At 40.8% G+C, this 144,179-nt stretch overlaps 5 protein-coding genes, 1 long non-coding RNA gene, 1 other non-coding gene and 1 pseudogene across 7 annotated transcripts in view; all 8 read left to right on the forward strand.

Annotated features, from left to right (window-relative positions):
- LOC125292265 (zinc-binding protein A33-like) overlaps positions 1–2,039 on the forward strand; it is a 4,944-nt gene extending 2,905 nt beyond the window's left edge. Inside the window, exon 5 of the mRNA XM_048239478.1 lies at positions 1,156–2,039. Within this exon, the coding sequence (XP_048095435.1) occupies positions 1,156–1,688 (533 nt within the window). The 3' untranslated portion in view covers positions 1,689–2,039. The remainder of the gene's footprint in view (positions 1–1,155) is intronic.
- Positions 2,040–3,138: 1,099 nt separating this feature from the next.
- On the forward strand, positions 3,139–14,279 carry LOC125291707 (annotated as a pseudogene).
- Positions 14,280–30,059: 15,780 nt separating this feature from the next.
- On the forward strand, positions 30,060–34,583 carry LOC125291705 (zinc-binding protein A33-like). Its single transcript, XM_048238543.1, has 6 exons — positions 30,060–30,615; positions 31,154–31,249; positions 31,337–31,567; positions 32,014–32,036; positions 32,339–32,457; positions 33,921–34,583. Exons 1-6 carry the CDS (start codon positions 30,220–30,222, stop codon positions 34,457–34,459), a joined length of 1,404 nt encoding a protein of 467 aa, XP_048094500.1. The 5' UTR covers positions 30,060–30,219; the 3' UTR covers positions 34,460–34,583.
- Positions 34,584–42,931: 8,348 nt separating this feature from the next.
- On the forward strand, positions 42,932–44,336 carry LOC125291739 (zinc-binding protein A33-like). Its single transcript, XM_048238595.1, has 3 exons — positions 42,932–42,993; positions 43,106–43,128; positions 43,530–44,336. The coding sequence occupies exons 1-3, from the start codon at positions 42,974–42,976 to the stop codon at positions 43,766–43,768; spliced, it is 282 nt and encodes a 93-aa protein (XP_048094552.1). The 5' UTR covers positions 42,932–42,973; the 3' UTR covers positions 43,769–44,336.
- Positions 44,337–51,090: 6,754 nt separating this feature from the next.
- Positions 51,091–96,514, forward strand: LOC125291755. Its single transcript, XR_007193059.1, has 3 exons — positions 51,091–51,181; positions 93,866–93,950; positions 94,328–96,514. It is a non-coding gene; the product is annotated as an uncharacterized LOC125291755 (long non-coding RNA).
- A 7,399-nt stretch (positions 96,515–103,913) lies between these two features.
- Positions 103,914–105,799, forward strand: LOC125292267. Its single transcript, XM_048239484.1, has 5 exons — positions 103,914–104,363; positions 104,445–105,116; positions 105,155–105,231; positions 105,321–105,530; positions 105,610–105,799. Exons 1-5 carry the CDS (start codon positions 103,929–103,931, stop codon positions 105,626–105,628), a joined length of 1,413 nt encoding a protein of 470 aa, XP_048095441.1. The 5' UTR covers positions 103,914–103,928; the 3' UTR covers positions 105,629–105,799.
- On the forward strand, positions 105,791–107,838 carry LOC125292268 (putative uncharacterized protein DDB_G0268364). Its single transcript, XM_048239485.1, has 5 exons — positions 105,791–105,926; positions 106,041–106,297; positions 106,405–106,650; positions 106,737–107,127; positions 107,209–107,838. Exons 3-5 carry the CDS (start codon positions 106,595–106,597, stop codon positions 107,836–107,838), a joined length of 1,077 nt encoding a protein of 358 aa, XP_048095442.1. The 5' UTR covers positions 105,791–105,926; positions 106,041–106,297; positions 106,405–106,594.
- A 34,025-nt stretch (positions 107,839–141,863) lies between these two features.
- On the forward strand, positions 141,864–141,970 carry LOC125292746. The gene has a single exon (XR_007193272.1). It is a non-coding gene; the product is annotated as a U6 spliceosomal RNA (small nuclear RNA).
- The last annotated feature ends 2,209 nt before the right edge of the window (positions 141,971–144,179 follow it).

Here is a 144,179-nt window from a genome sequence, read left to right on the forward strand (position 1 = left end):
ACATACACGCACACACACACACACACACTAGGGATGCAACGGTATATTATCTAACCAAACAATATTCCCCCCACGGTTCGATGGCAGACAAGGAAACTGTTCAGTAACGTCAGTATATACATACACACACACACACACACATGAAGAGAAGATGCTCTCTCTTTCTCTCTCAAACACACACACACACACACAGACGCAGACACACACACACACACAGTATCAGTTTTTAACAGAGTGGCATGAAAATAGATGCTACCTGAAACCTAAACACTGCATCCAATCTCCAAGGAAAAGGACGGGTTGTAGACAGTGTGATGAAATGATGGACACAGTGATAAAGACAGATATGAGGAATGAGTGTGCATACACTGCAAGAAATTAAATCTCACCAATTAATCTGATATTAAGATCAAAAAATCTATCTGGTGTTGTTTTTAGTATGAAGAGACTTACCTAGTGCTCAGTCGAAAGATCTTTTTGACTAAATTCAAGAAGTTTGACTTATCAAGACAAATTTGCTCAACGCACTGGCAGCCAAATTTGCTTATTTTTAGGACAAATTTGCTTGTTTTCAGCAGACATCTTAAAATAAGTCAAACTTTTCTTAAATTAAGTCAAATGATGTTACGAGAAAGCGCTATGTAAGTCTCTTTATACTGAAATCAATACCATAACAGTGCTAGATATGATATGAGTAATAACACTTCGTTAGATTTGAAGCAGTTAACACACACACACACACACACACACACACACACACACACAACACACACACACACACACAGAGAGAGAGACACACAGAGAGAGAGACACACACACACACACACACACACACACACACACACACACACACACACACACACACACACACACACACACACACACACACACACAGAGAGACACACACACACACACAGAGAGAGAGAGAGAGAGAGACACACACACACACACACACACACATTACACTTGGTAACACCACTATTAATAACGAACATCATTCACATCCTCATCACACATCACTCAGCCCTATTGATAATGACCATCATTCACATCCTCATCACACATCACTCAGCCCTATTGATAATGACCATCATTCACATCCTCATCACACATCACTCAGTGTTCAGCTCATGTGTGTGTTCTTTCTCTCTGCAGCTCCTGTGACTCTGGATCCCAACACTGCAGCTGACTCTCTCATCCTGTCTGATGATCTGACCAGTGTGAGACATGGTGGTGAGAGACAACAGCTTCCTGATAACCCAGAGAGATTTGATAAGTATGCCAGTGTCCTGGGCTCTGAGGGCTTTAACTCAGGGACTCACTGCTGGGATGTGGAGGTTGGAGAGAACACAGCGTGGAGTGTGGGTGTGATGGCAGAGTCTCTCCAGAGGAAGGGAAGCTACAGCTCCATGGGTGGACAGTGGTATGTGGGGTATACTGGTGCTGGATATGCAGCATGTGCTTCTCCTCATGCCCCCACTATTCTCACAGTGCAGCAGAAACTCCAGAGGATCAGAATGCAGCTGGACTGGGACAGAGGAGAGCTGTCATTCTCTGACCCTGATAATAACACACACCTGCACACTTTCACACACACTTTCACTGAGAGAGTGTTTCCGTACTTCAGTATGAATTCTACTGTACGGGTCTTAAGAGTGACAATTACAGTGACAACAAGTCAAAAATGACTTGTTCATGCTGTCACAAAGGTCAGAGATTATCATTGCTGAATGTTTCATAACGTTGAATAATTTACATGGGATCTGAAGATGACATGACCTGCATACTCCCAATATTGCAAATCATTAACAGGCTGTTTTCTAAAATTATAATTAATTAGCTTTAATTTTTCAATCATTGTCTGAAGCTGGATTAATGTGGGCATCCTTCTGTTTACTTAATCTGTTAAATAACTGACATCCCTAAAACCGTCAAGCCGCCCGGTACGCGTTTTAGCTGAGAAGAATTAATTAAAAGCTGTTTAAATAGGCTTAAATATTAAGACAATAAATTGTTTCATGATAGAAAATATCATCTCACACTGGTCTGATGTCATGAATGGTTTTATTGGGAGTGAATGGGGCGTTTGGCCTCCTCAGGTTCGCTCTCTGATTTTGGATGACACCCAAATATACAGGTGTGGCGTCACATGAACCCTGCATTCAATTTTGTACATCAAAGTTTTGCACCAAAAATACAATCTATGAAAAACTACCAACAGTAAAAAGTCCTACGTAGCATCATGGCTTACATGGGCATCACTTCAACATCCACCATTCACAACACATACCATTTGATATCACAAGTTAACATTTAAGTACTTATACTCCACTGCTGTTATTTATATCACCTGAAATACATAATAAATGACTTTTTAATTAATGCGTTTTTTAAAATGGAGATGTAGCGTTTGGAACCAAACATATAGGATTATGGTAAATGGAGGTCTGTCAATGAATGTCCTTGAGTGTCTGTACATCATTTTAAGACTAACTGGCATTGCACACACAAAGCCTACAACTTGGTCAGGTTGGTGCACAGTACAGTTCATCAAGATGTGTGGACCTCAGGGCTGCCAACTTGGCCAGGCTGACCTGCACTGCTTTTAGGGCGTACTGTACATCACACCAAATCGATGTGCCAACTAGCGATGGGAGAGCTCAAGTGGTTAAAACTCAGAGGTACAGGAGCAGAGCTCCCTCTAGGTCCTCACATATGAATGTTGAGTCATGTCTTATGAAACAGTCATAAATGTTTTATGTGCAGTTTATGACAGCTGCTATGAATGTGTTATGAACTCACCCGTCAAGTAAAGTGTTACCGTGTGTGTGCTTCACCTCACTGTGTGTTCACTGTGTGCTGAGTGTGTTTCACTAATTCACGGATTGGGATAAATGCAGAGACCAAATTTCCCTCATGGGATCAAAAGAGTATATATACTTATACTTATACTGAACAACTGGTTCTTGTGAAGGAATGTGACATTGACCAATCAGCTTGCAGCTCCTCCAGACCCCTCCATCTGACTCAGGAAGTGAAGCTCGGTGACAGACGGCTGCTCTGCTCTCTGCTACACCTCTACTGAACAACACCAGCAGGTGGGAATTAAATTAGATAAACAATCAAACTAGACATGGTTGTTTTTGGGAAGAGGTTGACATGTTAGTAACATTAAGTTAAAAGACAGAATTGAGAAACTGCCTTTTTTTAATCTTGTGAAAGTGAAAGTAAAGTTGCTGTATAGAAAATGGCTTCAAGGCTGGAGGAGGATCTATCTTGTCCTGTGTGCACTGAGATCTACAAGGACCCTGTGCTCCTGACCTGCTCTCACAGCTTCTGTAAGGCCTGCCTGCAGCGGTTCTGGAACACAAAACCATCCAGAGAATGTCCAGTCTGCAGGAAGTCATCAAAGGAGGAACCTCCACTCAACCTGGCATTAAGAAACTTGTGTGAGAGGTATTTACAGGAGAGAGAGTCACTTACAAGTCAGAGAGGAGCACTCTGTAGTCTCCATGGCGACCCACTCAGGCTGTTCTGTCATAATGATCAGCAGCTTGTGTGTTACTCGTGTCGAGACTCAAAACTCTACAGGAGTCACTGGTGCAGTCCTGTTGATGAAGCAGCAGCTGACCGAAAGGTAAGTCTGAGTATAACAACTGAAATATATTTTGATTTGGATGATGAACAATATCAATTTTTTTCCACAAAAAAGTCACGCTGAAAGGCATATGATTAACTCTATAAGAGGAACCCTCATATATGATTAACCCTATAAGAGGAACCCTCAGCAGCTGACGTAATCTTGAAGAACTGAGCACTAACTGTCTTACTGAATTGCATTATGCACACTCAATTCTCACTGGTATCTGCTAGACAACAAGTACCAAAACATGATTAGTTCATAGATTTCACATGTAAAATACATTTTATACAACCCCACCCCCATCTTGCCTGTTCATAATTCTGAGAAATTCTTGAATTGTGTGCATGTACATGTTTATATTTATGTGTGTGTGGGTGGGTGGGTGTGTGTGTGTGTTTTTTTTTGTGTGCGTGCATGTGCTTGTGCCTGTGTATGTGCCTGTGTGTGTGCATGTGCATGCATGCGTACATATGTCTACTGTGTGAGTATGTGTCATACGTATAATTACTGTGAATGTATGTGTGTGCGTGTGTACCTGTTTATGCACATGTGTGCATATGGAATGGGTTAACATGACCCCTGGAGGTAAACATACGCAAAAAATTGGTCATCCTCAAGTCAGCCAGAGATATTGTGATTAAAACACCTAATTTTTTGCCTTTTAATTTTTAACTAGGTTGCGCTATTCATGAAATAAGTGGTTATGGAATGGGTTGACATGACCCCTTAAGATCAACATACGAATAAGGTGGTCCTCCTAAACCCTATGGTTCTCAAGATATTCACAGAAAACTATGTCTGCCCAACTCTCCTTTCCGGGGGTCCAGTCCAGCGGGAGGGCTACAGATCAAAATGAAAAACGATGGTCCCATGGTATCCATGTGGGGCTACATGCCCACCAAGTTTCGTGTACCCTGGTCTTTCAGTGTCCCGGGAATCTTTGACAGAAAATTGGCCATGCTAAAAAGAAATAAAAAAAAAATCTGACTAAACCGCTTCGCTGCGCGGCGGATATAATTATTTACTAATCACAGAATTCAAAATGCCAGTGGTTGCTGCGGTTACTGTAATTCATCACTAGGTGGCAGCACTTTCCTTTAAAGGTGTAAGAATTGAGGTATTAGCATGCTAAATTACTAGCCACAGCCCGACAGATGTCATAATACCAGTTTCTGCCATGGGAGGCGGTATGCAGGCAACATAACCGCCAGCCAAACTGCAATACACGAATAACTCGCACGGCTTGTGGGCCTACTTGAACCAAGAGTATACACCTGTCGGGCTGTGGCTAGTAATTTAGCATGCTAATTCAGGTTGATATCTCTGCAGCACTATACCTTGTCATTTTTTTAATTACATCATCACCCTTATTTCTTCTCATTCTTTTGATGCGTGTAGCTCATTTTTTTGGGATATTTTTACCTCAATTCTTACACATGACACCTTTAAACCCTTTTCTGCCTCATGAAGATCTTCCAAATGTATTGAGAAACATCCTGAGCTGAATTTGTTTGTTGTTTTAGTGGTGGTTATCCATGTTATTTTACTCACCTGCTCATTGAAATGTTACATTTGAGAAACATGCCAGTAAAAGCCTGTTGTCATAGCGATACTGAAGAAAATACAGCCTGATTGTGGTGATTGTTGGTAAAGACCTTTCCACCCCCTTCCTTCTGTGTTCCAGATGAAGCTCAAAATCAAACTAGATCCCTTAAACGAGAAGCTGAAGGCTTTTGCAAATGCAAAAGTCACCTGCGATAAAACAGCTGAACACATTAAGGTGAAAGTAATGCTTTATTTGAAACACTCATAACAGCAACACCTAATCCACAGCATATTCTAGGGGGACAAGAAGACCTTGACCTTCTTGATGATCTTATTCCAGACTCAGACCCAGCACACAGAGAAGCAGATCAAGGAGGAGTTTGAGAAGCTTCACCAGTTTCTACGAGATGAAGAGGCAGCCAGGATAGCTGCACTGAGGGAGGAAGAGGAGCAGAAGAGCCAGATGATGAAGGAGAAGATTGAGAAGATGAGCAGAGAGATCTCATCTCTTTCAGACACAATCAAGGGCCATAGAAGAGCAGATGGGAGCTGATGACGTCACATTCCTGCAGGTCAGAGCCATCCGGTCTTTGTGTCTTGAGGGTCCTTTGATATTAAGTTTTGATTACTGGTTTTAATGGTCAAACCTCTGGGTATATTCTGTTCATTTGACCAGCTGAGACCACCAAGTGGAACCAGACTGTGTGTGTGTGTGTGTGTGTGTGTGTGTGTGTGTGTGTGTGTGTGTGTGAATGCTTCTGTGCATGTTTTTGTGTGCATATATTGGTGTATGCATGCATGCATATGTATGTGTATGTGTGCGCATGTCCGCTCTCTCTCTCTCTCTCTCTCTCTCTCTTCTATCTCTCTCTCTCACTCACTCTGTGTGTGTGTGTGTGTGTGTGTGTGTGTGTGTGTGTGTGTATGTGTGTGGGTGTGTGGGTGGGAGTCCACTACTAATTAAGGGCTTATGAAGATGAAAATAATTAATCAAAACATTTTAAACACACATTTTCTCCTTTGTTATTTCACAGAGCTACAAGAGCACAGTGGAAAGGTGAGTGATCTGCCTCCTGTCTCTCTCTCTTCTCTGTGGTTCTGAACCCAAACCCACAGCAGCACTGACTCCTGAATGTTATTCCAGAGCCCAGTGCACACTGCAGGATCCAGAGAGGGTTTCAGGAGCTCTGATCAATGTGGCAAAGCACCTGGGCAACCTGAAGTTCAGAGTCTGGGAGAAGATGCAGGAGATTGTTCAATACAGTGAGTAAAAGTGGACACATACCCAGACATACACACACTGTCAAACACACACACACACACACACACACACACACACACACAAACACTAGGGATGCTACGGTATACGGTATATTATCTAACCGAACAATATTACCCCCACGGTTCGATGGCAGACGAGGAAACTGTTCAGTAACGTCTCACACACACACACACACACACACACACACGCACACACACACACACACACAAACACTAGGGATGCAACGGTATACGGTATATTATCTAACCGAACAATATTACCCCCACAGTTCGATGGCAGACGAGGAAACTGTTCAGTAACATTCAGTAACAGTAACACACACACACACACACACACACACACACACACACACACAGAGTATCAGTTTTTAACAGAGTGGCATTAAAATAGATGCTAGCTGAAACCTAAACACTGCATCCAATCTCCAAGGAAAAGGACGGGTTGTAGACAGTGTGATGAAATGATGGACACAGTGATAAAGACAGATATGAGGAATGAGTGTTCATATACTGCAAGAAAAATTAAATCTGACCAATTAATCTGATATTAAGATCAAAAAATCTATCTGCTATTGTTTTAATTATGAAGAGACTTAACTAGTGCTCAGTCGAAAGATCTTTTTGGCTAAATTCAAGAAGTTTGACTTATCAAGACAAATTTTTCAATGCACTGGCAGCCAAATTTGCTTATTTTTAGGACATCTTAATATTAGTCAAACTCTTCTTAAATGAAGTCAAATTGTAATGTAAGCTGTGTAAGTCTCTTTATACGGAACTCAATACCATAACAATGCTAGATATGATATGATTAACTAGATGTACCGCAGAGCGGTACAAAATATGACCACCGTCCAGTCCAGCACATTTTTTTCCAGAAAATAAGTCACGCTTGTCAAATTGTGTTAATTTCCTACTTTGTTGCTTTTTTGTGTGTTTGCACTGCAAAAAATGAATTCTAACCAAGTGTTATTGATCTTATATTAAGATTAGAAAATCTATTTGGTATTGTTTTTAGTATGGAAAGACTTACCTAGCGCCCTCATTTGGACTTAATTTAAGAAGACTTTCACTTATTTTAAGGAGTCTTATCAAGACAAATTTGCTCAACACACTGGCAGACAAATTTGCTTGTTTTTAGGACAAATTTGCTTAACACACTGGCAGACAAATTTGCTTGTTTTCAAGATGAGATGTCTTAAAATAAGTCATTTTTCTTTTTTTAATTAAGTCAAATGATTTCACAAGAAAGCGCTAGGTAAGTCTCTTTATACTGAAAACAACACCAACTAGTTTTTTTTATCTTGATATAAGATTAATAACACTTGGTTAGATTTTGTTAGATAAGCAGTTTTTGCAGTGTGTAATTGAGTGTGTGCAGAGTGTGTGGTTGTTTTTGTGTATAATGTGTTTTGTGTGTGTTTTTTTGTGTGTGAGTGTGTGTGTGTGTGTCCGTGTGTTAGTGTATGTAGGTGTGTTTGTATGTGTGGGTGCATGTGTGTGTGTGTGTGTGTGTGTGTTCATGTGTTTGTGTGCGTGTCGTGTGTGTGTGCATGCATGTGTGTGTGCATGTGTAGTGTGCTACGAAATCAAAACCGGCCGCCACACATTAATATTCTATGTTTAATTTAATTTTAATTAAATTAAATATAAGATCAAATCTTTGCATTGCGCTTTTTACGCACGCAGCCTTTCCTTGCCCCACACCGCTCTCTCTCGTAGCCCGCTGCGCCTCCTCTGCATGTGCATTTCACTAAATATTCACAATTGTTGAAGGATTGTTGTTGCCACATAGAAGCATTGCATAGAAGACGTCTGGCTAAATTTTTATTAAATCCGCTTAGCATCGTGCCCATGCTGCGCAAATTTGTTCAAAACTGCTCCATTGAAGTTAACTCTGCTAAGATCTTATCACAACATAGTATATAAACTACATTTAGGAGACTAAACTAAGTTAAGTTAGGGACTGTTTGTTATTTATTGAAGGGGCCACCGGAGGAAAATAGGGGAGGGTCATGTCTTTTTATTCTTTGTTTATTTCTGTTTATTTCTGTCGCCATATAACGTTCTCTTTCGTTCCATAGCTGTCAACATTGAACAATGAAAATAAGGGAGATTTCCCGGGTTTCTCACGCAAAATATGGAAAATGTCAACATTCATCCCCATTAACGTTGGAAGGGTTGGAGCAACAAAGTAGCTTACTTTATTCACGCCTAACAGCCTATATCCATTTGGTCAACTTTATCCAGCCCTAAAAAAGCTAAATTTAACTTTGGTTTACTTGTAGTTTACCGTGTAGCCTAAACAGTGTGCATGCTTAACATAAAGCATACTTGTGCTTCATTCATCCATACATCCAACTTTTTGACAAGCATTTCTACCAATTGTTCCTGCCCATTCTCTAGCTTTGCTGTCTCCATCCTTTCTGTTTTTGTTGTTTGCAAAAAAATATATAGTATTGGTAACAAGCAACAAGTGCAATTTGTTAATCGCTGTCATTCTCTCTTCTGCGCAAACAAAAATGTGTTATATTCCAAGTAGCAGTGCGTAATTCTGCTTCATAAAGTTGAACAAATACATTTGGTTATTTCATATAAATAGCCAGTTTATAGTCTACAGTGTATAGTTGGTAAGTTATGGTAGGCCAACTTAGAGTGAATATACAAACAGGGGAAATTCTTTGTCTACTCGTAGCTGATTATAGCCTGATAGGCAGGTGCGCACGTAGACATACGGCCGAACACTGCAAGCGCCAATGAATCGTGCTCTCAGCACAACCACGTCGTTAACTTAAATAGGTTACATCACTCTAAGTTCGCATTCAAACAAGCAAAATGATGATTTGAATACATCTGTTTCACTGGAAGGGCAAGGGGGTAACAACAGGACAACACAGAGACAGGCCAGATGGCAGGACTAATGTTATGAGAGTATTAGACTACAGTACTATGGGATATTCTACGGAAAAATATTATAACGGCAAGACAGTGGGATAAACCCGGAAAAGTTGGCACGTTAGGTATTTTTTGGTCCCTGTGATTATTTGTGAAATTGTGCAAACACCCTTTTCAAGTCATTTGAGAAGGAAGGAGTGGTAGCATGCAAGCTCCCAAATTGACGCTTGTCTGAGAAATGGAGTTTTGGATAATGTTCAGCTTCGGCAGCTTTACAATGACTGAGAAAGCCTAGAGACGAGTCCATAGCAACCAGTTCATGTGTTGAATTTGTTATTACCCATGTGAATACTAGAGGAGTTACTTATTTCAAGTATGCAGTTGCAGGAAGTGTGTATTTAGTTTCCATGCTTATTGTGTTTCCACAACAATGTTAGTGAGTAAATCTAGTGAAATGGCCACCATCTTGGTGAAGTGTGATGTGTAAGATCAGAAAGCAGAGGTTGATTTTATAACGGTAGCCTAAGTCAATGTGTTTTTATAGCGCTTAAGAGCGTGGGCGAAAGACATCGACAGTTGGCCGGGAGGGTCATGTCTTTTTTGAAAGTTCTGCTGGAGGGTCGTTGAATATTTTCTTGCAAGCAGGGGAGGGTCATATAACTTTTGATTGAAGCGCTCAAAATCCCTCCGGTGGCCCCTTTTATAAATAACGAACAGTCCCTTATGCAATCAAGCAGTATCTCAAAGCTAACGTCAGAATACTGTTTGGATGTCGAATTTAGCATGCTTAGCCTACTTACAGCTGCTTGTCAATTTCGTTGAAGGGCTCATTTTATTGACTCTGACACTGAGGGCCAGATGTACGTACACTTGTGAACGTAGTGTTATCAGCGTCATGGACACACCGCAGATTGCGAACGCTGTCAGACCCATGTTTCCGTCGTATTTATCAATCGTTCAATCCTTAGTGTAAACTGCGCCTTTCTCTGCCTTTCTCCGCCCATAAACGCAATTTTACTTAACGTCCACAACTGAATGGTAAGCCTACATACAAAGCGCCCAGTTGAATGAAGTTAACTGATGACAGCATTAAAAAGAATCAAACGTTTAGCGATCATGAAATAATACCATACATGATAAGATGTAAACAAGCAGGGAGATAATGAAGATCAGTAGTTCTACTCAAACTACTTGTGCACGTAGGCTATGGAAGATTGGTCAAATCTAGCAAGTAGAAAAGTTTAAGTGAATGACGTGAAAGTGAAAGTAAGACATTCGAAAAGCCAACAAAAGTTGAGGTTGCTTTTGGTAGTGCAAATACTTTCACCACAAAAACTGGTAAATTGCTTCGTAAATTGCGTTTATGGGCAGAGAAAGGAGCAGTTTACACTAGTTTGATAAATACGACGGAAACTTGGGTCTGACAGCGTTCGCAATCTGCGGTTTGTGTGCATTGGCACTGCCCTCACAATTCGATTCGATTACGATTCACCAGGTAACGATTCGATTCAATTCGATTCTACGATGCATTGCGATGCATCAAAATTCTACTGCACACAACAAGGCAAATTTTGAGGTCATGAGGCAATACAAGCAGTCAGATATTGAACAACAGATTTTATTGGCTGCTATGTGTGTATTATCACTCTCCTGTATCTTTGACATAAATATCAATAAATAAAATAAAATTGAATGGTACAGGGTATTGGATATGGCATTTTAATAAGTGTAATAATTTAAACACATTGTAAAACTTAAAGCCCAAATTTGGAGACATCCATGCATGTTGAAATTTGCTGAAAATTCAAAACTGGATTACTCTGGAACGGCTAACTGTACAGGGGACTGCTTTACACCTTTCTGTTCGGTAAGGTCAGCTGTTTATTCTGATATAAGTATAAGTATAAGTATATATACTCTTTTGATCCCATGAGGGAAATTTGGTCTCTGCATTTATCCCAATCCGTGAATTAGTGAAGGGACTGAAGCGCTAACCAGTAGGCCACGGCTGCCCCCAATAATATATGGTTTGTTATGTGTTGAAGGAATGGTTTGTGAAGTATTCCACCGAGATGAATGGGTAGGGAGATGGGTGTAGAACCTTCAATAGAATTTACGATAAAATTTAATTATATTATTTACTTTTCTCGCGAACCGTTCACCTCAGCAATTCTCGCGAACCGTTCACCTCAGCAATTAACGGCTAATATTGTTTAAAAGCTGAGAAAAAGCTCTTTTGTGTGATGTTATAGGCTACTTGTGATGTCTGTGTGATGAGTAGGCTCGTTCACGAGTAGTTCAACTGAGAAGAATGGGTGAATTTGGATGCACTTTCTTTCTTGCCGTGCGCTGTCACTTTCTCCACTGCGTAAAAGACTAAATTAATTTGCGCTTTAAATGCTAAGATTATTTTGACAGGCCATTGGCTAAATAAAAATCATTATTAGTCGACGCAAAACAGAATATTGAAAGAAGGGGGCACCAAGGCCACAGTGGCCTGTAAACCTGATTTTCAAAGGGGCATCACGGCCAACTCAGGCAGGCAACTGTGGCAGGTTTTACACACCGCGTAGCCTACGTCTTGTCTAGTTTCCCATTACAGTTTTTTTCAATCGCTAACAAGCGCTTACCCATACTTCAGATACTTTTTCTAAACTCTTAACACAGACTCACACCTACAAAACACAATTGGCCAAATGGATCATTTTCTTCTCAAAAACACATTTTGTTAAATATATACTAACTCTTCATTTCAAAACAGAAAACATATTTCTCTGCACACACTCCCTTTACCAAAACACTGGAAATCTGACTCAAAATGAAATTATTCTGTCAAAGAATAACACTTGTTTTCTCTTCACAAGGTACATGCAGTCAATCAAAGTACACCAGGTTTCAAAATACTGACTATTGTTGACATTACAAAAACTGCATAGACTTTAATGTTTTAGAGGTATTTGCATGCAAAACATGTTCTATCCACAGTTTTTAACCTAAATTTCTTGGTTGGGAACTGTATGTCCACATAATGTTCACATTCAAAAGCATTCCAGTAAAAAGCAAATCAGTTTTTTTCCTTTACTGTTTACTACAGGAGGTACAGTAGAAATACTGTTTACAGTATGATAGAACAGAACAATTTTTACAGTATTGCTTACAGTGAACAAAATATCCATGAAACACACAAGAGCATTCTGAACAAAAAACAACAGCAAAAAGCCCAGATAAAAGCACAAAATTACTGTATCTAATCTCTGCGATCTTCAAAGTTAGGCCACATGTTTTCATCAACATTGCATCTGATATTATCCAAGGCGATGCACCTGAGATAAAACCATTTGGTAGCAGAAGCAGAGCAGAAGCAGAGGTTTTGATAGTGTATCTAAGGTTTGGAATATTGTGTTTGCTATTGTGGGATGTTGTGTGTTAACATTCGTAAATACTACAAAAACAATCTATAGTTTTGTTGGGAGGTATAGCTTGTCTGTTAAGAAAATGTAAGCATTGCTGAAATGTGTTCACTGACTGCATATTGTGTGAAAACGACATGAAATGTGTGAATGGTATGGCCACAAAAGACCGATGCTGTTCTAATTGTGTTTAGAGTTATGAAAATGTGACAACTGATTAGACAAACGCTTGTTAGCGGCTGAAAAAAACTGTAACTTCGTAGAATCCGAGATGCCCAGATGTTCGCTTTCCAAGCTTTGGGTACGTTTTTAATTACCCGTCTATCGCGGTCATCTCCCTCCGTCATCTTGATTCTTTAGTGTTGTTGTTATGCTAGCTAGTGCTGCCGTTTAGCATGTAGCTACAGGCTGCGCATGTCATTACAACGTTGCTCCGGAAATGCCCCCAGAAGTAATTGAAACTTCACAACTTTATTGTCCACTCAAGCCAGAAAATAAACAGTGACATAATCGATTATGGCACGTTGCCGCATCAATGCTGAATCGTGCATGTCCCGCATTGCAATGCATCGCCGAATCGATTATTGTTGACACCACTACTGATAACGCTACGTTCGCAAATGTACGTACATCTGGCCCTCAGTGTTCAGCTCATGTGTGTGTTCTTCCTCTCTCCAGCTCCTGTCACTCTGGATCCCAACACTGCACACCCACGACTCATCCTGTCTGATGATCTGACCAGTGTGAGATTGGGTGATGAGGACCAGCAACTTCCTGATAACCCAGAGAGATTTGATATGTATGCCAGTGTCTTGGGCTCTGAGGGCTTTAACTCAGGGACTCACTGCTGGGATGTGGAGTTTGGGGAGAACACAGTGTGGCATGTGGGTGTGATTACAGAGTCGGCCCAGAGGAAGGGAGACTACACCTCCAGGAGTGGACACTGGTGTGTGGGGTATAAGAGGGGTGCATATGCAGCACGTGCTCCACCACAGCGCTCCACTCCCTTCACAGTACAGCAGAAACTCCAGAGGATCAGAGTGCAGCTGGACTGGGACAGAGGAGAGCTGTCATTCTCTAACCCTGATAATAACAGACACCTGCACACTCTCACACACACTTTCACTGAGAGAGTGTTTCCGTACTTCAGTATGAATTCTACTGTACGGGTCTTAGCAGTGACAATTACAGTGACAGCAGGTCAAAAATGACTTGTTCATGCTGTCACAAAGGTCAGAGATTATGATTGCTGAAGGTTTCATAACGTTGAATAATTTAAATGGGATCTGAAGATGACATGACCTGCATACTCCCAATATTGCAAATCATTAACATGCTGTTTTCTAAAATTATAATGAATTAGCTTTAATATTCCAAACATTGTCTGAAGCTGGATTAATGTGGGCATCCTTCTGTTTACTTAATCTGTTAAATAACTGACATCCCTAAAACCGTCAAGCCGCATGGTACACGTTTTAGCTGAGTAGAACAAATGAAAAGCTGTTTAAATGGGCTTAAATATTATGTATGAATCAATGACAATAAATTGTTTCATGAGAGATTCTCATCTCACACTGGTCTGATGTCATGAATTGTTTTATTGGGAGTGAATGGTGCATTTGGCCTCCTCAGGTTTGCTCTCTGATTTTGGATGACACCCAAATAGACAATTGTGGTGTCACATGAACTCCATTCAATTTTGTACCAAAAATATAATCTATGAAAATCTACAACAGTAAAAAGTCCATATAGTCATATGTAGTCATACTAAATTCTAGTCAGAATATGAGTCTGATACTGCTCCATTGGGGCGTAATTATGGGGCGTGTTTCAACCGATCACGGGGGAATGCATCTGTGCAACGAAATAGCTTACCGTGAGGTGTAGGAAGAAAACACACGAACCATCCCAGTGTTTCCCATACATTGACTTATTTGTGGCAGCCCACCACAATATCAACATTGACCACCAAACAATGATTTTCCAGGTTGTACTAAATTGTGCTTAAATCTGGTTAGCATCATAACCATGATGTGCTAATTTGCGAAAAACTGTTACATTCAAGTTAATTCTGCAAACCTACCACCACAAATAGAATTAAATTCTGTGGGAAACACTGCATCCTTCTTCTCCACAAATGCCTTAACATTGTTTTCTGGTCTTTTGTAAAGGTTAGTGCCGTCAATAACTCCTGGGAAAGGCTGTCGCAAATCCCTCGAACAGGTGGTCATTCAGAGCTTTCAAATGAATGAGGGAACATATCACAATGCAACAGCAATGTTTTCCCTTGATGAAAGTGAAAGCACGAGTTTTCCCACATCTCAACTTTGGCCAAAGTTTTCAGAAATAATCTATTTCAGTGATAAAACCTCATTATATAATATGCATTTTCCATATGGGGTCTTAAAAGCCATGTCTCCTTCTAGCCACAGCGTTTTTGTTTCAAACATAAGCCTAATCTAAGCGTGCTCAGATGACGTGATAGACCAGACGCTGTTGCTCACCTGTTGTGGTAATTATATATAATGATTGTCAAAGTTTTTTTTTTTTTTTTTTTCCCCATCATCTACTTCCTGAATTTTTTGTCAACAATACCCGGGACACCGAAACACAGGTGCACATGAAATTTGGTGGGTATGTAGCCCCACTAGACTTTTACGGAAAAAATTTGTTTTGATCCCGGGCCCCTCCCCCCGTGCTGGGCCCCCCGAACCGCAAAAAAAGCAGTTTTTCCTAAATTACTACCTGAACCGTGGCACTGAGGATGAAGAATGTTTTATGGTATGTTGGTCTCAAGGGCCCACATCAACCTGGCCCATAATCACTCATTTGTGATTTGCACCCCCCCGGTAAAAAATGAAAATGCAATATCATTCTGCTTTAATCGCCCCTATCTTCAAATTGTATGTGTATGATTGACCTGGCATTCTCTGGGGGTATGCCAAGTTTCGTAGAATTTCATCCATGGGGGGTCTAAAAAAATGTGTGTACATTTAGTGACTCTACACTCATTGGCCTGTAGATGGCGGTGCACACATATACACATGCACACACACACAGGCACGCACATACTATCGGTATTAGAACGGCCGATACATAATTACAAATTCAGTAGGATTAAAAGAAAGCCAAATATTCAATGTAATTCCCATTTCTTCTTGAAGCCGAAATAAATCTGAGAATGTTTATCGGACATGCTTGGTTTTTACTGCAGGTACGTTAATCTTATAATATCAATAAGGACCTAGGTACAATAATGTTACCGTTAGCATTGGTTGAGTGATGGAGGCCAATTTGATTGCATTTGTAGAAAACTATAAATGCGGTTATACCAAGCAAATTGATAGCAGTACTGTAATTGTATCTTTCGACTGTCATTTGTTGCACGTGCTACAAAAAATCATTCTGTGCAATGGAAGATTTTACCAACGTTAACCGGGTCTGATACAGTTTTGCCTATACATGCGTGAGACTGAGACGCCTGTTTATTTGTTTTAAGTGCGTGCAGGGTGTGAGAGGGGAATCGATGTGCTTTGATTCCAGCTTGGTAGTTGTAGTCTGTGAGATTAAAAAGGACGTGTGTGTGAAGTATCCAAACAATGACAACTTCATTTCATTATGGCTGCTTTAGCAACACACCTTAAGCTACTGTGTAGTGGGTCCCATTTAGAAGTGGCTACTTCATTCGCGCTTTCCTTGACTCATGGAGCTGCGTGAATTTTATTACAACTTTTCACCACGATATGGCAGTTTAAGTCCGCTTGATACTGTAAGGCGTAAGCCATTGGTTTCCCAAGGAGATTTTATTTGTGTCGCCAGCATAGCCTATTGACAATTTATGTTGTAAATAGGCCTACCTGTAGCTTAGGGAAGCTAACAGCTTTCTATTAGGATCTAGTTTGTTAGTTAAAATTTTGTTATAACTCCCTGATGCATTTTTGCATTTAGAATAGCCAGAGCGTGGATATCTCAATCGGAAAATTAAACAATATCGGGCGCCTATGGACTAGGCTGGGTGAATCTGCCCGCTATTTATTTTTTGATTTCTTAAAAGATTGAGCTTGGTCTGGTGAAAGCCAGACAAGCCATGGACCTCAGTTACACAATGCAAGGGAACATGAATCAGCCTATATTTGCACGAACAATAACGGACAACAGCTCTTCAACTTTGGCCCGTTAAAATGTGTATGAATAGTCTAGCGACGCATTTCAACAAGGCCCATTTGGACATGTCAGTTATTTGCACCACTGGTTAGATGTAAAACAGCATTTCGTTTCAGACTACTGTTACTTAATTTGTGCATTAACAATAACGTTTCAGACTACTGTTACTTAATTTGTGCATTGACAATAAAGTATCACATGAACATTCACAAAAAATCCATCCATCTAAAAATGACCTTTGTTTTTGATAGCTGTTGAAAACGCCATGGAACTGACAGAGATGTTTTTTTTTTTTATTAATAAATAAATAAATAAAAAACATTATGCTGATACCTTTTGCTTTTCCCAAATACAATGTAGCCTACAGGTGTAAGTGACCTTTCATCAATCCAGTTGCAATGGATGAACTGTGATGAACTGCCCTACTTGTGATTGTTTAGAGATTTTAAAGGTTTTATAACAATGCTACAATTTCTTTGGCTATTCTACAATCTATTCACCTTTTCAGCGCCAGTAGGCTACTTTCTGTGCAGCCGCACACACACACACACAGGCATGCCAAACAAGCATACACAAACGTTTCAAGAGTGGGGGATGGAGTAAAAGAGTAAAAAAAAATTCCACATCACTGTCCATCATCGTAAAGCCAGATTTGATTGGTCGGCCCGATCTATGGCGAGCATACTTGCTCTACAATGGAGCAATGCCAGACCGAACTTCCCGACCTCAAATGTTGTGGGCGGGACTAAGTTCGGACTGGCACCCAGGCTAAAATAGATAGATAGATAGATAGATACTTTATTGATCCCCAGGGGAAATTCAAGGCCTCAGCAGCAGCATACATACAACATAAACACATTCTTTAACAGCAGAAAGAGTAATTAAAGTATATAATATAAAAACCCAACTAAGCAGTAAGGACAGTAGAAGATAAAGAATATGCTAAATATACTAAAATACAAATTATACTAACACTTAATACAATATATAAAAATATACTAAAATACAAATTACAAAATACAAATTATACTAACACTTAATCTAAATCAATTCTAAAAACAGTATCCACATAGTGGTGATTAATAAATCAGAGGTGCTTGCAATGACTGAGGCAGGGACTGAGCCTGTGATTCTCTGTGCATAGTAAGGTATGGTAAGGTGCTCTAAGGTGCTCTGTGTGAATGAGTGTCATGGTGGTAGTGCAATGGTGATAGTGGTCATGGTGATAGTGCAAATGAGTAAGTCAACAGTGCAACAATGCAGTAATAAAGTAAAGTAAAGTCTATATATCTATATATTTAACTATTTAAGAAAATGTATAAGTGTGGCCACAGTTCGGCTGTGGCATGGAGGGGGCGGGGTTATGCATATGTGCTGATGTGCTAATATAGCACGCAAACAGTGAGGCATAAAGACAGTGGTACAAGTGGCTAGTGGACAGACAGTACCAAACATGGAGGGGGTGAAGAGGCAGACAGACTATGCAGAGAAGTCTATCTCTCCTCTTCCCTTAAGTGAGGCATTGAACAGTTCAATGGCCCTGGGGACAAATGACTTTCTCAGTCTGTCAGTTGTGCAAGGCAGTGGCTTAAGTCTTCAGCTGATCAGGCTCTTCTGCTTAACAATAGTGCTGTGGAGTGGGTGACACTCATTGTCCAAGATGTTGATCAGTTTGTTCAGGGTCCTTTTGTCAGATAGTGAAGTGATGCACTCCAGTTCAGCTCCAACTACAGAGCCAGCTTTCCTTACCAGCCTGTCAATTCGCCCCACATCCTTCTTCCTTGTGCTTCCTCCCCAGCATACTACTGCATAGAAGAGGACGCTGGCAACAACAGACTGGTAGAACATCCTGAGCAGCTTACTGCACACATTGAAGGACCGCAGCCTCCTCAAGAAGTACAGCCTGCTCTGCCCTTTCTTGTAGAGTGCGTCAGTGTTGGCTGACCAGTCCAGTTTATTGTCCAGGTGGAGACCCAGATACTTGTAGGTGCTAACCACCTCCACATTGACCCCATCAATGTGGACTGGTAGCAGAGTGGGCTTAGACCTGCGGAAATCCACCACCATCTCCTTGGTCTTTGAAGTGTTAAGTTGAAGATGATTGAGTTTGCACCATTGCACAAAGTCCTCCACCAGGCTCCTGTACTCCTCCTCCTGCCCGTTCCTGATACACCCCACAATTGCAGTATCATCAGAAAACTTCTGCATGTGGCATGACTGAGGTGTTGTAGCAGAAGTCAGATGTGTACAGGGTGAACAGGACTGGAGAGTGCACAGTTCCCTGTGGCGCCTCGGTGCTGCAGATCACAGTGTCAGAGAGACAGTTCTTCAGTCTGACGAACTGTGGTCGCCTCGTCAGGTAATCTGTAATCCAGGTTACCAGGTGAGCGCCCACACCCATCTGCAAGAGCTTGTCTCCCAATCTGAGGGGCTGGATGGTGTTAAAAGCACTTGAGAAATCAAAGAACATGATTCTCACCGCACTTTTCCCCTTGTCCAGGTGGGAATGTGTCCTGTGTAGAAGATAAGTGATGGCATCATCCACGCCCACTTTCTCCTGGTAAGCAAACTGTAACGGGTCTAGTGCATGGCGTACCTGGGGTCTGAGCATGCCTAAGACCAATCGCTCCATTGTCTTCATCACATGTGATGTAAGAGCGACAGGTCTGTAGTCATTAAGCTCACTAGGGTGTGGCTTCTTAGGGACAGGAGGGGTGAGACATGATGTCTTCCACAGTGTTGGAACTTGTCCAAGGCGTAGGCTCAAATTGAAGATGTGCTTCAGTGGCTCCCCCAGTTCAGCAGCACAGGCCTTGAGTAGCCTTGGGCACAGTCTGTCAGGCCCATCTGCTTTATTGCTGCGCAGTTTCTTAAGTTGGACTGTCACTTGATCTTTTGTAATGGTGAGGGGTGTAGGGGGAGGTGAGGGGGAGGGGTGCATCTGGGATCTGTGTGTCTGATGGCTGTTGACTGAGGTCGTTGTCACCTCATTGTTCATGATCGCCATGTGGGGGAGGGGTGCAAAATCCAGTGATGGTGGGGGTACGATAGCCTGTGATGATGGAGGTGAGTGTTGCGCTGGTATTGAGGGGGTGTGAGGGTGGGGGCTGGGGGATGGTGGACAGACCGCCATTGGAGCTGGAGCAGGGCAGTCAAACCTGTTGTAGAAGTGGTTCAACTGGTTCGCCCTGTCCAGGTCCCCCTTCACAGAGCTGCTGTTCTTCTTCAGGCCAGTGATAACCTTCATGCAGTCCCATGTCTCCTTCAAGTTGTTTTCCTGCAGCTTCTGTTCCACCTTCTTTCTGTAATCCTCCTTAGCTTCCTTCAGCTTGAATTTGAGTTCCCCTAGCCTCTGCACTTTGGGCTTGTACATTGGCTGGAGATGAATGAGGTTGTGGTCTGACTTTCCCAGTGGGGGGAGGGGGTTTGCACTGTATGCATCCCTCACGTTTGCATACATGAGGTCTATTGTCCTGTTTTTCCTTGTAGGGCAGTCAACATACTGGTAAAAATTTGTGAGTGTGGAATCCAGTGTTATGTGATTGAAGTCGCCAGAGATCACAAAAAAGACAGCAATTGCGTGCGAGAACTCCCTCGGCATGTAGTACGGACGGAGACTAACCGCTAATAACTCCACATCCTTACAGCATACAGTCTCCTTTACTGTTACATGTCCGGGATTGCACCATCTATTGTTAATGTACAGCACCAGTCTGCCTCCCTTCTTTTAACATTGCATCATGGCTTACATGGGTATCACTTCAACATCCACCATTCACAACACATACGATTTGATATCAGTTAACATTTAAGTACTTATACTCCACTGATGTTATTTATATCACCTGAAATACATTTTTATACATTTTTAATAAATGAGTTTTTAAAATGGAGATATAGCATTTTGGAACTAAACATACAGGAATAAGGTAAATGGAGGTCTGTCAATGAATGTCCTTGAGTGTCTGTTCATCGTTTTAAGACTAGCAGGCATTGCACATACAAAGCCTACAACTTGGTCAGGTTGGTGCACAGAACAGTTCACCAAGATGTGCGGACCTCAGGGCTGCCAACTTGGCCAGGCTGACCTGCACTGCTTTTAGGGCGACATTACACCAAATCGATGTGCCAACTAGAGATGGGAGAGCTCAAGTGGTTAAAACTCAGAGGTGCAGGAGCAGAGCTCCCTCTAGGTCCCCCACTAATTAAGCATCGATAGAGCATTTATCAGCTCCTGCTATCTGACTCACTCTTTCACCAAGGGACGTGCACATGGGGGTTGCTCAGGTTGCCCGGGCTGCCCATATGCCCTTCTCGACTCACGTTGCCCTTCCGATGGGGAAAATAAATAAATAAATTGTACAATTGATGCAGAATTTCAAAAATCGCAAGCGTCATTCACTTCCATTCCGGCACCGAAAGTAAAAGTCAGTAGGGGAAGGGCAAACTCGGTTTACTGTAGGCTACGTGGCTGCAGCGCTGAGCCTGCATAAGTGGTTTACTGTAGGCTACGTGGCTGCAGCGCTGAGCCTGCATAAGCGGTTTACTGTAGGCTACGTGGCTGCAGCACTGCACGCGACCAGCACCTGAGCTGAGCCTGCATGAGCGGCCCTAGAAGGAGATTGTCGCGGTTGTCGCGTGAGAGTGAGATGACTCAACGTTGTCGGAAAAGGTGAGTTTGTGATGTATAACAAATGAACGATCATCATCATCATCATCATCATCAAATGGCTGAGTTTGCCACGTTTAGCATAAATAATCGGACAAGCAGCCCGTTATCACATAGCCGAGGCCACTAATTTTTGGCAAACTAAGCTACATGCCTGCTGATAGTTAGTTTCTCATATTTCGTTTTAGCAAGAAGAATGAATGATGGAAGTAATGCATCATATTAATTATTTTATTCAAAATGTTTAAATGCCTAAATCCTATCACTGTTTTGGGTATTGTTTGAAGCCAAGATGCCCACTGAAAAGAGGCGGATTCAGGAGAGGGAGAAACAATTCAGGGAGGCAGGAATCACTGCAGTTGGCTGTGAAAAAGCCAACCAGCAGGTGAGACAGACTTTGCACTGTGATAAAGATGACATGCCACTGTGTAGACAAATTGATTGATTAATCAGACTCATATTTTAGCCTAATAATGGCAATGTTTCATAATTACATTACATTTAAGATGAGGAGCAGTCACAAGCCTCCAGACTATGTGAGGAAAATGTGGACCAGGAGGAGGCACAGAGGGCAGGTAGGCCTACAGTAAGTGATGATGTCACCAAGTATGAGATGAAAGAACCATGCTAGAAAGTACAGGGTTAAAGGAACCGTATGTAAGATTGTGGCCAAAACTGGTACTACAATCACTTTCAAACTACTGTAGAGCGGTGTATCCCCTCCCCCTCCCCTCTGACTGGCAGAGCTGGCAACCCGGATGCCGAAACACTACTTTGTGATTAGTAGATAGGTGGAGGGTGGCACATCAGGCCAAAACACAACATGACAACATCAACATTAGTTGAGGGCTGCAACTTCACTTTTTAAATGACAATATCCTGTCCGGACTACTGTTGTCATAGATATAAGTATTTGAAATGAATATGATTTCTTAATGTATAGTGACATATCAGGGCCATTTTATGATTGATTGAAATACATTTCTTACATATGGTTCCTTTAAAGAGCTGCATGCTAAATCATTTTAATCTAAAAAAAAAACATAGGCTATTTTAGAGGTCATTTCAAAGATCTTGCCTGAGCAGAACTTAAATGCCACTAGTGGACATTAAAATAATAATGATAAGTTAAGGTGATTGAGTGCTGTACAGTACTTCAGTGTTTTACTTCTTTATATATATTTTAACTAGATGTACCGCATAGCGGTACAAAATATGACTGCCGCTCAGTCCTGTACATCCGCTAAGTCCTATACATCCGTTCCGCGAACATATATCACACTAATCAATTTGTATCCAGCTTCTACTTCACCCCTACTCTTGAAAGTGGTGAATAGATTTGTAGCACTAGCCAAAAAAATGTGTAGCATTGTTATAAAACCTTTACAATCTCTTAACAATCACAAGTAGGGCAGTTCATCACAGTTCATCCTTTGCAACTGGACTGATGAAAGGTCATGTACACCTGTAGGCTACATTGTATTTGGGGAAAGCAGAAGGTATCAGTTTTACATTTATTGTTATTTATTTATTCACAAACAAAACAATCCCTATCATGTCCATGCAGTTTTCAACAGCTATCAAGAAGAGAGGTCATGCCATGTATTTTTGTGAATGTTTCTTCTTCTACATATGCACGATTTTAGTCATCTTTAGTTCATATGATATCAAGGCCGTGGGAAGTGAGTTTTGGTTGGGGGTGCTGTAGTCGGAGGGGGGGTTAGTTTGCCAGGAAAAATAGGCTTTATTGAAATGGTATTATTGTATTTTATTTAAACGCCTTTCTCTGTTAATGGACAGCACATTGCATGACACATAGCACAGGCATACATCACTGTCAAGACCATTATGGCTACAGTACAGAAAAAATGCGACAAAATGTCGCAAAGCACAGATTGATACTAACGAGTGCTATCTGACGCTACACTAGTACGGTCACAAAAGTTGCTGTAGCCTTGCACCGAAATCGACGGTGAACACGTGAAATATAAAACTGTTTAACACCAACATTAATAAAACATAATAATTATTGACGCTTCTGACATGGGTGTCTAAACAGTCTAAAGACCATATCGCACAGCATATTAGACTATTAGACTCAAAACATATGCATAACATAGGCCTACTACACAACGCAATATTCATAGGCTAGCCTACATTAAATTGATCTACATATCACAAATATAGCCTACAACAAATGCTAACATCATAAACGCACAGTGTAGCTTTTAACCTACACTTTCAAAAAGAAGAGAAAAACGCTCTGAGGAGGCCATTGAAACAGGCATGCAGTGACACAGCTGAATAATTTCATCTACCTCGCTGAAGAGAGCTCTCATTTGTGGATGGAGCTTACTCAATATCCATGCCACCTTTCACCGTGGTGCGCCGAGACTCCCCGATAACACTATGCATCATTTTAGGCTGAAGATCGAGGCGACCCGTGTTCAGCTCCTTGGGAAACTCACGGTAATATTCAGCTACTTAATACGACATATTGTCATACCATAAAGCTAGCGTCATAGGATATCTCCCTCAGGTTTGTTTTGTTAATTTGTTTAGTTTTTGTTTAGATCTCCCAGGTCTAATGTAACATTTTTTAGTGCATAATAGAATAATAGACAGGTGGACGGAGAGCTTCTTTTTTTTTGATCACGAGTGGTATGACACATAAATACGCACCCCCACTTCCCACGGCTATGTATGATATTCAACTTTATTGTCAATGCACAAATTAAATACCAATAGTCTAAATCGAAATGCAGTTTTACATCTAACCAGTGGTACAAATAACTGACATGTCCAAAAGGGCCTTCATGAAATGCGTCGCTAGACTGTTCACATTTTAACGGGCCAAGTTGAGAGCTGCATCCGTTATTGTTTGTGGGAAAAATACTGATTTCCACATTGCAACTACTGAACCCATGGTCAGGGACCACCAGCAATGTCCTCACGGACTACGAGTGCGCCGCGGACCACTGGTTGAAAACACCTGGCTTACAGTATCAAGCGGACTTAAAGGAATTGTCCGGAGTAAAATGCACTTTAGATCAATTTACGGATGATTGGGAGTACATACGTTGAGTTGACATCCAAATCAGTATCAATTTACAGATGATTGAGTTGACATCAAATCATGTCATTCGGATGTGTTTTGAGAAAGTTCGATTTTACCGTTTTTAGTCAAAACTCGTTAGCCTGGAAGTGACCGAGGCATGTCATTTCACTGCTACAAAACGCTATTTTTATACCTCTTCTACTGTTCCAAACAACATCTTCAGGGGAAAGTCTGTAGGAGTCGATTGCTGAGTGTGGAGTAACACGCTCTGGAAATTCACAATTTCGTCGCCATTTTTTTTTTATTTTTTTAAACATAGTCCAGTATTTCTTTCGAAATTGAAATGAAGTTGTATGGACTGGACCATGTTTACGGAAATGTAGGTTAGGTTCTTTCTTTGCATGTGCCACCTTGCCTCTCAAAAGCTTGTTTCAGTCTGTCACTGATATTAATCTAAATGAAGACACCTTCAGATAACATAAGGTGGAGGAACTTGTGTGAGACTTTCTTACAGGAAAGAAGTTGGGGCTTCAGCAGAGTCTGAGGTGCTCTGCAGTCTGCACAGTAAGAAATTCAAGCTCCTCTGTCTGAATGATAAACATCCTGTGTGTGTGGTGTGGAGGAGAAAGAGCCTGTGTGTGTTTGGTGTGTCGAGACTCAAAGAAACACAGGAGACACACTCTCAGTCTCATAGACGAAGCAGCATCAAAGTACAGGGTAAGAAAATAATCGACTGATTCTGAACATGAGCGCAGTGCAGACACACTCTCAGCCCTGTAGGTGAAGCACCACAGGACTATAAATGGTCATGGTAACAGATTATTTTGCAGTTGTAGCTAAATATTTGTGATATATTGGATGAATGTGCGTTGTAAACTAATATGACCAGAGGGGGCGCTGTGGTGCAGGTGGCTGCAGCATCACATTCAGGTCCAAGTGCCCAGGTGAGTGTACAGGCCGTCCCTTCTGCTTCCCTCGGTCCCTTCTGTAGAGTCCAGGGCGCTCTGTTGGAATAAAAGCAGAAATTCACATTTTATATTACGAAAATATGAATACACTTAAAGGTCAACTTAGATCTTGTCAAAGTTGTGTTTAGGTAACTTGAAATGAATGCTCCATCACAAGAAGTCAAAGTCTAGATCAACAAGATATCATAACTAGATGTACCGCATAGCGGTACAAAATATGACCGCCGCTCAGTCCTGTACATCCGTTCCGCGAAAATAAATCACACTTCAATTTGTCTCCATATTTTACTCCATCCCCCACTCTTGAAACTTTTGTATGCTTGTTTGGCATGCCTGAGTGTGTGTGCGGCTGCACAGAAAGTACCTACTGGTGCTGAAAAGGTGAATAGATTGTAGAATAGCCAAAGAAGATGTAGAATTGTTATAAACCTTTAAAATCTCTAAACAATCACAAGTAGGGCAGTTCATCACAGTTCATCCATTGCAACTGGATTGATGAAAGGTCACTTACACCTGTAGGCTACATTGTATTTGGGAAAAGCAAAAGGTATCAGCATAATGTTATTTATTTATTTATTTTTATGTATTTTTTAAACAAAACATCTCTGTCAGTTCCATGCGCTTTTCAACAGCTATCAAAAACAAAGGTCATTTTGGATGGATGGATTTTTGTGAATGTTTCTTCTTCTACATAAGATTTTAGTCATCTTTAGTTCATGTAATACTTTATTGTCAATGCAACAAATTAAGTAACAGTAGTCTGAAACGTTATTGTTAATGCACAAATTAAGTAACAGTAGCCTAGTCTGAAACGAAGTGCTTTTTTACATCTAACCAGTGGTGCAAATAACTGACATGTCCAAATGGGCCTTTGATGAAATGCGTCGCTAGACTGTTCATATTATTATTTTAACGGCCAAAGTTGAAGAGCTTTGTCCGTTATTGTTAGTGCAAATATAGGCTGATTCATGTTCCCTTGCATTGTTTAACTGAGGTCCATGGCTAGTCTGGCTTTCATCAGACCAAGCTCAATCTTTTAAGAAATCAAAAATAAATGTTGGGGCAGATCAGGTTGGGTTCACCCAGCCTAGTCCATAGGCACCGATATTGTTTAATGTTCGATTGAGATATACACGCTCTGGCTATTCTAAATGCAAAATGCATCAGGGAGTTATGACAAAACGGTAACTAACAAACTAGGATCCTAATAGAAAGTTGTTAGCTTCCCTAAGCTACAGGTAGGATTATAAGGTAGGCCTATTGGACAACATAAATTGTCAATAGGCTATCCTGGCGACACAAATAAAATCTCCTTTTGAAACCAATGGCTTACGCTTTACAGTATCAAAAGCGGACTTAAACTGTCATATCGCGTGGCGAAAGTTGTAATAACATTCACGCAGCTCCATGAGTCAAGGAAAGCAAATGAAGTAGCCACTTCTAAATGGGACCCACTACACAGTAGCTTAAGGTGTTTTGCTAAAGCAGCCATAATGAAATGAAGGTGTCATTGTTTGGATACTTCACACACACGTGCTTTTTAATTTCACAGACTACAACTACCAAGCTGTAATCAAAGCACATCGATTCCCTCACACCCTGCACGCACTTAAAACAAAATAAACAGGCGTCTCAGTCTCACGCATGTATAGGCAAAACTGCATCAGACCGGTGTAACGTTGGTAAATCTTCCATTGCACAGAATGATTTTGTAGCACGGCAATAAATGACAGTCGAAAGATACAAACAGTGCTGCTATACATTTGCTTGGTATAACCGCATTTATAGTTTTCTACAAATGCAATAAATCAAATGCCTCCATCACTCAACCAACGCTAACGGTAACATTACCTAGGTCCTTATTGATATTACAAGATTAACGCATGCCTGCAGTAAAACCAAGCATGTCCGATAAACATCCTCAGATTTATTTGGCTTCAAGAAGAAATGGGAATTACACTTCATGTGAACATCGTCCTATCCTTATTAGATGTTCGGGCAAGGTAAATTACAGTCCTTGTATGAAGCGTCCATTGTTTTTCCAACCCCTTTTAACTTCCAACAAAATTACGTCTCACTGCAGCGATGCGCCATCTAGTGGACAAACGACTACTTCTCGCCAATACTGAAAATGCAGCCATGATGATGATGATGAATATTTATTTTGGCTTTCTTTTTAATCCTACTGATTTTCATTTTTACTGGGGCAAATCACAAATGAGTGATTATGAGCCAGGTTTATGTGGGCCCTTGAGACCAACATACCATAAAAGATTCACAGAGAACTGTGTTCGCCCTACCCTCCTTTCGGAGGTCCAGTCCAGCGGGGCTGCAGATGAAAACTAAAAATGACAGTTCCATGCTATCCATATGGGGTACATGCTCACCAAGTTTTGTGTACCCGGTCTTTCAGTGTCCGGGGAATCCTTGTTGGTGTGCGTCACTAAATGGACACATAAATTATTTTATTGTAAAGGCCCCCATGAACGAAAGTACACAAAACTTGGCATGCATTCAGAGGGTGTCATAATGATCCTACACTTTTAATTTTGTGCAGTTTTGACCTTGTCAGCCAGAGATATTGAGATGAAAACACCTAATTTTTATGCTTTTAATTTTTTAACTAGGGTGGCGCTATACATGAAATAAGTGGTAATGGGATGGGTTGACATGCCCCCTTATAAGACCAACATACAAAAAAAAGGTGGACCTCTCCTAGGCCCTACGGTTCTCGAGATATTCACAGAAAACTGTCTCCGGCCACCTACAGGCCAGTTGGTGTATAGTAACATAAATTAATTTATTGTGTGGCCCCCATGAACGGAATTCCACAAAACTTGGCGTGCAGACAGAGGGTGTCATAATGATCCTACACTTCCAATTTCGATTGCAGTTTTGACTATGTTAGGTCACAGATACCTTCAATTACACCACCTCATTTTTTACTTTTTGTGTTTAACTAGGTGGCGCTATACATGAAATGAGTGGTTATGGAATGCGTTGACATGGCCCTTTGAGATCAACATACAAAAATAATGGTCCTCCTAAACCTTACGGTTCTCGAGATATTCACAGAAAACTGTGTCTGCCCCTACCCTCCTTTCGGGGTGCAGTCCAGCGTGGGGGCTACAGATCAAAACGAAAACGATGGTTCCATGCTATCCATATGGGGTTACATGCCCACCAAGTTTTGTCTACCCGGTCTTTCAGTGTCCCGGGAATCATTGGCGGAAATTTGGACATCGCGAAAAGAAAAAAAAAAAAAAAAATCTGACTAAACCTATATGACTTGGTTGGCGCGAGTTGGCGGTCATAATAATGGATCAGTTTTATAGCCTGAAAAAAGCAACCCTTTCCCCAATAATGTTCGAATGACTGAATAAAATCCTAAGGTTATTAATCATGCAGTATCAAAGTAGTTTGGGACTGCTTAATGCTTACATCATGTGCGTCTTCAGCTTCAGCCTTTCACTACAAAGCAGGTTTTTCTTGGTCAGTGGCCTGGAAACAGGCAAAATTGCTATTTATTTGTAGAAATAGATACTCACATATTCAGATGCAAAGAGTTAAAAACCCAAAAAACAGTTTCAATAAATGCAATAACTCAAAATCAGTCATATGACCAGACATTCTAAGTCACAGTTTTCGTATCAAGGCATATAAAATATCAAAATATCTTGCTGTTGGTGTGTGTGTGTGTAGAGTGGTCTGTGTGTGTGTGTGTGTGTTTGTATGTGTACATGTTCATTTGCTGTAGTTCTGTGAAATACAGGACAGACATGATGCTGTGTCATCACAAACAGACATTTATATGAATGCCTGTAGGCATATAAAGTACAATAAAAGTTTACAAATGCAAGTCCTAAATTCCCTACAGGATTGTGAAGGTATCTAAGATAACTGTCACAGTACTGCATTACACATGTTTTTTATCAGTGGCAGTAAGGCAGAATACATTGGTCGTCAATATACAATAATGTAGCATTTCTCTGTCTCTGCATAAGAAAAAAAAGGTCAATAAATGTCAAACACATGTTACCACTGAACTTGACAATGAGCAGTTACCAGCTTGTGCCAGGAGAATGGCACTGCAATACAAATACTGTTGTATGGGGAAATATTTTTCATTTTCACGACAATCTGACATTTTGGCAAACTTCCTATTTAACCTTAAGGCAGTAGAGGCATGTAATGGTGACCTTTCCCACAGCTCATAAGCTACAATCTCAGCACTGCACACCCACACACCCTGTGTCAGGCCTTGCCATTCTTACCCAAAAAGGACCGACGACTGAAGTCAGTCTACAGAAGAACCTACCACTTCCTGAGTGAGAAAGTAAAGCTGAGAGCATTTTTCTCAGGTTTTATATTGGGACCGACAGCTCATTTGGTACAGTAGGGGTGCTGTAGGGTGCACAGCAATAAGAAAAGTAAGTAGCACATTATAACTTCAAATTCATGGTGGCTAGTTTACTTCCATTTGCATTCAGGCTACAGAGACATTAGGAGATTTGAAATCAACCGGAGTTGAATAACTAGTAGGCTAAATGACAACTGTAAACTAGTAGCCACAGTGTGATACAGGAGAAATGGCCTCACGATATCCCTTAGAGGAGGATCTCTCCTGTCCTGTTTGCTGTGAAGTCTTCAAGGACCCTGTTGTCATGACGTGTTCTCACAGCGTGTGTAAGGAATGCCTGCAGAAGTGCTGGCAGAGCAAAGGACTGAGGGAATGTCCTGTCTGCAGAAGAAAGTCTTCAACAGAGAATCCGCCAATAAATCTTGCGCTGAGGAATCTCTGTGTGACCATATCAGGGGGGAGATGCTCTTCTTCTGGGCCTGAGGTGCTCTGCAGTCTGCACAGTGAGAAACTCAAGCTCTTCTGTCTGGAGGACAAACAGCCTGTGTGTTTGGTGTGTCGAGACTCAAAGAAACACAGAAATCACACCTTCAGTCCCATAGATGAAGCTGCAACAGAATTCAGGGTAAGAAACGTATCAGCTGATTCTGGAAACTACTCTATGTTCAGGGTAAGAATGTGTCCAGTAAGAGGACTAAACCTATCATAAGCAGTGCTGGGCAGGAATACTCACTTTTTTATCACTAGAAAATAATAAGGAGCAAATGGTAGCGTAGTGATTAAGGAGTTGGGCTTGCATGCAGTTGCCAGAAAAGAAAAGATGTGGGTTCAATTACCAGCTTCCACCGTTGGGTCCTTGAGCAAGGCACTTAGCCCCCACTTGCTCTGGGGACAATGTAACAATTCACTTGCAATGTAATTTGCATCTGAGTGTGTAGCTTTGGAGAAAATGTCTGCAAAATCTGCATAAATGTAATTAATTACATTTCTCTTTATATCAGAATGAAGGGCTCTTTTCCAAAATACTCCATAAATATTTTTTATAATTAGTCATCTAAGTAATTTCAGTGGAACTGTAAAATGATGTCTACAGTCACCTAAGGAGCTCATGTATTTTAGTAAAGTCTCTGTCTACAATCAGCTAAAGTGCTCATGTATTTTAGGAGGAAGTTATAACCAACCTGGACCCTCTCAGAAAGAAACTGAAGACCTTTCAAGAACTTAAACTAATCTGTGATCAAACAGCAGCACACATTAAGGTAATATATGGATCGCAGCAAAAAGCAGATTGATTTGATCATTTACATTGAAATTGAAATATTTGATGATTATGTGTGTCAATCCAGACTCAGGCTCAACACACAGAAAAGCAGATCAAGGAGGAGTTTAGGAAGCTTCACCAGTTTCTATGTGATGAAGAGGCAACCAGGATAGCTGCACTGAAGGAGGAAGAGAAGCAGAAGAGTCAGATGATGAAGAAGACGATTGAGAAGATGAACAGAGAGATCTTGAACCTTTCACACATATTCAGAGCCATAGAAGAGGAGATTGGAGGTGATGACATCACATTCTTGCAGGTATATAAGAGTCAGTCTTGGTCTATTGCTGTGTTGTTTAGCTGTATGATTTTAATGGATCTCATTGGATACAGAAAGATGATGTATAGATATCCCTTATACTCTTATATGAAGAGGTCAAATGCAAACGCCTCTGAACGCCACCTCTGTTAAAAAATTAGATAACATTGGTGAGTGAATGCTGTCCACACACAGTATGCGTCAAATAATTTTCCTTCAAAACCCGCTAAATACGACTCTCTTCCTGGTCTGAAATATTGATTTGTAGGCAAAAGCGTATAGGAGCCTGATATTTTTTTTACATTTATTTTAAAAGAAAAGTGGTCAGACAGACCCACATTTAGAGGGTTTTGCATCTGACCTCTCCATAAAATATTTCCATACCATACACTGCTGTATATTGCCTGTTTATTGCAATTTGTATAATTCCACTCTGTGTTTCCCAGAACTACAAGAGTGCAGTGAAAAGGTGAGATATTTGTGAAGTAAAAAACATTCAAGGTAACATTACATACAGTACACACTCTTTCATGTAAGGTAACATTACATACAGTACACACTCTTTCCCACTGATGAAGTTCACCATTACCAGCTTGTTATGAGCGACTGCAGCCACGGATAGAGGTAGTAGTGTATATGGGATGTATAGTGTGATGTAGAAATATGTTTACATACCTACAGCAGCACTGATTCTCGCATGTGTTTTTCAAGAGCCCAGTGCAGTTGGATGGAGACCCAGTGGCTGACTCTTTAATGTGAATGTTATTCCAGAGCCCAATGTACACTGCAGGATCCAGAGAGGGTTTCAGGAGCTCTGATCAATGTGGCAAAGCACCTGGGCAACCTGAAGTTCAGAGCCTGGGAGAAGATGCAGGAGATTGTTCAATACAGTGAGTACACACACACAACCAGATACACTAATGTTACCCCTGTATGGAAATTGCATGAACTGTGTCCATGATTGCTGCAAGTTACCAGCAGTAAATTAAATGGACTTTTTCATTGCAGGAGACATTGGTGGTGTGACGCGAATGGGAGGGTTTTAGTGGGGTGGCTGTTATGGGTGTGCTTTCGAATAAACAGAAATATTCAAATAGCCGGCTAGTCCGTTATTCCGTTTTCTGCGTTACCAGCATTATTAACAGCAGAAAGTCCATAGCTTCTGGTGTTATTGGTATGGTGAGCAATGAGTCTCTTGCAACGAAATGCAAAAACGGTCCATCAGTAGACTGTGAATTCTGTGGTCTTTTATTCATTGTGTATGCTACTGAAATATGTTACATAAAACAGCCAAGTAAGACAAGTAATTGCAAACATGTCTTAGATCCACTGTTTATTGTAACTGCAACAGTCTAACTTGATTAAGTATAAGTATAAGTATACTTATAGGCACTTTGGGCAATCTGAGCTTTCAGTCTCCCCTGTGTGGCAGTTTGCATGTGCAGCGTGTTCCAAGCAGACCTCACATTGCTCATCCCCAAGTTTGCCAAAGCTGATTTTTTTTGTCTTTTACAATCTTCCTGTATAAGTATATATACTCTTTTGATCCCGTGAGGAAAATTTGGTCTTTACATTTATCCCAATCCGTGAATTAGTGAAACACACTCAGTACACAGTGAACACACAGTGAGGTGAAACACACACTAATCTCGGCGCAGTGAGCTGCCTGCAACAACAGCGGCGCTTGGGGAGCAGTGAGGGGTTAGGTGCCTTGCTCAAGGGCACTTCAGCCGTGCCTACTGGTCGGGGTTCGAACCCTCCGGTTACAAGTCCGAAGCGCTAACCAGTAACATGTAAATATAATCCTGCTTCTCACAATGTCTGAGACTTTGTGAGACCGAATGTCGGCAGGTACGATACACCGAACTTGCAAGCGGCATATTCTTCCTACAGGCAGTAGGGGCGGGCGAGAGAGTCTTCATTCGCCCTGTAATGAGTCATTTAACCATGTACCGACTTACGAAGATGACACGAAAACGTTGCCTGGTGTCCCTTTAAGATTTGTGTAGTTAGTATATATCAAACGGTTAACTGATTATTCAATATCCGTACACACCCCTAGTGACTGTAATGTCAGCCAGTTGGTGTAAAGTACGTAAACCTCCCTCACAACACTTTAAGAGACATGCCATATAGACACTAGCGTCCCTGCTAGACACTAGCGCACTGGACTTTAGCCTCCTTACTCTAGCATACCTCAGTCCAATTGTATGCTCGCGCGTTAGAGCCTGAAGATAGACTATGTGGTGACCACAACAGAGGTTACATTTGGATGTGTGGATGAAAACATAGATACAATCCCACAAAGAAACAGATTTAGAAAATGTGTGTTGTGTGTTCTTCCTCTCTGTAGCTCCTGTGACTCTGGATCCCAACACTGCACACCCAGAACTCCTCCTGTCTGAGGATCTGACCAGTGTGAGATGTGGTGATGAGAGACAGCAGCTTCCTGATAACCCAGAGAGATTTGATAAGTATCTCAGTGTCCTGGGCTCTGAGGGCTTTAACTCAGGGACTCACTGCTGGGATGTGGAGGTTGGGGACAGTACATGGTGGCATGTGGGTGTGATGGCAGAGTCCCTCCAGAGGAAGGGAGACTTTAGCTCCATGAGTGGACGGTGGCGTATGGGGTATACTGGTGGTAAATATGCAGCATGTGCTCCACCTCATTACCTCACTCTCCTCACAGTGCAGCAGAAACTCCAGAGGATCAGAGTGCAGCTGGACTGGGACAGAGGAGAGCTGTCATTCTCTGACCCTGATAATAACACACACCTACACACCCTCACACACACTTTCAGTGAGAGAGTGTTTCCATACTTGAATTTCACTGTGAAACGGTTTCCTCTGCAGATCCTCCCAGGCTCAATAACAGTAGAGCCACACAGTTAGATCATGCCTCTTTACAATCACTGGAAATAATAGTTGATGAAATGAGAGAGACTTAGTAATATGATTGTCTTATCACCTGGAGAGAAGAAATACTCTTTTCTGATGGCTGGTGGGGTGGCTTTTAATTCTGAATAACGGGACACATATGAAGTAGATCTGGTAAAAAAAAGTTTAATCGCCGTTCCATATCAATGCGTATGAATGGTAACTATAACAACGACAGTAGGACGACGGTTGAGCCTGGAGGCAGGCTTTGCAACAATGGAATCAACTGTAAACAAGCTAACTGTCAATGCTTTTGCTGTTAATAAGGCCAACGAAAGTTGTACAACAAGCTGAACTAGTGAGCTTCTTTTTAAACGGAACCGCGTGTTTCCTTTGAGTGCTGTAAAGGCTTTACAATGGCAACCGGGTGATAAGCGGGATAACGGCCTTCGAGGTGTGTCCAGTTATACGGAATTAATGGAATTTATCCCTTATACATAACATCTTAAAGAAGAGGTTAGGTGTTTTTCAACCAAGGGTCTATTTTTGGATTATAACGAGTCTAAGTTTTAGTTTGGGACAAAAACGACGTCAATCTAGTTTTAAGTGAGACCGGAATGTAGTTTAAAAGGCTGTTTGTGCAGTCGGGGCATTGCCTTAGTCTTACTCTACTGAAAAGGGACAGAACAACCTTACAAAGACCAACAACCAGACAGCTGGCACTGATGAAAGGCTCGCTACCATGGTAACATCTCTTGGCAGTCCAACCTAAACCACAGAACAACGTTGTGCGTAACGGCCCGTTTTTTTCTCTCTCTCTCTCCTTCCGTGGTGCTCTGTGCAAAACTCCTGAGGAGGTTGGGGCAGAACTTGCTCCAAGACAACAGTTTTATTAGCTCATGCTTTTGTAATGTTTGTTTGGAATTACTGTGCTATCGTAATTTAACAGTATGTTATTAATTCAAGTGTCCTTTTAGTGTCCTGCAGTTCATTTGTTTTCTTATTGGGGAAAAGAGTACAACAACATTTGATTAAGCGACAGATAGAAGATGAAAGCCCACAGCAGTATATGTCTGTGTGTGTGTATGTGTGTGTGTGTGTGTGTGTGTGTTTGTGTCTGTGTGTGTGTGTGACACACAGAACTCTTTGAAAAACACAGGATGTGGCACAGTGTGGGCGCCTCATGTCATAGTCTGAAACTGTTAAAAAAAATGCTTTCAGATGCATAAACAGAAGCACAAATGCTTACAGATGCATAAACCTAACAAAAGAAAGTAAGAGTGCAAAATATTCTACATTTTAAATCTATACTTTTGAACAAGTGTGTACTGTAGAAAATAAAAAAGTGTATACTCTAAATTAAATTAAATTTAAAACATTGTTTAAATTAGTGTTTGAAATTGAAACAATAGTAATTGAGGCTGAAAATGTACGATGTACATATGTTTACCTATGTTTCTAGTCCTGCGGGTCTGCAGGAGAACTAAATGTAAACAAAAGTGTTGTTTTCCGCTACACTCTTGCTTTTGTACACCTGGACTGTTTATCTAATTGTGTTAGGACTCTTGTTTGATTTACCTGTATCAAAATATGGGAAATATCTATTATTTTTATAAAACTGTATTAAATTGTTTATCAAACATTGCCATGTGGCTGGGTGTTGCATGGACAATAGTGTTGCTTGTTCCCCAAAGCACATTCTCTCTGCCAGATCCTGTTTTTGTGAAACAACAAGACACCATCTAGAGGCACCTAGAGACATGACAACTTCTCTACCAGGAGATGAGGATGTTTCATGATGCACTAGGAGGGGTGTGTGTTGCCGGATGCAGCAGCAGAAGGGACTAAGACCATATGAAAGACGTGCACTGCCATACTGTCTAGTTTAGTTTAGTTTAGTTTATTTGACAAACCATTGAAATATGTCGTTACAAATCATGCATTAAAACAGTGTCAAGGATAGCACAAAAAGTCATAGACTTATTTCCATTGTGGTCCTTGTTCTTAACATAGCCTACATACAGTATACAACACTTAAGACACATAGCACAACACAACACTTAAAACACATATCCCAAACTCATACAACTACATGACACATTACTCAAACTCAACAAACCCTCCTACCCACCCACCAGCCTACCTATTCTTGGATTTTAGCTAAAAGCCATTTCCTGACATTACTTTTAAAACTGTATGGGCTTGTGTTCTGTATGATAAATAAAGGCAGATCGTTCCACTCCAGTGATCCTGTATATGCAAATGAGCATTGCACCATTCTGGTTCTACACCTCGGAGGGTGCAGGTTGGCTATACGCTAGCCCTAGTCTGATTGTAGCCAGTTCACCTTGTTTCTCTGTCTTTTCCCTATGTCTCTCTGTTTTCCCTACATGTCCCACACTGGCCTGCTCCCGCTAACTAGGGGGGCGTGGTGATTAGTTCCACACCGGAGTTCGTTTGCACTGATTACTGGCCGGACAGTATAAAACCACCCAGGTACGAAGAAGCGTTGTAAGCGCCGTCTGTTTTAACCCCCTAGCGTGTCGGAGTCAGTCATCAGGTATGTTGCAATACTCCCGTTTGCTGCCGGACTAATAACATGGTTTAATCAATGTTTGTCTTCACCTGTAGCTTCGCGGTCACCGGCTAGTCTACTTCTGCTGCCCGTGTTTTAGACACCATCCCTTATTCATTCTACAGGTATGCACCTATATCTTAAATCTCTCGTAGTTTATTTTCCGTTTTGAGTCGTAACATTTTCTCTTTATGCCTGTAGCTGAACGTGGGTGAGTGCTCTCCATACGGCGCTTTGTGCACTAATCGTAGTTACGAACATGGGTATGTATGTACGATGCTTGCTTTAATGGGTAACTTTCTAGGCTGCAGTAGAAGGCTTATGTTCAATGTCTTTTCTGTCCTGTCCAGGTAGCGCGGCCTTTTCCATCGCGGGGTGCATAGCGTGGGTCGTGCTGTTGTCTTGTCTGTGTTAGTTTATTTTGGTGTAGCCTAATTGTGGGCGGTTTTTGAGTAAGGTGTCTGTTTTGTTTCTTTTTGTGGGCATTAACTTAAGTGTCTACGTCTGCCTGTGTTTGGGTTTATTTGGCGTTTATGTCAGCTTGCATGTTGCTTTGCCGCATTAGTAAAGAGGAACGGGGCATAAGTGGCATATGCTTTATTCTTGCAACTGCTTATAGTGCTGGCTGTCATTTGCGTGTATCTTTTGTCCTGGTGTGCCTGCATAATCTACCGTAAAGTCTGTATAAGCCTACTGTATTTTTGCCCCTTTGTGGTGCTGTTTTATTTGTTTGTTTGGCAGATGTGGGGCCCTCTTTGAGGGAGGCTAGTCACCTGGTGGTGGGACCCTGTAGCTGCACATTTGTGGTGTCCTTGTTGCTTGCGGTGGGCTGCTGTGTCACTGGTAAGTCACTTTCTTGCAGTGTGTATGCACGTGTGATGGCTGGAACTTAGAACACACCTCCAGTTAGTCTGTCTCCCTCAGTTAAGCCCCCATCTGCTGTATCTTTTTAGCTCCAGTGGAGCCTTGGCCCCACTTTAGAAATCACCTGTTCATATTGTACTATAATAAGAGAACAATAATAAATATTTTTGTACTTTCATAACCTCTGACTTGTTTCAGGTATTATTGCAGGACGCTCCTCCCTTCCCCCTCCCCTTTGGTTATTTAATAAACTTTTATGATTTGACTGGAATTCACGTTGTCTGCTTGGTGCTTTTGGACCGGTGTCAAACCTTCTCTAGCAATTCTCTTAAAAGAAGTCTCTGGGTACTAAGCCCAGGGTGCACTGTAACAAGATTCTGTGATTTTCACAGCATCACTGCTGTTTTTGAGGAAAATGTGTACTGTATTTGTGAATACAGTATGTTGCTGTAGTTTCGCTATGAATTATGGTCAAACTACAGTAATAAAAATTTGCTGCGAATCATAACACAGTAATAAATCTGACTCCTCCCTCACTTGTCAGCTTTTTGAAAATTTTGAAAAAACATGGCGGAAAATCAGTTGGGGTTTTCTGTTTTCTTTTTGCACATAAATACAAAGTTAAGCTCCCAGATAGCAAGGTGACATTGATATTATGTTGATTTTCCATCCAAATCATCATTTTGAAAAGATATTGAAAAGTCATGGATTTATGGTTTACTGGGAAATTTTGACGTGGTGATTGAAGCGTGCACCGCGGCGACGCGTTTGAACTGTCCGGCGGCGGGAGATAATTTTGAGCAACAGTTCAGTCAGTCAGACCAACGGTGTTCAGCACTCTGTCAAGTTCGCAGCTCCACCTTAATGGTAAGCAAGCATTTATTTATGTAACGTTAATGTTTCATTGTGAAATTGTACTACATTAAAGTACAGTTTATGTACGTTGTACTGTCTAACTTACAAACTCATCCATGCTAAGTCATCAACTAAGTAAGGTTAGGCTAGCTATCATTGTTGTTGTGAAGGTGGCATTAACGTTAATGTTTTATGTTACGTTAACGTTTTGGCAGTCTCATTTATATTAGGCCTAGCTGCTACCTTAGTTCTCAGTAAGTTACAGTTTATTATATTCATATAATTTATATAAAACATTCGCTAGTAGTGCTAGGCCTAGTATGTTACTGTCACAATGTTAGGCTGAAGATGATGTGCTGCTGGTTAACGTTAACGTGGAGGTTTAGCTGCTACCAGCTAACTTATGTAACGTTAACTCATCGTAATCAGTACATATATCTATGTGTTGCTGCAAGCAAACATCATCAATGAGCTCACCCAGCTGGCTAACGTTAGCAGCTAAATATACCTTGTGAAACTGAGTTATGCTAACACCATCTTCAGCCTGGCATTTTGACAGTAAACTCAAAAAACATACAGTATATATATAAATGATTATTCTAAAGTTTCACTTGTAAGTAGCCTTCAGTTTCAGTTGAAAATTGTTATCTAACACTGTTTATTTTTTTTCTTCTATTTCTGCTAGGTGCTGCTTCACTCTGCTACTGGTGGTGGATCAGGCTGACTGCAACCGTTGGTCTAACGTTAGGATGCAGCACACGAGAATTTCTAAACGGAAAAAAGTGAATAAATGTACTTGCTTTTCAAACTGATAACAAGTTGTCAATGGTTATTGATGCAAGTTTGTGTAACCTAAACCATATCTAGGCCTAGTCAAATTTATCCTGGCTGTAGATAAAGCAGGATATGAATTTCCCAAAATTACTGTATATAATATTACAGCACTGGTATTACTACTGTACTAAGTTACAGTATGATCCATAAGTACTGTGATTAAAAATACGGTAGACAATTCAATACTGGATACATTACAGCACTGGTAGTACTACTGTAGTTTGCATTTACAGTATCAGGCATAGGTACTGTGATTTCATATACAGTAGGTGTACTGTAGAGTAAAATACAGCAAGTTGCTGGTTATTTGCTGCCAGCAAGTTGCTGTAAATTTTACGTTAAACTTTTTACAGTGTGGCGTAGTCGGGCTACTGGGAGTGGCTCATTGCCTCTCTCTCCCTCCTTACTGCTCTGGTTACACTATGATTATGAGATTCCCCAGATCTGGAAAAATGGCTATTTAGGTACACTGGGGCCCTGTTAATGACCTTGTGTACCATATTGAGCCTCAGCTGGGTCACTCTGGTCTGAACTGGTAACCAGTCAAGCTCCTGGAAGTGCCTCCTTCCAATGTGTTCTCGAGGGCCCAGCCCCATCACAACCCTCACTAACTTATTCTGGGAGACCTGCCATTTTCTTTTTAGTGAGGTTGACCGACCTGCTGCCCATGCTACGCTGCTGTAATCAAAATGACACTGCACTAGGCAGTTGGCTAGAAGGCGTATTCATCCTAAGCAGTGTCTCAGTGCACTGCCATACTGTCTAGTCCTCCTAAGCAGTGTCTCAGTGTACTGCCATACTGTCTAGTCATCCTAAGTATGTCTCAGTGTAAGAGCATATAAAAGACAGTGCACTGCCATATGCCTTCTAGTCATACTAAGCACTGTCTCGGTGTAAACCTGTGCAGGGCTGAGCAGTGCTAGAGATTATATGTAGCACATGCTACAAAATAAATCAGTTTTTGCTATGGATGGTTTAGCACTAGTGACTCCTTATTTAAAATGCATGAGTGTCAGAGGTCTGTTTGAGAGTTAAGGAGACGTCACATTGCATGCGGCATGTTCTCTAGGCTGTGCCATGGTAGTCCTCAGGTCTCTGTATTGCTCAACTGAAGGCACTAGATTTTGCATGTCTGCCAGATTATGCCCAGGGCTGCTTGAGAGTTAGTGGTGATGTGGGGTTGTACTTATCTGAATGATATATTGTCAACGCACACAGAGAAGCACACATTTCCCCAAACACAATACACAAACACAGTACAACGCATTGGAGGACAGGGTGGTTTCTCAGGTTTGTTTATGTATTGCCAGACTGTTACAGAAAGTAAATTAATTGAACAAATATTCTGTGGGTGGAAATGCATCCAAAAAACACAAGGGAAGAGATGACGGACTGTGTAGGCAGGAGTGTGAATTTCCACAGTAATAGTCTGATTGACTGTATGTTTAAGGGAGGAGTGTGAATTTCCACAGTAGTAACAGTCTGATTGTATGTTTAAGGGAGGAGTGAATTTCCACAGTAACAGTCTGATTGACTGTATGTTTAAGGGAGGAGTGAATTTCCACAGTAACAGTCTGATTGACTGTATGTTTAAGGGAGGAGTGTGAATTTCAACAGATAAGTCTGATTGACTGTACCTTTTAAGGACCTGCTCACTCTCTAAAGAGGTGTGTTTAGGGTCATAAAATTTCACCTTGCTTTACAGAGGAGTGTCACATAAGCCTGTCATATAGGTCAACAGTCTCTCTCTCTCTTTATTTGTGTCGCTCTCCCTCCCCTCTCTCTCTCTTCTTTTTTATTCTCTCCCTCCCTCTCTCTTTTAGTGATTGTTATGAGTAAATGATTATTGATTGCTATGAGGAAATGATTCTTAACTAAATTCCAAAGTCCAAATGTCCTGACTGAACTTTGTGGAAAGAGGAATCAATGAGTGGCAGGTTGTTTTTTCGCCTCATGTCCCAGGACTTACAACTCCGTTTGCAGGTTTGTGATTCAGATGGTCATTGTGGATGGAGACACGTTTGTAGATACTAGTTCAGTAAGAAATCCGACACAGAGATAAAGAGCAGCCATTTTGCAGAGGAAAAGCTTGTGCTGGAGCATACAGTAACATGGCCTCCAAATCTCCGTTAGAAATGTATCTGTCTTGTCCTGTGTGTTGTGAAGTCTTTAAAGACCCCGTGGTGCTTGCGTGCAATCACAGTGTGTGTAAAGCATGTCTGCAGACACTCTGGGACGTCGGAGGGTCCAGAGAATGCCCCGTGTGCAGGACAAAGTCCTCTGACGATTTCCCTCCAGTAAATCTTACGTTGAAGAATCTCTGTGAGTTGACCATGTGGAGGAAATGAGGGGGCATCAGATCCAGCATTAAGAGATTCTGGGATTCTGTGCAGTCTGCACGGTGAGAAGCTCAAGCTCTTCTGTCTGGACACTCATCAGCCTGTGTGTGTGGTGTGTCGAGACGCCAGGACACACAGGAACCACACCTTCAGTCCCATAGACGAAGCAGCAGGAGAGCATAGGGTAAGAGACTACTGCAGTCATTCTGGCAGTCAAACCAGAAGATGGAGACTGTTTTGCTTATCATTTAGTTTAATATAGATATTATATTATTAAAAAAAAAAAACATTACTTGTTATCTGAACTTATGCCACAGCAATGATATTGTTTGATTGATTGCGATGGTGTGTGAGGTGGTTCACATTTTGAGTGAATAGGCATGTGACCCTAACCTGACTCTCGCCAGATGAATTTCGTTCCGCCTAGCTCCACTCACATCCATCTGGGATCGGTTCCGTTGAGTGATTTCGGCACCAGATTGTATGGTAGAGCCAATCAGGACGCAGGGAGGGAGTTTCATAGATGTGACGTAGCGTAGAAGCAACTGTGAGACTGTTCTCAGCGTCACAGGTTGGCTTCGATGTGAGTGGTTGAAGTAGCACGTCAATAGATGACGGACAAGTGGCTTATCCAATCATATGCAAGGTTTTTTTGATAAGGCCCAGCCTGCTGAAGCACCACTCCAATGGATCGATCCCAGATGGAGGAGTGGAGCAAGGCGGAATGAAATTCATCTGGCGAGAGTCAGGTTAATGTGACCCGTCTTCTATGACCAAATAGTAACTCACATTAAGGTGAGACATAAATCATATTAGTCACTAGCGTTTTAATGACAACAATATTTAAAAAAACACAGGTCCAACACACAGAGAAGCAGATCAAGGAGGAGTTTGAGAAGCTTCACCAGTTTCTACGAGATGAAGAGGCAGCCAGGATAGCTGCACTGAGGGAGGAAGAGGAGCAGAAGAGTCATACGATGAATTAAAAGATTGAGAGGATGATGAGAGAAATTTCATCTAATTCAGATGCAATTAGAACTATAGAAGAGAAGTTGGGAGCTGATGATATCACATTCTTGCAGGTAAGAAGGATGTTTAGTCTAAGTAACAGCACAACAGTTAGTACACCAATACAGTAGACTCATTTGCTATGGAGTATTGCATGTACTACAATTCCCTGTCTATGTTTTCCAGAACTACAAGAGCACAGTGGAAAGGTGAGTGATCTGCCTCCTGTCTCTCTCTCTTCTCTGTGGTTCTGAACCACAGCAGCACTGACTCTGAAGTTCAGAGTCTGGGAGAAGATGCAGGACACTGTTCAGTACAGTGAGTAACAGAGAAACATATTCACACACACGCATGCATGCACGCACACACACACACTGTCATGGTGGTAGTCTGAAAAGTTGTGGGTTCAATTCCCCGCTTCAACCGTTCACTTAACCCCAAGTTGCTCCATACACACACACACACACACTGTTGTGGTGGTAGTCTGAAAAGTTGTGGGTTCAATTCCCCGCCTCAACCGTTCACTTAACCCCAAGTTGCTCCATACACACACACACACACACACACATACACAAAATCTGATGTGCACTATGTGTTCCTCTCTCTGCAGCTCCTGTAACTCCTGACCCCAACACTGCACACCCAAATTTCTTCCTGTCTGAGGATCTGACCAGTGCTCAGGTCAGCCAGGAGAGACAGCAGCTTCCTGATAACCCAGAGCGATTTGATATGTATGCCAGCGTCCTGGGCTCTGAGGGCTTTAACTCCGGGACTCAGCTGGGATGTGGAGAACACCTGGTGGAATGTGGGTGTGATGACAGGGTCTCTCCAGAGGAAGGGAGACTTTAGATCCATGAGTGGACGCTGGTATGTGTTTTATAAGGACAATACATATATAGCACGTGATGCACCACAGCCCCCCTCTCTCCTCACAGTGCAGCAGAAACTCCAGAGGATCAGAGTGCAGCTGGACTGGGACAGAGGAGAGCTGTCATTCTCTGACCTTGATAATAACACACACCTGCACACTCTCACACACACATTCACTGAGAGAGTGTTTCCATATCTCATCACTGGCTGTCAAGTCTCCCCCCTGAGGATCTCAGCTGTGAAGCCTTCAGTGACAGTAGAACGGCATGGCTCCAGAGCAAAGAGGCCGTTTAAAATGGGGCCGATCTGCTTCTACTGAAGGGACTTTGACATTGTTTCTCAAACTCATGGAGGGGTCCTTTTAGTCTAATGGCTACTATTTGAAGGATGTTATGTCATCGAGACCCGCCGATGTACTGTTCCAATAGCCTGGAAAATCCAGACCCTGGTAATCTAGAAAGATTAAGGGTCTGGCCACGAACAATGTAATGGCCAAACTCGAGGGACGGCAACAAGCATGCATTTAAAATCTCACTGCACGCAATTGGATAACACTACACCATGTTTACTCTGAATGATTTCGGACTTCGACGCAATCGGATAACACTACGACCAATGTGTACTGTCCGCCAACTTTGCATGCTAATCAAAGTGAACATCCAAAAAAAAAAATAGATGGTTGTCAAGGACTAGCCTACATAAATTGAAAAGTAATGAAAGCATAAATTTAAACAACAATGATGGTTTTAAATCAATTGCGAGTTTGATTGCCTTCACTCTTTAACAAAACGATTGAATGAATAAATAGTAAACTCAAAAAACAGCTTTGGCATACGTTCTTGGATTAAAAGGGTTCGCTCCAAATTATTGTCTAGGCGTAGGTGGTCATACAAGAAATAGGTATCAATATAGCTATTGTCTCCCATAAGTCTCATAGTTCTGCCAAAGTGTATATATAATTACATTACATAATTAGTGAAATATAATGATCTGAAATGCAGTGGCTTTCAATTTGTCATTTAATATTTAATCTGTGTAGCACACAGTTGATTTGACATTCATGAACAGTTGTTGACACATGAAGCGGTTTTAATTAGGCTATTAGCAGCCTATATAGGCTACAGAATAATACCTTTGGCTTGCATCAGATGAAGTCCACTAGCATATTTACTGCCACTGAACAGGCTACCAAATGTGAATGACACTTTATCAACAGCAGGACATGTCTTTCATTAAAAAGTAACTAAAAAGTGCATGATCAAGATAATTACATGGTCTACACGCTATGGGTAGCGAACCTGCACACGCACAAATATGATTTCTCTACTATGCCATCTCACTACGCATCACACCACCACAGAACACAAACGATGTAGAGCAAGATTCCTAGAACCACACATGTCAAGTTAAAACATTTAAAGTCACATAGTTTCACAAATTCTTTAGAGATATGTGAATGTGTAAATCCATGTTTGGTGACACTGTTGGAAAAAAAAATTCTACTTCTATTTTTGAAGTTGTAGTCTACAGGTGACGAAAGCACAGGTTGACGGAACCATCTTTTTGGATCTTTTTTGCAACACAGCTTAATTTAGCTTGAAAGTTACCCTGCTACGGACCAGGTTAGTTCTGTGGCATAAATTCCCATAGTTACCAAGCTGGGATTCACGTTAACCACAATGGAACTGAAAATTAGCGAGACTTATTGAAATAAGCTATTTTTGGCCTTTGGCGAAATTGATGGAATACCCCCCAGGTGTGCCCTTATAAAGGCTTTGCTGAGTTGTGCATGTGTCACAGGCAGGGGGCGCTATTCGCCACTGACTCTTTTCTTTCTTCCCAGAGGAGCAACACGTAGGCCTATCCCACCCAACAAATGCCAAGCCAAAAGTGTCGTTTAAAACAATTAATTTTAATTAAATAGCTTTTCTTAAAGTATTTCCTTAAAAGTCGGTGGAGTGATAAAAGTAAAGTAAACTAACTAACTAAAGTAAACTAACTTGCTGTGTTGAGACAAGAACATGGACTCAATGACCGTTAATATAATTTTATTGCATGCATAAATAACAAATCCTTCAAGGCCAAGCAAGGGCATCCTTTTGAAGATGCTCTGCAACTTCTGACTATAAACACACTAATAGGCACATAAGTATGATCTTATATAAATAACACTTCATTTTAATTCATGTAACATGAAAAAATACATCAGGTCAAGCCCATAACATTTTCTAATGTTTTCACAACTATAACATTAAGCAAACATCTCACGATTGCTGCCCATTGCATGAGTACACTGTACAAAGAAATAGTCTATAAAAGGTTTTTGCTGTTAATATGTCATCACTGGACATTTTTTGAAATAGTGTTAAAATACCGTCACCCTACCTGACAGTCATGAGTACTTTGGTGGTTTGGTGCATGGCTATTAGACTAATGGCCTCCTTACACCAAACAACTTTGACAAGATTTGAGAAAAGATTCTTTAAAGATTGGAGTCTTTTGAGTAAAGCTTGAATGGGGGGGGGCATTAGTTAAAATACTACAATCTTTTAAGAATTTCCCAAATCTTGACAAACTTGTTTGTTGTAACGTGGCCATTAGATGTTTCCCCTCCCACTCAAGCAATTAGGACGCCTTTCACACTGCTCCTGCTTGACCTATCCCTTCTGGCAATTTCCAATCAGAGCCATGCAAACATTTTTATCTGACAGAATAGAAGTGTGCGTGCCTCTCTCTACAAACCATGTGCAGTGGCAGAGTCATAAGCCTCAAAAACATGGCCAAACTTAGATGTCTAATGTCAAAATATGATTTAGATAACTTATTGATGCATTCATCTCCAGTAGGGTTGACTACTGCAATGGGCTTTTCCATTTGGTGTCACTGGGCCGAGTCATCATCTACTTCTTTGGCTTCATGTTCTGAGTCCTTGGGCTTTTCTGTGAAAGAGAATCATCTGGAGTTGACCATTTTTAATGCACTTTATTTACACCGATGTATTATAAGTCTTTATGCAGTGGTTTGACACTGACTAAAATAGGAGAAATATGTCACCCTATAAGGACTTTCCAACTTTTTCCAGCTAAGGGTTACATTAAACATAAAAAACATACGGTGAATTTACGACATGAACTGTGCCATCTGACAATTTGGGGTGGCATTTTGTCATTCTATGTTGTTGAGTGATTTGTGTGTCCTGGGGGGGCTTGGTGGACTTGGTTGCACTGCACCTTCTGGTGGTTTGAACTGTTAAATGAGAGTGTGAGGGAGAAATAGGACAGACAAAATAATTTATTAGAATAATATTACTACAGCACTAAAACAGAGTATCATCATTATAATCGTCATCATTCATACACTGTAATACTGATTAGAAAAACAAAAGGGCAAACGCTAAGAATCTTTAGGTCATAATCCAATAAATACTCTGATGCATCTGTGATTAAAGAGAAACTATGCAGTTTTGGCCATTTCTTTGCTGTTTTCTCACTTTTTGCTCGCAGGTTTCTTTACAGAGCTCCCCTACAGCCTCAAAGTATATGATTTCTTGACACTCCTCAATCAGTCAGTCTGTCGTTTTTTCCTCCTCCCTGTTCCTCCGACAACAGTTACTCACTTTCTACTTCTTTTTACTGGCTGTCACGACGAATGTCTGAGAAACTCCATCGCTACCTTGTTCTAGGCGGTACATTCTAATTTTACATTTTAGTAGAACTAAAAGCACTCATTTTCAGGTGCTTGTTGACAGCCATGTCAAAGAACAGGAAACTGGTTTGCCGACTACAAGTGAGCTTGTGCTCAGAGCACATAGAACCTATTTTATCAACTCACAGCTTTTCTCTGCTTCACTGAAATCACTCCTGGCACTGTCTTGTTAGACAGCCAGGGATGTGCACTGGTGAAATAACGTTAGCATGGAAAATAGTCTCTCCAGACATATTTCTTCTCATATTTCCACCCAGATGAAATTTAATGCCACTCTTTGAAAAAATTAGCTAAATTTAATACATTTTAAGACCTTTAAAAAATGTATATTTTATTTAAGACGTTTTAATACTTTTAAGGATCCCAAGGAGACCCTCTATTGCTTCTAGTGGTCATACCTTATTTTTAGGATCAGTTGAATTGTTTTGAGATTTTTTTTTGTAACAGTCTTTACTATGTTAGATATTCATGACATACCTTCTTTGTGATCACTGCAAACCATATTTTTATTTTTCCTCTTTAGCATTATAAACAATAAATGAAACTGGAAACAATTGAACCAGGAGACTTTGTCACAAGACAAAACAGATGTCTCAAAGCCCATTAGATTAACATGAGCCTACTGCGGTTTAGATTTGTATGGCAGCAACGTTATAGACAAATAGACTAGGCTAGCTAACGTTACACTGACACAACATAACTTAATGCTCTGAATTCGCAGCCAACATGAAATCCATAACTTTTTGATCACCAAGTTGACATTTCCAGGTCAACCACAAATAATTCCGCTTCTTTTAATATCATCCAATAACTAATTCAATGGATAGGTTCGAATATAGGCTACTAAAAATTAACAGTTATAGAGATCAACGTGAACGTGAGTCAGTTACTGTAAGAACCGTGGCGTGGTTTCATCTATGTGATAGCGATCAAGTGTGTAGGCCTACATATTCTATGCGATTTACACGTAAAAAAAAAAAACATGGATAAGCTGAAAGAAACTTGTGTTTTACAGTTTTGCAAAAATAATAAATGCATAGCTAGTGAAATCATTTCACTATCCTAGTGTGAGAGACCTCTTGCTGGCTTGCTTGCTCGACATCACACTTGCGGCTACGCGCGCCCCACTGACACACCTTTTTGCATTACATTTCATTATGCTGACATACACCACAGTTTTACTTTGGCATACATTTACTGACTTCTGTACATAGTTTATTTAATAAACCTATTTTTGTGTTTAATATACTCCGTGTGGTCTCCCCTTTTATGTTGTGGTGGCCTTGAGCCAGGAAGTCATGACACATAGGAACTCTGGATCTAATTCATAGTGACCATTGGGTCCTTGGTTACCTGTCTGACCAAGGCCCTTTGTCCCGGATTACTCAGCCAGATCTAGAAAGACCGTTGGTTGTTCCAAACTTATCCATTTCAGAACGATGGAGGCTACTGTGTTCTTGGCCACTTTCAATGCTGCAGAAATGTTGTTATAGATCACGGTGTCTTCACACAACCCTGTCTCACAGGTCTACAGACAATTTTCTCAACCTCGTGGCTTGGTTTTCACTCTGACATGCACCATCAACTGTGAGACCATATATACAGTATCAAGCAGACTTAAACTGCCACCTCTTGGCGAAAAGTTAATAGTTTTGCATATTAGTAGTAATACATTTCACGCAGCTGCGTGAATCACGGAAAGCGCGAATGAAGTGGACACTTCTAAAAGGGACCCACGGTACAGTAGCTGAAAGTCTGTGGCTAAAGCACCCATAATGAAAGTGTTATCATTGTTTGGATACTTCACACACACGTGCTTTTTAACCGCATAGACTACAACTACCAAGCTGGAATCAAAGCACATCGACTCCCCTCTCACACCCTAAACACGCACTTCGAACAAACAAAAAAGCGCCTCAGTCTCACGGTATAGGCAAAACTGTATCGGACCGGTGTAACGTTGGTAGGCTACTAAATCATCCATCACAAAGAATGATTTGTGTAGGTAGGTACAGCCCTGCCCTGGATACATCTCTCAACGCGCGCTCTAAAACATTTGGTTTAAATGGAGATGTAGATCACGGGTGCGTTAATAAATCTACACTGTGGCGAGTTGACACAAATTATTCACTTTGAGTCTTTGGCGAATTTATGTAGTTTCAGTCCTAGTTACTTTACTTTGAGCCATGAATCACCTTAGCTTCGCTAGCGGCGGTCATAATAATGTCCAGTGAATTAATTTCGGCACAGGTGGACTCCAATCAAGTCCACCAAGGACCAAGAACCATTGATAGAAGTAGGATGTACTAGATCTAAATTACAAGCGTCATGACAAAGGGTCTGAATACTTACAGTATGTAAATTAAATATTTCAGTCTTTTATTATTTATAAATTTACAAAACACTCCACACTTTCTGTGGAGTGTTGGAGTATTGTGTGTAGATTGAGATGAGAGAATTTAATTAATTTTAAGATGAGTCTGAAACTTACAATGTGGAAAAAGTGAAGCACTGTGAATACTTTCCTTATGCACTGCAAATATCCAAAGTCAATTTGGGAAAAGGCTCTTGAGATATAAAAGTGCATCTAAAATAAATAGAATATTGTGGAAAAGTGTGTTGGTTCAAGTAAAACAAACAAAACAAAAAAACATGTTATAAAATTAACAAATCTATCGTTCTGTGTCATTGTTGGCAAAATGATCGGAGGGCTCAGAAGCCCCTAGCATTTTGGGGTGCCCAAAATTTCTAGCGGCAGCCCCCGACCTTGGTATTTTAAAATTCAGACTACGACCTTGTCTAGAACATGTGCTGAATAACAGGTCTCTTAACTAACGTTAACCAGTAAATAAAAAAAAGTACTTACCGCATTATATTTCCATGTCCTTTGGTGAAGTTAATCGTGGTCTTTAGTGGCATCAACCTGATAAATAAATGCACATTATTTACCTTTAACCTTAGCCCAAAAACCTTCAGATGAAACACAGCAACCTAACTAATCCAACACTTAATATTTAGTAAGCTAGCTAAATATTAAGTGTTGGATAAGTTAAGATAGGTTGCTGTGTTGGCATGAATGAATACTAGCAAATGCTCAATGTGGTCCCTATTTAAATTACCGTTACTGTTACGTTAATGATTAGCATGATTATTTCTACCCAAACGGCTAACGATAGCTAACGTTCACTGTTAACAATTGCCATATAGTGTGACATTACGTTTAACCAACAATAGCAACATTTCTAAAGACAAAGATACATTGAACATCTGAACGCTGTACTCTTACCTGCACAATCTGTGAACATAATTGGCCGGGTGTAGTCAAAATATATTTTTCGCGGTTGGTCTCGTCAAATGTGCCGCTTCTTGGCCGTCAACTGTTTCAAGACATGCGTGGTACAGATATTACAGAGGAATCGTTACGTCTTCTACTACGTAATTATGCGCATGCGCAGAACGGATCTGGCAGACGGTACGGATCGTGTACTGACACCCGCCCACTACATCGCCTGATTTGTTACTCAGCACGAATCCAGCCAATCAGGATCGAAGACTGAATGCACAGATTAAAGTTCCTCCTCGAAAGTTTTGGCTTCTCGTCGAAGGACTCGAGGCAGTGGTTGTTGTTCTTACTGTCGATGGGCAGTAGCAGACTGGGCTTCAGCGATACGGAGCCATTTTTCGAAGGTAGGATAATAACGTACATTGCTGAAGTTGCAATGAATCACAATACTCTATAATTAAGTTGCAAAAACACCACTTTGCAAGCTATTGTCTCTTTGATCCGGATCCATAAGTAAAACGCCCACTTCCTCCATTTAGCCAGAGCCGCTCTGCCTTTAGCTGATGGCACGTTAGTGATGTTTACTAGTTAGCCTACAAACTAGGCTAGTGCCTTGATAGGTGTCTAACTAGCCTACTGAAACATAATCCATACTCTCGCCATTTGGAAAACGTAACGTCAAGTTAAAATGTCTTGGTAGTCTTAGCCAAACAACGTTCGTTAGACAAGTCCCAAATTATGCGATAGCGAACGTCAAAACGTCTAGTTGCTCCTTTTGGAAACGGACTGATAGAAAACACCCTCCCAGGGTCGACTGTAATAAATTCGACCTGGACTAAATGTCGTCTTGAGCTGGCTATTAACGTGCCTTTTAGGCTCACAAAGGTTTAGCTTATAGACGCATACGGACACAAATTGCATGCTTAAATAGCCTTACAACTATTTTAAAACTTGTGTTACATTCAACCTGTCGCTTGCCTATCATCACACGTGCACCTCCCTCTCTCCCGCTCCTGCACTCACACACACAATGGCGAGTATCCTCTTTGTTCCCTTAACAACACAGTCCATTAGGCCTAGTATATGAAAATAATTGTTATCACTCAGCTCCTGGACTAACATGATAGGCTACACATGATTTACACTGTGATGCAAGTTGATAGAGTAAAAAAAAAGTTTGCATAATTAAATGATTTTCAATTAAGCTACATTTTCCCTGCATATCGCCTTTAGGCTACCTATCTACCGCCATTTTTTGACAACTGACATAACAGTTATCGTACTCTTCTTTTTTGGTAATAATTGATATCGGTATTGGCCCTGAAAATCATATCGGTCGATCCCTATTTAAGTGTACAACATTCAATAGTGAAAAAGCCTGACGCACAACAAAAAAAACAAACAGCACAATATGCAAACTAGCATTAAAGATGAGACATTGCATGTTCGGTTAAAGTGCACATTTAAGTGCTCATTGAAGTGCATATCTTCTGTTTTCACATAACAGGCACAATTCAAAGTTGTAAAGAAAATGTGTAGTTGCACATTTTTATAAAAACTAAATAGTTCAGAGTTTTGCATTGAGATAGCATAGCCTAGCCAACAAAATAAATTGAGCAACATCTGACACAAAAATGAAAGATATTTAAAAAAATAAATAAATCTGACTTTGTACCAAGTATAGCTTTCAAAGTCATTTTTGCACTCTACACATTTGAGGAGATATTCTGGATACCCTTGCAGACAATGCAAACAATTCACAATTATTACTTGAGCCTAATAATTTTGCTATGGTCTCATCCAGACAATGCAAACATTTCACAATTATTGCTTAGAGCTGAATAATTTTGCTATGGTCTCATAAGTCTCAACAGGAAAACAAGAATGGAAAACCTTTAGAGCCAACAAAGAGATATTTGACTACATCTTTCATAGCCATCTCTGGAAACACTATGATAGAACATTTCCTCAAAATCACAATGACTGAAACACTTCACCCTTTAAGGAAATGCAAACAATGATCAAGTATTGAGAATTGAACCTGATCATCCAATGATTCTTAACGAGCAAGAATTGTTTTCAGAGCTTGAACTTTTTAGGAGAGCTTGTTCCCCTAAGATCGTCTTGGTAGTGTATAGGTCTAATTGAGTTCCTGTCACTTTAACACGTTCGTGAGGGAACCCTTGCAATTGTAACACAGTTAAAAGGATGTGTGGATGCAATTTGTTTTCTACATAGTTAAAACATTTTCTACATAGTTAAAATAAAGGTTCGTACTTCTCCTTGGGACAAGCACTTTTGAATTTTGGAAAACACTTTTCCATTTACATCGGGATTTTGCAAACATTCAGTGTCAGAGTAAATAAAATGAGCCCTTCAACGAAATTGACATGCAGCTGTAAGTAGGCTAAGCATGCTAAATTCGACATCCAAACAGTATTTTAACGTTAGCTTTGAAATAGGCCTACTGCTTGATTGCATAATTTAACTTAGTTTAGTCTCCTCAATGTAGCCTACTATGTTGTGATAAGACCTTAGCAGAGTTAACTTCAATGCAGCAGTTTTGAAGAAATTTGCGCAGCATGGTCACGATGCTAAGCGGATTTAATAGCAATTTAGCCAGACGTCTTCTATGAAATGCTTCTATGTGGCAACAACAATCCTTCAACAATCGTGAATATTTTGTTAAATGCACATGCAGAGGTGCTACGAGAGAGAGCGCGGGCGGGGCAAGGAAAGGCTGCGTGCGTAAACAGGGGTGTGATTCTTCCGTTTTTTTCGACTTGAGAAAATGAGACCCACGCAATTCGTATAGATCCGATGAGGTTTTTTTAGAAGGGGGTCTGTCGATTTGTTTTTTTTCCAGTTGAGGCAGCTGGCAAAAATTAAACCAGTCCTTCAAAAACAGCACTTTGAAACAGTAATCCATGCCTTTGTGACCACCCGGCTGGATTACTGCAATGCACTTTATATGGGTGTTAGTGGGTCCTCCGTTGCTCGTCTGCAACTGGTACAAAATGCTGCTGCCCGTCTTTTAACTAGCACACGAAAGTATGAGCACATCTCACCTATTTTAGCTTCACTCCACTGGTTGCCTGTCCATTTTAGAATTCAATTTAAAACTCTTTTATTTGCTTTTAAAGCCTTGCATGGCCTTGCCCCACCATACTTTTCTGAGCTGCTCCACCCATACACTCCCAGCCGCTCTCTCAGGTCAGCTGACCAGCTGCTCCTGACAGAGCCCAGAGCCAGGCTAAAATCTAGAGGGGAACGAGCTTTTGCCGTTGCAGCTCCGAAACTATGGAACAATCTGCCCCTTCACATCAGACAGGCCCCTTCACTGTTTCTTTTTAAGTCCCATCTTAAAACTCACCTCTTTTCTCTGGCTTTTAACCCCAGGTAAGTGTGTTGATGGTATGTAGATGTGTTATGTGGGCAGTATTTTTTATTTATTTGATTTTATTTCTTGGATTTGAGTTCGTTTTTAATCTCTTTTTACTTTTATTTTAGATTTTATCTCTTTTTAATTTTATTTAAGTTTTTATGTCTTTTTTTTACTTTTTATTTTAGATTTTTATCTCTTTTAACTTTTATTAAATTTTAATACTTTATCCTATTATTGTGCTTCTGTGGTGTCTTAATGTGTTTCTTATCCTGCTGTACAGCACTTTGGGAACCTTGTGTTTGTTTAAACTGTGCTATATAAATAAAGTTGGATTGGATTGGAGAGTTAGGCTATATTTCTGCATTACACAGGCCATCATTATAACAGGCCGCTGACAATGACGACGGGTTTTGTGCTTCACATCTTTCCGAATATCACGCCGCTTGTAGTGTATTCCGTTTACTAGTGGATTTCATTGAAAGTGAAAGTAGATGGGTTGATCAGCTGCGTTCTGAAGAATGCTTGATTCAAGTTTAGTGTGTGTGGCGCACTTCTTTTTTTTAGTGTAACACAGCCCGTTAAACAGCCTATTTTTCCGTGTCCGTGAACAACAACGATTGGGATTATCTGAAGCTAGGTCTAGACTACTTGAAAATACATTTCAATACCCTTGGCTACTAGGCTGCTGCCATGGTGGATGATTGATGGGGTTTGTTGTAAAAGTTACAGATGTAGGTCCATGTTAAAGAGACCACATAGGCTACCCAAACTCAACACCAGTCATAACGTAGCCAAGCCTAAACTAGCCTTTCAGTTGGCTATTCAGTTTCAGAGATGTAGCCTAGCCTAACTTACAGTGCCTTTATGTTAGTCTAGACACCAGGCTACCTTTATGTCGGAGAATGGGAAGAAAGACGCTAACAAAATGTAGGCCTACATTTTGTCAACTCCTGTTTGCGAAGTTCGGCCTTCTGCTTTCATCTTTTAGCACATTGAAGAAAACGTCTCACCTTTGCCGTAATAATAACACATTGGTAGGCTACCGTCACGTGTGTGGAAGTAGTGTTGCCAAAGCCTGTGTATTGTATTTTTTTGGAGACAATTCATTCGGAATGGGTCATTCAAGAAGGCTAGGCCTACCTATATTTCTTTGTAATTGCCTCTTGTCCCCGGTTCCACAATACCAATAATTGTCTAGTTATTTTCCACTGGAGATGTTGGTCTACTGCAAAACTAGCATAGGAAGAAATCTTTGTTCATATTGTCATACTATAGCATTTTAAGAAATGCGAACCTTGGGAAACCATTGCACAGGCTACAATGTTAATCAGAGTTTCATCAAGGTGAAAGTGCATGTGACAGTTTCTCTAAACATCAACTGACAAATACATAAACTTTTTTTTTTAATGTGTTAGTTATATATAGTTTATTACTACCCAGTAGTATGCAACTTAAATCTTCTGACATTTGTGCACATGGCTCGTGGAGCAACATGAATGGGGATATCACACCAAAAGTGCATGTAAACAAAAATTGATTTATTACCGTAATACATACAACCCCAAAACAGAAAAAGTTGGGAAGTTGTGTGAAAGGCAAATAAAAACAGAATGTGATAATATACAAGTCTCGTAAACCCATATTTAGCAGCAAAATGGACATAGACAACATATCAAATGTTGAAAATGAAAATTTGGACTATTTCATGGAAATATATGTTAATTTTGAATTTAATGCCAGCAACATGTTTCAAAAAAAAGTTGGGACGGGGGTAACAAAATGCTGATAAAGAAAACAAAAGAAGAATGTTTCACAACTTTGGACGGGAGCGTGTTTACCACTGTGCTGCTTCACCTCTTCATTTGGACGGGAGCGTGTTTACCACTGTGCTGCTTCACCTCTTCATTTGGACGGGAGCATGTTTACCACTGTGCTGCTTCACCTCTTCATTTGGACGGGAGCGTGTTTACCACTGTGCTGCTTCACCTCTTCATTTGGACGGGAGCATGTTTACCACTGTGCTGCTTATGGGAGCATGTTTACCACTGTGCTGCTTCACCTCTTCATTTGGACGGGGAGCATGTTTACCACTGTGCTGCTTCACCTCTTCATTTGGGACGGGGCGTGTTTACCACTGTGCTGCTTCACCTCTTCATTTGGACGGGGAGCATGTTTACCACTGTGCTGCTTATGGGAGCATGTTTACCACTGTGCTGCTTCACCTCTTCATTTGGACGGGAGCGTGTTTACCACTGTGCTGCTTCACCTCTTCATTTGGACGGGAGCGTGTTTACCACTGTGCTGCTTCACCTCTTCATTTGGGCCGGGAGCATGTTTACCACTGTGCTGCTTCACCTCTTCATTTGGACGGAGCATGTTTACCACTGTGCTGCTTCACCTCTTCATTTGGACGGGAGCGTGTTTACCACTGTGCTGCTTCACCTCTTCATTTGGACGGGAGCGTGTTTACCACTGTGCTGCTTATGGGAGCGTGTTTACCACTGTGCTGCTTATGGGAGCATGTTTACCACTGTGCTGCTTATGGGAGCATGTTTACCACTGTGCTGCTTATGGGAGCGTGTTTACCACTGTGCTGCTTATGGGAGCGTGTTTACCACTGTGCTGCTTATGGGAGCATGTTTACCACTGTGCTGCTTATGGGAGCGTGTTTACCACTGTGCTGCTTCACCTCTTCATTTGGACGGGAGCATGTTTACCACTGTGCTGCTTCACCTCTTCATTTGGACGGGAGCATGTTTACCACTGTGCTGCTTCACCTCTTCATTTGGACGGGAGCATGTTTACCACTGTGCTGCTTCACCTCTTCATTTGGACGGGAGCATGTTTACCACTGTGCTGCTTCACCTCTTCATTTAACACAATTCTGTAAATGTTTATGAACTGAGGAGACCATTTGCTACACTTTTGGGAATGAAATTTTGTCCCATTAATCAGGGCTGTACGTTAACTTTTTTTGCAAGTAGCACTGGTGCTACATAGGTTAAAAGTTTTGTAGCACCAGCCACAAATTCTGTAGCATCGATATAAAACCCCTAAAATCTTTAAAAACAATCACAAGTAGGGCAGTTCATCACAGTTCATCAATTGTGGTTGGGATCTAGGCCTACTGCAACTGGATTGATAAAAGGTCATGTAGTTGCAAATATCTCACCTGGCTACATTGTGTTTGAGATGAACAAAAGCTATCAGCATGATATGTTATTTGGTTGTTGTGTTTTTTGTAAAAAAACAAACAATCCCTGACAGTTCCATGCAGTTCGACTTTTCAACGGGTATCAGGAAGACAGGTCATGCCATGGATTTTTGTTAATTTTTCTTATACATAGGCATTGGAAGTCAGTTCATTTATTGTTGAATAAGTAGAAGATATGCTGAAGATTTTATTCCACTAAGATTTAATTCACGTTTAGTTCATATTTCTAAGTTTTTAGATTAGAGTAGGTCTACATTCAACCTTATTGTCATTGCACGAGTGAAATACCGTTTTACATCTAACCAGTGGTGCAAATGAGTAGGCTAACTGACATGTCAAACAGTGCACCCATGAACTGCATCCCTAGATTGTTCCATACACATCAGGCTACAGTAGGTAGCCTACTGAAGATAGCTGAAGGTCTGTGGCTAATGCAGTCGTAATTAAAGTGTTGTGAAGGTTTTTTCGGAACCGATCATGTTCTTGTATAAGTTATTAAGCACTACTAAGCGAGACTATGTTGCGCATAAAGCATGAAGTCGGCTCATATTTGACAGATAGAAGCGAACGTCCCGGTGGACTTTTTTCTTCGAAGTTTTAGATCTAAATGGTGTTGTTTGGATACTAATTTGTTCGTTTTAAACTGAACTAAAAGTGCAAAGCAACAAGGCGATTGCCACAAACTTCTACCTCTGCTTGCCTAATCTGAATTCACCTCAGCCCGGTCGGAAGATACTTTCGCTGTAGGCTAAACATAGCTATCACTTGTTCGATTTGCGAGGATAATTTGTGAGGTGTTGTTTGATTTGGAGTTGGATTGTTTGGATACTAGGCCTACAAACAAGTAGACATGCTTTTTAATCAAGTAGACTGCAACTACCAAGTTGAAATCAAAGTAGCCTACATCGATTCACAGAAGTAACCTATACATACGCACTTCAAACAAACAAGCGTTTCACAGGGAGCCCGGGCGATAACTGAAGCGCTCTGTTCGCAACGCGCAAAAACAGAAGACGGCTCTATTTTTTTTAACGTAGCCTATGCGCCGCTATCACATCTGGTGTAGCCAGTTGCACAGATCACAGTAGAAGGTAATTGATGGAGCCTCCCTGTCAGTCTCACACGCATGCATTGTATTGCCATAAGCAAAACTCTATCGCACCAGTGCTACGTTGGTAAATCATCCATCGCACAAACTAATTTTTTTTGTAGAATGTGCGACATATGTCACACTGTACAGCCCTGCAATAATCCCCAATATAGGATTTCAGTTGCTCAACAGTATGGGGTATTCTTAGTCATGTTTTTCATTCCATTATGCACCTAATTTGACAAATCTGGACAGCAGACAGGCCATCTTAGCACCTGGACTCTTCCTCTATGGAGAAATACTATTTAAATATGTACAGAATTCATTTTGGCATTGCTTTCCTGAAATATTCAAGGTCATCCCTGGAAAAGACATTGCCTGGATGACAGTATATGTTCCCCAAAACCTGTATACATAATTCAGAATTGATTGTGCTTTGCCAAATGTGCAAGATACCCATGCTGTAGGCACTTAGGCTCCTCCACAACACCGCCATAGATGTTGGGTTTCGAACTGAGCACTAAAACAAGTTGGATAGGTTTGATACTTGGATAGGCCCTCTCCCTTTAGCCCAGAGTCCATGATTTCCAAAAAGAATGACAAACTTTGATTGGTCTAACCACAGGACCTTTTTCCACGTCACCTCAGTCCATTTTAAACAAGCTCAGGCCCAGATAAGACGGTGGTATTTTCTGTATCATGTCTCAAAACAATTTTAGCTGTTACAGTTTTGGCTGCAGTTTTTGAATTGAGTATCAAACTGGGCACATAGACAATGGTTATCAGAGGTTTTCTTGAGCCCATACAATGACAGGTCTGGAAACAGGTCTGGTGTTGATGCAGTGCCATCTGGGGTCCAAAAGACCACGGACATCCAATTAGTTTTTCAGCTATTTCCCTTATTTGCAAATATTTCTTTGGATTCTCTTAATGTTTTAATAATATTATGTCCTGTAGATGATGAACTTCCTAAATACGTCACAATTTCATGTTAAGAAGCATTAAAATGACATTGTTTCATAATTTGTGCACACAGAGTGATGAATACCCCTACATCTTTACTTCTAAGAGACCTTGCCTCTCTGGGATGCTCTTTTTCATACCCAATCATGTTGCCATAGTTACCGTAATTAGTTGTGAAACATTCTTCTTTTGTTTTCTTTATCAGCATTTTGTTACCCCCGTCCCAACTTTTTTTGAAACATGTTGCTGGTATCAAATTCAAAATTAACATATATTTTCCATGAAATAGTCAAATTTGTCATTTTCAACGTTTGATATGTTGTCTGTGTCCTTTTTGCAACTAAATATGAGTTTAAGAGATTTGCAGGTTATTACATTCTGTTTTTATTCACATTTTACACAACATCCCAACTTTTTCTGTTTTGGGGTTGTATTTTACACCAATAGATTTAGACAACAACTCACGGTTCAACATATTATAAAATCCACAATCTAGTTTGAAACAATACAGCTGACATTCATAAAAAGCAATATACTAAAGGCATTACATTTGTTCCTCATTATTTAAAAAAAAAATCCATTCATGAATTGTAACAATCATGTCTAAACATCAGGAAGTTCTGGCAAAATATAAAAAAATGTGTACGTACTGGACGGGCATAATTATGTGATTGTCTACAGTGCTCTGGGGTAGTGTATCCACATCTCCGCACCTTCCGTGGCCAAAAGACGACATGTGAATACATCGTGCCAATCATGTGATATGTTATGAATACACGGTACCAATCATGTGTTGTGATCTCGCCGCTGGAGCGAGGTCGGTGTTGTGAAGCCTTGCACACGCGCAGTTCTGCCCGAAATAGATGCCCGATAAGGGCCCAAAATGCGTTGCAATATGGCCGCAGAGTGGAGGGACTTGCCTAAAGGACTTTGGTGTATCATAAAGTGGTGTTTGGGAATCAAGAGTCTTGGTGAGGTTCTTGGATCCTTTGATTTCTGGCTTCAGAAAAATTCCCCACTTCCATAAATTGAGAGTAAACAGTAGCTGGAAGTCCTGCAGCACCTACAATCATCACCATGACAGACAAAACAAGAGTTAAGTCAAAACAAGGTCATTTGAAATAATAATACAGTGATCAAATGTTTTATACATCACTTAATAGTTTAAAATGTTCTAATACACGTCTACATTTACTGGCTGCTGTCAAAAATGCATTGTTTTACCCTCTTGTAATTCCTGATTCTTTGACAGAAAAAAAGAAAAATGTATCGAAATTTAATTGTATTAAATATGAATTGATATTAGTACTGTAGCCTTGTTGAGGTAAGACAATACGAAATAAAAATAAACAGTGCTTTAGACACTCTTGGCCTTTTCTCATTATAGGCCTAGCCTTCCCCTTACAAAGAATAAAATAGGCCTACAAATCAATGAACTCTCTGGGCTTATTTTGTTCCAACAGTAGACCTAATGCAGAAACCTGAGTGAGTCTGAGTCTGAGTGAATATGAACAAAATCATTGGCTAATAATTTATGCATCGTTTTAGCAGCAAGGGCCAAATTATTATTTAACATTAAGGAAATCCCTTTATTAAAGGTAAGGCTACTCTACAGACTATCGTTGCTGTTTAGGAATGCTATAAGTGCTTAATTTCGCGCTGGATTTCGAAAAACAAAAGCCGATCGAGTGCAATTTGTCACATGCTTAAGTTGCAATAGATGTATGGGTAATGAGGTCATTTGACAACTTTGGGCAATGAATGTAACCAAAACGAACTGCATTACCCACAATTCCGCCATTATAGTTTCAAAACCGGAAGTGGGATGAACACGCTGCTTGGAACGTAAATGAGAGTCTGAGCGAGCAGAAAAGGTTGTGCACCGATTCATAACAAGTAAATCTATATATCGACCGGTTCATTTCAGTTTTTTTCCGATACGGGGCTTCACGTATCGATGTAGCCATATCTTACATGTTAAAAACGGATACCGATACGTATCGGTTAATCTTTACACCCCTAGGGCGAATTCTAACTTTTAACTGAAAAGTTCCTTGGCTTTGATATAAGATTGACGGTGAGCTAACTAACGTTATGCTAGCGTGCTACCTTAAGTTAAAATAACCTGGAAACTTCACAGTAGGCTAGCTTCGTTAACCCAGTCTCTTACAAAAAAAGTAAAACACAACCAACGCTTATATTCACCAGTATTTGATGGCACAAACGTCAAATTAATTCAACCATGGCGAGCGAATCCCAACATTTATCAGAAAAAGAGTTTGGTCAGATTTGATATGGCGTTAACACCTCGTGAACCCAGTACATCCTTAGCACAAGTTTAAACATGCACAACAGGAACGTTAAAAGAAAGTTACAAATGCTGGGCAAAGAAAACTCTTCAGACAAACTACATCTTACCTTTCGCCTAAGTCAGACAGCCATTGTCAGGCAGCCATTGTTCTCAGGCGACTTCACTTATCCAGACAGAGACGTCCGACGACGTAATGACATATGCGAACTCTAAGGACTCAATCAGATTATAGACCAGGGTTCCCGCGGATCCTTAAAAAGTCTTAAATACAACTTTCGGTTTTAAGGCCTAGAAAAGTCTTAAATTGTCTGGGATGTCTTGAATTTTCGAAAGGGAGGTAATAAATTTGCGTATGGGACCGCCAGCGAGTGCAAGAGAGCGAGTGAAATGTCTTCATCCGGTTTCGTGTATTTAAAACGTAACTGTATAAGTGACTGTAAGGCTACGGGACAAAGTGTAGTGGTTGCAGAGTGAAGATGTTTCTCACAGGGTGTGGTTAAAGGTGTGAAAACGGTAATAATAGTGGGAGAAAGAGTTGGTAAGCCAGTTAGCGATAGGTTGGCCATACGCTTGAATTTAGGCCGGACATGGATTTTAAAAGCCCTGTCCGGCGATCCTCAAGCAGGACGCTCATTTGTCCTCCTTTTGGAACTGCGCTGGGCATCTAGAATCTTTTTTTCGGACGCAGCATCGCCTCACAAACTATAGACGCCAAGACTGCTGGTCAAATTATGCACAGTGCTTCTGTCTTTCGTCTGATAATTTGCTGCATAATTTATGAAGGAACCACGGACTGACAGAAAAAAGAAAACGCTGCAATCAGGAGGAAATACTGTACATGTTTAGTTGAACATATCGAAGTTATAATACCTGTAATATCTGTCAGCAGCTTGCTTGCCAGCCTTTCCCAGTAGGCATACTTCGCAAAAGTTGTGAAATATAACCACATTTTTTTTTTTTTTGTCGCCGACTGGCTACATAAAAAAACCAACATGTGTTCATAATACGTGCGTGCTTGAGATGAAACCAGCAGTTTTCAGCAGGATCATGCGAGGAGGACTTGCCTCTTAATTAATTTCAAACAAGTCAATGGTTTTACAATGTTTTAGTCAAGCTTTGGTTGGTTTAGATACAACTGGTATACAAAATGTAAAGTAGTGGATTAACTTTAATTTGCTGTGCTGCATATGGGACAATAGATGCACATAGTGAATTATGTAAAGTAGGCCTATTAAAATGTTTAAATAGCTTAGTCTAACTTTGAAAATATTGAAGGAATCCAGTGCACATATTTGCAAGTAGCCTAGGCTATACAGACACAGGTGAAGAACAGTCAGCCTCAGCCAGTAAGCACAACCAGATATGTATAGCCAGCTTCAAAAGCAAGCAGCCCAGACCCTAAAATTGGGCATTTATAGCTGTAAAGGTAATTCACACACATTATTTTTCTTTCGCCAAAATATATTTGTTAACTTCTGTAGACATCCAAAATGGGGTGGGGGTTAAAGGAGAATTCCGGTGTGATATTGACCTAAAGTGTGTTGAAACATGATACCGAAAGTGTGAACGATGTCTCATAGCCCATCTCGCTTGTCCCCTGCACTCCAAAAATCTACGCTAGTTAGCCGATGCTACCAACAGCTTTTTCAATGGTCTTCGCATCGGGCTAGCCATGCAAATAAATCACTGTTTTACACCATTTTACGAGGGCTCAATGTATCTCCACACTTCATTGGTAGACTTCCGAGGGCCCTGACATTTAAAACGAGACATTGAGAACTTTGAAAAAGCACTGGTAGTTTACTTACAAGACGATTTATTCAGACAGTATCTTCATGAAGTTTAGCGTTTGCAGCCATCTTGAATTTAGTCACGATAAGTCGAGCGACGAGTAAGAATGAACAGGTATGATAAAGCAGCGGTCCCCAACCACCGGGCCGCAGGACATTCCTAACCGGGCCGTAGCCTACGACATGAGTTTTAAAATGCATGCAAACTAAACTAAATTTAATTTGCAATAATGTCACGTTTTTACATGACATAGGCCTAAATGCAGTTGTTTGATTGCACGCATGTTTGCATTTTGCAAGGTCTGTTTTCTTACATCTGTCTGTCCCGCCTTCAACACTTTTACATATTGCCTTCAGCGCTGCGCAGCCTCAGGTCAGCTCACTTCACTTGATCAGTTCTTGGCTTAACGGTAGTGTCATACTAAGTTAGCTAAACTGCTAGAATGAGCAACAAAAACAAGCATCTTTAGCAGGTCACTGGCCAGAGTGTTTGAGTTACAGAGCAGAAAAAAAGTCACCGTTAGCTGCACATTTTAGCGATGAGGACTGGGTGTCAAAACTCGCTACCTGTGTGACATATTCGGGTTGCTTAATGACCTCAACCGTCACTCCAGGGGAGAATGTCGACTGTCTTTAAACTGGCAGATAAAGTCGCTGCATTTAAGGCGACACGCAGGTGAAAACATCGCTTTTTCATGCACTGGTCAATTTCGAGATTTTGAGCTAGTATGTTACCTTAGCATGTATTCTATCACACTACTACAACAAAAATGTCCGATTTACACATTTAGGTGTTTATTTCATTATATTGTGTCTACTCGCCTGTATATTTCTCTAAATTCAGCAAAAGTTAGCATTCTAACCTTGCATGCACTCCCGCCAACGGTGGTCCAAAAAAACATAACATGTGTACTACCGCTGGAAAGCTCTGTTTTTCCTGTATCCTATGTGATCCATATATGGACACTTCCTTTGTATCAGTAACCAATCGCGAAAGTTCAAAGGCGCAGTCTAGGGCTGAGAACGGAATCTCATTGGCTGTCTTTCAAGGCTGTTTTTCTCAAAATGAGTTTCCGCCACACTCTGAGCTCAAAAACTCCACTTCAGAAGCACGTGACATACACCAAACTTTCTAGACTTATGCCTAACTATATGTCGAAGATTTCTACAGAGGGGTTTGTTGATATATTATTCCTAGCCTGACTTACATGACATTTTATGCCTAAAAAACATGGAAAAAAGCTATTTTTTTAGGGCTAGTGACATCATTTTCTGATTTACAGGATAACAAAAAAGTAGATATTCATAAATCCCTCTGTAAATGTTTTCCCCATCTAATATCTGAACACAATGAAAACATAATTTTGAACTTGGCTGTATCCAATGCTCAGGTTTCGTGCCTTAAAATGTGTATGCAAATTAGCGATATTTAATTAGATAATGCCTAATTTGCATATGTAAACATTAAATTACAGCAAACTTGTAATACATTTTTTTTTTTTTCTCATATTAATGTAAGTAATCAACTGGGGAAGTTTCATAGTGATATCTGCTTGTTAAAATTTTACCCTATTCACCTGTAGTGTCCTGCTCTTTAAAGCCAAGCTTGATTTTGTAGGGGGGCAGTGGACGAGGGTGTATTTGATATGTTCCAAAAGTAGTGGGGGGTTTTGGGAGAGACTGAGGCAGGGCCCTTTCTCTCGCAGCTGGTCTTGCGATCACCTTGTTGCACTCTCAAATGAGTTTGGCGTTACTTCTCATCCTTCAAAGATCCACGGCAAACCAATGAGTGGGTCCAACCCATTTGTCAATATCGGTAATAGTCCTAACTTGTAACCGGAGAGGAAGAGCAGTTTCCCGAATTGCAAAATCGGTGGTCTTAAGAGTGTGTATGTCCTCTATGGCGGGTTTTGGATCAAAACCAAAGCAGAATATCCCGAGATAGCGTAAAAGCGCTTGAAAGCTTTTCCCCGCAATATGCAGGGCGGGTTTTTGGCAATGACTGCAACTAGACAAAGTCGACTGACATTTCAAACACACGGAGGGTGTCACTGTCTTCCATGCCCCCAGATGGAAACTTCTTGTTGCAGGAAACAAACTCCCCACTGATTATATTTAATGTTTAGTTCCCATGTTTTGTTCCCATATTTTGTTAAAGCATGTTCACACTATAGATGTAGCTTCAAGTTGTTCAATATTCATAGTTCATATTGTTCAATTTTCACTTCTTCAAGTTCACGTTTTCACAAGAGATTATTTACCTTCACTGTTCATACATATAACTGGAGCTAGTTCTTTTCAAGTAATGCATGCACAACACATATGGAACATGGAACCCCAATAACCCACCCCACCGGTCCGAAAAAAATGAAATCAAACCGGCCCATGGTACATCAAAAGGTTAGGGACCCCTGGTGATAGGGAGCAGATTCCCAAAAGTGTAATTTCTTAGTTACTGTATGCATGGAGTCTCCTGTTGCTGGTACTGGAAGAAACTGGTAATCCATGCATTTAACAGCACATGAATTATTTGTGAATCTGAGTTTCCCAGTATCAATACCTGTTCATTCTTACATGTCCTTTTCGACTTATCATGACTAAATTCAAGATGGCTGCAAGCGCTAAACTTCATTGAAGATACTGTCTGCATAAAAGTAAACTACCAGTGCTTTTTCAAAGTTCTCAATGTCTCGTTTTAAATGTCAGTGCCCTCGGAAGTCTACCAATGAAGTGTGGAGATACATTGAGCCTCGTAAATGGTGTAAAACAGTGATTTATTTGCATGGCTAGCCCGAAAGCATCACCATTGAAAAAAGCTGTTGGTAGCATCGGCTAACTAGCACCAGATTTTTGGAGTGCAGGGGACAAGCCGAGATGGGCTATGAGACATACGTTCACACTCGGTATCATGTTTCAACACACTTTAGGTCAATATCACACCGGAATTCTCCTTTAAAATTAGTAGGAAAAAAACTATTGCATAAAACAGTTTTAAGTTGCCGTATGTATCCTTTTGCCTGGTATAGTCTTAATTTTTCCATTTAAAAGTCTTGAAAAAAGGTCTTTAAATTTGGACTTGGAAAATGTGCAGATACCTTGTAGACACCCTGGGAGTTTGTGCAGTAAAAATAAACTCTGGACCAACACTGGCAAAAGAATGGACCGCTAAAACTATATAAAACACACTGACAAGTGTACAAAATCCTCAATATACTCCAGTGTAAAAAATTATGCTCTTTAACCTCATACTCTGGGAAAATAACACTCTGGCATTTGCTGTGTACAAAGGAGAAAAAACGGTGATCTGTTATTACATGGGCGCAGCCATCTTGAGCGTCAATGATCTGTGATGTCATTAGTGTCAATGATCTGTGATGTCATTGGCATGGTACACTAAGTTGACTTCCCATATGGCATGCAGAAGTCAGTCAGAGGAAAGAGAGGAAATGTTAGATTTAGCATGTGATCCAGTATGCTAAATTAAGTTAGAAACTAGGTTTCTACAGGTAAAAAGCTGAATATAACTTCCTTTTTTTGTCAACCAAACTCCAACCTGTATCCACACAGTAACAAAGTACAGTAACTGTGATGAACTGCGGCACTGCCCTGCACACGACTCAACTTGCCCACAGCAGCACCTCAGTTCGGGTTAACCAACCAACAGCTATATGGACTAACGGCTCCTACACACAGCTGCGTGCGTTGCGTTGCTGGAGACGCATCCCATTCACTTTACATGGGCTCACGTGATCCGTTGCCGAACTGAATTGTGGGTCCGTTTATTACAGCGTTTCTCCGCCCTTTCAGCGTTGAGGAGTTCAGCTGTTGCTGCACCGACACAGGCGGCACCGGCCAATTAAGCCAATCCACGGATGGCACCAACCAATCACATTACGGTTTTACTTCAAGTCATTTTGCATAGCTACCGTCGGGAACACCCACTGGCATCGTTGGCCGGAGCTTGGCAATGTGGGGAGCCGTAACTCACTACCCTTACACATGCACAAACAATTCCCTATTTTACATGCTTTGCTAATATGTAATAAGCCAACGCATTGTTGTATGTTAACTTTTTACACATAGCACTGGTGTTACAGAGGTGGGTAGTTTTGTGGCACAATCCACAAAATATCTAGCATCGGTAGGTAGGCCTAGGATTGGCCACACATAAAGATATCTAGCATGGCCATGTCCACGCTAATCAAAATGAGTTCAAAATTAGTCTGTCATCTCTGTCCAACATGTGAACACCTCCAAAGCCATCATGAATAACCTGTTTGCTAATTGGGTCATTCCGTGCCAAATCAACAGATTTTAGAGAAATTTCCTGTCTAACCATCTTGGATTTTCTTCAAACGTTAGGACAATAATGGCACCATACCCAGCAACTACTGCGCAAAATGTTAAGCTTGTATCTACTTTATTGTCTAAGATATGGAAGCTTAAAAAACAGGCTCATAAGTCTGAAAAAAGGCTGTTTTTTAAAATGACTAAGTTCCATCAGTCATTACTCTTGAACAATTCATGCTAGATCCTTGACATTTTTAGGGTATATTCTGCTAGGTTAATTGTCTTCAACTGCTGAAATAATTGCCCTACAGTTGAATATTTGTCAAGCTATGAAAATTGCATATTTGCTGAAAATTGCATTTATGAAAAATGTAAGTATGTTTTGACCACAATATCTTCACAATGAATCCCATCAGAAGTTTTGAATTTATTCATATAATACTACTGTTTTAGTACTTCTTTACCAACTAGGTTGCTTGTCTAAAATAAATGGAAATATATAATTTATAGAGCATCAAACAAAAAAAAAAACGTTATACCTAATTTTCAAGTGCATATTCACCATGTATGACAAAGTCTACCACAAAAACAATCATAGCACTGAAAATAATATGTTTTCATTAGTATATCAAAATTAAATCAAATTGCATCATATTTACAGTCTATAATTCTCTGCATTCACCTGCGCACCCATTACTCTCGTTTGAATTAGCCTATCGAGAACCCGTGATCGCATAGATATGGTAAGCATATCAGATGAAAGAGGAGACACAGGGCTATCCATTGGTACCATGTATATCGATCCTTCTGGCTTATAAATACAGACGAAGTGACTGCAAAATAATAACGTCATGTACACAAACCAACGCTGCACACCCATTACTCTCGTTTGAATTACTCGCGGACCTGTGATCGGATAGATGTCAGATGAAAGAGGAGACACAGAGCTATCATTTGATATCAAATACATCCCTTTAGGTTATAAAACAGACGAAGTGACAGCAAAATAATAACTTCATATAGCTGGACTTACCCCACGTTTTTGTGGCAAAGCATGTTTATAATCCAACGCTATTGTGTGTTTCTCTATGGCAAAGCATGTTCATAACAGGGTAACCGAACTGAAATACCTGAAGAGACGTGGCTCCCGTCCGTACATTAACCGGAACGGGAAGAACCTACATGAAGATTGGACAGAGGAAAAACAATGTGCAAAAACAATATTTTTTAAATTGTCCTCCCACCTGTTCTGATGCCCATCAAGGGTCTTCCCAATCACTCTCTTCAGCGTCTGGTTGGTCCTCTCATCCAAACCTATGAGGTGAAGTGAAATTGCAAACATTATTTTTGCCCAGCAAACTACTTACACAAGTATTGAATAGTGGTCAAATGCTGTTATACTGACCATTCATCTGAGGCTGGTAGGCGGAAATCATACGGTGCTTGACACCGTACCTTTGGAACATGGCTGCATTAACCTTATTTTGGGCAATGACAAAGAATTATTATATTCAAAAATTGTAATATTGTAATCATAATTGGCATAGAATATTAAACTATTTCTGAATGGAAAACCACCTTGTTGCAGAACCCCCGCCCTCTGTCTGTTAAAATGACCTCTGGCACACCATGGCTCACATAAAGATGTCCATCAAAGCCTTGACAAAAGAAACAACAAATAAAATGTAGGACAAAAATGTATTTTTTTGCATAATATGGCGATATACTTATACTATAATACATACCTGAGAAGTCGCATCAGCACTTCTCTGCACAATGGGCCTTGCCTCCACCCACTTTATGAAAAAATCTGTGGCTGTGAGGCAGAAAGTGTTCCCCTTGCTGGACTTTCTTAAAGGTCCAATGAGATCAACACCTATTCATAATTGTTTGAGACAGACAGGCAAGAAATTATTACAAAGGCTCTTGTGTGAGACTTTACATTACACATATATTTTCTGGCCATTCAGTGAAGGTAACATCAAACATTGTTTTTGTTCTACCAATTAGGGGTGGGCGATATGGACAAAAAATTGTGATTTTAACGATACGATAATTAGTCGATATCCTTTAAAAAATGTTTTGTAAAAGTCTGAGATACTTTACAGCTCATTATTTATGAATAGCATCAATACAATAATAACCAATAACCTAACCTGTGACTTTTTAACCAAATCAACCAATGTATTGTCACTCTGTCACATTTTCAATTTTGCCCCCACTTGTGTGTGTGGCAATGACATGGTCTAGCCAGCTACATTAGAGAAGATGTATAGGCCTAACAGTTTCCCAAGATAAAGTCTGAAGCTGAAGTTCCTTTCAAAAACCTTTACTTAGGATGGATTCACTGTAAAACTAAGCAGACCAACAGAGTACATCTCAGTTATTTCCTTCGATGTTTTGTTTAAGAGAAATCATTTAGGCTAGCATTCCAAGTTACAGAATAGAAGCTAATGGCTTAGCTTATGGCTAATGTATATGAGAAATCCCATAGAGATGCTAACGGCTAGTATAATCGATACACATAGATTTAGAGCGAACTTCAGTCCACAAAAGGGTTACATGAGAAGAGTTCTTTGTTTACAACTGACTATTAAAATACTCAAAGGCTAATGTTTTCTCTCCATATAATACCATGTAGGAAAAAATATGACTGTCTCATCAATGCTACGTGAACAGAAGTAGCTGCACAAAATTGCAAGTAGGCTACGTCTCAGTCTCACTACAGAAAATAAACATTAGGCCTGCGCGCCTGACAACGTGGACCCACTAGCGATCATGTGACACTTGCTCTGCTGCAACCAGTGGATTCTCTCGCATACACATCCTGGATTTAGTGAATGTATGGGGTTTCAATGCGTGATTTGAGTGTTTTCCCCCATAAGTAATTTAAATACTCGATAATGTAAATTTGCACATCGTTAAAACAACAATCACGATATTATCGCAGACGATGTATATCGCCCACCCCTACTACCAATCATGTGCCAGGGAGCCACTGGCTTGATGGGCTTTAGTTCTGGAGCCTGGGTCTTCACTTTTTCGAATTGCTGGCGCGACATACAGGTGCTGATCTGAAAAGAACAAGATTATTCACCTTTAGGTCTTGTTCATGACTGAATTGTTTTGCAATAAGATGTTTTTCCTACCCAATTGTCGACGTCCTCTCTTATATTAAGCCAATAAAAGCGCTGCTTTATTTTCCCTTCCATGCGGGCTCGCACAAAGTGTCCCGCATGGACCTCCTCCAGGATGGCAGTCTTTTCCTCCTCAGAAGTGATGACCCTCCTGGCCAAGCTATCGCGACCCATATAGTGCAAAGTGCCACCTGTAAATGAACGTTGTTTCCCAAAATGTCCTTAGCTTGTGTACCCTCTAAGATTATAGTTTATATCAATGTCTTGATTGAACCCCCACAAACACACAATGTATTATTTGAAGTTGAGCTTGCACTTCAAAGTCAAAGTCAAAGTCAGCTTTATTGTCAATTTCTTCACATGTTCCAGACATACAAAGAGATCGAAATTACGTTTCTCACTATCCCACGGTGAAGACAAGACATATTTTCACAATTTAAGTCCACAGACAAACATAACATTCAAGTAAACAAAAAGTAAGTAAATAAAGTAAATAAGAGGGCACATATAATAATGAAAAAATAAGAGCAGCAAAATTTGGTTGAAATTGTGCATAGACAGTCAATAAAATACTAGTGCAAAGTCAGGCCAATAAAAGGCTTGGGTAGTTCTGTTTGACCTAAGTAATAAAGAAAGTGGCATAGTGGTGCAAGTTATGTAAGAGCAGCAGAAGTGTTGTGTTTTCAGGACAACAACACCAAGTTGTAAAGTGTACAAGTGTGCAAGTGTTCAAGTGTGCAAGTGGAGTAGTGCAGAAGCTGGCCATTGTGGGTCCAATGTCCAGGATGTTATGTAGCTGAGGGGAGAGGAGGGAGAGGAGGGGAGAGTTCAGCATCCTTACAGCTTGGTGTATGAAGCTGTTGGTGAGTCTGGTAGTCTTGGGGGCGCAGGCTTCTGTACCTCTTCCCAGAGGGCAGTAGATCAAACAGATTGTGTGGGGGTGACTTGCATCACTCACAATTTTGGTCGCCTTATGGGTGAGGTGGGTGGTGTAAATGTCCTTCAGGGGAGGGGAGTGAAGCACCAATGATCCTTCCAGCTGTGTTCACTATGGCTGCAGGGCTTTCCTGTTGTATTCAGTGCAGCTTCCGCCCACACAGCGATACAGCTGGAGAGGATGCTCTCAATGGTGCCTCGGTAGAATGTGGTCATGATGGCTGGTGGAGCACTTGCTACCGCCTGAGTTTCTTAGGAAGTACGAGGCGGCGCTGAGCTCTCTTAAGCCAGTGATGCAGTGTTGGTGGTCCAGGAGAGGTCTTCACTGATGTGCACCCCCAGGAATTTGGTGCTTACTTATATGACTACATGACAATACAATACTTGAAACTAGTCAAACTACCTAGCAAATATCTCACTTAACATTACTGCTAGGGAGTTAGATGTAAAACAAAAATAGTCAAAGTGGGACTATTAATATACAGTATCAATCAAATACATCATGTTTTGAGTACGTCTCAATGTTGATAATCACTGTAGTACAGGACTAAACCCCAACCCAAGCTAACTTAACACAATGCACATCAATCTGGTAAAGGATAACTTTGATGTTGTCCGGTTCTGAGGTAAATCTTGGAGCTGGGGTTTTAGCAAACGCTAATGTCAGCTAACGTTACCACTTCACATACTACGATATCTTCTAGAAGTGTTAACGTTAGTTCACAAAAATCCTTAGCCACTTTGTCGTTTAGAATAGGCTATCTAACAGAACACACATTTACCGAGTAACTCTACTTAAGTTGACAGTGAAACGTGTAATTTAACGTTATGTTAGTAATGTAAATAAATACTGCTTGCCTTGAAGACAGTAGCTCTTCGCTGCCTTTTTGATGGCTCTTTTGGCCGACTCGGTACACCCCTCTCTGTACTTCTTATCTGAAAGATAAAACACAATATCATTAAAAGAAACCATACTTACCTTGTAAAATCTTCTATAAAAATGGAAAAACTTGGGAAATTTGAGCCTAGTAGATGCGCTTGTTTTTTTAGATGACCGGTCTCTGAAGCTCCTGAGGTAAATGACAGTTCTGTCATCCGTGAGCTGAGCGCTTATAGCAACCATCCTAGCAACGACGCCAGGATTCTATGATAAACATTAAAAGTGAGATTGGAACGTCATTATTACGTCACCCGGAACTTTTTCGCAAGCCGGAACAAATTGTTCATGACAGCGCCCCGCCACAGATTAGTCAATGTATGGGAAACACTGCTTATGCTTATAAACTTTCATAAACTGAGTACACTGAACTCACTACATTCACTGAGCTTGACTGAATATCAGGGGCGGACTTACCATTAGGCAAAGGTAGGCAATCGCCTGGGCTAGTAGGGGGCCCCAATAAATCATTCCCCTTTCAAAAAAACAAAAACAATTGCAAAATTGAATAGGTTATGTACTCATAAACATGGCTAAGCTTACATTGTCACTGCATGTTTTAATCGTACTTCTAAGCCAACAAAAAAGCACCAGAATGCCTAATTCAGTACATGTCTTGGCACCCTCCCTCCCTTTTTCGTACTACAATGGATTATTCCATTGACCGGGAAAGACGAAAGACGCAGCCAGGAATGTAGAGGTTGAACTGAGAGACAGACGTTGTGCTAAAAATGGAGCGAAGTCGAAGTTATCCTAGCAGGTGCAATAGCAGAAAAACTGTGAGAAGAAACCAAAAAATACATCGCCACACTGCCTAAAGTGAATGACCATTTACTTTACGGAGACACCACCAGTGGAGGTTGAAAACAACGATAACGTTGACGATGGCAAAAATGAAGAGCTATGGTTATGTTACAGCCTGCTGCTGCCACATCCGATGCAGGCAACCTAGATGATTTCTCTCTTTTTCACTCTCTCTCTCACTCTCTTACTGTAAACTTATAATCTCTACCCCTCTCCAACCCTTTCCTCTCACACACACACTGTATGCTATGGGTCATTTCGTGTCAATCAGATGTGTTGCTGCACCATCTCAGATTTTGTTTAAACCTTGTCTAGGCACAATAATGGGTAACATGTGTTTTGTATAGTTACCACAGGTTACTCTATACAACCACAGGTGGCACTGTGGTAACTCTATATAAAAACATTGATCTCAATGGTGAATTTTGCCCATGTTCAGGGTGGAAAATAAAAAAAAGAAAGATTTGCATAAGACAAGTCAAATTTGTGTTTTTAAAAAGAAGGGGTCATGGAGAATAAAGAAAAAAATATGAAAATAATCTTTGTATATTCCCACAAGGTGTTATGAGAACCAAAATGATTTTTTAGACTTGTGAGGTCTGCTGTTCAGACCCTGAAGGAATTTATTTTCTGTTCATTACTTTTTGTGAGAGTGTTTTTACTTATCTTAGGCTCTTAATTTATTTTCCTTACTATGTTGAGTACAAATATGTCTCCTGAAGGCCTAAATAGAGCCCAGCCAAAAACTTCAATAACATTTTGATCAACTTTGAGGGACAGCTATGACCATGCAGGATCATCCAGACCAAACGTGATGATTTTGCTACATGCTATTCCTATTTATGTACCAGCAAGCAAAATTTGAGCCTCTTACATGGTTTAGTTCTTGCGCTATGGGCTTGTGAACTTTGACAAAAAAAGAGGCCGAACAATGTGTCTCCTTGGTAACATAGTAGGGTTGCCAACCGTCCCGAATTGTGCGGGACATCCCGTGTTTTGGGTGATTTTGATTTGTCCTGTCAGGGACAGCTCCAGTCCCGATTTTCAGTCACAGCTCAGCGGCCTTGTTACTGTAACTAGGCTACTGTAAACGCACAAAGTGTCCAGTGCCGCCGCAACCACGCGCATTTCGCACTGTGCGCACGACACCAAGGGACAGAGGGGCACCACAATTTACCAAGAGAAGCTTTACTGCAAACTGCTTTTCACTCTTGATTACAATGTAAAAATGCAGCAACAGCATCTTACATTACGATAATACTTTTTGGGTCCTCTCAGTCTCCATTAGCCTATGTACCAGATCTAACAGAACGTTATGCTACTCGTTTTAATTGGGAACGAGAGGGAGAGAGGGTGGAAGTTTCCAGCTGGCTTGTCATTGTTGGTAATTGATTTCACCTTTTTAATATAAGAAACTTTTAAAAGGAAATCATGAGAATAACAAAAACAACGCGAGCGGATTGCGGAGTTATCCGGTTCACACTAGTCTACTGACCATTTATAAAATGTGAGGGCACTTTGACATAGGCTGCAGGCACTGTGATTTGGACTGTGATAGAATATGAAGAGTGGTCTTTGCCTTTGTGTAATGGAATTGGTGAGTCTTGAAGTCTTCAATAATCCGTTTCCCTTAAACTAAGCATTTACATGAATAGGCTATGCCAATTGAAACACTTTCCACTCAGATAGCTAGGTGAGGTTGTTGTCAGATAAGGTTGTTAATACCAACTTAATATACTTATTGTTAATAAATGTGGCACACACAATGTTAGAGTTTGTGGACGACTAGCCATAGGCTACATTTGAATGGAGCTGGCAAAATATTATGAATACCGTGTAGACAATGCTCTTAAAGTTAAATCAGCATCAAATCGGTAGTATTTCTTAAGAAGTGTATAAAATAAAAACAAAATTATTTTGTCATTATTACCATTTGAATGTTTAAAAAAAAAAAAAAAAAAAAAACATTGACTGTTGAACATATTTACAAAAGATTCTATAGTTAACTAAGATGAATCATAAGACGATTCACCAATGGAACGAAATGGCACTAGTTCCGGACTCCTAAATAGGCGATAAATAAGCAATTATAACATATAAATCTAATTTTGTATACTATTTTACAGTCATTGTTTGTGTGCGATGCCAATGAAACACTCTTTCGGACACGGAATGAATAATTTAATTTTGCCCCGTTAACCGAGCTAGCTAGCTAACGTTAGCACAGTAAACGGAAAGTGAATGGGAATGTTCGCTAGCTAGCTAGCCGCTAAGAACTTTGGTTAAACTTATATATTGTTGCAAACAAACCTGAAATAACATACGTTCAGCAACTTTGTGGTAGTCTACTAGTTCTAGCAAAAAATATGTTTATTTTTATAAATTTATTTTTTTCTTTTACCGTCATCAATTTTGGTCAGTGATTCCCGGGTTACTGAAACACCAGGGAACATGAAACTTGGTAGCCACTCCCCTAAATAACTAGCCCTACCTGAACCGTTGCACCCAAGATGACAAAATATGGTATGTTAGTCTCAAGAGCCTGCATCAACCTAACCCATACCCACTAATTTGTGATTTGCACACATTAAGTACATGCACGCGCACACATGCACACATGCACACACACACAAGCAAGCACACACACATAAACACATACAGACAGGCAAGGACACACACACACACATGCACAAACACCCACCCACATGAATGCAGACACATAAACACACACACAGGCATGCCACGCATACGCATGTGCGCATGCAAACACACAGACGCACACACACATAAACACACAAACACAGGCACACATACGCACATGCACACACACAGAGACACACACACACTTTTATAAACAAAAGCAAACTCACATATGCACAGACTCATTTACATGCACATGAGTTGCAGGAGTAGGAGATGGAGACAAATTGACAAGCGTGATTTATTTTTGAGAAGAGAATATGCAGGAGAGGCGGTCATATTTTGTACCGCTATGCGGTACATCTAGTTTATTGCTGCCCTTACTCATGTTACTCTGTGGGTATTAGCTATAGAGGACCTGACACTTCAAATGCTGTCATATCGCGTCACATTTAAAATTAAACTGTGTTAAGCAGACGTGAACGGCAGGCTGAACAGATCTGCAACAGAAGGAGGTTGCTATGTTAACTCAAGCTGCAAAGTCAGCCATCTTCACCAGCTAACACGATAATCCAGTTACTGTACAACAACAGTATGACAGTTACAGGAAGATAATCGCTCAGATTTTCGTTATTAGGCCACTTGAAAATAGGCTATGGCTAGGCTAATCACTGGAGGTATTTTAATATTATGTTTGTTTTGTTAATGGTTAGGCAAGGCCTCCCTATGGTTTTGATCAACCTAATAATCTTTGAAATGTCAATTGTAAACACTAAGGTGAAATGCATTGAAACTGACATGCCACCAGAGCAGACGTTTTATCGGCTTTGAGGTAAAATAAAGACCCCAGTCTTGTAAATTCACATTATGTAACATCCATAACGCACCATTAAAGGTTTTAAAAGTAAGAAAGGGGCACAATTTGGTCATCACACTTTACATTGATATAAATCAGCTTTGCACAGACACTATGGACATTGTCGCATCAACACTGTATGTGTAGCATAAACTTTTCCTATAAAACGTTATGGATGTGACATGGCCATGGAACTTGCTGACTTAAAAACAAAAGCCTTACAAATGTAAGGAGTTGTGCTCTTAAAGCTGAGCATAGACATTGCTCTACCATTCCCTTGTCCACAATTTGTTTGAACCTTGGGTCCATTTATCCACTTTTTAAATATGTATAATATTACCATGTGACACCATACCATGTTTGTTTCTGTATGGTTGCACACCATATGTATGATGTAAAAAGAGTGTCATTCTCCATCAAATTCAATCAGATCAGTTACAAACAATAAAATATAGACCTAAATGAAGATTTTAACAACAGTTCTATTTGCGTATGCACAACTTTTTTTTTCCATGGTAAGGATGACCTTTGCATGGAATTGCCCGGTAGTATTTATTTCAGTTTATATCAGCTATATTTCTGAAGAATATATTGTGTTGCCTCAGGTCTCACATCTTTTAAAATTTGATTTGAAATAATCAAATAGACCTACGCCTTAAAGTTCAGTTAATAAAGTAACTTGCTTTGCTTTTATTTGAATCCCAATCAAGATACACAATAATTGCTTTATTGTTAATATGGACTCCTGGAAAGTTCAGAAATGCAAAATAATAGAATTTTAATCATAAAATATGTGATTGATCATGATTAACTATAGGAATTCAGCGATTAATCGTGATTAAAATTTTTAATCCTTTGACAGCACTACTAAAGACGTTTCCATTTTCAACGCCAAATATAGGCCAATCCACAAACAACTAACAGGCATTAAGACGAACGTAAAGAGGGCGCTTGTAGACGGAAACCAGCAATATTGCTGATGATTTATTGGCGTGAAGTTTCGTGCACAATAACAAACAGGAATGCAACATTCTCGAAAAACAATAAGCCGAGTGGACTGCCATTACATCAGTGACAAACATGACTGCAGGCTTCAACGTAACTGTGTCTGTGTTTACGATTAGAAATGTCAAACAAATTTCGCCTACATAGAACTCGATTGCACAGTTTGCATAGCCTACCGCTTTGTTCTTCTCCATAGTTTGATATACCAAAAAGTCAGATTCCAAAAATAATTCCGTGGAAATGCATGGATTCCAGTTGCTGCTACCGGAAGCAATTGAATCCATGCATTTCCACTGAATTAGTTTTTGGAATCTGATCCCTTATCATACCTGTTCATTTGTACTCGTTGCTCGACTTATCGTGACTAAATTCAAGATGGCGTCGAACGGTAAAATTCCTTAAGGTACTGTCTGTATAAATCGTCTTGTAAATAAACCACCAGTGCTTTTTCAAAGTTCTCCATGTCTCGTTTTAAATATCAAGGCCCTCGGAAGTCTACTAATGAAGTATGGAGCTACTTTGAGCCTCGTAAATGATGTAAAACAGTGATTTATTTGCATGGGTTACATGCAGCTATTCCGACATGCCGCTACTTAGATATTGGTGTCTAATTGTCGAAGTGGCGGCATTAACATTGATTTTCAAGCATCCCACTATTGCAACATTTTTTTTTTCCATTGTCGGAGTAGCGACACTTGACCTTTTCTTTTAAACGTCCTGCCATTCCGACACGAGGTCATTAACAGTGGCATAGCCAGGATTTTTCAACGGAGTGGACTTTTGCGAAGTATAGGCCTAGGGTGGGCCTTTATTTTTTTATTCCAATATGGGCAGCATAGGCCTACAGTAATCGTCCCAACTTTAAACAACACACGAACAAAATTCAATCAATTTGCAATGACCACGGCTGAAGAGTAAAATATGACTATTCATTAGGCCTACATAATTAGCCCATATGAAACTTGTGCGGCCTTTATTGGTGCGGATTATGCATGATGCAGCGTATGCGGGAAATTACTGTATTAATATAAATGCCAGTTCAATTATCATTGTACTTAAATCAATGAATGTGATTATGTCCTAGTTACGTGTGCTTTAGTGTCGTACACTGACATTCGTCAATGGGGATTGTCGCCGACCCTCATTAGATGTGGATATTTGGAGGCAAGGATACAAGAAACAAGGTTATCGCAGTTGCTGTGAGACATTCAGCCCTTCTCCAGTCTCTCTCAAAATCAAAACACACACAATTCACGCTTGGACTTTTCGATTATGTTTCTACATAATTCTAGGGGTCATTTGAACGTTCGTTGTGAAGTGGTTCCTACTGTAAAAGGAGCGTTGGATATCCCGTCTGTCTTTGCACAATTATAGGGCCATGATAATGCATGCGCTAGCCTAGAGTTGAGAGAAAGAAGGCTAAATAAATATGCAGACATGTTATGTGCAATTCAACAACTGCATGCATGACATGTAAAAAATATAGGCCTAGCCTAAATGGAAACCTAGTGATCAGACATCCCAGTGCATTGGTGTATGTTTTATGGTTTGAATACCTGAAAGATCACCAATCAAAGATCATCTTTAGACTGAAAGCTTTCGGATAATTAAAATAAGTAATAGTAAACATATGCTAGCAATCTAGATGCATGTTCCTGACACTATTGAAGCATAAATCAAGGGGATAACACTAAATACCATGAATACTTTGTTATGTTGAATTAACAGTGCTCTTAAATGGGACTTGTCCCTTTTTTTAAAGATGGATCCTTTCTTTGCAGAGCTTCCTGAAGCTCTTGGGGCAGAAGAAGTAGGCTATATAATGCTGGCCATGACTCCTGGGCTTCTTGACTAAAGAAAGGAGGAGGGACGCTTAGACACTTTCAACAGCATTGCTCCCTTCTCATTTGTCTCTGTTGGAAACCCTGATAAATATAATATGTGAATACCATCTATATAGAGTATATGGAATATCTCTATCCATAAATCTGTCTTTTGTTAACGGGGTTGTAGCATTAAACACTTAGATGATGCGACACCAGACTATTGTGCACTTACTGAATATTTGACTCTGCAGTTAATGCTGCATGGGACATATATTTCAAATTAGTAAACCTACATTTAATGAGGAGTTGGAGCTTGCCACAACATTCACACCAAGTCCTCGAAGATGTAGACCACACCTCCTGGATGGCTCCTCATTTGCTGCTCGACACCATGGTGGAAACTGTCTGCGCTCATGAACGTGTGTCCCCTCTCAAAAAACTTTAGCGTGATGTCCTCCTGAAATGGCGTCACTGTTCACAAGAGTGACGAAGGCACCAGTTCTAATTCTGTGCACTGCAGTTGTCCACCCACAATATGGTGTGGTGTACGTCCCGCTCCTTCTCCAATGCATGCTGATGTAATTTCCTCTGCATTTCGCCCAGCCATTCCCTCGGGCCACAATACAGAGATGGAGTTTTTTTTTCGTTTGTTTTTTTTCCCCCACTGAGGCAAATGTTTCATGGTATGCCACGATGCGACAAACCCTATCCACTTTTTTGAACAAAACTGTATATAAAAATGCAACCTTTAAAAAGGGACAGGGCTGAAAAACAACATTTGACAACTGATTGGATTCAAACATTGATATGCCTTTTCTGTGTCAATAGCAATTGCTGTGTCAGTAGCATATGCTGACAGACTTACTGTGCCATTCAGTTCTGATGGGTGGAATACAGCAAAGTCTGAAGCTTTTGTCAGCTCGTACGATCTCAAGTGTTCAATGTACTATGTGTTGTACTGACTGCAAAGAAAGGAAACAGTTTAACAGAGTTATTCACTAGTAGCATCTGTTCAATCATACAAAATGTTGGAAGTCCTCTTTCCTGGCCTGCAGAAACTAATTGCTGTGCCATTTATGGAAACCTTTTATACAGTTTGGCTCTCTGTCTTGGTAACAATGAAGTATTTTGCCACTTGTGCCAGAGTAGCAACCTGGACAGAGGTGACACTTGAGGCTTGTACACTGGGTGTACAACAAATGATGGTGCATTGAGGTGAAATGCCATCTTGTGCTGATGTTTGGTGGCAAGACATTTCATGTGTTTGCACATGAGTGAGTGACCGTGTCAAATCAATATCAAGTGCATTTACTGACTGAAATGTGCAAACAAACACAGTCATCATACAGGTATGGCAGTGGACTAATGGACGAAACATTGCTAGCATGCTATAAACGATAATGTTGCAGGACCTGTGCCCTGTTATAAAGCAGCGCACCACATAGCTTTGCACGTCCAAGCCATTGTGTTAAACAGTGCTAACAGGGTTAATTATTCCATATGTTTAGAACTTACATTGGCCAATTGAATTAGATTCCTAATGCTATTCTGATCCAGCAAGTGCTGGTTCCTGTTGGTTGTCAGTTGAGGGTCGGTAGGGCATTTTTTTCTTTTCTTTCCCCAGTGGCAGTAAGGGAAGAAAATCAGTCCCTCCAGGATTTCACAAGGTTTTTTGAGACTGTTGCGACCTAAAATGCCTGGATGGAAGTTGCGGTGTTTTTAGCTGTTTCTTGTGGAGAAATTGCGGGAGGAAGTGAAAATTGCAAAAATAGCTGCGATTTTTTTATTATTATTTTTTTTTTCATTTAGGGCAATTAAGGTTAGTAAGACCAAAATCACACTGATAATCTTGATGCTTATTAGAAAAGGATAATCAAAGGTAAACAGTAAGGATTACAGAAAATCAAAGTAGGCCTACTTTATTTGTGAAAATGCTTTGACTGAGGTAATTCACAAAGCAGTATAACCTTTCATAGAACTGTCCAAAAAAGACAGTCACCTAAAGAGATGGCATCATGTCATATGTTTCAATACATTCATATATTTTGTAATTCATATTAAGTTCATATCTTTTTAATAATTCATAGTCTGTGGCCTGCATAATTACTAATAGCCAAGTAAGTATCTAGTAATTTCATATTGATTTAAACTATTTGACAAGTCTAATTGACTGCCTGCCCCTTTAAGGACGTGAGAGTAGCCTAATTACATTTCTGAGTGGATTGGAAGGCTTGCATCTCACTGTGTTCGGCTACGAGTGTAAATCACTTTTTGCATAGTGCCTTAAGATATGTGGATGCAATTGGGAATGTCTTCTATGTCAATAGTTAAAATAAATGTAAAAAAAACAACTCGAATGAAATCATTCTTGGATCATAGAAGAGGTAAATGTCTTGCAATTTTATTAATTTCTATGATTTTGGTAGCACTACTCAAACTAAGCCCACAAGCTAGCAAACATGACATAAGCTAAAAGGACATATCCAGGTAAACGTTTGCCAATGTGTTGCATAGTCTACTCAAATGTCAGTTAACCTTAGTAGGCCTTAATTAACTTACTTTCATAGCCTAGGTAGGTTAGCAACACCAGGTTGAGAGATGCAAGTAAGCAGATCATTAGGTTACATTACGTTAGCCTTCTATTTATTGTCATCAAAACTGCAGAGGAACGAACACATTAGGGCAGTCTTTGGTGTCATATGCAGAAGGTGCAGAAGTAAGTGTGCCATCTGGCTTAATATTCTGCGCGAGGGACTGTTGTGTAGGTGAAATTTCACGGTGAAACTACGATGATGAAATTTGCGAAAAAGTTGCGGTGTTTGGACAAAATTGCGACTTCGTGAACATCTGTGCATAGGCTACTTTGTAAAAGAGAGAATACGCTCATCCCTATATGTAACCCACATGGATAGCCAACTTGCCCATTGTGATGTACCAATAATTATTTGGGGTTAGCGACTCACCAGGATTGAAGCTTTTCGGTCAAAAGAAATGTGTTTGATTTCTGTTTGGTCAATATTATTCTTGTTTTGATTAATATTCTTCTTCTTTCTTTCTGTATCGTTAGTTATCCGTTCATGTCACAGTCCGTGGGTGTGGGTGTATTTGCCCAGATCCTACCACAGCCACTCCTGGCTGGCTCGCCACTTTCCTGTAACCCGCACGACGAGGGAAGGCCTGTGCTTGTGCGGGAACAGTCTAGTTCTAAACTCTAGGTTCAAAAGGAGACTGGTTTAGGTTATTACTAGACCACAGTTCAATGACTCACCCCAAGACAACACACCACTCTCAAAGATTCTTCTTTAAATACAAAATATATTTATTTTAACATTCAAATATCATTCAATTCACTCTATGCAATCATATATTATTCTATTCTAAGGTATCAGTGGAAATATAAAAAACTATTGTGATATATATATTTACTATTTCATTTGACTGTATTATTGATATTCTATTTAAAATCTATTTATAGTCTATTTAAACCCTATTTGATATACCCTTTATTTATTGATCTATTTTAATCGTTATATGTTATACTATTTTATTTGACTCTATATTCAATGTATTACTATTGCTACTTATATGATTGATGTACTTATGGCGTTAAATCACTTTTTCTTATACAATAAAAATACAATTCTTAACATATAACTATAATATCAGTTTATCAGAAGTGCCGGCACTTAGGTAACTTTTCAATAAATAATTCCCTTGAGATCTCTGAACTTAAAATAACAAAATAAACATAAACCCCAAAATAAAAGAGAGTGCACTCAAAATAAATAATTAAATAAAAAATAGTGGTGGATGTAATTCCTTAATGTCACAGTCTGTGGGTGTGGGTGTATTTGCCCAGATCCTACCACAGTCACTGGGTGGAAAGTGGATGAAGGTGGGGGTTCAATTTCTGGGAATATTGCAAGGAAGAATGGCGATGAGGATGGTCCAGGGAAGGGTATCACAGCAGGGAATTTGTGGTATCCAAGGCATAGACACAAATGGTCCAGGGAAGGGTATCACAGCAGGAAATTCGAGGTATCCAAGGCGTAGGTCAAGGAGTGGTTGAAGGGGTAATCAAAAAACCAGTCTGTACAAAATTGTACAGAATACTAATTAATGCAATGGATCTCCTTCTTAATCATTTCTATAATAAAACTATCATAGGTATATCATAACCATAGTACTGAGGTCAACCAAGTTCATAAAATGCTAAAGTTCAGAATATTATTTCCATGAATCCATTTACGTTACCAGTTTGTTTGGTTGCTATGGGTTCACATGGTAACCGCAGAGCGGTTAGCTTGAAGGCTATCTAAGACAGCTAACCAGCACTTTGGCTTCCCAGAATAACAAACACAGGATACCTTTTTTTTGTTTTAAATCCTAAATTGTTTGTAACTTCATACATTATAAAATCGATCTCATTAAGAGGTTGTCCTGACTGGTTTTTAAAAAAGTATATCACTCACTTAAAAAATACATTAGGGCGTATTTAGGGTCATTAGTCTCCAGTGTAGGTGGCTTAGCTTAGGTTAGCACAACATAGAAAAAATAACGATTACAAGATAAACATTAAAAAAAATTACTAGCTCACCAGGATTCAAGTGATTAATATGTTTCGATCTGTTAAGATGGTCCAACGAGGTCTTTGTTCAGGAAGTGGTTTATCTGTAACAGTTATCAGGATAATAACGTTGTCTTTGTTAAGTGACTTGGCAACCTACATAATAAATAATTATTTGGGGTTACTCACCAGGATTGAAGCTTTTAGGTCAAAAGAAATGTGTTTGATTTCTGTTTGGTCAATATTATTCTTGTTTTGATTAATATTCTTCTTCTTTCTTTCTGTATCGTTAGTTATCCGTTCCGACGTCTGTCTCTAATTTGTAGTAGCAGTTGTTTATTATTATTTGATTGTTTGAACCTGTCTCGTGCACCCTCTAGGGGTCACCAAAGAATTATTGGTACATCACAATGGGCAAGTTGGCTATCCATGTGGGTTACATATACATAACGCAAGGGGTAATTAATGTAATTATAGTTCGCCTTTTATTTGTGGATTTATTTAATGTAGCCTAGACTATTTAGTGTTATTTCTTCCCCAAGCTCATAAAGTAAATTTGGGTCGCACATAAATTGACAGGGTCGGTTGGAAACCGGAACCCAAGATTTTTTTTTTTTTTTATGCCTTAGCTGTTAGCTAGTTCTAACTGGATAAAGTTGTGCCATGTAGCCTATGCCAAATATGTTCAAACATTCGGGTTTTTAAACAATATGATAAAGGACGTGCTTTAGGGTCAGCAACATGCACAGCTTCACTTCTCTTCTTCACTTCTTCGTTTAATTGTGGTTTTGCTCTATTCTTATAGACCCTTTCAACAAGGTAAACAAAACAATGCTTGAACGTTCTATTTGGGCCCCAATCTACTTCCTCTGCATTAAGATAACATATGGAATGTTAAAAAGGAAGTCTTGTGGGGCCAACTATGATGCTGATAATGGAACTCTCTTGAAAGGGTCCATAGAGTGTCCCAGTGACTTCCGTTTTACTTCCGCTACAAGGGACCTATCTTTCAAAAAAATATGAACGGGAGTTAATGGAGAGGTAACAATTATTTTTTGGTCCAGTTTGAATTGTGTCACGAATTTCACATATGATGTGTGTGAATTTAAAAGATAATTTTTCACGTCAAGAAAGTACTGTTGTTAGATAGACTTAAAAAGTTCTGTTGGTTTTGTGTGAATCCGCTCAGTGGACTACATCTATCGTCTCGAACAATGTAGCACTACGTCACCAACGTAATGAAACGATAAGATTAGCTGTTATGCTAGTTAACGGTTGCATCTTGCTGCCTGCTATGTCACTTAACAGTATTTAATGTACAGTCTATGGACGAATACAACTTACCTGATGTGTTTAATCCTCTGACTCATGGTATTTTCATCGGCAAGGAAAGCCCAATTAAGACCTGTTGCAGGTATGCTTGTACAATCTAGTGTGGCTGTGAATGAGCTAACGTCACTAGCGCGACTGATGGGCTTGTAGTCGTTGGAATTACGATCTTTCACAATGTTGTAATTCAATAGTTACGAAACAAACTGCAAATGTCTTTACATGAAAAATTGTCTTTAAAATTGACAAACATCATATGGGTAATTTAAGGCACAAGTCAACCGGGACCAGAAAATAATTTCTTTTTCGCCATATACTGGCGTTCAACATTTATTGAAAGATAGGTCCCATGGAGGCAAATGGAAGTGGCATCACTGGGACACTCTATTGTCCAGTCGTGTATCTTCTCTCGTGCTCTTCTTCTTGTGTTAGTCAACTGTCGTTGGCGTTGCTCTCTCAGCGTTCTCTCTCAGGATGTTAGACCAATAGGCTAGTTGATAGGCAAGTGAGTTTGGCTTGCATCGGTATCTCTAATGCAGTCAACGTTAGTTGCAATCTACTTAGTGCGAAATGGGGAGAAATATGCTATGTGTGATCACACCATATTGCAAATGTAAAACAGTACCTTGTCCTGCACCTCAGAACGATCATATCCGAAAGCCCCACTTTTTCCCCACGCCCTATATCGTCTGAAAATACGAAATCTCCCCTTGGCCCACCGTCTATTAAGACTGCCCAATGCCACTAAAGAAAATAAGATAGCTCAACTAGATAGGTAGCGCAGATCGACAGATACGTTCTATCGAATTATGTTACGGTAACTCATCTCGACAAAGCAGTTCAACTCGACAGAACACCGGCCAGTCCCTCTCTGCATCTGGCTGGTAGCTTTGCAGGCTCTCTAGGGCAGACTGCTTGTGTTTGTTCCACCTTAGGCACTCTGGGCAATCTGAGCTTTCAGTCTCTGCTGTGTGGCAGTTTGCATGTTCAGCGTGTTCCAAACAGTCCTCACCAAAGATTCTAGAACAGAGCTCCGCTCTAGAATCTTTGGTCCTCTCATTGCTCCTCCCCAAGTTTGCCAAAGCTGATTTTTTGTCTTTTACAATCTTCCTGTATGCTTCATAGGAGCAGGCGTTTCCTTTATCCAGGTAGTTTGAATGCATCATCTTTATTGTGATTTCACTTGGCAGGTACCGTCGATTTTGGGGCATGCCGTCTGTAATGGCTCACACAAGGATAGAAGGACTCAATGTGGTCATCAAGGGTCTTCATGTCCATCTTGTTAACTGCAGCCTGCCTTCCTCTCTGATCCTTGGATGGAACCAGTGGCCTGGTGTTCAACTTCCCCACCATGGATATGACTAGACTGTCATTTTTAGGGTGGTAGCCCAATGAAGACAGGAAAAACATTTTGTAGACCTGTCTTGGCTCTCCTATCTGGTTTTGCAGGTGGTAGATGAATGAGCGGCCACGGCGACTTTCTGGGCCGGTTGTTGTTCTTTTGGTGTAACTGAGTAAAACATCCATGATAGTCTTTCTGTGTAGGTCATAGTGATGTAGTACGACTCGAGTCCGGTCTCGAGACCAATTTCTGCTTTCTCGGTCTCGTCTTGGACTCGTTCCTTCAAAGACTCGGTCTTGACTCGGTCTCGGACCACAGTGGGAGGAGAAGGACTCGTAATTTCAGACCGAGTCCTCGAGACCAACGCATTTTTTATGTTCATATAAAAAAACAGACAACACATAACAACAATAATAATAAAATGCAATGTTGACTGGCATTATGTGAAAATGACATCCATCCCATGGTGCAATGCAAAGATACTGCCGTCAGAGCCGTTTATTTATCTCTATGGCTCTGCTGCCGGTGAGTGTCTGTAGGTCAGCATAGTCCATATTAAGATGTTAAGACTGCTCCTCTAAACAATTCCCAATCTAGCTTAGTCTGTAGGCCTAACTGTTGATTATTAACTGGGGTGATATTAAATTATGAATATTAAAACTGAATTTTTTTTATGGTCTTGGTCTCGACTCGGTCTCGACTCCTAAAGGACTCGGTCTCGACTCGGACTTGCTTCTTCAAAGACTCGGTCTTGACTCGGACTCGACTGTATTTGAAAACCAACAGACTTGGTCTCGACTCGGTCTCGACCCTTCAAAGACTCGGTCTTGACTCGGACTCGGCATAGGCGGTCTCGTCCCCATCACTAGTAGGTCATCTCCCAGTATTAACTCCATATCTCCCTCTGTCTTTCCTCTGTAATATGGTCTGTACACCTTCTTCGACATTTGGCGCCACATGGCTCTCTCATTGGTGGTCGACTGTGAAGTTGTCTCTTTGATTTTCTCACATATATCCTGTTTCTTCAACATTGTGAGAATTGGCACATACATGTAGGTACGCTGTGATGACTCAATAACTCTACTGGCCTGACACATGACAAGTTATTCTCATAATAAGACTTTCTTCTCTCGCACCTATGCCCGGTGACGGTCATTGTCTCTCTCGTTTCTAGTCCAGCTGTTGACGGCAGCTGCACTGCGGTGCTCCTCAGGCTGTGATTGGTGTAGCGTCGAGAAATTGCAGCTGCTTGGCTGAGGTTGGCCATCATATAAGCCCGAGGGCATTGTGACCCATTGCCTCTTTGGAATACCAGATTTCTTGCTGGTTCAAGATCGACTGATCCTTTCTTAGAGGATGCAAATAAAATGCTTTTGCATCGGGTGGACAACGGGAAATATATGCTTTAAAACTGGCCACTGGGCAGTCGGGGTTGCCCGGCTCAGAAAATATGCACCCACGGTAGTTTTGTTGTTGCAGGTGTCTTGGGTCTTTATGATTTTTTGTTTCCGCGTTGTGGGACAGCGTGATGTAGTCCTTCCCATTCTCATCCTTTTTAATCAGAAACACAAAACCTGTTGCCATTGACAGCGATGATTATATACTTTGCTGGTGATAATATAGATTTAAAAGACAGCCGAACGTTGGGAATGGCCATTCAAGTGAATATAACTTTCTGCAGCACTCTGAAAAGCTGTGAACTAATCAGTATTAAGTCAGGTTAAATCATTTCTATTTTTAAGATGTACAGTTAGGTTTTATAGTGTACGCTATCAAAGTCAGGATCCAAAGTCTGAAGTCCTCTTCTATTCCACACTGACTCTTTATGTGTAGTGCAAGTTCACTGACAGACTCTGGTATACAGTCTTGAAGAATCAATCTCTGCGAATTGTCTTGACCGATTCTGAGCTCCACTGTGGCAGGAACAGCCATTTCACACTGTGAATGAGTAAATGGGAAATGTTTAGGAAGCAAGACAATTGAAATTGAATCCTAACATCACCACAACTTATGATAATGTGTCTTTTTAATATCACCATTCTGAGTGTTCCAATAAAATAGTCAAAGGTTGATAAATAATTGATAAGGTTACCCGTAATTGTACCGGAGAATTTCTCCTTAATAGCCTGTCCTATTTCCTCTTTCTAAACATCCACAGTAACTGTAGAGACCTTTGCGATATCAAGACTGTTTTTTAACTTGAGGCACTATTTTAACACCAGAAAAGAGTTATTGATACTTGTACCTGTGCCCTGCAATCTTGTCTTCAAGGTTGACTCATCTGTGTGTGTTGGAGCAACCACAAGCCCCACAATATCTTTCAAATCCAACAAGATTTCCCCATCAGGTGAAAAGGTTCAAATCACAAGACTGCACCTTTAACTGGTGGTCACTGGTGCAGCTCTGCTTCAGATAGGTGCAGTTGGAGGAACACTTGCAGTCGGACAGCAGATCAGCATACCTTGGCCGTAACTTTGCTGTGATGGAGAGAGATTAATTAATATCGTGAAAGCAATGATCTTTTATTATAAATTAGACTCAACGCTGTCTTAACACTGTCAGCACATCGGCTCCCTCGATGAACTGAAAGTCAGATGTCTCGACCCCGAGGGATTGTAAATGCTCTTCTAGAATGTTTTTATTGATCTCTGAGAGGTCAGACAGGATTGACTATGATTTCTCCACCAGTGACTGGGATCATGATATATCAACAACACACTGTTTCAACTTGAGTATATTATGAATGAGGATTTACACGTTTACATTCTTTTTAACATATTCATATAAAAGGGAAACTGGTGTCACTTTTACATTTACCAAATAGCATCTTTTGTTAAGAATATGCATTACTGAACAGTTACCTTATCTCTCCAGCACAGTGGTCAAGACCATGTTTATTCTGATAACACACTGTGTTTCAGAGGAATGATTTGGTGTCCATCAACAATGTATGATGGTAATGGATAAAAATCTACCAAGTCATTGAGGTTAAGCCATTGCAGCCTTGTACTTGGTACTCTGTTTTGTCACTGAGTACAGATGGTATTGAGAATGATAGTCAGCTTTATGTATATCCACCACAAAATACACAGCTGCATCATTTTGAACTAAAATAATGAGAAGTTCTTGGAACTTGATGAACTCATTGTTTGACACAAGGAAATATTTTATATGAAGTACCTTTGTACTCTATGTCTGTGGAAACACTAGTATTGTGTTCTGAAAAGCCAAACTCTCTCACTGCATGTTTAATTGCATCACTGTAAAGGCTGGGATAAAAAGCACAACTGTCTTTGACTTGCAGAAGCTGACTGCAGCCCTGCCCAGCTGAAAGATATGCCTGAAACATTTGATGTCTTTCGGATAACGCTAGGCATATGTTTTTGACGTTTTTTAAATGCCTTGCACATCTCTTGAAGTAACTGTGTTTACTTTCAAAACGCATGGTCCATACTCTAATCAAGGGGCCGAATTTCAAAATTAGTGCCGGATAATGACGCATGAAATGGTGTTTGGGTTTTAGTGTAGTCTCAGGAAATAACCACTTTCTTGATTCCAAATATTCTTGGATTAAAATATCAAGATAGGCTACTTTTGTGCACAAATCATATCAACAACATCTTTAAGCTTCAGAGTTAACTGCCACACACCTGTCTCCTGGAGTTTGGACTTTGTCACCAATTAACACAGACAGCAGCCTTAATACATTCCAGTTCTAGCTTGACCAGAAAGCTTGGACCCCAGAGTTGACAGCAGATGGCTTTGCGAGAGCATCAGATCCCTTGTACTTCAACTGCTTGATGCGTCGGTTCAACAGTGAATATGTAAACCATTTCTTTTCCTTGATGAAGTACTTCAAGTACAGTGCAACATCATAAGATAAGACACCCTCAAATATGTCATGGCCTAAACAAGGTGGGAGACCAGGCTGGCAAACATGAAAAGACTCAAGAGCATTGCAAACAGAATTTACGTTTATGCCTCTACTGCTTTGTCCGTCTTCAGCTTGTAGGAGTGCAGAATCGTACCTTTCAGGAGTGCGCTGTGGACCACAAACATTTGGATCATTCTAAAACTCGGTTCTTGTGATTTCACATTATCTGCAAAAGATCGGTACACAGAACGGCTAAAGTTTTCAGTGAACCCACCAATGCTATGTGACCCCAAATCATCTCCTGCAATACAATATAGACCCCCTTTGACTGTTTCACCGCCAACAGTTTGATTTTTCTCAAGATTTTTTAATTCCTCTAGAGTCTCTGAGAACACTTTAGCAATTCCAAACTGTTTCAGGTCATTCTCTACACACAGTAACGTGGGACATGTGATCGGTATTCAACCGCAAATGTGCAGGCAGATTTGCCACAGAAAGATTGACGGCAAGAACTATTAGTAGACAAACTGGCTTCAGATATCCAACAGAGTGAATACGAGATTGTGCAGTCTTAGATGGCTGTGAATAACGTGATGCTATTAATGGAGGGTTTTACGTAGCCTAGCATAAAGCTATAGGTTATTATTTATTTAGCGTATCTATAAGGCTTTTTTTCTTTATCGAAAGTGAGGGGGACAACTGTCGTCTCTTCAACACTGCGGGGGACGTATCCCCCGCTTCCCCGTACCGCCGGCGCACTTGACGGGAAAGTCTGTCTGTGTGTCAGTGTGTGTGCCGCATATCTCTCGAACCGTTAGTCCGTTCGATTTCAAACTTGGCAGGTGTCTTGCTACTGGTAAGTGTAGTGCCAAATTTGACTTTTGGATAAGAAAAGCAAAAGATATTGTTGAAAATATCGGTGAAAGGACCACACATGGGCTTTCTCCGCTCTACTGTTTCCACTCCCCTTCATAAACAGCACTGTAGGCTTGCATATCTGTTGAACCGTTAGTCCGATTGATTTCAAACTTGGCAGGTGTCTTGCTACGGGCACGAGTAAGTGCAGTGCCAAGTTTGGATACAAAAAGCAAAATATACTGTTAAATATATCGGTAAAAGAAGCAAACAATGGCTTTCTCCACTCTACCGTGGCCACTCCCCCTCTCACACAGCACAGGACCAGAGGCAGAGAGGGTAAGCAGAGTTTTGGCAGCACTGAATCACGGACGCAAGATGTTTAGATGATTATCATGTCTGACCTCAACTATAAAGACTCCCTGTATGCAGTTTGCTTGCATACAATGATTCCGCAGATTTTGCAACAATACGCCAACAAACACGGGTATGTAGTGGCTATTCAAATTCAAAATGACATAATAAAAAGTATATGCAATAAACTGATGCTTCGAATAGCCCAGGCTACTTTGGACTCGTGACTCTGAATTAACAAACAACAATTCCGACTGCAAGGTCCCAAATTGAAACGAGCGATAGGCTAATGGTCCCGAATTTAAGGACGTTTCAGAGGACGTGCCATACAGCTAGACAACGAGTGGCAGACAGAGCGATATCACTTATGCTACCAAAGACTATTTTTGAGTCACATCGTTGCAAATCTCCTATGATGATGCATCTTTCTACAACATGGTTTGTCTTCTATATCGTTGAGTTATTCAATAGGCTAAACATATAGCCTTATCAAAGCTTTAGGCTTATGTCATTTCCATCAGCTATACAGACAAGTGGCAGACAGAGCGTGATGTGACTTATAGGCCTATGCTAGCCTACCAGAGAGTCACATCGTTGCTTTCAAACTATGATGTATCATTCCACAAAATGTTTTTTCAGCAGAGCCATAGAAAAAGAGAGTTGCGACACTCTTTGAAGTCGCCGCCACGAGGTTCACGTACGCTTCAACAGTTCCAAACAGCTCTTTGCGTGTCGTGTTATTTCAATGGGATAGACAGCAGCGAGTGCATTATTGAACGGGAAACAAACCAAAAACGAGTGTTATTACGTGTTAGCATGCTTACATTATAGTGTCAATTATATATTGCGAGTATAATTAGTTTGCAACATCGATCTAAAATATGTTCTTTGGTAGTTCTAACATTGAACGTTTGTTTCCTTGCTGGACATGAGCGGTTATTGGATTCCTACATTTGCCTGTATCACGCTAAATATACTTTACTTACATTGTCAAAATGTAGGCTATGCATTTTGTATCCTTTTTGTGTGGACATTAGATCCAGTGTCCTTTTCAGTTCGTTTGGTGAGATGAAGATGAAGGTTAGGTTTTCAATAGATTTTTTATTAAGTTTTCAATGTGTGTTTAAAACAAGAACAGGAACAAATGCAAAAAAGACTGGGAGGAAGGTATGGTGACACTGCAACATAACAAGGAGGTCTGACACTAATTTAGGTTTCCAAAAAATAAAAAGATTTCAGTTTCCAAAGTTTGAACAACACTTGTGTGTGAACTACACAAAAGACACAATGTGGAAGGGATGGGTAGCCCTCTGTATACTTTGTACACCTATAAGAGGGACATGGTAAGGAGGATGCAACATTTGGCTGGAGTCGGGAGTGTTATGGGAGGTGTGGAAGATGCTGGATCAACACAACTCCACCTGTCTGTCTTCGGTTACAAGACAGTGTTTAATCGTGAATCATTTGTGAAGGGTCCAACATGGCCACATTTCTAACAGGCCTTGAGACACATGTCTCCACCTTTTACATGTAAATTTATAATTGGCCTTGCCACATGTCTCCACCTTTTACATTTCTAACAGGTCTCACCACATGTGTCTCCACCTTTTACAGTCTGAATCTGCCATATCAAGAGGAGGCAGCGTGACCATTTGAATTCAACCAGAGGTAAGTTCATGTCACACTTTCAAACCAGAATTTGTTTTATGTGTGGTATGTATTGGGGGTGGGAGTGGTGTGCCTGTGTGTGTGTGAGGGGGGGTTGTCTATATCTTTTATATTTTAAACAGAGTTGTATGAAGTAGAAGTATTGTGTTGTGTAGTACTATGCAGTACTATGCAGTTATAAGCAGTACTATGCAGGATTGCTGCCTCTGAAGACAGACAGCAATCCTGCATACTGCTGTAATAACTACACAACACAATACTTCTACTTCATACAACTCTATTGAGTAAAAGTGTGTTAACGTTACAAATTCCAACTTAGTCTCAGCTGCCTTCCATTATGCTGTACAGAGTTATATATCAGGTGATCATCTTTTTAGGTGTCTTGTGGATATCAATCCTGAGAGGGTGACAAGGGTAAATGACAAGAACAGAAGAAGTACCCCTACCGAGGTTTCCACCTTGCTCAGAAAACTGATGGACTATCGTTAAGCCCTCGTCTGAAAATGATGAGTATTTTACACATACTTTACAATGGTTGAAATGTGTCCAGATGCTATTTTTACATTATTGTTGTAAGTCATGGGGGTTGTCCAGTTACCTTGAAAGGACTAATTGAGACCTCGGTGCAAAAAGCTGAAATTCCTGGCTTTTCCGGGTGCTTAGAGCAAACCAGCATGATTTGGCACCAGATTCAGCGAGCGAAGCACGAGAGGAGAGACCTGCATGTCGTAGTCATGGATCTGGCTAATGCTTTTGGGTTAGTACCACATAGTCTTTTATGGGAGGCTTTTGATTACTTCAGAGTCCCAGGTAGCATTAAAAGCCTATAGCTAAGGCGTACTTTATGGATATTCAACTCTGTTTTACCACGGCAGAATACACCACAACTTGAGATTGGCATTATGGTGGGATATACAATATCCCCATGCTTTCACAATGGCAATGGACCCTTTGGGCACAAATTTCCCCTACATGAATCCTAGTATACCCTATCACCTAAGCACAATCACAAATAAGTAAAGTGAATGTTACTTGATTTCCTCCCTGATTATCATTTACACTCTTCCTTGTACTTTACATTCCTCTAGACATAATCTGCCAGGTTATTCATTCTCACATACACACATGATACACAAGCCCAATTCGATATTTTTATTTTCTATGATAATTATTCTGTATCTTATTCAGCCACCTCGAAATACTACTAGATAACGTGTCTGCTTTTTAGATACATACATGATACACGAGCCCAATGCAATGTTTTTGTTTTTTTCCGTGATAATTCTTCTGTGCCTTATTCCCTGACCTTTGAAATAAAATTTTCGAAATACTATTATATAACATGTCTACATTTTACTATACATATGTGATGCAGAAGTCTAATGCAATGTTTTTGTTTTTCATGAGAATTCTTCTTTACCTTATTCCCTGATCCTGAAATAGGATTAGAGTCAGTCTACATATTCCTAAATCACTACTTACTATCTTGCTTCATGTCCCTTTATTTTTCAAAAAATATTTTTTTAACCTGACATATAGAATTTAAATAAAATGACTGTTAAACCACAAGTAATCTAAATAATGTTTAACCATGCACAAATAAGTTACATGAAATACAATGACTGTTAAACCACAAGTAAGTGATGTGAAATAATATGAATGCTTACTAAAAAGTGATAAAATATGTTAAACAAATAAGTAACTGATGTGGAAAAATGGATTTTTATCTTTGACATGAAATAAAGTGAATGTTTCATTATTTAATTATGCTTAGTATACCATTACTGGCATATGCTTTAGATAGACAGGACTTTTCCTTCAAATTTTCATCTTTGGTGCCATTATGCTTGTAGCCTGGACACCAGACTCTCTGACTTTGCAGAGTCTGGCCTAGATTCATAGGCAAACGTTTATTTCCAGGTGGGAAGGCACAGTTTGAGGTTTAAAATCATTGGAGTTACTCTGCCGAAGTAAACAAGGGCGAATCAAGCTATTCCAGACGGAGTACTGTAGGGAAAAGAAATCGAGAGGTAGTACATAGACAGGCGGAGCCAGGCTAATATGCTATTATATATGAAAGAGCTAAGAAATTGGACCATTATTTTCTGTAATGTAAGGTTGGTGTCTCTAAAACCAGCTTTCTTGTGAAAATAGTCTAATGTGGTTATTAACCAACTTTTTGAATACAGTTTTGAGAGAGGATGAACTCAATAGGCACTTGTTTGTAGAAAGAGAAAGACCTGTTGTAACTAACACGAAGGTCACGTTTTTTTGTTGTTACCCAACAGGAAAATGATAATAACAGAAATGTATTGTTATTGTAGTCTGCCGTTAAACAAGGGGAAGATCCTGAAAATCCTGCCAGTTGTTTCCTGTTAGTTTACAGGAAGTTAATGTTGTTATTTTACATTAACTTAGAGTTAACCCTCCTATTTTGTTTGCGGTCAAATGTGACCAATTGACAATTTCTCTCTTTTCTCTCCAAAAACTCATTGTTTTGAAAATGATCAAATTTGTTTTGTGTGTTCAGATGCCCTGTGTTAAAGTCATGGAGCCTTGGAACACAGTCATGGAACACTGTTTTTTTACTGGAAATTTCCACAGTGTGAGCTGACTATAAGGATGGCATTGTAGCTTATTGTTCAAGGGCATAATCGGTATATAGATGCCTTTCTTGTACTTTGTGCTTGAAAAGTGCTATATAAATAAATTATATTATTATTTTATTATTTTTATTATTAATATTTCACTCAGTATTTACTTAATCACCACTCTCTCATTCATTCACTCACTAGGCCTACTCACTCCACCACTTTAGTCACATTTATTATTATTTGTTTGTGCAAACTGCAAGCATTTTACTATAATGTCATGTAGGCTAATAAAGAATCTTTGAATATTGATCTAATATTTACTCTTTGTTTCTTTGCTTTGTATGTTTTTGTATGTCTTAGGAGCAGTGAGGAAGAATAGCATGTCTGACAAAGTCACCGAGGAGATAAATCAATACGCCATCAAATGGTTTAATCTGGCTTGCGACCGCGGGAGTGGCCGCTGTGCCGTTTTTTTTTTTTTTTTTGGTAATTTGAATAATTAACATTGATCTTTAACCGTATGATTTTTGTCACAATTGATTCTATTGGTAGGCTCTATTGCTTTTTGTTTGGTTTTTGCGGTTCATTACATGATTGGGCCTTAATTGTCTGATAGCCTAAATATTAGTTTCTCTGATGAAAGTTCTAGGTGCAGGCTTGCACACATGCATGCGTCCTTGAACCAGCAAGTTCAAGTAGTCATTTTAGGCAAGTCCCTCCACTCAGCTGCCATATTGCAATGCATTTTGACCGCTGCTGACCCAGGTAGCAAAATTGTAACGGGCCTTTTATGGCCCAAACACTGTTCTTAGTTTTGTCAATCATACCGCCAGGAATGCAGGGCCAAAACCGGCCCAAACTGTTTTGCTAAAAGCACGCCAGAAAGCTGCCAGAAAATGCCCATGCTTTACCATGAAGAGAGCCAGAAGACCCTAAATTGGCCCATATTCATGCCATAACTATGCCATAATATCGCCATTGAAAAGCCAGATGTCTCCCGAGCACAGGCCAGAACTCTGCCAGATTATATTAAAACAACTAAGTTGGCCCATATTCAATATCTGCGCCCAACAGCAACCATGCAATTCAAAGAGAATCAAACCAGGAAACCATAACTGCTGAAAATTAGTGTTTATTTTCAATAAACATAAACATATGACCTAAATAGGTAAACATTTACAATAATTATTAGTTAAAGTGTGGGCAGAAACGGGCCATAGTGGAATGTGTATGTGTGGTTGACTTTGTGTTGGTGTGTGGTGTGTGGGTAGCCTGGCGGGCCATCCTATATCATTGAAATGTATAGTCTGGAATCGAACAATTCACCCCGCTTAATCCAAGGGGCGGGCAGAGAATTGTCTTTCAAACTGCCTAGGCATGCAATAGGCCAGCGCTACGACCATATCCGTATCCGGTTGGCAAAACGGCAAATACATCCTTCTTCGAAAGGAATGACTTAAGTGCATTGTGTTGCTCAACTTTCAAAGAAAAGCACAAGTCCAACTCCTCCAAAGTTGACGCCAACACCGATTAAAACAACCGCTCTTCGTTCGCCATAGCCACCTTCCTTGTTGTTCACCGTCGCAGGACTGTCGTTATCCTGTTAAGCCCGCCTTAAGACTCTCTAACAAAATAGAGCGCTGTGATTGGATGAAGTCCACGGCGTCAGCCAATAGAAATCCCTATGGTTTGATACTAGACGTACAGGCTGAGCAAATTAATTTGCCGCCGCTAGGGTGCGTCTAGATTTCTAGGCTAGTGTGTGGGTGTTTTTTATATAAATAAAATGTTAGAGAATACAATTATTTATTTAAAAAACATTTATGATACAAAGCTTGGTTTTAGAAATCACACTTAGTAGTGTAAACCATGAAAGACCGCAAACTTATGAACGATAATGTTAAAAGTGTGGTCAGAAACGGGCCAAAGTGGAATGTATGTATGTGGCTGACTTTATGTGTTGATGTGTGGTGTGTGGCTGACTTTATGTGTTGGTGTTAGGGATGGCGAAATTTAAAAAAATCTTAACCGGCCACTGAGCCTCATTAACAGGTTAAAGTCGGTCACCGAAAATTCTATAACTGCCATTTATGTTACCCGTGTCCTGTCGCGCGTCTTTCTCTGCCCGTGAAACAAGTTATCCCCCCATTTTAGAATGGTTAGGCTCCCGTCACACAATGTTAGTTCGTGCCCTTTGTATTATACATTTTCCCCAATCATTGTCCACTACTTGTGGAGGAATAAGGGTTTTGTTTTGGGGAGAAAAATAATTGCTTTCCCTGCGCACCCACGCACAGGCACACATTACGCACAACGTCGACCTTCCATGCAACGCGGCACCGAGCTCGGGCTATAAAAAGCTCACGTTACAAAGTCACAAACAGAGAACGCTACATTTGGTGGTGTTACAGGAAAGTATATTAACCAACGTCTTCGTAAAAAAACTTACCGATTGCCAACAGCCTCTGTAGCGTGCTGCACAAAATCCTTTGCAATAAGTTCCTGTCGTCATGCCATTTAAGTACAGATGAATAATAAAACACAACAAGTAGGCATATGCTAAGTTAGTCTTTCGTGTCTTCGTTTGCCATTACATTGTTACAATTATCATCATGCCATAGTCAACACGCAGCCACTAACAAGCAGTGAAGTTTGTCACAATATTGCAGTCAGGATTGCAATAGGCGACACGCAACACTTAACTTCTCACATCAAAATGATTGTGAGAATGGGTGAGAATGGTGTAATAACGATCAGAACCATTTCTACATTTTTAAATTTATTTTTATTTTCAAGAGACTCAACGGTGAACTTGAACCCCACACACACACACACACACAAACACACACTATTATTTATTATTAATTATTCTTATTCAAAAACACAAGCATGTCCACATGCTCCGGAGTTAGACGTGTGCGCAGGCGATTGACCACAAGGCCCGCAGCAGAGAAAACTCTCTCCGATGGTACAGAGGTTCCGCCGCGGCATCGATTGTGCTGTAGTCGTTCCCCAGTAGAATAGCCATCGCACTCTCCCTGCAGCTCATGCCAGATGGACCTGCTGCTGTCACCGCACCGTCCCCTTCTCCTATGGCACCAGGCACGTCCTCTAACTCCTCACCCATCGCATCCGTGGCGTGCTCCACGTCAGCACAGAGTTGCTTGACTTTGTCAAACACTGCCTCTCTTTCTGCTGGTGACAGGAACGGGAGGTGTTTGTGCTGTGGGTCGAGGGCTGAAGCGATCAGCGCTGGCATTGAAACCAAGCGTTCGCTGTCAACCTGACGAAGAATGTAAATAAAATGAATGTAATTAATTGTTAATATAGCCAGAGAACATGTAAGCATAGGCTGCATGCCTACAAAATACATGTGATTAATTAATCAATTTTCTTTATAACAACAGGCCTACTATAGTCTACTAAAATATAATGGGCCTACTTTAGGCCTAATAAAATATAGGCATGGTTGTATTAATAATTAAATATGTAATGATTGACTATGCAATATGACATTAGGCTACTTAATTAAAATACTAGGCTACAGACGAAATAACTTACCTCCATGCGTTCACTTAGTGATCGTTGAACCGTCCTCTTAAACTCCGCCCCCGAGGCCGGTCATCTGCAGCAACTAGCAGGTGTTTCTTGACGATGCTGTAGGTGATGGGGTAAATGTGTGAGATTGCTACGGTCTTCTCGGATGTCATGACCGTTGTAGCACATTTAAGGGTTTCTAACAGGGGTGCAAGCTCGCCAATTATTCCCCAGTATTCGTCAGTGAGCTCCAAGACTCTGGCATCTTGCAGCTTGGTCACGGTGCGGTCGGACAGGACTGCCGTCACCGCCCACCGCTGCTCCAGCAGCCTCGCGAACATGTCCATGACAGAGTTCCAACGAGTCTTGCAGGACTGGATGAGCTTATGGTTCGGGAGCTTCATCTGTTCTTGCTTTTCCTCGCCTTACACGCTACGGTGCTGTGGCTGAAATGGTGCACTAGTTTTCCTGCAGCACATATCACTCTATGGACAAAGGTCTTGAATGCGTATTTTAAAATGGTGTCACATAGCGAACACTTGACATAATTCTCGCTGAGTTTTGAGAAGTGTTCCCACACGGCGCTTTTCGCCATGGCTCGGCTGTCTTGAAGTCTCTAATTCTGTTACCTCACATCTGCTTTGTGCTTTTTGAATAGGCTACGTTCTAAGTAAACATTCTAAGCTGGCGCCAAATAGCCCATCAAAGGTTAATTTTATCCATTTGTCTGTATTTGTAACGATTTGTGTAGTTTCATTTTTTTTCTATCAATAAAAGTTTTTAGGCTTATATGTTCTAACTGTTTACATAATGGGTAACATGCTTCACATAAGCCTTATTTAGGTTAATAGTGGCGATTTTTTTTTTAGCTGCGCAGACAGGACCTGTCATGTAAGGTGTACAAATAGTCATTATAGTAACCGGTATAAACTATATCGCCCCATACAATACAACACCAATAACACGTGTGTGTGCAGTGTAATAACAGACGCTGGCTGGCATTGGGGAGCTTTAAAAATTTTTTTTTTTTTTTTTTTTTTTTTAACCGGTCAACTTTGATTCGGTCAACCACCGGTTAAACGGCTACCGGTTAACATCCCTAGTTGGTGTGTGGCTGACTTTATGTTTTGGCGTGTGGCTGACTTTGTGTTGGTGTGTGGCTGACTTTATGTGTTGGTGTGTGGCTGACTGTGTTGGTGTGTGGTGTGTGCCCAACTTTATGTGTTGGTGTGTGGTGTGTGCCTGACTTTGTGTTGGTGTGTGGTAGGGATGTAACGGTATGAAAAATTAACCTCACGGTTATAGTGACCAAAATGATCACGGTTTTCGGTATTATCACGGTATTTTTAAAAGTGTGTTCAATTATTAGCACTAATAGGCCTACACAAGCTGAAATAGTTTCAAAAAGTGTGACAGCATTTACTATATTACAATATATAGGCAAAACCTTATCAAAGGTGCAACATTTAACCAGGGACTCATTTTCACCTGGGGGTGCTCATAGAGGGGGTGCTGAGGGAGGGTAAAAAAAATGGTTACTCTGTAGATGTGATTCCTTTATTCTGGTGCATTTTAAGGTGGCCTATTGCTACTGGAGAAGGGCATATTTTCATTCACAGTCATAGGCCTACATCCTGACTGCACAAACAAACCTGGCTGAGCTGAGCATTCTTAATTCATTGCATAACGTTACCGTGGCGTTGTGTGTTGTCTCACTTTTTCCTTGGTCATTTTTAATTGGCTTTGTGCCACAGTTAAATTCATCAAGTAGATAACAGAATCAGTAGGGTACCAGTTTCATTGTACCAGGCCTACTGTATGTCAAAAGCAGGCTTGGATGAAGCTGGGAAGGATTAAACACACGGTTTCCACACCGTGGTAATCAGCTGTGATAATCATGATATTTGAAATGAAAACGGTAATTGTTATCGTCAACATTTTTATAGCGGTTTACCACTATACCGGTAATCGTTACATCCCTAGTGCCGAGACGATTGAGGGGCAAGATGGTAGGGTGGCTCAGGAGGTCCAATAGCGTGAAACGGCTGCAGAGAGGCAAGTTGACTAGGCAGAGATATTTCTGATGAGGAAATGACCTCACGCAACACTAACGGTAGAGGTGGAATGGAAGGCGCCTTAGGGAGGACTGGTTTGCGCTTCACAGGCTCCTCGTCAGACTCCTCCTGACTCGAGAAAGCGCTGGTTTGGTCTTTGAAGAGAAAAAAAAAAAAATTACAACCCTGCAGCCATGTAAGGCTTGTTTACAATGCCTGCTATGAAGAGACCCAACTATAAATGAAACTCTAGAAAACTGAAGTTAAAGTAAAACCAACATACTATTTTTTTTCAGTGCTACTTCTTACAGAAATTTGACTACTTAAATGCTTAAATCTTTTTACATGCCTTAGTTTAGAGACAAACATAATGTAGACCAGGTGTGTCAAACATAAGGCCCATGGGCCAGATCAGGCCCGCCAGCAGGTTTCATGCGGCCCTTCAGATGTTCTTGCGTAGGAAGGTAAAATTAGAAAAAATGATAATCCCATCCAATTGTCTGTAATAAGAGATATTTCTATGATTTGATAAATTGCATTAATAAAAAGCACTATAACCATCTTCAGGAAGGAAGAGGCTGAGAAAACTGACATGGAAGTAGGGTATTTAAAGAGAAAAAGAGCAGTGTATGATAGCAGTACATGATTTGTACTTGGTTATAAGTGGGTATAGTAGAAGAGTATATCATCAAACAACAATCTGATACCCATGCAGAAAAATGATGATGACTACCCCTACAAGGTCTCATTCCAACAAATCCAGCCCACTGCCCAATATGAGTTTGACACATCTGATGTAGACAAACTGAGCAAAACCTGAGTGCAACAATCATTATCCTGGATTCAGCAGGTTTGTGACATACCTGTTTTTTCTTTTTTCTGGCCTCCCCTCCTCTGCTTCTGACTGGTGGTCTGTGTTATCTTCATGTTGGTAGTTTAAATTTCACACCTCTCCCCTCTCACCCTGTTGCAGGTCCTGGCTTTTAGCACTAATAAATCCACCCCATCTAATGTCCCTCTTCATTAGCTATTGGTAATTTTCAGATTTGTCCATCTGCATCTGCTCCCCTGTTAAGCTAGGTTGTGTGTTGCGCTGGTTTTTTCAGTGTCCTGTGCCTGAAACGGATGTACAGGTCCTTCAGGGACGCCTCCTCCACCACCTCCTCCGGCACCGTCTCCTCTTCCTCCCGCGCGGCTCCCACCACCGCGTCATCGTTCGGCTGCTCCACCGACGCGTGTTCCTGTCCGCGCTCCCTCTCCGCCGCCGCCGGCAGTGATCCAGGAGCCTCGCTGCGTCTCCGTGGAGGAGACGCCGTCGAGGGAGGCCACCCTGGCCCCAGCGCCGGCACCAGCGAAGAGGAAGAGGAAGAAGAGGAACGTGGAGCAGCCCATCTGGTCCGCTCCTGCTGCGGCTGAGGTAAGCTTATGCCCACGCATCAGCGCAGCTTCCTGCCACGCATCAGCGCAGCTTCCTGCCACGCATCAGCGCAGCTTCCTGCCACGCGCACTCTGCAGCACGCCAAAGCCATTCAACCCTTTAACAGTGTGTTTATCTTGTTTTTTTATCTTGCAGCCAAACATACCAGAGAGCTGGCGGACAGCTCTCTGTCGTGAGCAGCAGGAGTGTGTCGGCCGGGCGCTGTTCACCATGGACAGCAGGGGGAAGACCTCTCTCACCACCGACCTCAACCTGTGATGGGATCCCCCGCAACCCCGGCCGACATATACAAGGATACAAGGAAGTTTATTGTCACATGCATATAGTTACTGGAAGTAAGAAATGCAGTGAAATTATGTCTGGTGTCAGCCTATTTGTGCAAATGCACATATGCTCAGCCACCCGCCTCCCCAGCCGCCTTCTTTGCGTGCCGGTTGTTCCTCTGGATGCTCCTTCGTCTGTGGGGCGTCCGGCCGGCATGTGCCCAGCCTGGCTGCACAAAGCCATTCACAAAGGCTGGGCTCTACAAGACCATCCGGAGAGTCCTGGACATCGACGGCTGGTACTTGATGGTCACGGAGTACCTGGAGTGCCGTCGGTGTCAGAGGAAGGTGGCTGGATGGTCGCAGGAGGTCGTCAGACAGCTGGAGCCGGGACGCCAGTCTCAGTTCCCGGCTCTCTTGACGTACATGCTCTCCTGCGACCAGCGGGTCATTTCCATGCTGCGCGAGCGTACTCGGGGGAACAGCGCCACGCAGCTGTACAAGAATGGATGGATTCGACAAAGAAGGTATGTGAAAGGGCATTATATGGAAAGCAAGGTCTTCTGGTGTTAGGCTGTTTGCTGATTTTGTATCATTCATTTAAACAGGTGACCCGGAAACTCGCCGGTGCCGCTGCTGGGACCGCAGCATGGGCGACAAACATCGGGAACGAGCACGGGCAAGTGCTAATGTCCGTGCTCACGGCCTCCGAGGGGGCCCGTCTGTTGCCCATGGCTGCGGGGATTGTGCAGCGGTACCAGGACGCCGGGGTGGAGCCGCCACAGGTCCTCTACGTCAACCAGGACTGTTGTTCCTCCTACGGACGACCGGGGGCAGCTGCTGCCATGTTCGCCGAGTGGGGCGAGCTGGTGGTCCGGTTGGACATTTGGCACCTGATGCGCCGCTTGGCGTCAGGTGTCACAACCGAGAGCCACCAGCTTTACAGGCCCTTCATGCAGCAGCTGTCCTCCGCCATTTTCGAATGGCAGGAGGAGGACGCAGCCCGGTTGCAGGACGCGAAGAAGAGGACGCTGGTGGCGCAGGGCATGTCCTTCCCGTTGGACGCCGGAGTTTGGAGGCACGTCAGCCGCAAGGAGATGGCCCTCCACTGCCGTCGACGCACGCGTGGAGCTGCGGAGTCGGAGCGGCTGATCGATGACCTCCTGAAGATCTTCGGACGGGACGAGACACCACGGGCATTCCACTGTTGGACCAGGACCGCATCCAGGCAATCTGGGCAGTGCAGAAGCGCCACCTCCGCTGCATTCAGGACCCACCGGGTGTGGAGCTGTACACCGAGACGGGCAGGCTGACCAAGGGGGATCAGCTGTACCATTGTGCACGTGGCTCCACATCCCTGGATCTTCCATCTGCACCTCAACCTGTTCATTCCAGGTAAGCTGCACATTACAATTTGTCCCGTCAATGTGTTTTCGCTCTCTTTTAAATGCAAAAGTAGTTAATTTCACCTCTCGTCCTCGCAGGAGACAGTGCCAGCGCCTGGCTGTTCCAGGCTTTTCTCCTGGAAGGGTTGATGCGGTGGTGGAACGAGGACAGGGCGGCGTCCATGGCGGAGGGATGGCCACTGCTCCGCTCCTACAGTGGCCCCCTGCAGCACTCCCTGGACCAGCTCAGCCAAAGGGTGCTTGGCATGAGTCTGGTTCAGGACTACACCAGGGCCAGGGAGTACACCGGTGAGAAAACACATACGTCTTGTGGTGTATATTATTACAATATTATTGATGTGTTTTTTTTTTTTTTTGGTGACTGCAGGGGAACTCATCGGTATTGAGTACCTGTAGTCCCAGACGGGCGAAGTGCTGCAGGACATCAGCATGGACCCTGATACTCCGGACGCGGATGGGAACGTTCCTCTTGCCCCACCCTCTGAGGATGGATTTGAAGTCGCCCACGAGGAGGTGGATGACCTCACCATCCCACTTCCGGGCGACTTCACACCTCTGAGGGATCCGCGGTCAGGGACCCCAGCTGATGAGGCACCCGTGCCCGAGCCATCACGTACGACCACCCCTGAGCCCGCACCCCACTCGCCAGGTCGGTCCTCTCCGCCACCTCAGCCAGCTCCTGAGGTGAGTAAACAAACACTGCCCTCACACTGGCAATGCATCTCACCTTTTACACACCCAGCCAGCATCGTTCAGATTCACTACATGTATTCATTCTCTGCCTGTGTGTGTATGCAGGAGTACAGAGGACCGGATGACCAGCCTGGGTTCCTGGCCGTGGGCAAGCTGGCCACGGCCTTAGTGGGGTTGCGTAGCGACGAGGCCTTGTCCGAGAGGAGGGTGGACGAGCTCATTGAGCTCTACGAGGCCCTGTCACCGTACGACAGGGCCAGAGTTGTCTACCCTCCTCGCCATCGGGATAGGCCAGCTCAGGGGCGCTTCTAGGCAGCAAAATCGGCTCACGCCAGCATCACTGGTGTGGAAAGCCTGAAACAGTAAGTAAGGCTAAGTTTGAAAAAAAAAATAATAATGTGGAAATGTAGCCTAATCTTCAAATGTCACTTATCCATCATGTTCATTATGGTCAATGTTGTTTTTGCAGCTGCCTGGTCGGACAGACCTCTGGACCTGCCACCTGGCCGAGTGCCAGTCGCGTGGTGGAAGCAGTATGCACCCAGCTGTGCCACCTCTACCCCTCAGGCACCAGAGTGTACGGCAGCCGGAGGAGCTGGGACTGCATACTGCTGCATTACCACCACGTCCGCGACTTGGTGCTTGGCCACCAGAGGCTGATGGCTCGGGCGCCTATTCAGCTCTTCGAGCTGAATCAGAGGACCCTCTCCCAGTGGTAGGTGAAACGGACATGGTTCTTCATTTGTATAAAATGCACAATGTAGATAATGAGTGTTTAATGATATTCAATTATGCTCTCAGGTTCATGAAAACCCAAAGGGAGAAGGTGAGGACTGTGTTGGCACCGGGACCAGGCGCTGCAGCAGAGGGGCGACCACAACCACCACAACCACCACCACCACGACAACCACCACAACCACAACCAACACCACCACCACCACGACAAGCTGCAGCAGCGTACTGGTACTTGATGGTCACGGAGTACCTGGAGTGCCGTCGGTGTCAGAGGAAGGTGGCTGGATGGTCGCAGGAGGTCGTCAGACAGCTGGAGCCGGGACGCCAGTCTCAGTTCCCGGCTCTCTTGACGTACATGCTTTCCTGCGACCAGCGGGTCATTTCCATGCTGCGTGAGCGTACTCGGGGGGAACAACGCCACGCAGCTGTACAAGAATGGATGGATTCGACAAAGAAGGTATGTGAAAGGGCATTATATGGAAAGCAAGGTCTTCTGGTGTTAGGCTGTTTGCTGATTTTGTATCATTCATTTAAACAGGTGATGTATGCAGTATGCAGGCACCGGGACCTGGCGCTGCAGCAGAGGGGCGACCACAACCACCACAACCACCACCACCACGACAACCACCACAACCACAACCAACACCACCACCACCACAGCCACCACCACGACAAGCTGCAGCAGCGGGCTCAGCAGCAGCAGCAGCGGCGGCAGCAGTGGTGGTGGCAGCAGCGGCAGGCCCAGCGGCGGCGGTGGATCGTCCCCCAGCTGAGGTGGTGGTGCACAGACTCATCAGGCCACGGCCGGCAGCAGTGGTGGCGGCTAACCCGGCCCGGCCAGCGGCACCACCAGAGGGTGATGGTGCTCCTCAACGTCCCCCCACTCCCCATCCTCCCTCAGACACTTGCAGCGGCACAGCTCCTTCCGCCACTTGCTGCAGCACACCCTGCCACAGCTGGCCCTGCCACTGCTCCTCCTCCCTATGTGCCGTACTCCACCGTGTACTACAGGTGGAAGAAGGGGAGCAGGGCCAAGACTCCACATGTGTGCGGACAGTGCGGACAGCCCAGGCGGAAGGAGACTGGACACTCCGGCTACAAGTCGGACACTTTCTGTGTGGCGGCAGCGGGGAGGTTGAGGGAGATGCGGGAGAAAGACAAGAGTTGAGCACCGGACTCACTTCACCCTTATGCCGGGGTGCAGTGTATATAGTTCAGTGTGTGTGTTTTGTTCTTTAGTTCTACCTCCACGAAGACCGGGACCTTGCCGTGGTGTGGAGGCTTCTCACCAACACCGGTCCACACTCAGGATGGGATCATGGACAGTTTCGGGGACTTGGTAGCCTCACCTGTATCACACTGTCATACAACTGTCTTCTTCCCTCAGAGTGTCATATTGTCATGCCACTGCATTGTGTACACCTGTGATTTGACACCTCACACTGCCTATGCACCTGTGCTTACACACCTCACACTGCCTATGCACCTGTGCTTACACACCTTACACTGCCTATGCGCCTGTGCTGTGATTGATGTGCTGTTTATTATTGTATGCCTTGTCTGTGATGTGCCGCTGTTCTAAACCAGGCTGTTGTTCTGCACCTGTGCTCACACACCTTACACTGACTGACTGTGCTGTGCTGTGATTGATGTGCTGTTTAAAAAAAGCCATGTCTGTTCCTCCCTGATGTGCCGCTGTTGACGTTCTGCACCTGTGCTTATGATTGGATGCCATGTCTGTTCCTCCCTCTCTGATGTCCTGCTGTTCTAGACCAGGCAGTTGTTCTGCACCTGTGCTTTGACACCTTACACTGCCGATGTTGTGATTAATGTGCTGTAAAAAAAACATGTCTGTGCGCCGCTGTTGTTCTAAACCAGGCTGTTCTGTGCGCACAGTCTGCACACTGCCTAATGCTGTGATTGATGTGGTGTGGTTATCTCACTCTGATGCCATGTTATTTCAGGCCCAAGCTACTGTTGTTTTACCCATTTTTACTGAACATTTATTCTATTTCTTTTTTAAAGCCCTTTCCACACACTGATATGCTGCACTGTCCTTTATCCTGGGCCTTTATTATGCCTTAACTTCATATTTTGAATAAATTGTGTCATTTTATACTGTTATTATTGTTGTCTTGTCCTTTATCAAATTTAAAAGTACTGTAAATGAATAAGCAATTTATTTCATTAGAGCCAAGAGGGTTTTTAAAATAGGGCCGATCTGCTTCTACTGAAGGGACTTTGACCGTTTCTCAAACTCATGGAGGGATCCTTATAGCCTAATGGCTACTATTTGAAGGATGTTGTCATCAAGTCCCGCTGATGTACTGTTCCAATAGACTGGAAAATCCAGACCCTGGTAATCTAGAAAGATTAAGGGTCTGGCCACGAACAATGTAATGGCCCAACTCGAGGGGCGGCAACAAGCATGCATTTAAAAATCTCACTGCACGCAATTGGATAACACTACACCATGTTTACTCTGAATGATTTCGGACTTCGACACGATAACACTACGACCAATGTGTACCGTCCTCCAATGTTGCAGCACTGTCTTCATCAGTTTAGCTGGTTCCCAGGAATGCGAGGGGTAAAAGTAACGTGCATCATTGCTCATTGCCAGTGTGTCTCGCAGAAACAATTCTATTGTGCTCTCGCGAGAACTCTGGATTTCCAGGGTACTGTTCCAATGTAGCATTCAAATTCTACCAAGTCCTTCATTTTACTGATTTTGCATGTTTGTATCCTCAGCATTCCTGGAACACCTGCACATTCACACTCTAAATGTTTACCGTTAATTTACACCCAGATTTCAACATTATAAACCTGTTATTTTAAAATACTGCACTTTGCTTTCCAAAGAGACATGTTAAATTACACTCTGTTCATTGTTGTTTAATCAAACTTAATTGTTTTCTTCTCTTTCATCTCTTTCCTGTTAATTCACATCCAATTAACATTATCATAGTATTGTTTTGCATTTGGGGAAGGCATAAACCAACCTGAAATCTACACAGCACATGTAAGATCATTCTTTTTATTGTCTGGAAAACAGTAAAATCACTAGTGTCAAATTTGGAGGGAAAAGTTCCATTAACACTTCAAGAGTTAATTTTAATCATGTGTAAAATGCTCTTAAGATCCTGGAAATCCTGCCAGTTGTTTCCTAGTTTACAGGAAGTTAATGTTGTTATTTTACATTAACTTAGAGTTAACCCTCCTGTTTTGTTTGCAGTCAAATGTGACCGATTGACTATTCTTTTCTCTCAAAACATTCAAATTGTTTTGAAAATTATCAAATTTGTTTTCTATGTTCAGGTGCCCTGTGTTAACAAAGTCATGGAGCCTTGGAACACAGTCATGGAACACTGTTTTTTTACTGGACATTTCCTTACAGTGTGAGCTGACCATAAGGATGGCATTGTAGCTTATAATGTTCAAGGGCATAATCGGTATATAGATGCCTTTCTGATACACTTTGTACTTTGTGCTTGAAAAGTGCTATATAAATAAATTATATTATTATTATTATTTTCACTAATTAGCTGATCTTCCTGGCTTCAGAGTTGTGCTAGAATCAGCTGATTAAGTGAATGGTTGGAACAAAAATGTGATCTGGGCCAGATCCGCACCAAATGCCAAGTCATTAATAACTGTAGGCTACTGGACCAGTTCTGGTCAAGATCTGTCTCTGATCCATAATTCCAATCTGTTACGGTATTTGGGCCGTTGGAAAGAATGAGCCCGGCCCAGGTCCGTTTAGCGAAGACCTGGCCCAAATAAAAATAAATTTCGCTGTCTGGGTTGTTCAGCAAGCTTGTCAGCCTGTGGACTACTTTGTGTTGAGACGTAGGCTCTGCTGCTGCTGCTGTTTTACCTCAACTGTCAAATTTGAATCCATCCGCTGAAACCAAATAGGGCACACACATTGACAGATTTATTTCATGGTGAAGTATTCGACATCTTGGTGAGTGGATCATACGTGAAGTTTTGCGTTTACATGTTTTAACTTTAGCTAACAATTCAATAACGAAATCAAACATCCAATTTAACTACACAAACTTGTTGCGGAAGGTTACTACGCTGCATGGTTTGGCTCATCATCCGTGGTCAGATCAGATGATGATGGCGGAGAGAAGAGTTGTGCAGGGCAGGCAAGAAGTGCATGGTGTTTATTCAGTATTTTAGTTTTAAATGTGCTAATTGTATTTCGAGTGAGAACCATATGCATTATAAAGTAGTGTTATCTAGCAGTACAGCCTTTGTGTGGTTGGCGTCAACGTAGACATTTACTTCACCTGTTAGCTAGCTTGGTGAAAAAGTTCAGTTCGACTGCCTGTTTCATGTGAACGGAGGTAAGTTAATTTGTCTCACAATCTAACGCATACTGTACATGTTGATTCGTCATTGCATTTTAGTAATGTATAGTCTAATCCGAGAATAAGGTAAACACCTGTATTTATCTGGAGCTTTTTTGGTTTTACGAGTCACGAGTACAATCTGAAGGTGGTCCTCGTGCGAACCTAGCACTAACGTTAGCATCTTCGCAGCGTCCATATGACTGCATCTGTCATTTTAGGAGGAAAAAGAGAAGGCTACCTCTACGCTTATTTTGTGATTAATGTGGTAAAGAAACTAATGTAACAAAGGTTGACCAGGTATTTTTGATTGTGTTGTCGTTATTCAAGCTAGGAAATGCTAGAAAATGGGTAATGATTCCTCTAATTTATTGATTTTGGCTAACGTGACTATTTATATTCTAGGTCGCGAGCAGCCGAAACGCCCTGATCGACCTGCCACCTGGCAAACGAACAGTAAGTAACGTTACTGTCTTTAGTGAGTTATTTTGAAGTGTAAGACTATTTCCCGAGAAACTAAAGCGTTAACCGATGTTGCACTATATTAAGTTAAGGTTGCAATTAATTTGCATTCGTGTTTGAGAAGTTATGGGTTTGACACATTTGGAACCAGCAACATTCGAGTTTGTTTTTTGTTATGTTAGAAATCACTCATGCCGTGAACATAAAAAACTTTGTAGGTTAGAGTGAGGCTTTATTATAGTATAGCATTTTGACCACTGCTGACGACATAACTGATATTTGTAGTTGTTTTTTATGTCGTTAAAATGTTGGAAATCGCTCATGCCGTTAACTTAAAACGTTTGGGGGTTAGGGTGAGGCTCAATTATTGATGGGTTTCATCATGTCCCTTTCCACAGGTGTATAAAATCAAGCACCTTGATTATCAATGCAGACTGCATGGTGCCTGATGAAACCCATGAATAGTTTCTCTGATGAAAGTTCTAGGTGCAGGTTTGCACACACGTGCATGCGTCCTTGCGCATTTTGGCCACTGCACGCTGCCTGCGTGGCGTGAGCGTGTCAGTTTTATTTTAGCTCCCATGTTACGGTATGTGTCCATTATTGCGGTACGAATACGCTTGCAGACGCCTAGCCCTCTCCTTGCCGCCGCTTGTGTGCGTGTAGTGGGCGAAGTATACAGTGTAACAAAGTGGCGGCTGGTGGTATTTTTTTTTAGTGATACAGTTATAAAATTATGACCCGGAAACGAACATTGTGCCTAACACACCTTTTGCATCTTAACACACCTGCTAAAGTTGGCGAGGTTGAATGTATGAGACACATGATGACATTGAACTGTTTACAATGGCATAAACAAAAGCTATGTCGTTTGATCAGTCAGAGAGCTAGACAGGGTAATTTGTTGAGAAATCTACCATCTAAAAGTACAGGCCACAAGTGGGGTGTAGTAGGCCTACGACAGGACAGTAAACAAGGTTTATGTATTATTTTAAGTTTGCATATTTTTGTTAGACATATTGCTTGCAAAGACTATGCTATCTATGGCCATGCCCTCGAAAACAAAATCTCCACTTTTTAATTGGTGGTCCACGCACTAATTGGTGATATTAATCACGGTGAAGCCTACAAAAGAGCCTACCACCACACAGCTATCACTAAATTGCCATTGCCATCCAATGCCATTATCCAACCAGTTTGTTCAGCTATACACTGCAAAAAAATAAAATTAAACCAAGTGTATTAATGCCCAGTTGATGTCCACAACATCTTGAAACAACAACCTTCCAATATTCTAAGCTACTAATTATGCCACATAAGACATAGTGCAGGCTCTAAGCAATGTCAAATTCAGTAGCCTATTTAAGAGACATTCTTGCCTCTGGGATACCCACTCCTTGACACTAGATTGAACCCTTACACATAACAAACAACAAACTGCGCATATGCAGTGTTCACTTAAGAAATTCACATTAAGAAATTATACCAGGAGGTACCAGGAGGAGCTCCTCTGGCATATGTTTAACCAACCGGTTTGTTTCTGTCACTGCCTTCTACAAAACTAAAAATCCACTTTGCATTTGCCTCCTGATGCATTAAAGAATCCTAGAAAATGTTTCTGAATCAATCACTCCAGCCACATCAATATCTATAGTGGACAATTGTACTTTGCATGAAATGTCAAGTGGTCTTATAAATATGCCAAAAAAAAAAAAACGGTGCTGTCTGTTTCATTTTTAAATGGTAGTTGAAACATCAAGTAGATTGTTCTGAATCGTTTTTGACAAAGTTGAGGATTTAAAATGGGAAGCCAAGACTTTATAACACATACATGAAACAGGCTAATGTTTTCATTAGGGATACACAATATTGAATTTTAGCTGATATTTGATATGCCGATATTTACAAGCTCATTTTGGCCGATACCGATATTCACCTCTAATTTGTATTAATTGAAAAGTTTCTCCTGTATTACAATTAACCTGTTATGATAGTGTAGGGTACTTGCTGTCGATATGGGACATTAAACTTCACTTTGATTCAACCCTGTATCATTTTAGAAATAGACATTCACTCATGAGAATATTTAAATTATTTCACAGCGTGTAGTAATATGTTGTGATCTACAGTGTCAAATGCTGCACTAGGACTGATGTTTTGCCTGCATCTGTATTGAGGCGCATGCCATTTAAAACCTTAAGGGCTGTTTCAGTGCTGTGATTTGCCCGAAAACCTGACAAAGTAATCAAAATACCCATTTGATGTTAGGAAAATGGTTACTTTATTAGAGACGAAAAAAGGTAGATTGGATATGGGCCTGTTGTTGTTTAGCAACTTTCGAAATAAGGACCACCCTAGTGTTGCTGTTTGTTGCTGTTGTGAAAAGGCAATCGCTACCTACTTTACACCGTAGAAGAAGCAATGAAGCCGCTCTAGTTGCCATGGTGAATCAGTGAATCTGTGATCGGTGGCGGGGTCTATTTGAGGGAGCTGTGAGCGCACACTTATCCAGGATAGGTTTCACCTGGCTTGATGGATCCGTGTCTGCTCATCCTGGATTGGTCTTTGTGCAACCAATTAAGCCTGTACGCTCTAGTTTTGGATTCATTGAGCGCAGCTCAGTAACTTATCCCGGATATCTTAATTCTGCTTGTGTGCAACGGGCCATAGATCTTTAACTGTTGTAGAGACATTGAGACCATTTGTGATAAGGTCGAGGGTATGGCCAAGAGTGTGTGTTGGCCCCTGTACATGTGGTGTTAGGTTGAAGCCATCAAGTAGTGCTATTAATTCCTTGGCATAACCGTTTTCAGGATTATCCACATGCAAGTTTAGATCTAATAGTCAAACTCTATGCAGTTAGTTGACAACAGTTCACCTAACTATTAAGAAAGACTTTAGCTGAGTGTTTTGGAGGCCTGTAAATAGTCAGTAGTAAAATCTGAGGAGATGATTTAATGAGTGCACACAGGTATTCAAATGATACAAAGTCACCCAATGATTGAACTGAAAGGATTTTTTGAATATTGTAGCTATCCCCCTATCCCCTTAGAAAGCGGAAATTTGGGGTGGCTGATTCTATGAGGGTAGTAGCGCTGTTTGCTTGATCTAACCTTGTCTCCTTTAAAAGTAGAAAATCGAGGTTGTGTGTGCAGATAAAAGCATTGACTAAAAATAATTTGTTTGAAAGAGATTTTATATTCAGAAGTGCTAGTTTTACTCTAAGTGTTAAGGTAATATGAGGTGCGGGGGAATTTTGTGGTTGTTGTGGTACAGGTAGGGGATTTTGACTGGTTTACCCTGTAAGGTCGATGGTCTTGATCCGTTCTATTGCTAATCAATACAGGAATACAGAATGTCATGGGCCTACTGGGTCCCGGCATGTTCTCAAAACTACTGTCAGTACCATTTCTATTGCTGGGACCCCAACAATATCAAACAGCCGAATTGCAATCAAGAGTTAGTGATTTGATCCCTGTTGTTGTTGTCAGTATTGTCAACTGCACATTCCATGTTACGTGCCGGCTGAGAATATGACTGCTGAAAAGATTCTTCTGAATGTGGAGGGTGAGTGGGTGGCTTTTTTGGTGCTGTTAAGGTTGGGAACACAGTTGAAGGTCCCGGGCTGATTTAACACAGCCTGCCAGTTTGCAGGGGATCTGCTAATGATATTGGGGTATTAAAAAGCTGCCTGGTTATTGGCATGCTGGGGAGGAGATGGATATTAGGCTTTCATAATATAACCATGGTTTTGGGAAAAAAAGGAACTTGTCACAATGCTACATGACCTTAAAATATTGCGGGAGCCTGTGCCTCTATTCAGTTCTTGCCGTTGTCTTTCCACCGACTGCACAAGCTGAAACCCCGCCCTCATGACGTAATTTCAAAGACGTGATGGGGCAGTTTGGAAGGAATCTCCCCATGACTATTATGACTGGTTTCTCATTCTGCTTCTTTATGTTGGAATGTGTGAAAAATTAGTAAAAATGGAATGGATACCTTATATTTGATTCCTGCAACAATGGTAGGCTAGCCTACTGAACATGTATTGAACAAAAGGAGGAATGTAATTAGGGTAACAAACTGGAAACATGATTGGGAATGAAAAAGTGCATCCCAGAGAGGCAAAGTATTCATCACTCTGTGTGGACAAATGATGAAACAATGTAATTTTAATGCATCTTAACATGAAGTTGTGAAGTATTTGGGGAGTTCATCATACAGTACATAATATCATTAAAATATTTAGAGAATCCAGATAAATATTTGCAAACTAGGCATAGAGCTGAAAATCAATATTGGATGGCTGTGGTCTTTTGGACCTCAAATGGCACTGCATTTAAAGCAGACCTGTATTTCTCCATAGAGGAAGAGTCCAGGTGCTGAAATGGCCTGTCTGCGGTCCAGACCTGTCAAATTGGGTGCAGCATGGAATGAAAAACATAATTAAATACCTCGTACTGTTGAGCAACTGAAATCCTATATTGGCCAGGAATGGGACAACATTTAATTATCAAAACTGTAATTACTGGTCTTCTCAGTTCCTAAACAGAATGTTGTTAAATGAAGAGGTGAAGCAGCACATGCAACATGTTGCTGACATGAAATTCGAATTGATCGTGTATTTCCCATGAACTAGTAAACATTTTCATGTAATTTAATATGCTGTCTAGGCCTATGTCCTTTTTGCTGCTAAATATGGGTTTACAAGACTTAAGGCGAGACACTACAGGTGAATAGGGTAACATTTTTAAATAATAGATAGCACCATGGAACTCCCTCAATTGATTACTTAAGTATGAAAAAAAATGTATTGCAAGTTTTTGAAATTTGTATGTTTAATTATGCAAATTATGCATTATCTAATTGAATATGCGTGATTTTGCATATATTTTCGGTATATAATTCTGAACATATGAGAAAGCCAGGTGATTTTTTTTTTTTTTTTTTTTTTTTTTTGTTTTTGTTTTGTTAACACACGAGGGAAACAAAATTAGAGGGATTTCAGGATATCTGCTTTCATTACGTAGTAAATCAAAATATATAATATTTGATTAAAATGTCACATAAATCAGGCCAGGAATGATTTATTAACAAATCCCTTTGTAAATATCTTAAGGTAGAATACTGCTAAGTGTATTACTGGAAATGTTGGTGTACATAGGTGCTACATAGGCTGAGATGTATCTACCAGAGAATGACAAAAAAAACTCATTTTGAGAAAATGACATTTAAAGATTTAAATAAGGGATTTTAATACATTTTTACTGGAAGCAATTGCTCAGAAACAGAATAAATGCTCAGGCCCTTATGGAATATGGAACGTCTCAAGCTCATGAAAATTGATTATTTAATAACATGGCAGGCATATAAGGCCTACAACTGCAGTAACTCAATGACAACATTGGCGTATCATACACAAAGTTGCCTACAAATCCCACGCTAGACAGTTGAATGGACACAGAACAAGAACAACAGTAGATGTCACATCATTCTAGTCTAAATGTCCATTCCGGCACCATATGTCGTTCCCTCTGACATCTCTTGCTGGTGCCTTGTCACTTTCTTGGCTGTGCTCACTAGGGGTGGGCGATATGGACAAAACATAATGTCTTGATATTTTTGGCGATTTTTAACGATAACGCTAATTAGACGATATCCATTAAAAATTAGTTTGATGTTGTTTTGTCCGAGTTACTTAATCACTGATGATAATAATGGGCACAATGTTGAAGGAAAACAGTTCTTATTTATTTTCTTTAACATGTAAGTATTCAAGTAAAAACAATTCAAGGACATACAAAATACTAGTTGAACTAGTGTACAATCCCAATTCCAAAAAAGTTGGGACAAGGTACAAATTGTAAATAAAAACAGGATGCAATGATGTGGATGTTTCAAAAGTCCATATTTTTTTCAGAATAGAACATAGATGACATATCAAATGTTTAAACTGAGAAAATGTATAATTTAAAGAGAAAAATTAGGTGATTTTTAAATTTCATGGCAACAACACATCTCAAAAAAGTTGGGACAAGGCCATGTTTACCACTGTGTGGCATCCCCTCTTCTCTTTACAACAGTCTGTAAACGTCTGTGTACTGAGGAGACTAGTTGCTCAAGTTTAGGGATAGGAATGTTGTCCCATTCTTGTCTAATGTAGGATTCTAGTTGCTCAACTGTCTTAGGTCTTCTTTGTCGTATCTTCCGTTTTATGATTCGCCAAATGTTTTCTATGGGTGAAAGATCTGGACTGCAGGCTGGCCAGTTCAGTACACTGATCCTTCTTCTGCGCAGCCATGATGTTGTAATTGATGCAGTATGTGGTTTGGCATTGTCTTGTTGGAAAATGCAAGGCCTTCCCTGAAAGAGACGTCGTCTGGATGGGAGCATATGTTCCTCTAGAACCTCAATATACCTTTCAGCATTGATGGTGTCTTTCCAGATGTGTAAGCTGCCCATGCCACATGCACTAATGCAGCCCCATACCATCAGAGATGCAGGCTTCTGAACTGAGCGCTGATAACAACTTGGGTTGTCCTTCTCCTCTTTAGTCCGGATGACACGGCGTCCATGATTTCCGCAGAACAGTTTTCCACTTTGCCACAGTCCATTTTAAATGAGGCTTGGCCCAGAGAAGACGTCTGCGCTTCTGGGTCATGTTTATATACGGCTTCTTCTTTGAACTATAGAGTTTTAGCTGGCAACGGCGGATGGCACGGTGAATTGTGTTCACAGACAATGTTTTCTGGAAATATTCCTGAGCCCATTTTGTGATTTCCAATACAGAAGCATGCCTGTATTTGATGCAGTGCCGTCTAAGAGCCCGAAGATCACGGGCATCCAGTATGGTTTTCCGGCCTTGACCCTTACGCACAGAGATTTTTCCAGATTCTCTGAATCTTTGGATGATATTATGCACGGTAGATGATGATATGTTCAAACTCTTTGCAATTTTGCACTGTGGAACTCCTTTCTGATTTTGCTCCACTATTTGTCGGCGCAGCATTAGGGGGATTGGTGATCCTCTGCCCATCTTTACTTCTGAGAGCCGCTGCCACTCCAAGATGCTCTTTTTATACCCAATCATGTTAATGACCTATTGCCAATTGACCTAATGAGTTGCAATTTGTCCTCCAGCTGTTCCTTTTTTGTACATTTAACTTTTCCAGCCTCTTATTGCCCCCGTCCCAACTTTTTTGAGGTGTGTTGCTGTCATGAAATTCTAAATGAGCCAATATTTGGCATGAAATTTCAAAATGTTTCACTTTCAACATTTGATATGTTATCTATGTTCTATTCTGAATACAACATAGGTTTTTGAGATTAGGAAATTATTGCATTCCATTTTTATTTACAATTTGTACCTTGTCCCAACTTTTTTGGAATCGGGGTTGTAAGAGCATTGAACTCTGAGTAAACATTCAGTTGTACACCTCTGCTGTAATGTAAATTGTGCAGCATACAAGCAAAATGAAATAATAATAATAAGCAAATAGCATCTGTAAACAAAGTGCTCTGATCTGTAACATATTGCACACAACCATATAACCTTACGGCCTTATTGCCTTACAACCTATGGCCTTATTGAACAAATACCTAACTTCAAGTACTGCCCAGTAGATTACACAAAAATACAAAGGAAAATCTGCCCAAAAGGTGCACTTCCAAATCAGATTACCTTAAATAATATTATATGTATGTGTGTGTGTAAACAAATGACATTAATATAGACAAGGTCCACAATTTATAGAAATAAAATATAGTCACCATTATTACAGCACACACTGGCATGGACAGATGCTGGAACTTTATAGATTATAGAACATTATAGGCCTCTTGGCCAAGAACACCAGTCTGTCCACAGTGTCAGGTTTAAGTGCAGCCCGGTGACATGTTACAACATTTCCACCAGTGCTAAATGCCCTTCCTGAAGGGCTGCTTGAGGCAGGGATGCAGAGATATTTTTTAGCAAGTTTCCCCAGTCTGGGGAAACTTACCTCCTGTGATTTCCACCAATCAAGTGGATTAAAGTCACTGTCCACCTCGGGTATCATTAAGTAGCTTTTGAGCTTCTTTTCAATGGCAGTGGCCAGTGACTCCTCTCCACTGACTTTGTGTTTTTTAAAGTAACTCCCTAAAGACTTTTTGGTCTTTTTTGCTGCCTCCCAGGTGTCATCATCACCACCACCACCACCACTTGCTCCACCTTCTGCAGCTGTAGTTAAAGGCCTGAGGTAGGGCTGTCTTCAGCTGTCATAGCCATGAGCTCAGTGGTTATTGTTGACGTAATGGCTTTAATCTGGTCATCATCATTGTACCGGTTTTTGAAGCGGCGGTCAAGTGTGGATGTCAAACTTAACAGGTCATCCACACAGTCTTCTTTGTACTTGGTGTTCAGGTACTCCAGGATGTTTTTTTTTTTTTATGTGTTTGGTTAGATCTGTGTCATCAGATTTCACTGCCAGGACCTCAGAGTTGAACAATGCCAAGCCAGGTTTTAAGCATCTGTAAACTCTAACACTAAGCGCTTTGCTCACTGCTTCCAGCACATCAACATCTTACCATGTTGGAATAAGCATCTGTAAACTCTTACACTAAGCGCTTTGCTCACTGCTGCCATGTTGGAATAAGATGCCTGCACTTTTTGTCTGCTTCCAGCACATGGCCTTTTCTTGCTCAATAAATCTCTCCGTCATGCGCTGTCTTAAGCCCCATCTTGTTGTCGATTCTGTGATGAGTTTATGGTCTGGGAGCTTCAGCTGGTCTTGGGCAGCGCTAAGTGCTCCACTCATTTTCCAGCTATGGGGAAAAAGCTCCAACGACCTTCTTGCAAAACTCCAATGGCTCTGTCTACTCTAGGATCCCTCATGCTCCTCTCTGGAAAACATTAAATACAGAACAACATTTATTGTGAGACAATATCACAGTTTAATGATTTGATGTCCTTGTCAGATATGTAGGCCTAACAGTAGCCTACCTTTATACTAAATTTATATGCATTTGTTTATTGCCGTTATGATTTTGTCTATTACAGTTTAATTACTGTTAATTTCATGTAGGCCTAGTATTTGTTCAATTGTCAATTTCAACCTAGTGTACAAGCTTTGCCTATTTTTGTTCCTTTATTTGTCATTACGGTACAAACAACAAAATAACTTTCAACATCAACTGCATTTCATAGAAGCAATCAAAGTAGGCCACTTACCAATGGCAATATGGAGTCTGTGCCCAAAACAAGGTAGCCTCGTCCAGCTGTTAACTCTGAGTGCACTGACAACGTTTGCACCGCAATGATGTCGCCTGTATGGTCATCTGGGAAGTAAGATGTTTGCAAGCAAAAGTGCTGGAGTAGCCAAGATTCGTTGATGAAATGCACAGTCAAGGAGAGGTACGGCTCGGATGTTCTGCTCGACCATAAATCCGTAGTGGTTGCGAAGTGTGACATCTTTGCAGTTTATTTGTCACAGTTAGGCGATATGAGTCATATAAGTTGGGGAGGGCAGTTGAGCTGAAATACTTTCGACTTGGCACTGTATATCTGGAGTCTAGTGTATTCATCTCTATAAAGCAAGAAGCGTCTGTGGCACACATATCTCACTGACCGTTTGTCAGACTGACCTAAGATTTCGTATGTGGCTCGCGCGTGGCACAAGGGTGTGCACTCTCGATTTTGAACATTTTTGAATGCATATTTCAAAATATGCTTATTTACGTAGGACGTTTATCGCTGCACTGCACTGTTTCCATGGGGACCACTTGTTACAACTTGGTGTTGTTGTCCTGGGAGCTCTTACATAACTTGCACCACCCACCAAGCCTCTTATTGGCCATGGATGTCTATGCACAATTTCAACAAAATTTTGCTGATTTTCTCATTTTATATGGTCTCACTTTTTGATGATGGTCTGTGGACTTAAAAATTTAAAAAATGTCTTGGATTCACCGTGGGATCGGGAACCGCTTTGTATGGGTTAAGATGCAAGATGATTATCATGTCTGACCGTGGGTTAAATGCAAGATGAAAGACCTCAACAATAAAGACTCCCTGTATGCAGTTTGCTTGCATAAAATGATTACGCGGATTTTGCAACAACACGACAGCAACAAACACGGGTATGTAGTAGTGAGCACTCAAAATAAAAGTGCAATATCGCTTCGAATAGCCCAGGCTGCTTTGGACTTGAGACTTTGACTAAACAAATGACAATTCCGACTGCAAGGTCCCAAATTGAAACGAGCGATAGGCCAATGCCACATAGCTAGACAACAACAAGTGGCAGACTGAGCGACGTCACTTATGCTAAAGACTGTTTTTGAGTCACATCGTTGCAAATTTCTGACAATGATGCATCATTCCACAAAATGGTTTGTCTTCAGTATTAGGAAGTTATTCAGTAAGCTTAATACACATTTAGCCTTAACTCAAAACGGTTGTTAGGCTTATGTCATTCTGATCTGTAGAAATGTAACATGCAGCCATGCCTACATTTATTACACATGTATTAGAGGCCACATAATGATGTTTCCCTATCATCCTATTTTTAAAGCAGGCATACCTGTGGGCATGTAATTGGGCTACGGGTTTTCTTCAGGAATGGCATGTTTGAACTGGCACTGCACTAGTCAAAGTCAGCTTTATTGTCAATTTCTTCACATGCTCCAGACATACAAAGAGATCGAAATTACGTTTCTCACTATCCCACGGTGAAGACAAGACATATTTTACCAATTAAGTCCACAGACAAACATAACATTCAAGTAAACAAAAAAATAAGTAAATAAGAGGGCATATACAATGAAGAAATAAGAGCAGCAAAATTTGGTTGAAATTGTGCATAGACAGTCAATAGAATAGTAGTGCAAAGTCAGGCCCAGGGCTCTACAGTGCGCCCATTTCACTCGCACATGCGAGTAAAAATGATGCCGTGCGAGTGCAAAAAAATATTTAGGCGCACTGGTGCGAATGACTTCTAACCATGTCAATGTTTGTCTATAAAATACACCGCAACATCGAGAAACATCACTGGTGCAAACCATAGAATCACGTCGCGAATGCAGCATAAGAACTACACCTCCCATCAACGTTAGCAGTTTGGCGTTGTGACCCGCTAGTAGTCGCTTCCATCAAATCCAAGAGCGCCACAGAGAAAAAAGCGGAAAGTTAGACTAGCCAGCCAAGATGCAAAGATTGAAGAAATTAGTTGTTCTATCCACCGAATTCATTGGATATAGGAGGAACAGGATGAGATTCTGAGAATGCAGTGAGAAGGAAAGGTAACCTAACATGCCTTTTAGCCCAGTTGATGTATTGGCTGCAATATGCAAAATATAGCTGTAGCGAACCGGCACAAAAGTAGCCTCCCGTAATACTCCCATTTTATTCAAAGGTAGAACGCTATTGAGAACTCCAGGCTTCCACGCATGCTTGTTTACACCAAATACAAGCTGGAGTGCAAAACGAAAGTAGGCATAACGTTTGCCTACTGCCCCCATCAATGCAGATATTTCAAATAAAAACTAAAAGTATAAAACATAGATCCTTGATTAGCCTATGTTGGGTTTTGTGGAAGAGAAAATGGACTGTTTTAGTTGTAGTGTTAGGCAGTATGCTGTCAGATAGGTCACCATGGGCATATTTGGATTAGCTATAGATGGATTCACAAATAAATAAATTGGCCTACATTTGGCAGGATACTTAATAAACAGGCTAAATGCAACTATGGCAATGTATTATATTATTTTACATTAACAAAATGTAGGAAAATGGAACAGACTGAATATAAAGTAGGCATTGATCTTTGAAATCCTGTTTCCTGTAGCCTAAATGTTGTCAGTCATTCTTAATATTTGCAATTGGTGCACTGGCATGTTTAACTGTTAGCTGCAGTATAATGTTACATTATGTGTAAGTTAAGTACAGAACTGACTGTGCGCCCAAATTTTTGTCTGTGCTCCTAAATTTTTTAACTTGGGCGCACAAGTGCTCCTGAAAATAAATGTTAGTGTAGAGCCCTGAGGCCAATAAAAGGCTGAGGTAGTTCTGTTTGACCTAAGTAAGAAAGAAATGTGGTGGCATAGTGGTGCAAGTTATGTAAGAGCAGCAGAAGTGTTGTGTTTTCAGGACAACAACAACAAGTTGCAAAGTGTACAAGTGTGCAAGTGGAGTAGTGCAAGGCGGCCATTGTGGGTCCAAGGATGTAAGTAGCTGAGGGTGGAGGGGGGAGAGAGTTCAGCATCCTTACAGCCTGGTGTATGAAGCTGTTGGTGAGTCTAGTAGTGCGGGAGCGCAGGCTTCTGTACCTCTTCCCAGAGGGCAGTAGATCAAACAGATTGTGAGCGGGGTGACTTGCATCACCACAATTGTGGTCACCTTGCGGGTGAAGTGGGTGGTGTAAATGTCCTTCAGGGAGGGGAGTGAAGCACCAATAATCCTTCCAGCTGTGTTCACTATGCGCTGCAGGGCTTTCCTGTTGTATTCAGTGCAGCTTCCGCCCCACACAGCGATACAGCTGGAGAGGATGCTCTCAATGGTGTCTTGGTAGAATGTGGTCATGATGGCTGGTGGAGCACTTGCTCGCCTGAGTTTCCGCAGGAAGCACTAGTGAGTTCTATAAAGCTCTCTTTCTCCACCAACTGAATCGGCAGCATTTCTTTAGCTATAAACTTGGTGATAGCATTTGTAATGTCTTGCCACCTGTTGCTTTTCTTATCGTAAGGCACCTTTCTGCTAAACGACTCCGCTTAAGTTTGCTGACTGTGTTGTGCAGCGGGTACCTTAGACGATGTCGGCTTTTCTTGGGCAGCGGAGTCTCGAAGCTTTTCATACTCTTGGTAGTCCTTGCTTGGTTGGCCCTGCTGGAGTTTTAATGCGTGTTTTGAAGTGTTTTTTTCGGAGTAATTTGAATACTCGATAATGTGAATTTGCACATTGTTAACACAACATTCACAATATTATCGCAGACGATATATATTGCCACCACTAATTTTCGTTTGCGTTTCGCACTTGGGTAGATGACAAATAGCAGAATCCAGACTGTCCATGTGTCACACACTTATAAAAAATGGCAATTGTTAAGAATTGATATGGAAATGTTGTAGGTCTGGTAGGTTCAAGTTCTGTCATTAAATTTATTGGATTTGTATTTAACGTTTGACTTAAAATAATCATCCAAACATAAAAAATGTCATATTGTGTGACTGTCCACCATGTGTGCGAACTTCCTAAAAAGAGTGTATATCCATAAAGAGTATAATTACTTTAAAGTTTTACCATGCATATAAAATAATTGGATTTTTTTTTTACAACCACAGAAAGTTTTGATGTTTATGCATGCTGTCCAACTAAGTTATAATCAAATATATTTTGTCCATAAAATGGTTGTCATATGGCGTGACACTATATTGTATATTTTGACCGGGCATTCATTTGGACATTATTATTGTGAAGAGGACCCTGCTTAACCAGGAAGTAACAATAGAATGTCAGGAGTAATTGGCATGGTCAAGAGGTGAGTTCTGCTTTTTAGATTTTATATAAAAAAGCTTAGAATTGACATCATCAATCGTGGCCAAATTTTAGTGTCTTATGGTGTGACATCATTTGCCTAAAAAGTAGCTATTTTTCACAAATATTCTTCGGGAATTCTTAAAAAGCACTGCTGCCATGTGGTCAGTTGCATGCTAAATAATAGGTCGCTGTATTTAACTGTCTAGAAAATTAGTTTAACTGTCAAAATGTCATATAGTGTGATGCTGCATCATATGGTGTGACAGCTTTTTTCAAGTCACACTAGATGACATTTCTGTCACACCCTATGACCAAATTGCATTTTTACATAAAAGTTCTTGTAAAAACATGTTTTAAATTCAGATATGTTTTTTGTTAAATCTGTGATAATTGGGAAAAAAATGTATCTGTACAATTCATATTTCTCATACTTTTTTCTTTTATGTTGCCATGTAAGTTTAAAAAATAAATACTAAACTTTCATCTATTTTGCTGTTACATGCATACACCATTCATACATTGACTTCAAAAGTCATTGTTAATGATTTTATTGTCATTAAAAACCCTGTTTTGCTCTGACACATGGTGGAGTGGTGCAGTTCATCATATGGCGTGACACCATGTCATTTGATGTGACATTTAATAATGTCACAAAAAAAGACTTTATAATTGAAAAATCATTAAAACATCAATAGCACACAAAGGAAATGGTATCTGCAAGAACCTCAAGAATTTTTGAGTGAGTTCTTACAAGAAATATCAGAATTAAGCTAAAATATCTGGTTACATTTAGGAGCATTCTCCACCTTGACAAAATAACTTGTTAAATGTTAGGTTTTTCTTCTAAATATTCACAAGGAAATGTTGCATATCAAAGCAAACGTGATTAAAATGTACAGTGACATAAATTAAAGTAGAAAAAAAGTATCTAATTTTCATTTTATTTCAAATTGTTTTCACGTCACACCATATGACAATTTTAGGCACTAACGTGACAAATTCGCATATAAATATATATTCCACTTTTTTTTTTTTTTAAAAAATAAATGTATATTAGTCAAGTTTAGAGATACAGCAACCCATATAAACACTTTTTAGGGATGATATTTGAAGTTTTTTTTTTAAATTCCTTTTTTCAGGCTTATTTGTCATCCACCCACTTACGGACTGACTGGCATTTGCTTTTGACACCCTGAGAAGGTCTGCCTGCTTGATGTTGTTCACAGTTATTAGTGTGCTCTCTAACCATAGGTTTGCCATCACATTAAGCATAGCTGAGGCGCCCTCATTAAAAGAGGAGATGGCCATGCTTGCTGCTGCCTCAACTCTGTTCTCGCCTACAAAAACAGTTTTTGGTCATCGGGCCCATATAACAGAATTGAGGCACTCGTTTGCATTTTGTGTGCCCCCATGCTGCATTTTTTGCAGCAAGCTGTCGCTAGACATGCGGTGGTAGATGGTGAGAAGTTTCTTGCCCACCTCTCGGGAAAGGTAATTTTAAGCATGTCGTGTGTGGCTTTCGGGGGTCTTGTCTTCTGCCCTCCGATTCCAACACCAAGTCTGATTACACCTAGTATGTAATGGTGTTTCGTCTGTTGACATACTGTGGAGAAGGCCTGCCCATATCTCTGCTTTCATGGTATCTACTGACCCCTGATTATTCAAAATTGCCCCCTGTAATAATTTTGTAGCGTTTTGCATTTGTTTGCCGTCAGTTTCCCCAAACCCTTGCCTCCCAATTTGCGCTCGGCACTACATTTTCTAAGCGCTGTACCCATTCGTTTGTGGGCATGGTTAATACACTCCAACTTTACAATTTCATGCCCAGGGTATGGATTTAGTGATGGCACTTCCTTAAAAGCAGCGCTATCTCCATCTGAGAGCATCTCAGTGTACCACAGCTGGTGGCGACCGACTGATCTGGCCCACATCCTTTTTGCTGCCTCCTGCTCCATTGCCTTACTAGACCCTGTGAAATTCTTGGCACAGTCAGTGTGCATCTCCCTCCAGTTGTCAAATTCCTCTACAGTAATCTTCCCTTCATTCTTGGCACCTTGCTTTAGGACACAAGCATGGCAGTAAGAGGATAAGACCTCAAAGTCGATGACCAGTCCTGTAAGAATGTCTATGTATTATATAATGCAATACTATTACAACAGACCCATAATTGTGTGTGTGTGTGTGCGTGCACGCTTGTGTGTTTGTGTGTGTGTGTTGGTGTCAGGGGTGTAGTGGTAAAATAAGAGGTGGGTAAACTATGAATTCTGTGATCAGGGTAAGGTGGACTGCACTATGCAGTATTGGATATTAAAAAAAGGCATTCCAAACATGTTTGATGATGGTGGAGGTTATTAGATTAGATTAAACTTTTATTGTCATTGTGCAGAGTACAACTACAAAGACCTTTTTAAATATGTGCAGTGTATTAGCAGTTACCTTGAGCAGAATAGACATGGCTATGTAATATGTACAATGTATTGTCCAATGTTTATAACCATATCAGTGGTATTAAATGGTTCATAGAGTGTTGATGAGTGTACATATTGTGAATGTGGATAATACAGTGTGATTTTTGAATGATAAAAGATTCAATTGGTGAATAAACTCTTTTGAGAGATGGATAAACTCTAACAATAGGTGGATAAACTATTTCAGAAATTTCAGAGGTCATTAGACTTCCAAAATCAACATCCCTGTCCCATCCCCGTTTCCATAGCCTACTTGTCACACTCTTGCCATGCCTCTGGTATGTTTCCATAGCCTACCTGTCACTCTCGTTTCATGCCTCTGGTATGTTTTCAGGTGAAGGGAAGGGATGCTTCAGTGCAGCATACCCCATCCCTAATTCATGGGCCAAAAGCACCATGTGGACATTCACGTCAAAAGCGACATCACCTCTCGTCTCACTTTGCAGCCGTGTGATGTGTAGACGCTTCGCCTATAGACCGTTTCGAGAGTTCCATTATCAGCATCATAGTTGGCCCTTTCAAGAGAGTTCCATTATCAGCATCATAGTGGACCCTTTCAAGAGAGTTCCATTATCAGCATCATAGTGGACCCTTTCAAGAGAGTTCCATTATCAGCATCATAGTGGACCCTTTCAAGAGAGTTCCATTATCAGCATCATAGTTGGCCCCACAAGGCTTCCATTTTAACATTTCATATGTTATCTTAATGCAGAGGAAGTCCTTTGCAATTGACCGTTCGCAAAACCCCTCCCATCGAACGCAGATGAGCCAATAGCAGTCCAGTAGCTCCGTGCAGGCAGACATGGCCCGTCAACTTCACCTTATGGCTCCATAGAAATGTATTGGGAGCCTTGATATTTGTCCGGTTTTATGGGATTTTTATAGTGATATGAGTTGAAAAGGACAGTCCAAATGACATATGTGGGATTAACACAACACCGATACACAGAAAAATGCCTTTTAATCTTGATTTAAGTTTTCTGTAATTATGTTAAATTAGATTAAATTCTCTCGTCCCAGATCTCCACTATTTTAAAGCAAGGGGTTAACATTACTCCTTAGCAAACCATAACGAAAACATTGTTCCACCACATCTGTGGATTAAGCCACACAGTCAACTCTATGTAAGTAAGATAAATAAGGATGTTAAATTGTTTTCAGCATTATATATAAAATGATCGTCACTTGGAGACTTGTAGATAACTAACGTTAGCATAGTTAGCTAACCGCTGCTAATAACGTGCTAGCTGAGAAGCATGGGGCTGTGCTATAGATCAGTGGGCTGTGCACAGTAGTATAACATTTATTCACCATATAATAATAAAGTTGAAGTGGCTCTGCAATTTAGGCTATTTTTCTGTTTTTTGGCAGCACCATGTTCCTTATATGACATGGCCCAGTGTCCTAACATGCATGCAAGTCTATCTAGCACAGCTAGCAATATTAATATCAGTGAATCACACTCCCGTTTAAGTTTGTCACCCAACAAAGCTAGATATGAGTTTTTATACATGTGTCTCCATGTCATACTGCAGTCTTTCAACAGATTGTAAATGATTGAAAATGAATTTAGGTCCGTGGCTCTCTAAAAGAGCCTCTTGTGCTGTAACTTTTACAGTCTTAACAGCTACTGTACCATTGAATTTCTAGACAACTAGAGTCTAGAGTTTGACGGGCGTAGTAACAATAACTAGGGGGCGTGGCTTTTGCGAACGGTCAATTACTGCACTCTAGAAGCAGACTGCTACAAAATCCATGGTTAGCTGGATCAACATTTATAAATAGACCCGATGCAGAACAATCAGGGCACAAGAGATCGCGTATCAATTCATTGAGACGTGCGACATGCACAATAAGCCACTGCTATGTCAGAGAAGAAGGTGTATGCGTGATGGCAAGTGTTAAGGTTGAATAGTTTAACAAAACAGTTTTTAAAATAGTTCTTAGGCTATTTAAGCATGCAATTTGTGTCCATATGTAGGCTATAAGTAACACTTTTGTGAGCCTAAAAGGCATGTTAATAGCCAGCTCAGGACGAGATTTAGTCAAGGTCGGGATAGATAGATAGATAGATAGATAGATAGATAGATAGATAGATAGATAGATAGATACTTTATTGATCCCAGGGGAAATTCAAGATTAATTACGGCTGGCTTGGGTGCCTGTGGTCTTCAAGTTATACTCCCACTTTTCTCCCATAATTCAATGTGTATGATGAAAATATGTTCCGTGGTAGCATGCTCAAATCATCATAAAAACGTTTTTTGGATTTTTAGATGGATATTGGATGTGAGAAGGGAAAAAATCCCCATAGTCTGGAGTGAGACTATCATCGATGTCATGCGAGATTGATAGAGAGGGAAAGTGACGACGGAGAGAGAATGACAGATAAGTGATTGGCCTCTTTGTGCTATTTTTGCGGACCTACCTATCGGTTGTTTCTGAGAGCTTTATCTCACTTTCTATTACGCATACAGTGTTTCCCACAGAATTGGATTAAATTTGTGGCGGTAGCTGACTTGGACAACGGGGGTATATGGGGGCTTATTAAGATCGTCTTGGTAGTGTATAGGTCTAATTGAGTGCCTCACATAAGACGTTCGTGAGTAACACAGTTAAAATGCTGCTGATGTGTGGATGCAATTCATAACGTTTTCTACATAGTTAAAATAAAGGTTGTACTTCTCCTTGGGACAAGCACTTTTGAATTTTGGAAAACACTTTTCCATTTACATCGGGATTTTGTAAACATTCAGTGTCAGTCAATGAAATGAGCCCTTCAACGAAACAAGCAGCTGTAAGTAGGCTACGCATGCTAAATTCGACATCCAAACAGTATTCTAACGTTAGCTTTGAGATACTGCTTGATTGCATAACTTAACTTAGTTTAGTCTCTTCAATATAGCCTACTATGTTGTGATAAGACCTTAGCAGAGTTAACTTCAATGCAGCAGTTTTGAACAAATTTGTGAAGCATGGTCACGATGCTAAGCGGATTTAATAGCAATTTAGCCAGACGTCTTCTATGCAATGCTTCTATGTGGCAACAACAATCCTTCAACAATCGTGAATATTTTGTTAAATGCACATGCAGAGGAAGGGCAGCAGGCTACGAGAGAGAGCGGGCGGGTAAGGAAAGGCTGCGTGCGTAAAAAGCGCAGCTCAATGGCAATGCAAGGATTTGATCTTAACATAGAATATATAATATGTGGCGGCCGATTTTGATTTAATGGCGCACCGCCACAGATTAGTCAATGTATGGGAAACACTGGCATAGCCTGCCTGCAGCAGTGATATGACCAAGGAAAATAAGAAAATGTTAGTTAACAAACACATGCTACACAAGTGTATCTCTTGACTATAGACTCGAGGTAAAACATCACTTTTTTACCTTTCTCCTGCCCTCGGTGAGTTAAATGAAAGACTTGCGGAGGTGAGTTAACAAGTGTTAAATGAAAATTCACGTTCCTGCAGCTGGCCGTTTTAAATTGCTTTGCGAAACAAAGTACGATTGTGAATTTAGCTCGGCTTAATAGCTTTCATAATTTAATATTGTCTTGGAAAGTTATTGCTTGTTCACAACATATTTCAGTTAGCATCATTTCCATGTGTCTGATTAAGACATGACATTCTCAGGGAGCGCAGACCTTTCCATGGCCAAATAGCTATTTGCAACAAATCTGGAAGTGGACCTAGCAAAATATTTTGACCTGGTCAGTGACCGGTGTTTAATTTGTTTGTTTTCTGTGTAGCATATAGATCATGATTCTTGATAATTAGCGCGCAAACAAGTGAGACCTAGGCTTCTAGACTGACATAGCGCACCTATTACTGAGACCAGCCCCTTTAGTTGGAATGTCATCATTGCAGCCTCAGTAGACACGAGAGGAGCAGAAAGACACCAACATAACATGAGGGATAGATGTATTTCTTCACAGAAAAATATCAAATAATAATGGATTGAAAAGAGGTATTAATAAACCAGACATGCTAGAATAGTGACCAGAAAATTGACATCTGTCATATTTTTCAGCCATTCTGAGTTTGCAGGTATGAACTCAGATATAACTTTTTATAAAATTATTTTTTCTTCACACATGTAGGCTTGTTTTGTCATTGGGTTGGTCAAGCCAAATATGAGGGAAAAGACTGTATTAAAAGTGGTGTGAAAAAAGATGTTCAATGACTTTTTACTGCAGTGATCAGACTCCTAACAATCTGAACAATCACCGATTTCAGGTGAAATGTAATTCCAGTGTTTCCCCTACTATGTATTCAGCAGCGGCGCAGCACCACTCCCAGAATTTAAGTGTTACCACAAAAAAATGCGAGTGAACTTCGGGAACAGCTGCCATTCGTTCCTCTCCAGGTTTGATATCAACAAATAATAGTAGGCTAACGTTGAAGGCCTAGTCAGGGTTTTCACAGAAAATCACGTTTGTGTTTATCTAAGTTTTTTTTTTTTAGCAGACGCAATTTTGTGCAAAAAACGTAGCCGACATTATATTTTAACCAAGAAACCAAATTAAACACACTAGCAAGGTAGCTTACCCCTACCTTCAGCAGCCTCTTCCCAGATTAATTCCATGCAGGGTTTTGTTTTTGTTTGTTCTATATAGTCAATGCTCTCAAGCACTGTGTAACTTACTTAGGCTGTGAAATTAAGTTATAGCCTACTGGTGGGTTTAATTGAATTTGAGTAATAGGATACGCAATCATTTACATCTGGAGATATTTATTTGTAATTCCTGTAGAGCTTATCAAAAGCGTCCTACTGTTAAGCGTCCTACCACTGCTGGAAAAGTTTCGAGCCTCCAGCGCAACTATACAGACTAAATCAAAGGATCTGTAGTTGAAATCATGTAACATGCCATATAATTAACTATAGATATAGTTATAGTGTGGAAATGTTATTAGGAAAGTTATTAGGAAGTTATTATATATTAGGAGAAGTTTGACCATGTCCCTATCATTACTAGTTGTCAAGTGGTAAGGTTTGTCATGTGATTTATTTCTTTTCTGTAGGTGTTGATGAACTGGGTCATCAGTCCCTGTCGAGGAAATGGATTCTGGTGTGAGTGTGTGTGGCTGTGGGAGGCAAGACAACAGGAAGACTGTTTCCTGCATTCGGTCAAATCCAGACTGGGCTGTAAACTGGAAGCAGGCTGGTGGCATAGGTAAGCACAGTAACTGTACGTACACACCGTCGCCGATTTGAGCTGCTCTGGTCGCCCTGTCGAGGACTCTTGTCAAATGGTATGGGGAAGCTTTTGACGCTTTGGCCACTCTGACGTGGCAGCATTCTACGTTGTTTGTCGTTTGCCGCTGAACCGTGTCATAGCTCACTAGCATAAGGTTAACCAACTTTCTGCTTGACGCTCATGACGCCCAAAACGCGATGCCGACGGATTTGCCGCTTCTTGCAGCTGAGAGAAGCCGGCTTCCATTGAAAATTAATGACTTCCTGTATCTTTTGCAGCTCAAGTCGGCGGCGACGGTGGATGGAAAGGTCGATGGAAAAACAGACGGGTGTCTCTGATTGCCAGCGAATGTTGCCCATAGACAGTGTTTGTCCTGTGTTCACGTATGCCAACAGACAATGCGGTATCTAGCTTTCTAATATCTATGGCGCAGCAGGTCATGCGTCAGTTTAGTGTGTGACGCTGGAAGTAGATAACCTGGAAATCCAGAGTTCTCGCAAGAGCACAATGGAATTGTCTGCGAGACACTCTGGCAATGATGCACGTTACTTTTACCCCTTGCATCCTGTGGAACCAATCAAATCGGTGTATCTGATATAGGCGGGCCAGAGGCAAGCTAAACTGATGACTACTGATGAGGTCCGTAAACATTGATTGTAGTGTTATCCAATTGCGTCGAAGTCCAGAATCATTCAGAGTGAACATTGTAAATAAGTATATATACTGATCCCGTGAGGGAAATTTGGTCTCTGCATTTATCCCAATCCGTGAATTAGTAAAACACACTCGGCACACAGTGAACACACAGTGAGATGAAGCACACTAATCCCGGTGCAGTGAGCTGCCTGCAACAACAGCGGTGCGCCGGGAGCAGTGAGGGGTTAGGTGCCTACCCGTGCCTACTGGTCGGGGTTCGAACCGGCAACCCTTTGGTTGGTTTGTTAAGTCCAAAGCGCTAACCAGTAGACCACGGCTGCCCCATTGGTCTAGTGTTATCCAATTGCATGCTTGGTACCGCCCCTCGAGTTGGGCCGTTACATTGTTCGTGGCCAGACCCTTAATCTTTCTAGATTACCAGGGTCTGGATTTTCCAGGCCAGGAAGTAGAGGCACATGGCTTCCCTCTGGTCGGTGTTAGGAGGTAAGTGCCTGTCCTTTTCCCAGAGCCATCTGATGAAGATGGTCCTTAAACTTTTTCAGGGAGGTTCTGTTCCAGGTTGTCCTCACAAAAACCCTTAGCTTTTCTTATTCTTGTTTTTTTTTTTTTTTTGGGGTGCTGGTCATATAATTAGAATATCATCAAAAAGTTGATTTATGTCAGTAATTCCATTCAATTACATTCATATATTCATTCATTACACACAGACTGATATATTTCTAATGTTTATTTACTTTAATTTTAATGATTATAACTGACAACTAATGAAAATCCCAAATTCAGTATCTGAGAAAATTAGAATGTTAACTAAGACCAATACAAAAAAGGTTTTTTAGAAATGTTGGCCAACTGAAAAGTATGAACATGAAAAGTTTGAGCTCAATACTTAGTTGGGGCTCCTTTTGCCTGAATTACTGCAGCAATGCGGCGTGGCATGGAGTCGATCAGTCTGTGGCACTGCTCAGGTGTTATGAGAGCCCAGGTTGCTCTGGTGGCCTTCAGCTCTTCTGCATTGTTGGGTCTGGAGTATGGCATCTTCCTCTTCACAATAACCCATAGATTTTCTATGGGGTTAAGGTCAGGTAAGTTTGCTGGCCAATTAAGAACAGGGATATCATGGTTCTTAAACCAGGGACTGGTAGCTTTTGCACTGTGTTTCCAAGTCCTGTTGGAAAAGGAAATCTGCATCTCCATAAAGTTGTTCAGCAGCAGGAAGCATGAAGTGCTCTAAAACTTCCTAGTAGACGACTGCATTGACCTACCCTGGAAATCCAGAGTTCTCTCGAGAGCCCAATGGAATTGTCTCTGCGAGACACTGGTAAAGAGCAATGATGCACGTTACTTTTTCCCCTTGCATTCCGGCGCTGCAACATTGGACAGTACACATTGGTCGTAGTGTTATCCGATTGCGTCGAAGTCCGGAATCATTCAGAGTAAACATGGTCTAGTGTTATCCAATTGCATGCAGTGAGATTTTTACATGCATGCTTGTTGTCGCCTACAGTGATGAAGTTTTGGCCATTACATTGCTCTTTGCCAGACCCAGATTATCAGGGTCTGGATTTTCCAGGCTAGCATTGACCCTCGACCTCAGAAAACAGTGGATCAACACCAACCAATGGCATGGCACCCCAAAACATCACTGACTGTGGAAACTTTACTCTGGACTTCAAGCAATGTGGATTCTGTGCCTCTCTCAGCGGCAACCTCTTCCTCCAGACTCTGGGACCATTGGATTTCTCCGGAATCAAGGTAAACATGGTCTAGTGTTATCCAAAAGTTTTTTTACATGCATGCTTTAATCATTAGAGACCCATAACTGGATTTTTGCATTGACCACCTCAGAAAACAGCAGTCCAACCAATGGCATCCCCAAAACATTTGTGGAAACTTTACTCTGGACTTCAAGCAATGTGGATTCTGTGCCTCTCCTCTCTTCCTCCAGACTCTGGGACCTTGATTTCTAAAGGAAGTGCAAAATTTACTTTAATCATAGAACATAACTTTGGACCACTCAACAGCAGTCCAGTCCTTTTTGTCTTTAGACACAAGTCTTGAAGTGGCTTGACACAAGGAAGCTGAAACCCATGTTTTTGCATACGTCTGTGCATGGTGGTTCTTGAAGCACTGACTCCAGCTGCAGTCCACTCTTTGTGAATCTCCCCCACATTTTTGAATGGGCCTAGTTTCACAATCATCTCCAGATTGCAGTTATCCCTATTGCTAGTACCCTTTTTTTTTTTTTTTTTTTTTTTCTACCACATCTGTTCCTTCCCTTCACCTCTCGGACTAACACAGACTCAAAACTGTGGGTTTGAGGATTTGAGCTTGCTTGGTGTGCAGTAAAGTAAAAGTATAGTGACCGGTATCCTTCTGATGCTTTTCTCCAAAGCAACACAGACACAGGTTTGAGGATTGAGCTTACTTTTGTGTATCAGTTTTACGGTGTTTTATTGTGTTTGTACTGTATGTATTTTTAGTTTGTACTATGTTTGTAGTGGTGTGTAGTAAGTAAAGTATAGTGACGTTATCCTTCTAATGCTTTTATCCAAAGCAACACGGACTCCCAACTGTGGGTTTGAGGATTGAGCTTACTTTTGTGTATCAGTTTTACGGTGTTTTACTGTGTTTGTACTGTACGTATTTTTAGTTTGTACTATGTTTGTAGTGGTGTGTAGTAAAGTAAAAGTATAGTGACCGGTATCCTTCTAATGCTTTTATCCAAAGCAACACGGACTCAACTGTGGGTTTGCGCCTTGAGCTTGGGCTAACGGATTGTCCTGTGCTGGCCCCACCGCTGCTCCTCCATGCTCATAGCATACTGTGTGTTCTGTGTTGCACTGTTCCTAGTCCTGTCCCTGGGCACCAATTGGCCCATTTCCCATAAGCCCCCTTCTCTGCATACCTGTCTTCTCTCCTCCTCAGGAACGCTGATCTTGCTGTTCCTCTTTTGTACCGATTTAAAAATAACCGCTTGCTATTCTTCACTGATCGCGGGGTACAGATAGTCATCATCCAGTGGTCTATCTAACCGACGAGCATTGTTTTTACTTTTGACGTACAACTGCTTTCTATTATTCACACATCCCGCAGTACTTGCGTTCGATCCCTGAAGGTTGTGTCTGTTTGACAACCTGATTCAGACCGGAGGGATGCACTGTGCACCGATTAGTGGTTAGCGATGTATATTCTATACATCAAATTTGAATCGCTGAACTGCTTAGGCTATCGCTTACCTTGCATAGAAAGTTAAGCGCCGCTTTTCAACTCTAGCCAACTCGTGGTTGCAGCCTTAGTAATGCCTGAGACAGAGCAGGGAACAGGGGCACACGGCTCATGAAGGTTATCCAGCCCCCCCATCATCACTTCCAAGAAAATATAAATGGTGAGTATTGAGTGTTATTACTTTTAGCATTCTTTATATGAATTTATACTTTATTACGCCCTAGTAGCTCATATGATCAAACTAAAATAAGAAAATCAGACATTAGTGAGGGTACACTAATTTAAATGCAATAGTATAGTAATGTCTTAGTAATCCAGTAAAGTCTTTTAAAAAGTACTTACTATTAAGGAGCATGTACCAGTAAAGACAATTGTATGCAATGAGAAATATATTGATGTAGCTAGTTATGCAATGATTACTATAAAAGATAACCATGCAATACCAGTGCAAGAGTAATATTTCCAATGTATGATTGTTGTCAATCTGTTTTTATATATATATATTTAAAATAACCACTAAAATAAATATGTGAGTATCGTTGTGTATGTTGGTGATTGCTGTTGGTGTTGTGCATGTTAATCTATTGTTGATTTGTTTTTCAGGCAGATGAAATGATTTGCTAACCAAAACAAAGTCTGCAATGGTAAGAATAGAGTTCTGGAATCATCATGCAACGCTCGGTTCGGTTCGTTTGGTGCATCTAGGTTGTCCGTTTTGGCTCTCTGTATACATAATTGAACAAATTTTATTTGTTTGTGTTGTGCATGTTAATTGATTGTGGATTTATGTTCCTGTAGCGCGTGCTAAAAGCTGATGTTGCATGTCCAACGAGATAATGCTACATCAAAAGGAAGGTAAGTAATGTAATCAATTAAGTTGGTTTCAGTAGCTAAGGTCGGTAACATTATGTAACCTGCAGGCAACTCTAGTGGTAATTATGGAGTTTCAGCTTCTGAAGTTCAATGTGTTTAAATCAGGGCTTGAAAACAAAATTATTTTTCAAACGTTCCGTTCCGAACGGTTCAGGTAGGCCTATGTTTAACGTTTTCGTTCTTGCATGCGTTCCGCCACCAACATATCGGTCCTGAACGCAAAATATCGTTCGTTCTTAAAGTTCCGGCAGTGTTTGGCGGGCCTATCAAGTCTATTTTTGTGGACTTTACCTTAGAATAGACGTACTCATTATTCCCCCTTGATTTAGCCTATACCGTAGCTATGCCCAAAAATAATAAATCACAGGCGGCATCCAAAAACATTCAGATGGGCTATCCATCCCATAGCCTACAGACTTACTGTAGGTCTAACCTATGCCTATAAATAATTTCTTATCAAAAATATTTCTGGATACGTGCTAAACTCCTTACCTGGTTGTAGCCTACGTTTTATCCATATGGAGATCTTCAAAGGCTTGCGCTGTAATTCCAATCCTGTTTATAAACGAACCTGTCTGTTGCTGACAAGGCCTATCTCAAATTTCCCGTTTAACTCTTCTACATAGAATAGGCTATAATTGCGCAAACATTTGCCGTGGACAGGCAAAATAGGCTATTATGCATAGGCTACAAACAATTTCCAAATCAGTTTCAGTAGCCTATGCTACGAGCTGGCCTAAGATCCGAAGTGTCAGACGGATAGGTTACATTACAACAGCAAGACAAAAGATACACATTTGGACCAAAGGTCCATTTATTTTTTATTTTTTTTTTTTTCCAAACTGCAGAAATCAAATTATTAGGCTGTTCTATAAGAGAACGGAAAAAAAAAACGTTATTAACCAGTTTTGTGGATTTCAGAATAACGTTTCTGTTCCGGAACAGTTGAAGACCATTTTGTTTTCGTTTCCGCTCCTCGTAAAATTCCGTTCGTTTTCGTTCCTTGAACCGGTTCGGAGCCCTAGTTTAAATGTGTAAAAATGAACTGTTCTGGGCTTTACACATTTTTGTATGCATAATTAAGTCAAAACAAACACAAAGCATTAAGGTACAGTGAAGTATTACGTTTGCTTTACATCAAGCGTCCTTATGGTGGGTATATGTATTTAGACAAGAAAAACAAAACTGTGTTTCACATGTAAGTGGGGAGTTGTTTTGTCTGTCTGATGGCCTAATGATTGAGCACTTACTGAGAAATGGGTGTAATCACAGCTACTGCAGTCTTTTGACTGAAGACCAAACACTTAAACTTGTTTATTATTATTATTATTATTATTATTATTATTATTATTATTATTTTCGTCATCAGGCCCCAGCTCCTCCAGCTGGCTGAGAGTCACAAGTTCCGTTTGTCAGTCCTGGAAAAGTCATACGTTTTGTGTACTTGCATCATGTGAAATGTCATAAATTGCAGTAACAGTGCTTGACAAGGGGAAATTTTGAGTTGTCATTGACTGTGTGGAGAAGACTTAAACAGGCCCAGCCTTGTTAATGTAATGGTGGAAATGTTTTTTAGCGTGTGTGAATTTTGTTGTTTGTTTTGTTGTCAATGGCTTTGGGTGGAAGGCTTCAAGTAGGCCCATGTGTGACGTGGCATTGGGTCAATGGCAGTGGGTTGGATTTTAGGTTTCCCCAGATATGCCAGTGTGATGGTGAAATATATATGTGTGTGTGTGTGTGTGTGTGTGTGTTCACAGATGAGTGGAGGAGGTTATGGTGTAGTGAGAGGAACTGTGCGCCACCCTGAGGACAAAGGGGGGACGAAAGAGAAGATGCAGAGGCCATTACCATGGCGCCCCTCAAGGCCTTGTGCAGATGGGGCCAGACACAACAAAGACTGGAAGTTTGTTTGTTTTTCTTTCTTTCTTTCACAGATGAGTGAATGAGGTCATGACAACCGGTAGGAACATTACTGCACCTCACCCAAAGGAGGAAGGGCAGACAGTGGCACAGATCCCCATCTTGAATGCACCTCTAGGCCTTGTGAAGATGCCAGACAAAGATTTTCTAGATGGAGTTAAATCGACTCTGCTGGCAAGACATGGTCCTTCTGAGAAGCTACACCCCAACAGGCATCCTGTCCTTCCGTTTATACCGCAGTGCTGAGTTGGTCTTTAAACGTGTTAGGCAGGCACCCCATCCCTAACCTGACCCTAGCCAGATGAATTTCGCTCCGACTAGCTCCACTCATCCATCTGGAACCGATCCATTAAAGTGTTGCTTCAGAAGGCTGGGCCTAATCAAAAAATGCTTGCATATGATTGAATAAGCCACTTGTCCGTCATCTATTGACGTGCTACTTCAACCACTCAAATCGAAGCCAATCCGTGACGCTAATAACAGTCTCACAGTCGCTTCTACGCTATGTCACATCTATGAAACTCCCGCCTAAGGCCCTGATTGGCTGAACCATAAAGTCGGTTGCAGAAATCACTCTCAATGGAAGAGGTCCCAGATGGATGTGAGTGAAGCTAGGCGGAGCGAAGCGGAACGAAATTCATCTGGCTAGGGTCAGGTTACCCCATCCCTACCATGGTAATTGAGTATTCATAAATTAAACTACGCTCTGTCATTCGTTAGTGTAGCCTACTTCTCAGGCCAAAGAATTAGTGAAATTAAGAAAATTTAAATAAGTTTTAATTATAGTTTATTGTAGTGAAATTCAGAAGATTCAAATACATGTTGATTGTAGTTTATTTTTGTAATTTCATTACATTTGATTTCGGTGAAGATTGAATCTGTTAAACATTGGTGTGTTTTTCTTGTATGAATCTATTGTTCTTGTTTGTTTGTACTGATCTTTTTGCAAGTGTGTTGGCAATGACGTTTGTGTGATGACAATGATATTGTTGTGGTGTGTGTCTTCATTTCTCGCTAAATAGCAGTGACTGTTTTTGTTAATACATTGGAAGTGATATTTCTGTGGTGCTATGCATTTAGCAGCATGCTAGTTTGTATTGTGTTCAGGGACTTCACAAGCTCTTGTAGCTGTACACTTAGACACAGAAGGAATATCTACATGCTTAGATAAGTATTCTGGATATGTACAGAACTCCTTAGAAGTAGTCTGTTTTTATTTAAAATGTTCATTTCAAGAAGCAATCTTTTCAGACCCAAGTCTTAAGTCTTCCTTGGTTTATCACATGTCAGTTTATGGCCTCCTTACACCAAACAACTTTGCCAAGATTTGGGAAAGATTCTTGAAAGATTGTAGTCTTTTGAGCAAAGCTTGAATGGATGGCATTAGTTAAGACTCCAATCTTTGAAGAATCTTTCCCAAACCTTGTCAAAGTTGTTTGGTTTAAGGAGGCCATAAGGTGGTTCACTTTTTTAGTTACATTTCATAGACTAGTGTTAGACTAACTTAATAAATGTATCTGGTAGCATTTACGATTATACAGTTTGTGTGGCTTATAAGTATATAATAGTGTAAGCTACTTTGAATGGAAAACCATAATTAGAACCAGAGACAGTCCTGGGTGAGATGGTGTTGATGCGCCATCTGGTGGAGAATGTGAGTGATGCAAATGAAATGTAAGATTTGAAGAGTTTGTTTTTGAGATTCTATATATCCATTTAAAAAAACATTAATGTTATTTAACTGCGTATTTTAGGGAATATCTATAAAATTGCAGGTTTGCTCTGATCAAGTAAAGATAAATCAAATTACAAACCCAATTAAGCCTATTTTCACTGACTTATCTGGAAAACAATGTAAAGTGATTTAAATTGGTTAAACTGGAGGATATAGTGTTTAGGAAACAAAACTTTGTTGTGCGAGTTTATACAGAGTAGAAATAATTCAGGAGAAAAACCTAACTTGTGGAGTGACGTGTGGGGTTGAAACATGTTGGATTAGGAATCGCGTGTGAAGTCTACACGAGGTAAACTGTGTGTGAAGAGCCAAGTTAAGGTGAAATGAGTGAGTGCCATCTAGCGGTTGATGTGTGAAAGGCCGAAAAGAGCCGTGCCATCCAGCGGATGATATGAAGGGACGTTCACTGGCTGAATCGAGGTAAGGAACGTGGTTGACGGCGATGAACATCGTTGGATTGTATACATAAAGTGGACGGCGATGGATATACAAGGTAAAGGGATTCTATATAACTATCGGGTGACGGGCATTTCCGTGTATGGACGTACCACGTGGGTCCTACCCATAATGCAAAGCGCCGCGTGTCTATCTAGTAAAACATTTTGTGACCGAATATTCCAAATAAACTAGACTACATCAACCCTGGCTGGGGGTACGTTCCTAGAGGTAGGGTTTATGATGGTTTGGGGTCACGGATCCGTCGTATTGAGCGTATTTGAACACCGTCACGGACGTGACCATCGCGGTTCCGGGTATAAATACACCACGAACATGTTCTATGTTTGTGCTCGCTTCGGCAGCACATATACTAAAATTGGAACGATACAGAGAAGATTAGCATGGCCCCTGCGCAAGGATGACACGCAAATTCGTGAAGCGTTCCATATTTTTCGTTATTTCGTTATTATTAAATAATAAAAATATTAATATTTTTCTTGAAAAGTCATTCTTCTCTGTTGTTCTCTGACAAGCCACCAGGGGGCGCATTGAGCACTAGTACAACTCTTCGTCAATAATCATAAAAAAACAATATTTTTCTTGAAAAAAAAAAAAATATTAATATTTTTTCTTGAAAAGTCATTCTTCTCTGTTGTTCTCTGACAAGCCAAAAGGGGCGCATTGAGCACTATTTTTCGTCAATAATCATAAAAAAAATAATATTTTTCTAAAAAAAAAAATATTAATATTTTTCTTGAAAAGTCATTCTTCTCTGTTGTTCTCTGACAAGCCACCAGGGGGCGCATTGAGCACTAGTACAACTCTTCGTCAATCATAAAAAAAAAATAATTTTTCTGAAAAAAATTAAAAATATTAATATTTTTCTTGAAAAGTCATTCTTCTCTGTTGTTCTCTGACAAGCCACCAGGGGGCGCATTGAGCACTAGTACAACTCTTCGTCAATCATAAAAAATAATATTTTTCTGAAAAAATTAAAAATATTAATATTTTTCTTGAAAAGTCATTCTTCTCTGTTGTTCTCTGACAAGCCACCAGGGGGCGCATTGAGCACTATTACAACTCTTCGTCAATAATCATAAAAAAAAATAATATTTTTCTGAAAAAATAAAAAATATTAATATTTTTCTTGAAAAGTCATTCTTCTCTGTTGTTCTCTGACAAGCCACCAGGGGGCGCATTGAGCACTAGTACAACTCTTCGTCAATCATAAAAAAAAATAATATTTTTCTGAAAAAATTAAAAATATTAATATTTTTCTTGAAAAGTCATTCTTCTCTGTTGTTCTCTGACAAGCCACCAGGGGGCGCATTGAGCACCAGTACAACTCTTCGTTAATAATCATACAAATATCAAGATTTTTTTTTTAAATAAAAAAATATTAATATTTTTCTGAAAAACCATTCTTTTCTGTTATTCTCTGATAAGCCAACAGGGGGCGCATTGAGCATCAGCAGATGGATGCTGCTCTGCACACTGTCCTGACAACTCTTAGTTATTAATCATAAAAATATTAATATTTTTCTGAAAAGTCATTCTTCTCTGTTGTTCTATAACAAGCCACCAGGGGCGCATTGAGAACCAGTAAAACTTTTCGTTAATAATCATACAAATATTAAGATTTTTATCATAAAAATACTAATATTTTTCTGAAAAAACATTCTTCTCTGTTATTCTCTGATAAGCCACCAGGGGACGCATTGAGCACCAGCAGATCTACTGTGACCACTCTCAGGACAATAGCATTATTTCCTATATCTGTTATTACTGTCACCTCCAACACATATGAAAGAATCTTGCATGGGCCACTTACATTGCTGCATTGGCTCAGCAAGTGTTTCTTGTGAATGTTGATGAAAGCTGGTGTGCCCCAGACAGCTGCTGGAGTTGTAGAAGACAACTAGACCTCCCAACCCTTGATGTCACCTACAGCTATGACACTGCCCGAGAAAGACTCCCAAAACATTATTCTGTAATTTTGAAGATTAATTGAATATCTAGGCTTATGCAGACATCATCAGTGTTTTTGTTGGTTTCTGTACTGAGTGTGAAAGCTGCAAACATAATCAATATTACTCACATTAATGTGACTTATAGGGTGTTGTACAATAACCCATAGGAGCTCAGAATGGACGTTAGTATACTGACAAGTCACCAGAGGGCGCTGTTGACCACGGTTTTCACCACTAGTCCGAGTGAATGATGTTTTGTGATCAGAGGTGGCTGTGTAGCAGGCTTGTGTAAAATTCAGAATTGAATTGAGAATGACTAATACATTTCAATTCAATTCTCGAATTTGAATTGAGGTCAAAAACAGGATGTAGAATTTGAAGTAGAATTGAAATCCGAAGAAATGAATATACATCATTTAAGGATATACAATGAAGCTTCAGGAGAAGATGCATCAAACACACAACTTAAAACAGTAACTAATTACATTTCCAAAGTAACCTTCCCAAAACTGAATGTAGTCTATGTGGGATTCAACATATTTTTTCTGTTGTGAGACTGGAATTGCTTTGAATTACCATGAATTCAATTACACTTCCTGTCATTCCAATTCAAACTAAACTTTCTGTGGGATTTCAATCAATTCAATCAATCAATTTCAAATTCCAATTCATGAATTGAATGGAAGCTAATT

This window comes from Alosa alosa, chromosome 3 (genome assembly GCF_017589495.1).
Source record: "Alosa alosa isolate M-15738 ecotype Scorff River chromosome 3, AALO_Geno_1.1, whole genome shotgun sequence".
Lineage (NCBI taxonomy): Eukaryota > Metazoa > Chordata > Actinopteri > Clupeiformes > Clupeidae > Alosa > Alosa alosa.

Coding starts and splice junctions, on each gene's coding strand:
- LOC125291705 (XM_048238543.1), top strand. CDS start 30,220: ATGGCCTCACGATATCCCTTAGAGGAGGATCTCTCCTGTCCTGTTTGC. Junction 31,568..32,013: donor ATGACATCACATTCTTGCAG/GTATATAAGAGT, acceptor TGTGTTTCCCAG/AACTACAAGAGTGCAGTGAA. Junction 32,458..33,920: donor GCAGGAGATTGTTCAATACA/GTGAGTACACAC, acceptor TCCTCTCTGTAG/CTCCTGTGACTCTGGATCCC.
- LOC125291739 (XM_048238595.1), top strand. CDS start 42,974: ATGATATCACATTCTTGCAG. Junction 42,994..43,105: donor ATGATATCACATTCTTGCAG/GTAAGAAGGATG, acceptor TATGTTTTCCAG/AACTACAAGAGCACAGTGGA. Junction 43,129..43,529: donor TACAAGAGCACAGTGGAAAG/GTGAGTGATCTG, acceptor CTCTCTCTGCAG/CTCCTGTAACTCCTGACCCC.
- LOC125292267 (XM_048239484.1), top strand. CDS start 103,929: ATGTCTGGTGTCAGCCTATTTGTGCAAATGCACATATGCTCAGCCACC. Junction 105,117..105,154: donor CTGCATTCAGGACCCACCGG/GTGTGGAGCTGT, acceptor AGGCTGACCAAG/GGGGATCAGCTGTACCATTG. Junction 105,232..105,320: donor CCTCAACCTGTTCATTCCAG/GTAAGCTGCACA, acceptor TCGTCCTCGCAG/GAGACAGTGCCAGCGCCTGG.
- LOC125292268 (XM_048239485.1), top strand. CDS start 106,595: ATGGCTCGGGCGCCTATTCAGCTCTTCGAGCTGAATCAGAGGACCCTC. Junction 106,651..106,736: donor CAGAGGACCCTCTCCCAGTG/GTAGGTGAAACG, acceptor TTATGCTCTCAG/GTTCATGAAAACCCAAAGGG. Junction 107,128..107,208: donor GGATGGATTCGACAAAGAAG/GTATGTGAAAGG, acceptor TCATTTAAACAG/GTGATGTATGCAGTATGCAG.